The sequence below is a fragment of the Oncorhynchus kisutch genome, linkage group LG10, assembly GCF_002021735.2.
Source record: "Oncorhynchus kisutch isolate 150728-3 linkage group LG10, Okis_V2, whole genome shotgun sequence".
NCBI lineage: Eukaryota > Metazoa > Chordata > Actinopteri > Salmoniformes > Salmonidae > Oncorhynchus > Oncorhynchus kisutch.
The window spans coordinates 31,223,365-31,367,543 of record NC_034183.2 but is presented as its reverse complement, the minus strand read 5'-3'; the positions used below and the strand labels follow the sequence as shown (position 1 = coordinate 31,367,543).

Below are 144,179 nucleotides of genomic sequence, written 5' to 3'. Positions count from 1 at the left end.
TTCAAAACTACTTTACGGCGAAAGCAAACAATGCTATTATCTGAGGATAGCACAACAGTAAACAAAGCGAGAAAAACACATTTCAACCCTGCAGGTGCCTTACCTTTGACGAGCTTCTTCTGTTGGCACTCGAATATGTCCCATAAACATCACAAATGGTCCTTTTGTTCGATTAATTCCTTCGATATATATATCCAAAATATATATATATATTTGTATATTTGGCACGTTTGATCCAGAAAAACCCCGGTTCCAACTTGTGCAACGTGGCTACAAAATATCTCAAAAGTTACCTGTAAGCATTGTCCAAACATTTCGAACTACTTTTGTAATACAACTTTAGGTACTTTTTAACGTAATAATCGATAAAATTGAAGACGGGATATATTGTGTTCAATACCGGAGGAAATCAAAGTGGAGCGTGCTTTCAGGTTACGCGCCTCTAACAAAGATTACATTTCCCTCGAGCCTCAATCTGAAGGCAATCAAATCAAATCAAATTTTATTTGTCACATACACAAATAAAATTTGATTTGATTTGACTGCCTCGCCTGGTTCACCAACTACTTCTCTGATATAGTTCAGTGTGTCAAATTGGAGGGTCTGCTGTCCGTACCTCTGGCAGTCTCATTTGAGAAACCAAGGCTGTCGAGTCTGCCGATGAGGATGTGGTGATTGACAGAGTCGAAATCCTTGGCCAGATCAATGAATACGGCTGCACAGTAATGTTTCTTATCGATGGCGTTTAAGATATAATTTAGGACCTTGAGCGTGGCTGAGGTGCACCCATGACCAGCTCTGAAACCAGATTGCATAGCAGAGAAGGTATGGTGAGATTCAAAATGGTCGGTAATTTGTTTGTTGACTTGGCTTTCGAAGACCTTAGAAAGGCAGGGTAGGATAGATATAGGTCTGTAGCAGTTTGGTTCAAGAGTGTCCCCCCCTTTGAAGAGGGGGATGACCGCAGCTGCTTTCCAATCTTTGGGAATCTCAGACGACACGAAAGAGAGGTTGAACAGGCTAGTAATAGGGTTGGCAACAATTTCGGGAGATCATTTTAGAAAGAAAGGGTCCAGATTGTCTAGCCTGGCTGATTTGTAGGGGTCCAGATTTTGCAGCTCTTTCAGAACAGCAGCTGACTGGATTTGGGAGAAGGAGAAATGGGGAAGGCTTGGGCGAGTTGCTGTGGGGGGTGCAGTGCTGTTGACTGGGGTAGGAGTAGCCAGGTGGAAAGCATGGCCAGCCATAGAAAAATGCTTATTGAAATTCTCAATTATGGTGGATTTATCAGTGGTGACAGTGTTTCCTATCTTCAGTGCAGTGGGCAGCTGGGAGGAGGTGTTCTTATTCTCCATGGACTTTACAGTGTCCCAGAACCTTTTTGAGTTAGTGTTGCAGGAAGCAAATTTCTGCTTGAAAAAGCTAGCCTTGGCTTTTCTAACTGCCTGTGTATAATGGTTTCTAACTTCCCTGAACAGCTGCATATCACGGGGGCTGTTCGATGCTAAAGCAGAACGCCATAGGATGTTTTTGTGTTGGTTAAGGGCAGTCAGGTCTGGGGAGAACCAAGAGCTATATCTGTTCCTGGTTCTAAATTTCTTGAATGGAGCATGCTTATTTAAGATGGTTAGGAAGGCATTTAAAAAAAATACCCCGGCATCCTCTACTGACGGGATGAGATCAATATCCTTCCAGGATACCCCGGCCAGGTCGATTAGAAAGGCCTGCTCGCTGAAGTGTTTCAGGGAGCGTTTGACAGTGATGAGTGGAGGTCGTTGGACCGCTGACCCATTACGGATGCAGGCAATGAGGCAGTGATCGCTGAGATCTTGGTTGAAGACAGCAGAGGTGTATTTAGAGGGTAAGTTGGTTAGGATGATATCTATGAAGGTGCCCGTGTTTAAGTCTTTGGGGAGGTACCTGGTAGGTTCATTGATAATTTGTGTGAGATTTTTTTTATTTTTTATTTTTTTTTATTTTACCTTTATTTAACCAGGTAGGCAAGTTGAGAACAAGTTCTCATTTACAATTGCGACCTGGCCAAGATAAAGCAAAGCAGTTCGACAGATAAAACGACACAGAGTTACACATGGAGTAAAAACAAACATACAGTCAATAATGCAGTATAAACAAGTCTATATACAATGTGAGCAAATGAGGTGAGAAGGGAGGTAAAGGCAAAAAAGGCCAAGATGGCAAAGTAAATACAATATAGCAAGTAAAATACTGGAATGGTAGTTTTGCAATGGAAGAATGTGCAAAGTAGAAATAAAAAAATAATGGGGTGCAAAGGAGCAAAATAAATAAATAAATTAAAATTAAATACAGTTGGGAAAGAGGTAGTTGTTTGGGCTAAATTATAGGTGGGCTATGTACAGGTGCAGTAATCTGTGAGCTGCTCTGACAGTTGGTGCTTAAAGCTAGTGAGGGAGATAAGTGTTTCCAGTTTCAGAGATTTTTGTAGTTCGTTCCAGTCATTGGCAGCAGAGAACTGGAAGGAGAGGCGGCCAAAGAAAGAATTGGTTTTGGGGGTGACTAGAGAGATATACCTGCTGGAGCGTGTGCTACAGGTGGGAGATGCTATGGTGACCAGCGAGCTGAGATAAGGGGGGACTTTACCTAGCAGTGTCTTGTAGATGACATGGAGCCAGTGGGTTTGGCGACGAGTATGAAGCGAGGGCCAGCCAACGAGAGCGTACAGGTCGCAATGGTGGGTAGTATATGGGGCTTTGGTGATAAAACGGATTGCACTGTGATAGACTGCATCCAATTTGTTGAGTAGGGTATTGGAGGCTATTTTGTAAATGACATCGCCAAAGTCGAGGATTGGTAGGATGGTCAGCTTTACAAGGGTATGTTTGGCAGCATGAGTGAAGGATGCTTTGTTGCGAAATAGGAAGCCAATTCTAGATTTAACTTTGGATTGGAGATGTTTGATATGGGTCTGGAAGGAGAGTTTACAATCTAACCAGACACCTAAGTATTTGTAGTTGTCCACGTATTCTAAGTCAGAGCCGTCCAGAGTAGTGATGTTGGACAGGCGGGTAGGTGCAGGCAGCGATCGGTTGAAGAGCATGCATTTAGTTTTACTTGCATTCAAGAGCAATTGGAGGCCACGGAAGGAGAGTTGTATGGCATTGAAGCTTGCCTGGAGGGTTGTTAACACAGTGTCCAGAGAAGGGCCGGAAGTATACAGAATGGTGTCGTCTGCGTAGAGGTGGATCAGGGACTCACCAGCAGCAAGAGCGACCTCATTGATGTATACAGAGAAGAGAGTCGGTCCAAGAATTGAACCCTGTGGCACCCCCATAGAGACTGCCAGAGGTCCGGACAGCAGACCCTCCGATTTGACACACTGAACTCTATCAGAGAAGTAGTTGGTGAACCAGGCGAGGCAATCATTTGAGAAACCAAGGCTGTCGAGTCTGCCGATGAGGATATGGTGATTGACAGAGTCGAAAGCCTTGGCCAGATCAATGAATACGGCTGCACAGTAATGTTTCTTATCGATGGCGGTTAAGATATCGTTTAGGACCTTGAGCGTGGCTGAGGTGCACCCATGACCAGCTCTGAAACCAGATTGCATAGCAGAGAAGGTATGGTGAGATTCGAAATGGTCGGTAATCTGTTTGTTGACTTGGCTTTCGAAGACCTTAGAAAGGCACGGTAGGATAGATATAGGTCTGTAGCAGTTTGGGTCAAGAGTGTCCCCCCCTTTGAAGAGGGGGATGACCGCAGCTGCTTTCCAATCTTTGGGAATCTCAGACGACACGAAAGAGAGGTTGAACAGGCTAGTAATAGGGGTGGCAACAATTTCGGCAGATAATTTTAGAAAGAAAGGGTCCAGATTGTCTAGCCCGGCTGATTTGTAGGGGGTCCAGATTTTGCAGCTCTTTCAGAACATCAGCTGAATGGATTTGGGAGAAGGAGAAATGGGGAAGGCTTGGGCGAGTTGCTGTTGGGGGTGCAGTGCTGTTGTCCGGGGTAGGAGTAGCCAGGTGGAAAGCATGGCCAGCCGTAGAAAAATGCTTATTGAAATTCTCAATTATGGTGGATTTATCAGTGGTGACAGTGTTTCCTATCTTCAGTGCAGTGGGCAGCTGGGAGGAGGTGTTCTTATTCTCCATGGACTTTACATTGTCCCAGAACTTTTTTGAGTTAGTGTTGCAGGAAGCAAATTTCTGCTTGAAAAAGCTAGCCTTGGCTTTTCTAACTGCCTGTGTATAATGATTTCTAGCTTCCCTGAACAGCTGCATATCACGGGGGCTGTTCGATGCTAATGCAGAACGCCATAGGATGTTTTTGTGTTGGTTAAGGGCAGTCAGGTCTGGGGAGAACCAAGGGCTATATCTGTTCCTGGTTCTAAATTTCTTGAATGGGGCATGTTTATTTAGGATGGTTAGGAAGGCATTTAAAAAAAATATCCAGGCATCCTCTACTGACGGGATGAGATCAATATCCTTCCAGGATACCCCGGCCAGGTCGATTAGAAAGGCCTGCTCGCAGAAGTGTTTCAGGGAGCGTTTTACAGTGATGAGTGGCGGTCGTTTGACCGCTGACCCATTACGGATGCAGGCAATGAGGCAGTGATCGCTGAGATCTTGGTTGAAGACAGCAGAGGTGTATTTAGAGGGGAAGTTGGTTAGGATGATATCTATGAGGGTGCCCGTGTTTAAGGTTTTGGGGAGGTACCTGGTAGGTTCATTGATAATTTGTGTGAGATTGAGGGCATCAAGTTTAGATTGTAGGATGGCTGGGGTGTTAAGCATGTTCCAGTTTAGGTCGCCTAGCAGCACGAACTCTGAAGATAGATGGGGGGCAATCAGTTCACATATGGTGTCCAGAGCACAGCTGGGGGCAGAGGGTGGTCTATAGCAGGCGGCAACAGTGAGAGACTTGTTTTTAGAGAGGTGGATTTTTAAAAGTAGAAGTTCAAATTGTTTGGGTACAGACCTGGATAGTAGGACAGAACTCTGCAGGCTATCTTTGCAGTAGATTGCAACACCGCCCCCTTTGGCAGTTCTATCTTGTCTGAAAATGTTGTAGTTTGGAATTAAAATGTCTGAGTTTTTGGTGGTCTTCCTAAGCCAGGATTCAGACACAGCTAGAACATCCGGGTTGGCAGAGTGTGCTAAAGCAGTGAATAGAACAAACTTAGGGAGGAGGCTTCTAATGTTAACATGCATGAAACCAAGGCTATTACGGTTACAGAAGTCGTCAAAAGAGAGCGCCTGGGGAATAGGAGTGGAGCTAGGCACTGCAGGGCCTGGATTCACCTCTACATCGCCAGAGGAACATAGGAGGAGTAGAATAAGGGTACGGCTAAAAGCTATGAGAATTGGTCGTCTAGAACGTCTGGAACATAGAGTAAAAGGAGGTTTCTGGGGGCGATAAAATAGCATCAAGGTATAATGTACAGACAAATGTATGGTAGGATGTGAATATAGTGGAGGTAAACCTAGGTATTGAGTGATGAAGAGAGAGATATTGTCTCTAGAAACATCGTTGAAACCAGGAGATGTCATTGCATGTGTGGGTGGTGGAACTAATAGGTTGGATAAGGTATAGTGAGCAGGACTAGAGGCTCTACAGTGAAATAAGCCAATAAACACTAACCAGAACAGAAATGGACAAGACATATTGACATTAAGGAGAGGCATGCTTAGTCGAGTGATCAAAAGGGTCCGGTGAGTGGAGAGGTTGGTTGGTGATTTAGACAGCTAGCCAGGGCATCGGTAGCAAGCTAGCATAGGATGGAGGTCTGTTGTTAGCTACCTCTTGCGTTCCGTCAGTAGATTAGTGGGGTTCCGTGTGGTAGAGGGGATTAATCCAAATCACACAACAACAACAAAAATAAAAACAATAGATATAGTTATAGAGGCCCAAGAAGAAAACATAATAATAATAATAAAAAATAAAAATAAATATATATAAAAAAAATTGTCCGATTGTCTATTCAGATAGCAGCCGGTAAGACAGCTAACGGTTAGCAGGCCGCAGATGGGCGTTCAGGAGCCAGCCGAATAACTCCTTCGGGTAGATAACGTCGGCAGTCCAGTTGTGAAGGCCCGGTGGGGCTCCGCGAAAGCAGTAAAACGGGTCCGGATAGGTGACTGCAGCCCAGGTGTGATTGATGGAACTCAGGAGTGATTGACGGAGCTTGCTAGCTCCGGAATAATTGATGTTTGCTCCGGAATCGACGAAGGCCGATAGTCACACGGATAGCAGCTAGCTAGCTGTGAGATCCGGGTATGAATGTCCAGAGAGCAGTCGAAATCCAGGGACATGGAGAGAAAAATTGGTCCGGTATGTTCCGTTCCGAGCCGCGCTGCGCCGTACAGAACTGGCGATAGATTTTCGAGCTAAAGGATAGCTGATGACCACAAACCGTGGTTAGCTGAATACTAACGATTTGCCAGTAAAGGAGCTAACTAGCTTCTGAACTAGCTTCTGGATTAGCTTCTGGCTAGTTTCAGGCTAGCTTCTTGGAGTTTCTGGCTAGCTTCTTGGAGGATTACAGATCTGAGGTAAATAATACTTTTTTATAAATATACATTGGTGAGGCGGGTTGCAGGAGAGTGTTTTGAAGATGAGTTGATGGAAAATAAAAATAAAATGTATGTGAAAAAGTTGTAAATATATATATATACAGGACACGACAAGACGAGGACAAAAGACGTCTGAACTGCTATGCCACCTTATTCAATAGGGTATCAATAGGGTATTGAGGGTATCAATCTTAGATTGTAGGATGGCTGGGGTGTTAAGCATGTTCCAGTTTAGGTCGCCTAGCAGCACGAGCTCTCAAGATAGATGGGGGGCAATCAGTTCACATATGGTGTCCAGAGCACAGCTGGGGGCAGAGGGTGGTCTATAGCAGGCGGCAACGGTGAGAGACTTGTTTTTAGAGAGGTGGATTTTTAAAAGTAGAAGTTCAACTTGTTTGGGTACAGACCTGAATAGTAGGACAGATCTCTGCAGGCTATCTTTGCAGTAGATTGCAACACCGCCCCCTTTGGCAGTTCTATCTTGTCTGAAAATGTTGTCGTTTGGGATGAACATTTCAGAATTTTTGGTGGTCTTCCTAAGCCAGGATTCAGACACAGCTAGAACATCCGGGTTGGCAGAGTGTGCTAGAGCGGTGAATAGAACAAACTTAGGAAGGAGGCTTCTAATGTTAACATGCATGAAACCAAGGCTATTACGGTTACAGAAGTCATCAAAAGAGAGCACCTGGGGAATAGGAGTGGAGCTAGGCACTGCAGGGCCTGGATTCACCTCTACATTGCCAGAGGAACAGAGGAGGAGTAGGATAAGGGTACGGCAAAAGCAATACGAATTGGTCATCTAGAACGTCTGGAACAGAGAGTAAAAGGAGGTTTCTGGGGGTGATAAAATAGCTTCAAGGTATAATGTACAGACAAAGTGATGGTAGGATGTGAATACAGTGGAGGTAAACCTAGGTATTGAGTGATGAAGAGAGATATATTGTCTCTAGAAACATCATTGAAACCAGGAGATGTCATCGCATGTGTGGGTGGTGGAACTAATAGGTTGGATAAGGTATAGTGAGCAGGACTAGAGGCTCTACAGTGAAATAAGCCAATAAACACTAACCAGAACAGCAATGGACAATGCATATTGACATTAAGGAGAGGCATGCTTAGTCGAGTGATCAAAAGGGTCCAGTGAGCAGAGAGGTTGGTTGGGGTCACAGCGATTTAGACAGCTAGCCGGGCCATCGGTAGCAAGCTAGCATAAGATGGAGGTCTGTTAATTAGCCACCTCGTGCGTTTCCGTCAGTAGGATTAGTGGGGTTCCGTGTGGTAGAGGGGATGAATCCAAATCACACAAAAAATTAGATATAGTTATAGAGGCCCAAGAAAAAAATTATAATAATAAAATAATAATAATAAATAAATTGTCCGATAGGTTTATTCAGATAGCAGCCGATAAGACAGCTAACGGTTAGAGGAGCGCAGATGGGCGTTCAGGTAACGTTGCGACGGAGGAGCCAGCCGGATAACTCCTTCGGGTAGATAACGTCGGTAGTCCAGTTGTGAAGGCCCGGTGGGGCTCCGCGTTGGCAGTAAAATGGGTCCGGATAGGTGATTGTAGCCCAGGAGTGATTGATGGAACTCTTCAGCTGGCTAGCTCCGGAATAATTGATGTTTGCGCCGGAATCGACGAAAGCCGATAGTCACATGGATAGCAGCAGGCTAGCTGCGAGATCCAGGTATGAATGTCCAGAGTTAGCGGTTGAAGTCCAGGGACATGGAGAGAAAAAATAGTTCCGGTATGTTCCGTTCCGAGCCGCGCCGTACAAAACTGGCGATAGATTTTCGAGCTAAAGGATAGCTGATGACCACAAACCGTGGTTAGCTGAATACTAATGATTAGCCAGTAAAGAAGCTAACTAGCTTCTGATTAGCTTCTGGATTAGCTTCTGGCTAGCTTCTGGTTAGCTTCTGGTTAGCTTCTATGGAGGATTACAGATTTGAAGTAAATAATACTTTCTTTTTTTAATAAATATAAATTGGTGATGCGGGTTGCAGGAGAGTGTTTTGAAGATGAGTTTATGGAAAATAAGAATATATATATAAAAAGGTATGCGAAAAAAGTTGTAAATATATATATATATACGGGACACGACAAGACGAGGACAAAAGACGTCTGAACTGCTATGACATCTTGGAAGATACAGGTAACACACCACCTTTTGGACCTGATCCATACAATTTACAGTTTAGAGTTGCACAATTGAGGCAAACAACATGATAACAAATACCATGCATAATTAACCACTTCTATTCTAAGGCCATATACCCTGCACTACAGTCCTGTAGCGCTCTAGGAACCAAATTTCATCCCCAGCAGCAGTATGATTGCACTCACATACAAAGCAGCAGTATCTATTAACAGTTAAGGCATGAAATGTTTCAGAAGGGAATACGTCACCTCAAAAACCGCTGGCCATTTATCAGGGATGGGAATTGGGGCCTGAGGGCTGGCCAAACACACTGTGGTAATATGCTGAGGTTAAGCTGCTGAACAGCCACTACCAGACATTCTAACCAGCAGGGAACAACCACCATTTGTGGTCCGAAGAATCTAAAAAGGAATGTATCCACTCCGGATAGAAACCTACACATTTCTAGGATGGGATGCATACCATGTTGCACAACAAAACATTTACCATTAGGAGTGGTTTTAAGAGGGAATCCTAAAAAATCTACAGTAATATATATATATTTTTTCCATCTCCAAAGCCTTCCATTTTGACATGAGCCTACTTTTGCAAGAGTCAAACACAGTTTAACAAAAACAAACAGTATGCAGACTGATGCAGACTCATTTTTTTTCTGGTTAAAAAAGCAGCGTTAGGAGGACTTTACTACTCTGTGGTGTGGGTTTATGGGGCATATAGGTCACTGACAGAAAGTAGTGCTGCAGCTGGGTAATGCGGTAGCCCAGTGATAAATTACTTTGGTTCAGAAAGCTGTGAGCTTGTAGGACAGTGACCTTATCATAGAGGTTTGTCCATGCAGCAGTGAAGCCTGGGCTGATTACTGGCTGACTGTCATAATTATCATTACAGCAGTAACGCTAACAGCTTGCTAGAACCCAATCTGCTCTGCTCTGCATCACACACACCTCCGTGTGGAATGCAGATATACCTGAGAACGAGGACCGCAAATAAACCAATAAGAATATTTAACATGTTGCTAATACGAAAAATGATATATATACTGCTATACTCTACCGTTCAAAAGTTTGGGGTCACTTAGAAATGTACTTGTTTTCCATGAAAACATACATGAAATTAGTTGCAAAATGAATAGGAAATATAGTCAAGACATTGACAAGGTTATAAATAATGATTTTTAATAATTGTGTAATTTCATCAAAGAATCCTCCATTTGCAGCAATTACAGCCTTGCAGACCCTTGGCATTCTAGATGTAAATTTGTTGCGGTAATCTGAAGAGATTTTGCCCCATGCTTCCTGAAGCACATCCCACAAGTTGGATTGGCTTGATGGCCACTTTTTACATACCATACAGTCAAGCTGCTCCCACAAAATCTCAATAGGGTTGAGATCCGGTGACTGTGCTGGTCACTCCATTATAGACAGAAAAGCAGCTAACTGCTTCTTCGCTAAATAGTTCTTGCATAGGTTGGAGCTGTGCTTTGGGTCATTGTCCTGTTTCAATTAAGCACCATCCACAGGGTATGGCATGGCACTGCAAAATGGATTGATAGCCTTCCTTCTTCAAGATCCCTTTTACCCTGTACAAATCTACCAGTTTACCACCACCAAAGCACCCCCAGACCATCACATTGCCTCCACAATGCTTGACAGATGGCGTCAAGCACTCCTCCAGTATCTTTTCATTTTTTCTGTTTCTCACAAATGTTCTTCTTTGTGATCCGAACACCTCAAAGATTTGTCTGTCCATAACCCTTATTTAAAATCTTTCTCTGTCCAGTGTCTGTGTTCTTTTGCCCATCGTAATCTTTTCTTTTTGTTGGCCAGTCTGACATATGGCTTTTTCTTTTTAGAAGGCCAGCATCCCGGAGTCGCCTATTCACTGTTGAAGTTGAGACTGGTGTTTTGCAGGTACTATTTAAAGCTGCCAGTTGAGGACTTGTGAGGCATCTATTTCTCAAACTAGACACTCTAATGTACTTAAAATAAAAACATATTTACATGTACATTCTATACACATTTTACATACATTATACTTTTTTATAATAATTTTTTTAATTAGTTACATAGCAAGAATAAAGTAATTTGATATTTTGATATGCGTTACATCAAAATAGATAATACTTATACATTATACATAATGTTTTCAGTTATACCTATAATTAGCTTTTAAACATGCCCCCTCAGCTACTCTCAGTCCCACCTATCTCTGTCACCTACCTCTTCTGATTTCCATGTCCCATGTATTCACCCAGTTTGCTATGAAGCCCCTAAATTAGATCTGGTGCAACAAATTACCTTCAGAAGTCACATAATTGGTTAAATAAAGTCCACTTGTGTGCAATCTAAGTGTCACATGATCTGTCACATGATCTCAGTATACAGTTGAAGTTTACATACATCTTAGCCAAATACATTTAAACTCAGTTTTTCACAGTTCCTGACATTTACTCTGAGTAAAAAGTCCCTGACTTAGGTCAGTTAGGATCACCACTTTATTTTAAGAATCTGAAATGTCAGAATAATAGTAGAGAGAATTATATATTTAAGCTTTTATTTCTTTCATCACATTCCCAGTGGGTCAAAAGTTTACATACACTCAATTAGTATTTGGAGGACATTGTATAATTTTTGTTGTACTCCCTGACGAAGGCCATGCAGCTGAAACACGTCGGATTTTTAACACTTTGTTTCAATTGAACATGCCATACTAATAAAGGCATTTTAATTAATTATATGAAGAGTGCCTTGGTCCTCCTTTCTTTTTGATTAGTATTTGGTAGCATTGCCTTTAATTTGTTTAACTTGCGTTCAACATTTTGGGTAGCCTTCCACAAGCATCCCACAATAAGTTGGGTGAATTTTGGCCCATTCCTCCTGACAGAGCTGGTGTAACTGAGTCAGGTTTGTAGGCCTCCTTGCTCGCACATGCTTTTTTAATTCTGCCCACACATTTTCTATGGGATTGAGGTCAGGGCTTTGTGTTGGCCACTCCAATACCTTGACTTTGTTGTCCTTAAGCCATTTTGCCACAACTTTGGAAGAATGCTTGGGGTCATTGTCTATTTGAAAGGCCTATTTGCGACCAAGCTTTAACTTCCTGACTGATGTGTTGAGACGTTGCTTCAATATATCCACGTAATTTTCCTTTCTCATGAAGACATCTATGTTTTGATGTGCACCAGCACCATTGTTGGGATGTGTTCTTTGGCTTGCAAGCCTCCCCTTTTTTCCTCCAAACATAACGATGGTCATTATGGCCAAACAGTTCTATTTTTGTTTCATCAGACCAGAGGACATTTCTCCAAAAAGTATGATTTTGTCCCCATGTGCAGTTGCAACCATAGTCTGCCTTTTTTTATGGTGTTTGGAGTAGTGGCTTCTTCCTTGCTGAGTAGCCTTTCAGGTTATGTCGATATAGGACTCATTTTACTTTGGATATAGATACTTTTTTACCTGTTTCCTCCAGCATCTTCACAAGGTCCTTTGCTGTTGTTCTGGAATTGATTTGCACTTTTCACAGCAAAGTACGTTCATCTCTAGGAGAAAGAACTCGTCTCTTTCCTGAGCAGTATGACGGCTGAGTGGTCCCATGGTGTTTATACTTGCACACTATTACTTGTACAGATGAACGCGGTACCTTCAGGCATTTGGAAATTGCTCCCAAGGATGAACCAGACTTGTGGAGGTCTACAGTTTTTTTCCTGAGGTCATGGCTGATTTCTTTTGATTTTCGCATAATGTCAAGCAAAGAGGCAATGAGTTTGAAGGTAGAACTTGAAATACATCCACAGGTACACCCCCAATTGACTCAATTTATGTCAATTAGCCGTTTAGAAGCTTCTAAAACCATGATATCATTTTCTGGAATTTTCCAAGCTGTTTAAAGGCACAGTCAATTTAGTGTTTGTAAACTTCTGACCCACTGGAATTGTGATACGGTGAGTTATAATAAATATAATACAATAATATAAGTAAAATAATCTGTCTGTAAACATTTGTTGGAAAAATGACTTGTGTCATGCACAAAGTAAAGGTCCTAACCGACTTGCAAAAACTAGTTTGGTAAATACAACATTTGTGGAGTGTTTTAAAAACGAGTTTTAATGACTCCAACCTAAGTCTATGTAAACTTCCGACTTCAACTGTATTTTGAATTACTCATTTGATATGTATATGCTGTTTTCTATTCTATTGTCTCTCAGTCTATGCCGCTCTGACATTGCTCATCCAAATATTTTTATATTCTTAATTCCATTCCTTCACCTTACATTTGTGTGTATTGTGTTTATTGTTGTGAAATTGTTAGATATTACTTGTTAGATATTACTGCACTGTCGGAGATATAAACGCAAGCATTTCGCTAACCCCGCAATAACATCTGCTCAACACGTGTATATGACCAATACATTTTATTTGATGTGACCTACTCACATCAAGTGTTTTTCTTTATTTTTACTATTGTCTGTGGTATAGTGAAGAGATCAAAACTGTGAAACACACATGGAATCATTTAGTAATAAAAAAAGTGTTACACAAATAAAAATATATTTTAGAAACATCAAATTAGCCACCCTTTGCCTTGACGACAGCTGATGACGGCTGTTGGAACCAAAAATCCCAAATTTGGACTCATCAGACCAAAGGACAGATTTCCACCAGTCTAATGTCCAATGTTCATGTTTCTTGGCCCAAGAAAGTCTATTCTTCTTAATTGTGTCCTTTAGTAGAGGTTTCTTTGCAGCAATTCGACCATGATGGCCTGATTCACGCAGTCTCTTCTGAACAGTTGATGTTGAGATGTGTCTGCTACTTGAACTCTGTGAATAAATTATTTGGGCTGCAATCTGATGGGCAGTTAAGTTCATTAGAGTTATCTTCTGCAGTAGAGGTAACTCTGGGTCTTCCTTTCCTGTGGCGGTCATCATGAGAGCCAGTTTCATCATAGCGCTTGATGGTTTTTGCTACTGCACTTGAAGAAACTTTCAAAGTTCTTGAAATGTTCTGGATTGACTGACCTTCACATCTTAAAGTAATGATGGACTGTCATTTCTCTTTGCTTATTTGAGCTATTCTTGCCATAATATGGACTTGGTCTTTCAACAAATATGACTATGTTCTGGATACCAACCCTACCTTGTCACAACACAACTGATTGGCTCAAACACATTAAGAAGGAAATACATTTCAGTATTTAACTTTTAACAAGGCACACCTGTTAATTTAAATGCATTCCTGGTAACTACCTCATGAAGTTGGTTGAGAGAATGCCAAGCATGTGGAAGACTGTCATCAAAGCAAAGAAACACGAGCAATGGACAGTGACCGGTGGAAATCTGTTCTTTGGTCTGATGAAAAACCCTTGAATGAAAAGGTGTGTCCAAACTTTCGACTGGTACTCTATATATAGATACACACTGTGTATATATAGACCTGAGGCATAGAATGCATTATCATAGCTTATGTGTATGTCATGTTGCCAATTAATTGCTGTGGCTGTGGTTTTTGAGTGTCTTATTGCCTATTGGTCCACATTCTTCATTATAGTTGTCACGTCTAATCAATGTGGGTGGAATCAGGCGCAGAGAGCAGAATGCGATCTTGAAGTTTATTCTCCGGTAGACAAACAAACACGGTCAACCCAAACAAACACAGGGTGAAATTATCCAACATAGGATAACAAACAAACCGGAGAATAAGAAAACACGAAAACCACGACAGACGAAAATGAATGACAAAATAAACAATCCCGCACAAACAAGGGTGGGACAACCTACATTAAATACAGACACTAATTAACTAAACAACACACAGGTGAAACCAATCAGACAAAACCAACAGATACACGAAAAGGGATCGGTAGTGGCTAGTAGGACGGTGACGACGAACGCCGAGCACCGCCCGAACGGGCAGGAGAGCAAACCTTGGCGGAAGTCGTGACAGTACACCCCCCCTGACGCGCGGCTCCCGCAGCGCGCCGCCACCGTCCTCGAGGACGGTGGCGAGGTGCTGGGCGATCCGGGCGATCCGGGTGGAGGCGGTGAAATTCTATCAGGAGAGAAGGGTCCAAAATGTCCCTCACCGGAACCCAGCATCTCTCCTCCATGAGGTACTGTAGGCCCCCCACCCGGCGTCTCGAATCCAGAATGCCTCGAACTGTATACGCCGGGGGCCCCTCGATGTCCAGAGGGGGCGGAGGGACCTCAGACACCTCACCTTCTTGCAGGGGACCAGCCACCACCGGCCTGAGGAGAGACACATGAAACGAGGGGTTAATACGGTAATACCTAGGAAGTTGTAACCTATAACACACCTCGTTTATTCTCCTCAGGACTTTGAACGGCCCCACACACTGCGGTCCCGGCTTCTGACAGGGCAGGCGGAGAGACAGGTTTCGGGTCGAGAGCCAGACCCTGTCCCCCGGTGCAAACACGGGGGTCTCACTGCGGTGTTGGTCAGCGCTCCTCTTCTGCCGTTCTCCCGCTAACCGTAATGAGTCCTGAACGGCCTTCCAGGTGTCCTTGGAGCGCTGTACCCATTCCTCCACCGCAGGAGCCTCGGTCTGACTCTGATGCCATGGAGCCAGGACCGGCTGGTAGCCTAACACACACTCAAAAGGAGACAAGTTAGTAGAGGAGTGGCGTAAGGAGTTCTGGGCTAGTTTGGCCGTTCCTAGGCCGTCATTGAAAATAAGAATTTGTTCTTAACTGATCTTGCCTAGTTAAATAAAGGTAAAATAAATAAAAATATATATATAAAAATGGAACATACCTAGCCCACTCACCAGGCCGGTCCCGACAATAGGACCGCAGAAACCTGCCCACATCCTGGTTAACGCGTTCCACCTGCCCATTACTCTCGGGGTGAAAACCTGAGGTTAAGCTAACCGAGACCCCCAGTCTCTCCATAAACACCCTCCACACTCTGGACGTGAATTGGGGACCCCGATCAGAGACGATGTCCTCAGGCACCCCATAGTGCCGGAAGACATGGGTAAACAAAGCCTCAGCAGTCTGCAGGGCCGTAGGAAGACCGGGCAACGGAATGAGACGACAGGACTTAGAAAACCGATCCACAACGACCAGGATCGTAGTACTTCCCTGGGACGGGGGAAGGTCGGTGAGAAAATCCACCGATAAATGTGTCCAAGGCCGTTGTGGAACGGGGAGGGGTTGTAATTTCCCTCTAGGTAGGTGCCGAGGAGCCTTGCTCTGAGCACACACTGAGCAGGAGGAGACATAAAATCTCACGTCTTTAGCCAGTGTGGGCCACCAGTATCTCCCTCTCAGACTCTGCACTGTCCTCTTGATACCAGGATGACCCAAGGAGGGAAGAGTATGAGCCCACCTAATCAGCTTGTCCCGGACCACCCTCGGCACGTACTTGGTCCCTACTGGACAGTTAGGAGGAGCCGGCTCTGACCATGAGGCCCTCTCTATCTCAGCATCCACCTCCCATACCACCGGTGCCACGAGACATGACGGTGGAATGATGGGAGTCGGCTCTACTGACCGTTCCTCGGTATCATAGAGGCGAGACAGTGCGTCAGCTTTAGTGTTTTGGGAGCCTGGCCGATATGTGAGGGTAAACTGGAACCTAGTAAAAAACATGGCCCATCTAGCCTGACGTGGATTTAGTCTCTTAGCTGCCCGGATGTACTCGAGATTACGATGGTCAGTCCAGATGAGAAAAGGGTGTTTAGCCCCCTCAAGCCAATGTCTCCACACCTTCAGAGCCTTGACTACAGCTAACAACTCCCGGTCCCCCACATCATAGTTTCGCTCCGCTGGGCTGAGCTTGCTCGAATAGAAAGCACACGGGCGGAGTTTGGATGGCACGCCCGAGCGTTGGGACAGCACGGCTCCAACCCCAGCCTCGGACGCATCCACCTCCACTATGAACGCTAAAGAGGGGTCCGGATGCGCCAACACGGGCGCATTGGTGAACAGCTCTTTCAGACGACTGAAAGCTCTGCCTGCCTCTGCTGACCAGCGCAAGCGCACCGGTCCTCCCTTCAGCAGTGAGGTGATGGGAGCAGCCACCTGACCAAAACCCCGGATAAACCTCCGGTAGTAATTGGCAAACCCTAAAAACCGCTGCACTTCTTTCACCGTGGTCGGAGTCGGCCAATTACGCACGGCTGTAACGCGATCATCCTCCATCACCACCCCGGAGGTGGAAATACGATACCCCAGGAAGGAAACGGACTGTTTGAAAAACTCACATTTCTCCGCCTTGCAATACAGGTCATGCTCCAGTAGTCGCCCAAGTACCTTACGCACCAGAGACACATGCTCCGCGCGTGTGGCAGAATAGATCAAGATGTCATCAATGTACACTACCACTCCCTGCCCGAGCAGGTCTCGGAGAATCTCATCTACGAAGGATTGGAAAACGGCTGGAGCATTCTTCAACCCGCATGGCATGACGCAGTACTCATAATGACCAGAAGTAGTACTAAATGCGGTCTTCCACTCATCTCCTCCCCGGATACGTACCAGATTATACGCGCTCCTCAGGTCCAGTTTTGTGAAGAATCGCGCCCCGTGAAATTATTCCATTGCCGTAGCGATGAGAGGTAGTGGGTAACTAAACCCCACTGTGATGGAATTTAGACCTCTATAATCAATACACGGACGCAGACCTCCATCCTTCTTCTTCACAAAAAAGAAGCTTGAGGAGTGATATGGAGGGCTGAATGTACCCCTGTCCCAGCGATTCGGAAACATATGTTTCCATCGCAACTGTCTCCTCCTGGGACAATGGATACACGGGACTCCTAGGAAGTGCAGCGTTTTCCAGAAGGTTTATCGGGCAGTCCTCTCGACGATGAGGTGGTAATTGGGTCGCCTTCCCTTTACTGAAGGCGATAGCCAAATCGGCATATTCAGAGGGAATGCGCACGGTGGAAACTTGGTCTGGACTCTCCACCGTAGTCGCACCAACGGCAACTCCTATACACCTACCTGAACACTCCTCTGACCACCCCTTAAGAGCCCCCTGTCGCCAGAAAATCACCGGGTTGTGTTGAGCTAACCAGGGAACCCCCAACACCACTGGAAACGCAGGTGAATCTATAAGGAACAGGCTAATCTGCTCCTTATGATCACCCTGCGTTACCATGTCCAGCGGCACCGTAGCCTCCCTAATTACTCCTGACCCTAATGGTCGGCTATCTAAGGAGTGCACGGGGAAAGGTCGATCTAACGACACCAGGGGAATCCCTAGCCTTAACGCAAGCCCGCGATCCATAAAATTCCCAGCTGCGCCCGAATCGACTAGCGCCTTATGCTGTAGAGAGGGGGAAAAACCAGGGAAAGAAATCAATACAAACACATGACCGACAGGAAGCTCTGAATGAGTTTGGTGTTTACTCACCTGGGGTGATCGAGCAGTGTTCCGCCTGTCCTCCCGACTCCTAGACGAGTTCCTCCAGCACCGGTCAGACGTGTGCCCTCGTCGACCACAACTGGTGCAGGAGGACACTCCTCCTCCGGTCCCTCTTGAAGCCATACCTCCTAATTCCATAGGGATAGGAACAGGGGGACTGGAGATTGGAAACGACAGGACCTGATCCGAACGCCCGCGAGCAGCCAGCAGGTTGTCGAGACGGATAGCCAGATCGATAAGTCCATCCAGAGTGAATGTGGCGTCCCGACATGCCAACTCCCTGCGGACGTCCTCACTGAGACTACATCTAAAATGATCAATCAAGGCCCTGTCGTTCCATCCTGCTCCTGCTGCCAAAGTCCTAAACTCTAGGGCAAAGTCCTGTACGCTCCTCGTCTCCTGACGCAGGTGAAACAGCCGTTCACCCGCCGCCCGACCCTCGGGTGGATGGTCAAAAACAGCTCGGAATCGGCGGGTGAACTCTGGGTAATTATCCTTAGCCGAGTCCGGACCATTCCACACTGCGTTGGCCCACTCGAGGGCTCGCCCAGTCAAACAGGAGACGAGGGCGCACACGCTCTCCTCTCCAGAGGGAGCAGGACGCACGGTAACCAGGTATAGATCCAGCTGAAGGAGGAAACCCTGGCACCCAGCCGCCGATCCGTCAAACTCCCGTGGGAGTGTCAGCCGAAGAGCCCCAGAGCCAGATGTGGTCGCAGAAACAGGAGGTGCTGGAGAAGGGGTTGCTAAAGATGAGGTGGGGAGGCCACTCCTCTCCCATCGATCCATTTTCTCCATCATTTGGTCCATAGCAGAACCAATCCGGTGAATCAGGCTGGTATGATGGAGGACCCTCTCCTCCATCGATGGGAGAGGAGACGCTGCTGCTCCTGCTGATTCCATGGTGGTGCGGGATTCTGTCACGTCTAATCAAGGTGGGTGGAATCAGGCGCAGAGAGCAGAATGCGATCTTGAAGTTTATTCTCCGGTAGACAAACAAACACGGTCAACCCAAACAAACACAGGGTGAAATTATCCAACATAGGATAACAAACAAACCGGAGAATAAGAAAACACGAAAACCACGACAGATGAAAATGAATGACAAAATAAACAATCCCGCACAAACAAGGGTGGGACAACCTACATTAAATACAGACACTAATTAACTAAACAACACACAGGTGAAACCAATCAGACAAAACCAACGGATACACGAAAAGGGATCGGTAGTGGCTAGTAGGACGGTGACGACGAACGCCGAGCACCGCCCGAACGGGCAGGAGAGCAAACCTCGGCGGAAGTCGTGACAATAGTGATGGTGTTCCCCATACTCTAAATAATATATATGTTTATAGATGTGTGTTGTGTATTTGATGTATTGATGCAGGGATCATCCGTAAAAGTACTGATACAGGGCTCACCCCCAGCAAAAAAAAAGTAATAGTGAACTTGAGTTCTAACTGTTTTAAAATAAATCCTCAATAGTGGTAGAGGTAACTCCAAAGAGACCACATTCAAGTTCTCCATGCCACACTCATTCAAACATAGGAACTGGATCCTCCAGTCTGACCCCTGCTGCTGTCTCTGGCTCCACATCCAACCCTGCTTGGCCATCTAGAGCTGTGAAGAGGCCAGCTCAGAAGCGGAGGAGGGCCAGTGCACCATCGGCAACTACCGTTGAGGGTGAGGACCGTTGGCACACTGTGCTTAGAATCAGCCAGGACCTCAGATGGACATGTCTGTAAAGTACAGCCCCTTCATCTTTGTGTGTAATCTTAAATGTTTTATTACCATAGCATTTTTGTATGTTCATTATAGTTATCTACTTGAAAATGTATCAATTGTCCAATTCGGCCACTTGGGTATATTTGAGCAAACTCGTGAGGGACACGTGGGAGACTTCATACTAAATATTATGTAGCTCTCTCATTCTTGAATATAACAGTCTGAAACTTTTTACACACACTGTTGCCATTTTTTGGACAACATCTAAATTACCCCCAGCTACTTATCTCAATGTATGGCCTTTATTTTGCATTTCAAAGATGAAAACCCATGTTTCTTTGTTTGTTTTATCTTTTACCAGATCTGTTTTATTTTCTTACATTCATTTCACATCTCCACAAAATACAAAGTGTTTCCTTTCACATAGTATCAAGAATATGCATATGCTTGCTTCAGGATAGATTTGGGTATGTCATTTTAAGTTGAAACTGAGATGAAGGGTCCTATCCAGAAGATGTTTTAATCAACTTCTTGATATAGCACACCTGTCAAGTGGATGGAATATCTTGTCAAAGGAGAAATGTTCAGTAACAGGGCTTTATGCAAATTTGTTCCCAACATTTCAGAGAAATATGTTTTTTTTGTGCATATGGAACATTTCTGCGATATTTTATTTCAGCTCATGAAAAATAAATAGTACAAACGCTTTACATGTTACACTTATATTTTTGTTATGTAATGTTTTGGATTAGTAACATGTTGAATATTCTGATTGGTTTGTTGTATATACAGTGTGTGTGCATGTGTGTGTGTTATTTGTTCAATAACCAGCAATGGTTGAATGACTATTGCTCAATATGTAAGGAACAGGGTGCAGTTGAATATTGGAGATAATCCTGGCATGAGAAGTCTGTGATTATGTTGGATCAGTAAACTGATTGTGTTTTTTTACTCTTTTTTATCTGAGTTCACCTTAGGTTACCAGCATCCTGATATAATCTTGTTTATCAATCTGTGTGTGTTTGTGCAAGCATCCTGTTCAGAATCATGATCCCAACAACATTGACATCTTGCTGGGTTGTGGATAACGTCATCCCAACCATCATGATGATATGAGGCTCCATGGCTGATTGTCTAGTTTTACTGTGCACATCTCGGGCCATGTCAAGGGCTTATACATGATGACACAACTACATACAAACCCTTGAGTTGATTGGCTTTGTAGCATTGAGGTACTGTACCAGTACAACTGCATCTGTGTGGTTATAACATTCAGATGGGGGTATGGTTCCTAATATAGTGAGAATAGATGGAGGTATAGGGCTATGGTTTCTAATATAGTGGGTTTAGATGGAGACAGTGGGGCAGTATGTCTGTCTGAGAGGTCGGTAGGGAGTGGAAGGCTGGGCCAGATGCTGACGGGGGATTACATAGCCAGGCTGTAATAGAGCTTTATTCGCCATAGGTCACTGGTAGGATGACTGTACGACAACCCATCAGCTGTCACCAACACTGGGACAGAGATAGGTGGTTATTTGGTTAATAATTTAAAAAAAATGTAATAAATGTATCACTAGTCACTTTTAACAATGCCACTTTATATTACTGTATTATTGTTTATACTGTACTCTATACCATCTACTGCATTTTGCCTATACCATCGCTCATCCATATGTTTATATGTACATATTCTTATTCATTCCTTTACACTTGTGTGTAGAAGGTAGTTGTTGTGAAATTGTTATATATTACTGCATGGTCGTAACTAGAAGCACAAGCATTTCGCTACACTCGCATTAGCATCTGCTAACCATGTGTATGTGACCAATAACATTTGATTTGAAGTAAAAGCGCAGTGATCCTTCTGTGCAATTATTATATCCTGCCACACTGATTCCAGACTGCTCTTATTTGTATATAGAGGTCTAGGGGAGGGCTGAAGGGTAAGTAACTGTCAGCATCAGTGGTGTATAGGTGAGGACGGAGTCAAGCGCAGGAAACAGAACTGAGTAAAATAAATGTACTTTACTCGGGGGAAAAAAACAGTACAATATATCCACGTAGGGATAACAAACCCTAACACACACGACTAACACAAAACAGGAACAATCACGCACAAAACATAATAAGAACCAGAGGGTTAAATAGGGAAATATAAATAACGTAATGGGAACCAGGTGTGTACAATCAAGACATAACAAATGAAAAAATAAATGTGGATCTGTGGCAGCGAGAAAGCCGGTGACGACGACTGCCGAACACCGCCCGAACAACGAGAGGCACCAACTTCGGCGGAAGTCGTGACAGTACCCCCCTTGACGCGCGGCACCAGCAGCCCGCCGACACCGGCATCGGGGATGAGGCGCAGGGCGATCTGGGTGGAGACGATGAAATTCCTGTAGTAAGGAAGGGTCCAGCATGTCCTCCCCCAGCACCCAGCATCTCTCCTCCGGACCGTACCCCTCCCACTCCACGAGGTACTGAAGGCCCCTCGCCCGACGCCTAGAGTCCATGATGGCCCGCACAGTATACGCTGGGACCACCTCGATTTCCTCCCGCACCACGGACTGCTGGAGCGGACCAGCCACCACCGGCCTGGGGAGAGACACATGGAACGAGGGGTTAATACAATAATCCGTGGGAAGTTGTACCCTATAACATACCTCGTTCAGTCTCTTCATGACTTTAAATGGCCCCATAAACCGCAGACCCAGCTTCCGGCAGTGCAGGCGAAGGGGCAGGTTTCGGGTCGAGAGCCAGACCTGGTCTCCCGGTGCATACTCCTGGGCCTTACTGCCGGGGGTGGTCGGCGCTCGCCTTCTGTCGCCTGATGGCCCGTTGCAGGCCTACATGCCCTGCGTCCCAGGTTTCCTCCAAGCGCCAAAACCAATCATCCACCGCAGGTGCCTCGATCTAGCTCTGATGCCATGGTGCCAGAACCGGCTGATAACCTAGTACACACTGAAACGGAGACAGGTTAGTGGAGGAGTGGCGGAGAGAGTTTTGGAACATCTCTGCCCAGGGGATGAAAACAGACCGCTGCCCCGGCCGGTCCTGGCAATAAGACCACAGAAACCTACCCACATCCTGGTTAACTCTCTCCACCTGGCCATTACTTTCGGGGTGAAACCCTGAGGTAAGACTGACCGAGACCCCCAGACGTTCCATGAACGCTCTCCAGACCCTTGATATGAACTGGGGACCCTGTTCAGACACTATATCTTCAGGCACCCCGTAGTGCCGGAAGACGTGTGTAAACAGGGCCTCCGCAGTCTGTAGAGCCGTAGGGAGACCGAGCAAAGGAATGAGACGGCAGGACCGATCCACAACAACCAGAATTGTAGTGTTCCCTTGTGACGGAGGAAGATCCGTCACGAAATCCACCGATAGGTGGGACCACGGCCATTGTGGAATGGGTAGGGGTTGTAATTTCCCTCGGGTAGGTGTCTAGGTGCCTTGCACTGAGCGCACACCTAGTAGGAGGAAACATACACCCTCACGTCCTTAGCTAAAGTGGGCCACCAGTACTTCCCACTAACTCAGCGCAGTGTCCGACCGATGCCAGGATGACCAGAGGAAGGTGACGTATGAGCGCAACAAATCAATCGATCACGAACATCAGACGGAACGTACTTACATCCAACTGGACACTGGGTGGGAGTGGGCTCCTCTTGTAATGCCTGCTCGATGTCCGCGTCAACCTCCCATACCACCGGTGCCACCAGGCAATAAGCCGGAAGTATGGGAGCAGGATCCATGGACCGCTCCTCTGTGTCATACATCCAAGACAGTGCGTCTGCCTTAGCGTTCTGGGAACCTGGTCTGTATGATAGCGCTCCTATCCCCGAGCGCTCCTATCCCAGACTCGGACGAGTCTACCTCAACTATGAACACTAAGGAGGGATCAGGATGAGCCAACACAGGAGCCGAGGTAAACAGTGCCTTCAGTTGACAAAAAGCTCTGTTCGCCCCAGCTGACCACTAAAGTCGCACCGGTCCCCCCTTCAGCAAAGAGGTAATGGGAGCTGCCACCTGACCAAAGCCCCGGATAAACCTCCGGTAGTAGTTGGCAAACCCTAAGAACCGCTGCACCTCCTTTACTGGGGTTGGAGTCGGCCAATTTATCACGGCTGAAATGCGGTCATCCTCCATCTCCACCCCTGACTTGGACAGTCGGTACCCTAGGGAGGAGACGGACTGTTGGAAGAACAGACATTTCTCAGCCTTAACGTACAAGTCATGCTCCAACAGTCGACCAAGCATCTTGCGCACCAGAGACACATGCTCGGCGCGTGTAGCGGAGTATATTAGAATGTCGTCTATATACACCACTACACCCTCTCGTCTACAAAGGATTGGAAGACAGATGGAGCATTCATCCACCTGTATGGCATGACGAGGTACTCATAGTGCCCAGAGGTGGTACTAAATGCTGTCTTCCACACATCCCCCTCCCAGATACGCACCAGGTTGTAAGCACTCCTGAGTTCCAATTTGGTGAAGAAGCGCGCCCCATGCAATGACTCGGTCAGACTGGCTATGAGAGGCAGAGGGTAACTATACTTCACTGTGATCTGATTTAAACCCCTATAGTCAATGCACAGGCGTAAACCACCATCCTTCTTCTTCACAAAAAATACCCTTGAGGAGGCAGGTGAAGTGGAAGGTCGAATGTATCCCTGTCCCAGAGATTTGGTGACATATGTTTCCATAGCCGCCGTGACAGAGGATACACTTGACTCCTGGGAAGTGCTGCGTCTATCTGGAGATTTATCGCACAATCCCCCCGTCGATGGGGTGGTAGTTGAGTCGCCTTCTTTTTACAGAAGGTGAGAGCCAAATCGGCATATTCAGGGGGGATGTGCAGGACGGAGACCTGGTTTGGACTTTCCACCGTAGTTGCACCTATGGAAACACCTATACACCTCCCTGAACACTGATGTGACCATCCCTTGAGAGCGCTCTGTTGCCACAATGGGAAAATAATCTGCCAATAAAATTCCCAGCCGCGCCTGAATCGACTAGTGCCTTATGCTGGGAAAGAGGGGAAAACCCAGGAAAAGTTACGAACAAAACCATGTGTCCAACAGAGGGATCTGGGTGAGAATGGTGCCTTCTCACCTGGGGTGACGCCAGAGTGTCATGCCTGCTGCCTCGACCCCCAGAGGAACCAACCCGACACCGACCAGCAGTGTGACCTCTGCGGCCACAGATGGTGCATGAGACAGAACCTCCTACGGTCTCCCTGAGCACAGCACCTCCCAGCTCCATGGGCATCGGAACAGTGGTGCTGGGGGGATGTAACCAACAGACCTGATCTGGACGTCCGCGGGTAGCCAGCAGGTTATACAGCCGAATGGACAGGTCCACCAGCTGGTCGAAAGTGAGGGTGGGGTCCCTGCAGGCCCACTCTTGACGGACATCCTCGCGCAAACAGTGATAGTGGTCGATCAGGGCCCTGTCAGTCCATCCCGCTCTGGCGGCCAGGGTCCGAATGACCAAAGCTAACTCCTGTGCGCTCCTCGACCCCTGCCGCAGGTGGAAAAGACGTTCACCCGCCGTTCTGCCCTCGGGCGGGTGGTCGAAGACTGCCCGGAAACGACGGGTGAACTCCTCAAAGCGGTCCAGCACCGCATCTCCTTCCACCCACATGGCTTTGGCCCACTCCAGGGCCAAAGCCATCCCATCGTACTCCCCGACATGAGACGAGGGCGGACACCCTTTCATGGCCCGAAGGAGCCGGGTCGACAGTTGCCATGTATAACTCCAACTGCAGCAGGAAACCTTGGCAGAGGGAAGCTGTCCCATCGTACTCCCCGGGGAGGGCGAGGCAAATCCCACTGGAACCGGGTGCAGGGGGAGCGAGTAGTGGAGACCACTGCTTTTGCTGCCTCCATATTTGGGTGCGGTATTCTGTAAGGTGTGCGTAACTGGTGGCAGGGAAGTCAGACGCAGGAGAGCAGAACTAGGTAATAAACGAAGCAGTTTAATTAACCTCTTGAAGCTAGGGGGCACTATTTTTATGTTTGGAAAAATAACGTTCCCAAAGTAAACGTCCTATTTCTCATGACCAGATGCTAGAATATGCATATAATTGACAGATTAGGATAGAAAACACTCTAAAGTTTCCAAAACTGTCAAAATATTGTCTGTGAGTATAACGAAACCCTGAGAAAAATCAAACCAAGAAGTGGCTTCTATTTTGAATACTCCATGTTCCATAGCCTCCCATTGCTCCATTTAAAGGGATATCAACCAGATTCCTTTTCCTTTCGCTTCCTCAAGGTGTCAACAGACTTCAGACATAGTTTCAGGCTTTTATTTTGAAAAATGAGCCAGAAAGACAACATCGCGTCAGGTGGTCACATGAGTTTCGCTCGCGCAACAGAGTTTGGGCAGCTATTGTTTTTCCCTCTCCTACTGTGAAAGACATTTGCGGTTGATATATTATCGATTATATATTTTAAAAACAACCTGAGGATTGATTATAAAAAACGTTTGACATGTTTCTGTGGACATTACGGATATTATTTGGAATTTGTCTGCGTTGTCGTGACCACTCTTTCATGTGGATTTCTGAACATAATGCGCCAAACAAACGGAGGTATTTTGGATATAAAAATAATATTTTTGGAACAAAATAAACATTTGTTGTGTAACTGGGAGTCTCGTGAGTGAAAACATCCAAAGATCATCAAAGGTAAACAATTAATTTGATTGCTTTTCTGATTTTCGTGACCAAGCTACCTGATGCTAAATGTACTTAATGTTTTGTCATGCGATCGATAAATTTACACAAACGCTTGGATTGCTTTCGCTGTAAAGCATAATTTCAAAATCTGAGACGACAGGTGGATTAACAAAAGGCTAAACTGTGTTTTGCAATATTGCACTTATGATTTCATGAATATGAATAGTTTTAGTAATAGTATTTGACTGTGGCGCTATGCTATTCAGTGGTTGCTGATTACAATTTTCCCGCTTAATAAAGATGATCAAAAAATACTGTATAAAATAAATAATACAAATTCTGAGCTCCAGTGCCTTCCGTAAGTATTCAGAACCGTTAACTTTTTCCACATTTTGTTACGTTACAACCTTATTCTAAAATGTATTAAATTGTTAATCCCCTTCATCAATTGTCACACAATACCCCATAATGACAAAAAAGATACGTTTTTTATACATTTTTGCTCATTTATAAAAAAAATCTAGCTGACATATCATATTTAAATAGGTATTCAAACCCTTTACTCAGTGCTTTGTTAAAGCACCTTTGGCAGCGATTATAGCATTGAGTCTTCATGGGTATGATGCTACAATCTTGGCATAAAAAGAAATCTAGATGGCACCGACGGAGATGACAGAATCGCGACTAGCTCTTAGAAAACTTTGCAGTAATTCGTTTTTCTTATCTACTATTTTTTTTACATTATTAGCTCAGGAAATGTTTTGTGTCATTCCATACAGCCGGGAAGAACTATTGTATATTAGAGCAGCGGTAACTCACCAGAACTACCAGCATTACGACCAGGAATACGACTTCCCTGGAGCAGGTCCTTTGTTCACTCTCCCCCAGAGAAATGGAACTTATTCCAGAGGCCAACCCGAAACATCACCGGCGGAGGAGAGGCACTCGAGGCGGCCTGCTGGTTCGACTTAGGAGGCGCGCACACCACCCACCGCTACCGAGTATAGTACTCGCTAATGTTCAGTCTTTGGATAACAAAGTTGATGACCTTAGAGCAAAGATTTATTTTCAGAGACATCGGGGCCTGTAACATACTTTGTTTCACGGAAACATGGCTCTCTCGGGATACTCTGTCGAAGTCAGTAAAGCCAGCAGGATTCTCAGAACATCCGCACACAGGAATAAATATCTGTCTGGGAAGCAGAAGTGCGGAGGGGTGTGTTTCATGATTAACGACTCATGGTGTAATTCTAGGAACATACAGAAACTCAAGTCATTTTCTTCACCCAACTTAGAATACCTCACAATTAAATGCCGACCATATTATCTCCCTAGAGAATTCTCATCCGTCATCGCCACGGCCGTTTACATCCCACCTCAAGCTGAAACCTCGATGGTCATCAAAGAGCTTCACCGGACTAAGGCTGCATTTATTGTAGCTGGGGATTTTAACAAAGCAAATCTGAGGTCTAGGATGCCGAAATTCTATCAACATATTGACTATCCAACTCACGCTACTAAGACTCTTGATCATTGCTATGAAAACTTATGGGATGCTTACAAGGCCCTCCCCCGCCTTCCTTAGGGCAAATCTGACCACAACCCCATCTTGCTCCTCACGTCCTATAGGCAGAAACTCAAACAGGAAGTGCCCGTGCTTCGTACTATTCAACACTGGTCTGACCAAACGGAATCCACGCTTCAGGATTGTTTTGATCACGTGGACTGGGAAATGTTCCGGTTAGCGAGCAAAAATAATCTAGATGCACGGATACGGTGACTGAGTTAATAAGGAAGTGTATAGGAGGTGTAGTGCCCACTGTGACAATTAAAACCTACTCCAACCAGAAACCGTGGATAGATAGTAGCATTCGCACGAAACTGAAAGCGCAGACCACCGCATTTACCAATGGCAAGGCGACTGGGAAAATGGCAGAATATTAACAGTGTAGTTATTCACTCCGGAAGGCAATCAAACAAGCTAAACATCAGTATGGAGATAAAAGTGGAGTCACAATTCAACGGCTAAGACACGAGACGTATGTGGCAGGGACTACAGACAACGACAGACTACAAAAGAAAAACCAGCCACGTCGCTGAGACCGACGTCTTTCTTCCGGACAGGCTAAACACATTCTTAGCAAGCTTTGAAGATAATATAGTGCCACCGACACGGCCCGCTACCAAGGACTGTGGGCTCTTCTTCTCTGTGGCCAATGTGACAGAGAAGTCATTTCAACGTGTTAACCCTTGTAAGGCTGCCGGTCTAGATCCCATCCTCAGAGCATGCTCAGACTAGCTGGCTGGAGTGTTTATGGGCATATTCAATCTCTCCCTATCCCAGTCCGCTGTCCCCACATGCTTCAAGGTGGCCACCATTGTTCCTGTACCCAAGAAGGCAAAGTTAACTGATCTTAGCTTCTTTGGGGTAGGGGGCAGTATTGGGTAGCTTGGATGAAAAACGTGCCCAAATTAAGCTGCCTGCTACTCAGCCGTAAAAGCTAGAATATGCATATAATTAGTGCATTTGGATAGACAACACTCTGAAGTTTCTAAAACTGTTTGAATGATGTCTGTGAGTATAACAGAACTCATATGGCAGGCAAAAACCTGAGAAGAAATACACCAGGAAGTGGGAAATCTGAGGTAAATGTTACGCTTGATATGGTTACATAAGACAGATGGTTACTTGAGGTAAAAATCGAATGGAAGGTGGGGTTGGATGGTTTGTTGGGTGGGCGTATAATGCAAACGTCTACAACAAAAAGGTTGCGAGTTTGAATTTCATCATGGAAATTAGCATTTTAGCTAATTAACAAAGTTTCAACTACTTCCTCATTTTTGGCTACTTTGCAACATCTTAGCATGTTAGCTAACCCTTCCCTTAACCGTAACCCTTTTAGCTAACTCCTAAACTTAACCCTAACCTTAACCATAACCCCTAGTCTAGCTAAAGTTAGCGAGCTAGCTAACGTTAGCCACCTAGCTAGAATTTGAAACATATCATACATTTAGCAAATTCACAACATATTGTACGTTTTACTAAATGTAACATATCATAAGAAATGATTGACGGACATCCAGAAATTAACACATATAATACTAAACGTAACATATACTAAATGGAGTGTCTTGGAATTATGTACAGAATGATATGAAATGTTCTGAGACCAGATTGAAGCACTGGTTCTAGTCCAAGTGTCAATGCCGTTTCGCAAACTCCAGATGTTTCCATTTGTTGGATGACATGAAAATAGAGCTTAGTGGTATGTTTCATGTAGAAAAGAAGAAGAGAAGAATATAACAGTAAAATATAATGTGGCTGTTTTGCTTCCACTGGTCCTTGGACCCTTAATTAAGGTCAACGGCATCATGAACTTCACCCAGTACCAGGACATTTTTGCCCAAAACCTGATTGCCTCTGCCACGAGGCTGAAACTTGGCATCAAGTGGATCTTCCAGCAAATAAAGAACACCAAAGACACATCAAATCATCAAAATCTACAAAAAAAGTGTTTTTGGACCACATTGAAAACCTGCAGTTGAAATTGAAGAGGGCAGTCCCTAAGCCCAGACAAAGGATACCAAAGATCTGGAAAGATTCTGCATGGAGGAAGGGTCTAAGACCCCCCCCCCCCCCCCATGTGTTCTCCAATCTCATAAAACATTAGAAAAAGGATCAGTGTCATTATCCAGTATTGAAAGATATTGGAAACAGGGGTGGCAATAAAATCGACCCCTATCAACAAAAATCTCTATCTCGGTGCAATTCTATTGGTATAAAATAATGTAATTTTCCAATTTGTCTGAGCATACAATATAGCTCTGTATTTGCATTACTTATTTTATACAATCTTTTTTTGCTCTTCTTTATAAAGGGTGACAATCATTTTGGACCTGACTGTATGTCTGTGCAGCAGCATGACTTCAAAGGTCTATTTTGGGATGTATATTCCTTTCAAGCGTCTGTACTGTAACCACCCAACATTCTGGCTTCACTGAACAAAAGATAAAACACATGGTACTGATCTGGATAAGCACTGACAAAAGCTGTCAAGAATCTGGCTAATTAAAATATCCTCTTTGGAATTTCTTCCCTGATTGCTTGTCACAGAGACACTTCAGTGGTGTTATTGAACAGTCTCAGGCTAAAGTGAATATTTACCTCTTCAAATGACTGCTTGGCAGAGCGTGCGTAGAGGAAATAGTGACACATTATTGGAGGGTGTGCTTATAAGCTGTTTATCAAGATTATTATTTGGTTTATTTGCCATTATTATCAAATAAATGAAAACTGACATTGATATTCCAACCGTTTTTAACAAGCCAACTTTCATATCAATGTTATCCTCACCTCACTTGCAGTTGCTCAGGAAAATGTTTTCTGCAAACAGCAACTTCTGCAACCCAAACCTATCCAGGCAAGTCCTGGAAAGAGAACCTGTGCTTTCTGTCTGTATAATGACTCCTTTTGACACACTTTGATTTCCCTCTGAGATTGCTCTATTCTAACTGTTATTTGCATGGTCAATAAGATTTATTAGCAATCAATTTCAAATCACTTTTGACCTATGAAAAAAAATACCTTGAAGTTTCTCTCCGCCATTGCATAGTTATGCCATGTGGAGACTAAACAGTACATGTCACCTTTTCATGCACCAAGTAGAAGCAGGTGGACCGGCCATGACCAGAGCAGAACCAGACTTCTGGGTCTTATCCAAAGAAAGTGAAGAATCATAGTGAAGGGTCCAGCATCTGTCTTATTATCAAAGGACCCCAGTGCTACAGAGTTGGCTGTGTTCCTTTGTAATAGCCTGGACACAAACAGGGCTTTGGTCAAAACTGGTGTACTAGGCGTATGGGGATTATGGTATCAGTTGACACATTCCCTATGATAGTTTAATATCGATGAGGAAGTATTTGGTGTTATTTCAGAAGATTGGAGAGAAGGCACAACTTTAAGAGAATTCTATTTCTATGAGCTCAACTTTCTGAGAGCTGCTGACAAGTTTGAGAATCAACTCAGTCTTCCACTTCAGCCTGTGAAGAGACTGTGCTATGGGATTTCAGCTCTTCTTTGAACAGCACAGCATCACAATTCAATATTTCCTCTCTTGAACGTCTGCAGGAAGGCATAATTTCCTCTTCCCTATCTCGGTGTGGCATGCTCAGTGTCAATCGTATCAATTCAGAGGAATAGCAAAAGTAGGCTAATGTTTGAGACCTGGATTAGCTTTCAAATTAGGTCTGAATAACATAGGCCTGTAGATACACCAAAGTGGTGTGATGATGATATTAACCATAGTCATAATCAATCCACCTCTCCGCTCACCATTGTCATCATCATGGGGCTAAGCTGTGGCCTACAGAATAAAGGAAGCATATACGTTTCTACACACAACTAGCTAGGCCTGAACACTTGTTTCTTGTATGCGCTGTTCACATGATCCATCCACCCATGCACTTTATTCCACAGTCTTTTTCATAGCATTTGTTTTTTGGCTAGTCGGGAAATGCCTACCGGCATCCTGGGTCCTAGCACATCTCAATGTTATCTTATTATTGCATATTCATTACATGTGTTTATATCAACTATAATAGTTTCATATTTGGAAATCATATAGTCGTTATTTTAAGTAATTTAAGTTTTTTTTTTTTTGCTGCCAAAATGTTGTCTTCATCCAAACAGGAAGTGGCAAACCTAAATTGGGAGATTACAAGGATATTAGTAGAAGAGTTCCCGGGGTTTAAACCAATAGCCTGACATGCTTGGTTTGAACCCAGGAAACCCTCTACTACTATCCGTGGAATCTCCCAACCCAGGTTTGCCACTTCCTGATTGGACATACGTGTCAAAGATGGTTTAGTATGAAGGTATGAAAAAACTGCTTCTCCAATAGAAATCCCAGATCACACTTGTAGGTGATGTCATGGCAACGTTGGCTAGCTAAATTCATGCGCAGAAACACACCATTGGGTTTAAAGGTCGTCTTGTGCCCAACTGTGCATGTGCAGGTCGTCAAAAGAAAGGCACTCCTTCGATATAGAGTTGTTTTTGACAAAAAGGAAAACTTGTATTTTTTTTGCATTCACGAGATTGGAGTAATAACATAGTAATAACATGTGGAGTAATAACATGTTCAACGACATTGGCTCGAATCTAAGTTGTGCTTTTAGATTTTGAGAAAATTAACAAATAATACAACACCATTTGCATCTGCATTTAATAAAATCACAATTAAAGAAGATATCAGGTTTGGAAATGTTGTTAACTGTGTTAAAGCATTCTCAACAAACACTCTTTTCAGACCAGGTTCTTACTACACTTTCCAAAGTCAAGACAGAATATCATTTATTGATTGAGAGAGAGAGCAGAATTGGACATCTATCGAGTTAGACTCAACCATTACTTCCATGGTAATCATCTCGGTCGTTTACTGGCCAACAAGCTAAGCAGTAATGATCAATTAGCAACTATTGAATCTGAAACAAGGAAATTACTATCAGAACCCAAATTAATCAAATAATATCCTGCTTCTATAAGGAACTGTACATCTCTGATTGTAAATCCACAACAAGCCAGACTAAGTCCTTTCTAAAATAATTAAAAACTCCTCTTCTCTCAACAGAGGAAGCCAACTCACTCACCAAATCTCATCTCAATGAACTCAAAAGGAAATTGAATAGCATGAATAAAGGAAAATCACCTGGATGGGATGGTATTCCCCCTGAGGTCTATTTAACATTGTGGAATCAATTAGGTCCACTATTGCTTAGCCATTCACAAAGGTTAATTTGGGAGAGATGTGAATACTGCACTGATTTTGCATTTATTAAAAAAAGGTAAGGATGCTAAAAAGTCTTCTCACTATCTTTGATAAACACAGATATTAAACTGTTTTCCAAAATGTTGTCGTCCCATCTCAAGATTTACTTATCCAAATTGGTCCATATGGACCAAAGCAGGTTTGTTAAAAAGAGTTTATCAGATAATTTCATTGACTATTAAATATCTTAGATGCCGCTCCTTGGGATGTATTATCTCTCGATGTAGAAAAAGCTTCACATAGACTAGAATTCTCATATCTCTAGTCGGTCTTGGAACATATGGGAATTGGCTCCAATTTCATTAATATGATTTTGAACCCAATTTTGGAGCACATTTTTTGTTTAGGTAGGGGTCGCATTACATGTCTTACAAAAAACGGTGGATTCCATCTTCCACTGACAATTCTTGAAACAACAGGACAGGCACAGGTATTGTACAGAGTAAAGTGTTAAATAATGGATTTTTATAAAATATTGAGTATTAGTGCAAGTTTGAAGTCGATAATTTCCTACTCCATTGGAAAGAAAGTGAATTACGCGGCCAATTTGACAGACATTACACAGCCAATTTGACAGACTTGCCTTGAAGACCTGTATGCCGCAAAACTTTTCCTAATCTTGATTAAAATCACTTACGATATATATACATATATGTATGTATGTATAAACACACTTTGAACACAAATTTAAACGTACCATGTAAAGTGTTGGTCCCATGTTTCATGAGCTCAAATGAAAGATCCCAAAAATGTTCTATATGCTAAAAAAGTTTTTTTCAATCAAATATAGGCACACCCACTTGGAAGCCATGCCCAGCCAATCAGAGTTATTTTTTACACACAAAAGGGCTTTATTACAGATCGAAATACTCCTCAGTTTCATCAGCTGTCTTAATGACTGGTCTTAGACAATCCTGCATTTTAATATGCTGGGTGTGGAGGTCCTGGGCTGGCGTGGATACACGTGGTCTGCAGTCGTGAAGTCGGTTGGACGTACTGCCAAATTCTCTAAAATGACACTGGAGACAGCTTATGGTAGAGAAATGAACATTCAATTATCTGGCAACAGCTCTGGTGGACATTCCTGCATTCAGCACATCAATTATATGCTCCCTCAACTTGGAGAAATCTGTGTCATTGTGTTGTGCAACAAAACTGCACATTTTACTGTGGCCTTTAATTGTCAACTGCACAAACAGCATGGTGTTTAATCAACTTCTTGATAAGCCACACCTGTCAGATGGGTGGATTATCTTGGCAATGGAAATTAACAAAACATTTGAAGAAATAGGTTTTATTATTATTTTTAATTATTTAACCCCCAATTGGTAGTAGTTACTGTCTTGTCTCATCGCTGCAACTCCCGTACGGACTCGGGAAAGGCGAAGGTCGAGAGCAATGCACATCCAACCCGGAAATCAGCCGCACCAATGTGTCGGAGAAAACACCGTACTCCTAGCGACCTGGACTGCACTGTGCCCGGCCTGCCATTTTTTGTGCATATGTAAAATGTCAGGGATCTTTTATTTCATCTTTTATTTGTGAAACATGGGACAAACACTTTACATGTTGTGTTTAAATTTTTGTTCACTGCATTCGGAAAGTATTCAGAACCCTTGACTTCCCACATTTTGCTACGTTACAACCTTATTCTAAAATGGATTACATTGTTTTTACCCCCCTAAAGACAAAGCAAAAACAGCTTTTTAGAACTGTTTTCATTTTTTCATATCACATTTACATAAGTACTTTGATGAAATACCTTTGACAATGATTACAGCCAAGGCTTCTTGGGTTGGGGAGTTTATCCCATTCTTCTCTGCAGATCCTCTCAAGCTCTGTCAGGTTGGATTGGGAGCATCGCTGTACAGCTATTTTCAGGTGTCTCCAGAGATGTTTGATCAGTCTGGGCTCTGGCATGGCCACACAAGGGCATTCAGAGACCGAACTCACTCCTACGTTGTCTTTGCTGTGTGCTTAGGGTCGTATTAGGGAGGTATTTATGTTTTTTATTTTTAATACATTTGCAAAAATCTTTCTATATATACAGTACCAGTCAAAAGTTTGAACACACCTACTCATTCAAGGGTTGTTCTTTATTTTTTTTACTATTTTCTACATTGTAGAATAAGATTGAAGACATCAAAACTATGAAATACAAAATACTAACTTACATTGGCTGGGGGTATGTCCATAGGAGAATTAGGCTCCAGAACAGAAGGATCTACTGCAATATTTTTCCCTGCAGTAGATCCTAAATTGCCCATGGACATGCCCCCAGCCAATGTAAGTTAGTCTTTTGTATCATTTAGCTAGCTAGTTCCTGAACATTAAGTCCTTAACTTCTTGAATCTAGGGGGCACTATTTTCATTTTTGGAAAAATAACGTTCCCAAAGTAAACGGGCTATTTTGTCAGGACAAGATGCTAGAATATGCATACCATTGACAGGTGAGGATAGGAAACACTCTAAAGTTTCCAAAACTGTAAAAATATTGTCTGTGAGTATAACAGAACTGATATTGCAGGCGGAAGCCTGAGAAAAATCCAATCCGGAAGGGACTCTTATTTAGAAAGCTCTGCGTTCCTATGCATCCCTATTAAGCATTGAATGAGATATCAACCAGATTCCTTTTTCTATGGCTTCCCTCATGTGTCTAGTGTCACAATACATAGTTTCAGACTTTTATTTTGAAAAATGAGCTTGAACGTCAACATTGTGTCAGTGGTCGGTTGGAGTCTCTCAGAGTCTTTTGTGCGTAAGGGGCAAATGCAGCCATTGTTTCTCTCTTTCCTACTAAGAAGCCATCTGTCCCGGTTGATATATTATTGAATAGATATTTGAAAAACACCTAGAGGATTGATTATAAACAATGTTTGCCATGTTTCTGTCGATATTTATGGAGCTAATTTGTCGTTGTCGCGACCACAATTTCCGGTCGAATTCTCAGCCAAACGTGAAGAACTAACGGAGTTATTTCAGCTACAAAAATATATATTTTTGTATAAAATGAACATTTGCTATCTACCTGGGAGTCTTGTGAGTGGAAACATCCGAAGCTCATCAAAGGTAAACGATTTAATTTGATTGCTTTTCTGATTTTCGTGACCAGGTTGAATAAACTTGTCAAGCTAAGTAGAGAATCAATCTTCAGGATGTTATTATCATATTATTCCAATAACGTTCCAACCGGAGCATTAGTTTTGTCTACAGAGTAATGGAACGCAAGGCGATATAATGACTACTGCGTGTAAACCAGGAACTGCCATTCTGCCAGACCAGTCCCTCAAATAGCTGCCATCCGTTCCCACATCACACTAGAGGCTTCATTCCACGTTCTACTGACTGTTGACATCTAGTGGAAGGCATAGGAAGTGCGAACAGATCCATATCTTATTTGGATGTGAATAGGCGATGAGTTGAAAATCAACCAGCCCCAGAATTTCCACTTCCTTTTTGGAAGTTATTTTATACTCACAGACATAATTCAAACAGTTTTAGAAACTTCGGAGTGTTTTCTATCCAATAGTAATAATAATATGCATATATTAGCATCTGAGACAGAGTAGGAGGCAGTTCACTATGGGCACGCAATTCATCCAAAGTGAAAATGCTGCCCCCTATCCCTAAAAGGTTCATTAACAGACAAATTATTTCACTCATAATTCACTGTATCACAATTCCAGTGGGTCAGAAGTTTACATAAGCTAAGTTGACTGTGCCTTTAAACAGCTTTGAAAATTCCAGAAAATTATGTCATGGCTTTAGAAGCTTCTGATAGGCAATTTGACATAATTTGAGTCAATTGGAGGTGTACCTGTGGATGTATTTCAAGGCCTACCTTCAAACTCAGTGCCTCTTTGCTTGACATCATGGGGAAATCTAAAGAAATGTAAAAAAAAAAATTTGGAGACCTTCACAAGTCTGGTTCATCCTTGGGAGCAATTTCCAAATGCCTGAAGGTACCACGTTCATCTGTACAAACAATAGTATGCAAGTATAAACACCATGGGACCACACAGCAATCATACTGCTCAGGAAGGAGACGCCTTCTGTCTCCTAGAGCTGAATGTACTTTGGAGTATAAAGTGAAAATCAATCCTAGAACAACAGCAAAGGACCTTGTGAAGATGCTGGAGGAAACAGGTACAAAAGTATGTATATCCACAGTGTCATGTCTTTGGCTATGCCGGATTAAGTGATACGACATGCAATTCTATAAAATCCTTTCTCTGTAATTGATATTACCTGATTGAGCTAGTCATGTAAATGTAATTGACTAGGAAGTCGGGACACCACGTAAGAGTGTTTATAGAGCTTTTATCTCCCGAAAAAACTTGGCGGGATCATTGTCATCAACACCCGCTGAATTGCAGCGCGCCAAATTCAAATTAAATTACTAAAAATATTTAATTTTCATGAAATCACAAGTGCAATATAGCAAAACACAGTTTAGCTTGTTCTTAATCCACCTGGTGTGTCAGATTTCAATTCAGCTTTTCGGCAAAAGCATTACAAGCGTTTATGTAAGAACAGCTCTCACAGTAGACAATGGGAGGGATACACGCTGCACCGGCAGGATAGAACCGCACATTCCGGTAAAGCTGCCTGCCATCCAGGACCTCTACACCAGGCGATGTCAGTGGAAGGCCCTAAAAATTGTCAAAGACCACGCCACCCCAATCATAGTCTGTTCTCTCTACTACCACATGGCAAGTGGTACCGGAGTGCCAAGTCTAGGACAAAAAGGCTTCTCAACAGTTTTTAGCCCCAAGCCATAAGACTCCTGAACAGGTAACCAAATGGTTACCTGGACTATTTGCATTGCGTGCCACCCCCAACCCCTTTTTTACGCTGCTGCTACTCTCTGTTTATCTTATATGCATAGTCACTTTAACTATACATTCATGTACATACTACCTAAAATGGCCCGACCAACCAGTGCTCCCACTATCTGCATTGTGTCCCACCACCTCCCAACCCCTTTTTTACGCTTCTGCTACTCTCTGTTCATCATATATGCATAGTCACTTTAATGATACCTACATGTACATACTACCTAAATAAGCCTGACTAACAGGTGTCTGTATATAGCCTTGCTACTCTTTTTTCAAATGTCTTTTTACTGTTGTTTTATTTCTTTATTTACCCCCCCCCCCCCCACACACACACACACACACACCTTTTTTTCCGCACCATTGGTTAGAGCCTGTAAGTAAGCATTTCACTGTAAGGTCTACACATGTTGTATTCGGCGCACGTGACAAATAAACTTTGATTTGATTGAACAATTCAGCATGATACATGTGGTGCAAAATGTATTTAATTTACATATATATAAAAAAAATTGACATACAATGATTTGCTCATATTATAAATTTAATCAATATATTCTGGACATATATGTAAATATATGTTTAATTCCCCCGCATATATGTACATACAAATTTTCTCTGGGTACTCACATTTTTGTCTGGGTAAGCACATTGACCATCGATCCTGTTATACAGCCAGACCTAAACCATGCCTCTCTTATCTCGCTTCAGCCAATGGGGAGTGGAGGAGGCTCGGTTTAGGAATAACTTGGACATTTTAATAGTGCTAGAGAGCAAGCAAGCGAATATCACTCAGATGCATGCCACTACACTGACGGGAGTATAAGAAAGCATTGCACTGACTCGAGTGCACAGTGCTCCAAGTGAGTCTCTCCAATCAAATTTAAAAACAAATATGGCTTTTTTTTGACGAGGAGGGGAAAACAACCAGCTATTAGTGCATGCATGCGTTGTTTATTCTATGGAACATCATAAATAACCTATTTTATCCCTGGAAAAACACAAGATTCACCTGCAGAAGGTGACATTTGTTTTCCTTCGTTGGAACGAGCGACGCGCGCTTGTTCGACTGTCCGGTGCGCTGTGTTGCCTTCTCCTTCCTTTGGATTTTACACCATCGAGGGTACCCACTGATTCGGTGAGAGAGGGATCCAGCCATTCAGGTGGATGTCGCTCACTTTGCTCATTCATCAACTTTCCGTGGCCTTATAGCGTATGCGCATCTGACCCAGTGGAAATAGTTTTTTCTCGTTTGGTCTCCTGTGCATTGTGTTGATAACAACTTCACCTTCTGGTCTACCAGGGAGACATTGTAACAACTGCAGTGATCAGCTTAGTACAACACAGCTTGCAGAAACAGGTAAACAATAATTTACTAATGTATGAAAATACAATAGCCTATTAAATGCAGTCAATTTGACATCTTTGTAGACATTGCTATTTACCTAATTATATGAAGTAGGCTGTGTATTGATGGGAAAACATTGAACATTTACAGTACACATTATACTATAGTATTTAAATTGCATCATGGTAATTCAGGAGATCATCTTAAAAGGACATCATTTTAAAAGCCTACTTGATTATTGAAACATGTCAGGAAGACTACAGTAAAGCAGAAGGTCAAGAAATAACAAGGTCCTGAACCTACAGTATTTCACTAAGATCACACACAAACACACACGCAGTGACAACATGTTAGCCTCTGTATATTATTCTCATTCCAACACACACTCATCCCCCTCTCTAACATCTAACCATACTTTCTGTCTCCATTCTTTCCTCCAGGACACTGGGAGAGAAGTTTGGGGAGAATGAAGAGTCGTCGGGTGCGGGGGAAGCATGAGTGGCCGGTGTATCACTGTTAGACGGGCGGCTCTGATGGTTCTATGGGAGTGTACAACTCTAAGCCTCCTCCAGTGCTGGGTGGTAGTGGCGGCGGCCGCGGGGGCCAGCCGTACTGGAGTTGGGGCCGCTGCAGATGCAGGGGGCTCCAGCAATGCCACAGGGCCCTTTGCCTGGCTCCTGTCTGACAAAGGGCCCTTTCATCACTCCCAGGAGTTTTCTGACTTTACGGAGCGCTACCAGCAAGGATTCACCACCAAGTACACGATATACAGGTGAGTCTGGCTGAGGGAATTAATTAAAGATGGCTGCAAGGTTAAGTGATATGCGTGTGAGATCATCAGGAGTTTGTTGAGCAGCAAGGTTCAGTGTAAAATTTACACTATGCTTTAGAGATACCTGTAAAGGTGAAATTGCTGCATGTGAGATTGTTTGTATTACAAAACAAATTGGTTTAGCCTTGCACCTACCTACGCTGGCATGTACCTCTAGTTTCAAAATAATGGGAAGGGCGAGGCAGTTTGCAAAGTCTAACAGAGTAGCCTCATATATCGTAGCTCACATCCAGTGGTCTTCATCAATAGCATGTGCTGCTCTGACTACTGACAAGGTCAGGGGTTGAATACTGGGGTTGTTTGATGTAGTGAGTGCTTGTCGCTTTGTCTCCTGTCCATACCCATAGTTTGTAGTTGTTTTTTTCCATTCAGATGCAGGGCGTGCTCATGAGTGTTTGTGCGGTGTGTCCCAGGTGCAATTGTGTGTGCGTGTGCCAGGTCATATGAATAGTGTTGAGTGTGATGTTGTTGGGCATGGCATAGCTGGAACAGCATAGTGGATGATACCAGCTGAAGGGTCCTAATTGACACACACTGGTGTTTGGCAGCCGGCTGAGGTGACACGGCCAGGCACAGATGGGGAATGTAACACTGCACTGGTTACTCTGATCTCTCTGTCTATCTGATCAGTATATTTATCCGTCTGTCTTTCTGTCTCCCTCCCCGTTCTCTGACTCTGTGTACCTTCCCCAACACACACTCTCTGTCTTACACTCTCACACTCATGAATATTCTCCAGTGTTCCAGTGACCTTTTTAAGTCGGGACCAGGGAAAGGGAGTCAAGAGGAGTGTGATAGTGTTAACTCTCCCTCTCGCTCTGTCTCGGTGCCTTACTCCCCCCTGCCGGTGACTCTTAGCGCAGAGAACATTGGTGCCTCTGCCACACTGCCTACTCTGGAAGTGAAAGAGGAATAGTGTCTTGGCATTGCAACACCTCAGTAATTCTCATCCCTTATCGGGGATAAACTCTCCCTTCTCATGTCATAAACATAGTTATTTGAATTAAGATAAGAAGTAGTACAGACTCTGAATTAACCATAGGAGTTGAATATTACTATGTAATATGTGCTTTTACATATTATATTATTATCTGTCTTTTGTATCCACATTGTTGTGTTGTTATGTTTGTGGTTGAGCCTATATAATGTGAGACAAAGACACCCTGAATCGACTAAAGCTTTGAGGGGAATATTATTGATGACATTCCTCACCCAGTCCAGGGATAGTGTTGTAGCTGTGGGTATTTGTCGAGAGCAGGGATTACTTTGGTGCTGTGACAGATTAGCTTTGTGACTGTCGACCAAAACATGCCAACTCCTATACCATACAAATGTACAAAATTGGTAGAATTAACCAAGAGCTACTGTATTTAATTTCCTTTCATTTGTGTACATATCACCACACTTTCATTCTGACCATCGTCTCAGCTGAAAATGACCTTGACTCTGGTTGATCTAAGAAGTGATTGCGTGTAATTAGGGAGTAATTGCTGTTTAATTAGATACACAACCATGTTTGTTAGGAAGAGGCACACAGCCTTGATAAACCCCTACAAGATTGAATCATTTCACTAAATAGTAATGGGGATATGAATGGTAAATGTAACTCTGCATGCCACCGCCTTTACAAAAAAAAAAACACATGAAAAAAGTCACGTGAAAGAAAATGTGGTTTTAGGACACGTGATAATATATGTTCTTGTGTAATTTTCACCAGTTAGACATATGGTTTTGGGACACAAATGAAGTTTCATATATTTGTTTTTCACGTTTTTGCCTCATAAAACAAATCATACAGTGAATTTTTTTCTCTATGTTTATTTTTAACACTTCCCGCTACATCTAGTCTTCCATCCAAGGACCGACCAGGACCAACCCTGCTTAACTTCAGAGGAAAACCAGCAGTGGGATGCAGGAATAAATGTGCCAAAACTTGCAAAAGGAAAAAAGGCAGCGAAATCAAAACCCTGGTAACATAACCAAAGATAGGGAAAATGGTGTCATTTTTCTTATCGCATTATCATAACAAAAGTAAAAAATATATATAAAAAAATAACATTTGTATCCAGTTATGAGAGGGGGAAAAAAATCTATTATTTCCTTGAACTATTTTGTTTCACTATCAGTACTTTGGGTTTTACTTTTTGCTTTCAATATCATAAATTTTGTTTGAAATACTAAGAATTTTTTCATCGACTTCAGAAATCTTGCTTGATATTAATGGCACAAACGTAACTCACTCACTAGAGGATTACACCATATAATAACACAATTACTTTATTACACTATTACTCCTACCACAGTTTCAGTAGGGAGCTAAGATATGTGGCTGAAGAAATGCAACCACTCTATATCCATAGACTACGCGATTGGATGCAAAGACTGACCATACATGAAATAAACCTTTTAGTTTTAAGCATGTTTGTAGGCTGGTTGTTTACACTTACTTTGTTTACAAACATTGAAGTAAAACAAGCTTATATTTGGGGTTCTGATGGGGTATGAAAGTTGAACTAAATTCATGAGGCCTTTATACATTTTTCCTTCAAGAAGCAATGGGTTGATATTATTATCAGCTAATCCCTACCATTGTGTTGCAGAGTTGTCATAATGCTTCAGCAAATGTACATTACACCGGGGCGTCAGTAGGCACAATTTAAGTAACCTAATATATGTCCCTTTAACTGAATGCTTTTACTGATACTACAGCTATTGTATGCAGTAATCATGCGCCTAGATGTATACTGTTAGCACTAAGCCGGTGTGCCCTAGGAGGAAGTCCACTGTGAGCAGTTCACCCTGCACTAACATACAAAAACATGAGCACTTCTACTGCTGCTGAGCTTCCCAGTAAAGCAATGAAAGCAAGTAAGCATCCCAGAAGAAAAGTGCTCAAAATAGCTCACATTAATATATGTAGCTTAAGAAACAAGGTTCATGAATAATTTGCTAGTAAAAGATGACATTCATATTCTATATTCTGACTATCTCTGAAACTCACTTAGATAATACATTTGACAATATAGTGGTGGCAATACAAGGTTATAACATTTATAGAAAATATATATATGCCAATGGTGGATGTGTTGCTGTTTATATTCAGAACCACATTACTGTAAAGATTAGAGAGGATCTCATGTCAAATACTTACTTCTTACTTCTAATTAGTTAGAAGTAATATGGCTACAGGTTAAACGTCCTCAACTAATTCCCATTCTGATGGGAAGCTGCTATAGACCACCATGTTCTAACAGTCAGTATCTGGATATGTGTGAAATGCTTGAAAATGTGTGTGATACCAACAGAGAGGTATATTTAAATATTGATTGGCTTTCATCAAGCTGCCCACTCAAGAAAAGCTTCAAACTGTAATTAGTGCCTGCAACCTGGTTCATGTTATCAGTCAACCTACCAGGGTAGTTACAAACAGCACAGGAATAAAATCATCAACATGTATTCATCGCATCTTTACTAATGCTGCAGAAATTAGCTTGAAAGCAGTATCCAGATTCATCGGATGTAGTGATCACAATATAGTAGCCATATCTAGGAAAACCAAAGTTCAAAGGCTGGGCCAAATATAGTAAATAAGAAGTCATACAGTTTTGTAGTGATTCCTATGTTACTAAAGAATATCTGTTGGTCTGTGGTGAGTAAAGATGAGCAAACAGGCACTGCACTTGACACATTTATGAAATTGCTTATTCCAGTCGCTAATACAGTGCGAAAGGTATTCATCCCCCTTGGTGTTTTTCCTATTTTGTTGCATTACAACCTTTAATTTAAATCGATTTTTCTTTGGATTTCATGTAATGGACATACACAAAGAAGTCCAAATTGGTGAAGTGAAAAAAAAACTTGTTTCAAAACATAAAAAAAAATATATGGAAAAGTTGTGCGTGCATATGTATTCACCACCTTTGCTATGAAGCTCCTAATTAAGATCTGGTGCAACCAATTACCTTCAGAAGTCACATATTTGTTAGATTGCACACAGGTGGACTTTATTTAAGTGTCACATGATCTCAGTGAAAATATACACCTGTTCTGAAAGGCCCCAGTGTCTGCAACACCATTAAGCAAGGGGCACCACCAAGCAAGCGGCACCATGAAGACCAAGGAGCTCTCCAACCAGGACGGGGACAAAGTTGTGGAGAATTACAGATCAGGGTTGGCTTAAAAATAAATATCAGAAACTTTGAGCATCCCACAGAGCATGATTAAATCCATTATAAAAAAAATGGAAAGAAAATGGCACCACAACAAACCTGCCAAGAGAGGACCAAGTGACAACAAAACTCACAGACCAGGCAAGGAGGGTATTAATCAGAGAGGCAACAAAGACACCAACAATAACCCTGAAGGAGCTGCAAAGCTTCACAGCGGAGATGGGAGTGTCTGCCCATAAGACAACTTTTAACCGTACACTCCACAGAGCTGGGCTTTGCGGAAGAGTGGCCAGAAAAAGACATTGCTTAAGAAAGAAATAAGCAAACAGATTTTGTGTTTGTGGGAGATGTGGGCATGTGAGAGACTCCCCAAACATATGGAAGAAGGTACTCTGAGCTTTTTGGCAATATCTGGCGCAAACCCAACAACTCGCATCACCCTGAGAACACCATTCCCACAGTGAAGCATGGTGGTGGCATCATCATGCTATGGGGATGTTTTTCATGGTCAGAATTGAAGGAATGATGGATGGCACTAAATACAGAGAAATTCTTGAGGGAAACCTGTTTCAGTCTTGCAAAGATTTGAAACTGGGACGGAGGTTCACCTTCCAGCAGGACAATGACCCTAAGCATACTACTAAAGCAACACTCAAGTGGTTTAAGGGGAACATTTAAATGTCTTAGAATGGTCTAGTCAAAGCCCAGACCTCAATCCAATTGAGAATCTGTAGTATGACTTAAAGATTGCTGTACACCAGTGGATCCCATCCAACTTGAAGAAGCTGGAGCTGTTTTGCCTTGAAGAATGGGCAAAAATCCCAGTGGCTAGATATGCCAAGCTTATAGAGACATGCCCCAAGAGACTTGCAGCTGTAATTGCTGCAATAGGTGGCTCTACAAAGTATTGAATTTGGGCGGCGAAAAGTTATGCACGCTCAAGTTCTGTTTTTTGTCTTATTTCTTGTTTGTTTCACAATAAAACATATTTTTCATCTTCAAAGTGGTATGCATGTTGTGTAAATCAAATGATACAAACTCCCTCCCCAAATATCTATTTTAATTCCAGGTTGTAAGGCAACAAAATAGTAAAAATCCCAAGGTGGGTGAATACTTTCTCCATTAAGAAAATGACTGTAAAACTGTTAAATCCCCATGTCTTGATGAGGAATTTAAAAATTGTATGGTTGAGAGAGATGAGGCAAAAGGAATGGCAAATAAGTCTGGCTGCATAACCGATTGGCAAACTTAGTGCAAATTGAGAAATCATGTGACTAAACTGAATAAAAAGAAGAAGAAACTAAACTATGAAACCAAGATAAATAAAATTAAGAATGATTGTAAAAAGCTTTGGAGCACCTTCAATGAAATTCCGGGATAAAAGGCTCCATCATTCATTGAAACAGATGGCTCATTCATCACAAAACCAACTGATATTGCCAACTACTTTAATGATTTTTTTCATTGGCAGGATTATCAGACATGCCAGCAACAAATTCTGACTCTACACATGCAAGTATATCTGACCAAAGTATGATTGACAAGCATTGTAATTTTAAATTCTGTAATGTTAATGTGGAAGAGGTGAAAAATTATTGTTGTCAATGAACAATGACAAGCCACCGGGGTCTGACAACTTGGATGGAAAATTACAGAGCATAATAGCGGACAATATTGCCACTCCTATTTGCCACATCTTCAATTTAAGCCTACTAGAAGGTGTGTGCCCGCAGGCTTGGAGGGAAGCAAAATTAATTCCAATACCTAAGAATAGTAAAGCCCCCTTTACTGGCTCAAAAAGCCGACCAATCAGCTTGTTAACAACCCTTAGTAAACTTGTGTAAAAAATTGTGTTTGACCAGATACAATGCTATTTTACAGTAAACAAATTGACAGCAAACTTTCAGCATGCTTATAGAGAAGGGCATTCAACAAGCACAGCACTTACACAAATGACTGATGATTACCTGAGAGAAATTGATGATAAAAAGATTGTGTGGGCTGTTTTGTTAGCCTTTGACATTATCGATCATAATCTGCTGCTGGCAAAACATATGTGTTATAGCAATATGCATGTCAATATCTTGGCTGAAAGTGGAGGAGAGATTGACCTCATCACTGCTTGTATTCATGAGAAGTGTTGACATGTTGAACTGTCTGAACTACTGGCATACAGCTCGGACACCCATGCATACCCCACAAGAGGTCTCTTTACAGTCCCCATGTCCTGAACAGACTATAGAAGGTGCACAGTACTAAATAGAGCCAGGACTACATGGAACTTTGTTCCACATCAAGTAACTCATGCGCTAGCAGTAAAAAATAAGATTTAAAAAACAGATAAAAAAAACATCTTATGGAACAGCGGAGACTGTAAAGCAACACAAACATAGGTGCATACACACACACATGATAGCATACACACTATACACACACATACACGTGGATTTTGTACTGTATATATGTGGTAGTGGTGGAGTCGGGGCCTGAGGGCACACAGTCTGAATGTATTGTAATGTTTTTAAAATTGTATAAACTGCCTTAATTTTGCTGGACCCCCATAAGAGTAGCTGCTGTCTTGGCTAATGGGGATCCATAATAAATACAAATACAAAATGTATAAGTTAAAAAATATATTATGTAGAAACGAAGTATTGCCCCTTTAACAGGCAGTGACCTTCATACTACAAAAGTATGTGGTCACCTGCTCATCGCACAGCTCATTCCAAAATCATGGGCATTTATATGGAGTTGGATGCTATAACAGCCCACTCTTCTGGGAAGGATTTCCGCTAGATGTTGGAACATTGCTGTGGGGACTTGCTTCCTTTCAGCCACAAGAGCATTAGTGAGGTCGATCACTGATATTGCTTCCAGAGACAGTTTTGAACTGTGTAGTGAGTGTTGCATCCGTGGACAGATCGTTTTTATGCGCTAGGCTCTTCAGCACTCGATTGTCTCATTCTGTGAGCTTGTGTGGCCTACCATTTCTCTTCTGAGCCGTTGTTGCTCCAAGACATTTCCACTTCACAATAACAGCACTTACTGTTGACCGGGGCATCTCTAGCCGGGCAGAAATTTGATGAACTGACTTGTTGGAAAGTTGGCATCCTATGATGGTGCCACGGTGAAAGTCACTGTGGCAGTATGGGCCATTCTACTGTCAATGTTTGTCTGTGGAGATTGCATGGCTGTGTGCTTGATTTCAGACACCTGTCAGCAATGGGTGTGGCTAAAGTAGGCGAATCCACTCATTTGAAGGGGTGTCCATATTTTGGCCATGTAGTGTATGTCTCCATTTGAATGTGATCCATTAACCTGACCCACAAAATGTATTCATTGCACTGTTCTGTGAATGTCCCGCAAAATTGTTCCCTTGTCTCACATTTGGACATTTTAGATGTGGTCACCCTAATTCTACCGGTGGAAACATTGTTTCTGCAACATATTAACACCATCTTTGCACATGTGAGGAGAATAACATTATTTGACATTCATTTATGAAAATCACATGTGGAAATGTACATCTTCAATTCCACAGTTTTTTGACATGTAAAATGGCAAATGTGATTTTCACATGTGAAACTGCAATTCAAATGAGGGGAAAATATGTTATTCTCCTTGCATGTGAAAACGTGGTGCTATTTTTTTCACTGTTTAAAATTTAAATTTAAGACATGTGAAAACAACTTTTGTTTTTTTATTAGGGATGTCCTTCTATGGCAACAGCCACTCCTCATTGCCTATATAATATAATACTATATTGTCTTTCAAGAGGGACATCATTTTCAGACTCCTTAAAATCACCAAACATAGTCACACATCCATTTTCCAGTCACATAACATTTACTACTTCAAATGGTTAATATGTAGACTCATGATGTACTGTGGAGCATGACCTCTTCTCTGCCTCAGGACAGTCACAGTAACGTTTCCCTGTAGCTCGGGGAGTCGTGACAGGGAGCTCATAGAGCACAGGGCTTATTGTTCCTGACAAGTGCGTGATTGGGGGAAGTTATATGGGGCAGAGGTCCGTGGTGGTGTCTCCGCTGCCATGTCCACAGCCATTGCCTGTGTGTGTGTTTGTTTGTGGAGCAGAGGTCCGTGGTAGCGTTTATTCCAGATCCTGAGCTTTGTGTCGGTGGTGACAGAGCTTTCATTCTCAAGGACAGCTGAGTGAGGAGTGTTGATGGCACTCTGGTCCAGAAATGTAGCCGATACAGTACATTCATTCTTTGTAACAATTAGGTCTTTCATTGCTTTAAACTAGTACCTAGTTCATCTTGATCATGTGCTATTCCGTATCAATCAATCAATCAAATGTATTTATAAAGCCCTTTTTATATCAGCCAATGTCACAAAGTGCTATACAGAAACCCAGCCTAAAACCCCAAACAGCAAGCAATGCAGATGTAGAAGCACGTAGGCTAGGAAAAATTCCCTAGAAAGGCAGGAACCTAGGAAGATACCTAAATAAGAACCAGGCTCTGAGTGGTGGCCAGTCCTATTCTGGCTGTGCCGGGTTGAGATTATAACAGTACATGGCCAAGATGTTCATAGATGACCAGCAGGGACAAATAATAATAATAATCACAGTGGTTGTAGAGGTTGCAACAGGTCAGCACCTCAGGAGTAAATGTCAGTTGGCTTTTCATAGCTAAGCATTCAGAGTTAGACAGCAGGTGTGGTAGAGAGAGAGAGTTGAAAACAGCAGGTCCGGGACAAGGTAGCACATCCGGTGAACAGATCAGGTTTCCATAGGCAGAACAGTTGAAACTGGAGCAGCAGCACGACCAGGTGGTCTGGGGACAGCAAGGAGTCATCAGGCCAGGTAGTCCTGGGTGATGGTCCCAGGGCTCAGGTCCTCTGGGAGGGGAGGAAGAGGGAGAGAGAATTAGATGGAGCATACTTAAATTCACACAGGACACCGGATAAGACAAGAGAAATACTCTAGATATAACAGACTGACTCTAGCCTCCCGCCACAAACTATTGCAGCATAAATACTGAAGGCTGAGACAGGAGGGGTCTGTGGCCCCGTCCGACGATACCACCAGACAGGGCCATCCAGGCAGGATATAACCCCACCCACTTTGTCAACCACAGCCGCCATACCACTAGAGAGATATCTTCAACAACCAACTTACTACCCTGAGACAAAGCTGAGTATAGGCAACAAAGATCTTCCCCAAGGCACGAACCCGAGAAGCCAAACCCGGACAGGAAGATCATGTCGGTGACTCAACCCACTCAAGTGAGGCACCCCTCCTAGGGACGGGATGGAAGAGCACCAGTAAGCCAGTGACTCGTAATAGGATAAGAGGCAGAGTATCCCGATGGAGAGAGGGGAACCGGCCTGGCAGAGACAGCAAGGGTGGTTCGTCTCTCTAGTGCCTTTCCGTTCATCTTCACACCCCTGGGCCAGACTACACTCAATCATAGGATATACTGAAGAGATGAGTCTTCAATAAAGACTTAAAGGTTGAGACCAAGTCAGCGTCTCTCACGTGGATAGGCAGACCATTCCATAAAAATGTTGCTCTATAGGAGAAAGCCCTGCCTCCAGCTTTTTGCTTTGAAATTAAAGGGACAATTAGGAGGCCTGCGTCTTGTGTCTGTAGTGTAAGGTATGTACGCAGGGCCAGCCCTCCCATTAGGTTAGATTAGGCCGCCGCCTACGGAGGCCCCTAAATTTGAGGTAGAATTGTACGGCGGGACCAAATCGGAGAAATAGGTAGGAGCATGCCCATGTAATGCTTTGTAGGTTAGCAGTAAAACCTTGATATCAGCCCTAGCCTTCTCTCTTTCTAGTTACAAGGCAAAAATACAGATTGAGGCCTTCAATCAAACTGAGGACAGAGAAATATGTGTGCACCAGACTGGTCAAGGCTTTTTGCATACATGGCTGTGAGATGTAAGTTACACCCCAAAAATGTTTTAGGTTGTTTGGATGACCAACTTGCTGAGGTACAGACATTGGGTCAATAGTTGGGTTGTTTTCTGTAAATACAGAAAGGTTGGGCTATGGATATTTGACCCAGCCAGTGGGTTAATTCTCCCGCCACCAGTGTGTGAAGTCCACCAGAATGCTATTCTAGTTCTAGTTCGTGTGACTGAGGAGTGTAAAATGGCTAATGTTATTTCGACAGACAAATGGTGTTTTGGCTGACTGAAAACAGTAAGTAAAAAATGTTACTAATTGTGAATTTTATTCTGGTTAAATAGGTTGTCCTATCATAATTAGGTTGCTAGCTTACGTTAGCTTGAGCGATAGATAGTTAACTAATGAGCCATTTCCCGTGCTAATGTCTCTGGCTGTGTTAACGTTAGCTAGCTAGCTAAGGTTAGCCTCATGACCATGCTCGTGTCGCAAGTTTACTGAAGTGTTGTAGCAGAATATAACAAATGTGTGGTTTTTGAAGACATTTGGCTAGCTAGCTAACTATGTCAGTGTTCACTCGATAGCTATGTTACCAAGCTAAGCTAGCTGGCTAGCTAGCTATGTTACCATAGCTAGAGTTGACTTATTCTCCATATGGGTTAATTTAACCAAGTTATTTGGCAGGCTTATATCATGCTTGCATGGTGATTGATTGAGTTAGTTAGAGTTACTGTACTGGTTTTCAATGGTTTCTGACAGTGGCAGCTGTGAAGTTGAGGAGGATGGATGCAAATTATGTTAGCTAGCTAACATTAGTTGACATAAAATTTGATGTAGCCAAGTTAGTTTAGCTAGCTATGTTTCTAACATTAATTTATTTAATGCAGAGGTCAAGGCCAATGAATGGACAGCTTTTCAAAGATACATTGAATGATTCGAACCTGGCCTCTTTGTTTCCAAAGTTTGAGGGTAAGTAAAACTGAAAAATTAATTTGAGAGTGGAGACAGAAGGGGGAAACAGATTTTCATTGACCCTGTGTAAAACAGCATCTACATCTTCCACATTGTCATCGATAACCAATAGTACAACCTTACTGGAAAATTAAAAGACTTAACTTCAACAGAGCCTCTTAGAACCTTGCAGCCCCTTTGGGTCTAGATACATTACATGCACAGCTACCCTAGATAGTCTGGCCATTTTACCATACTTGCTTTATTGGTCATTTGCACAAATATTCTTTCACAGTGACCAACCTGACACACAACACACATATCACAGGCTGGGAGCAGCTCATAAGCACGTAGGGGTAAACTGCCTTGCTCAAGGGCACAACATCAGCAGGTAGTGTAGAGATATTGTAGTTGGTAACTCTGGCTGACGATCACTCCATGCAGATTTCCCCGCAGGCATCTCAGGCGTTTGAAAAGGGGACTGCCTTTCTAACCTCAGAGCTTTGGCTATCCCTATTAATTTTGCTCCTTCCTCAATCCCTTGCATTTTTCAACCAATTGACCTGGCTTATTAACATTTCCATCAAAGTATTTAATCTAGAAATGTGGGTGAAATTATCCCTTACAATCTCCCCCTAGCGGTTAAATCTAGCACTTAATTTAAGAGCTTTTGACCATTAACTGATAGTTCGCTGTTTCGAATCCCTGAGCCAGCAAAGTGGAAAAATATGCCATTCTACCCTTGAGCAAGGCAGCTAACCCCCAACAACAACTGCTCCCTGGACACCGAAGACGTGGATGTATATTTAAGGCAGCCCGCTGCACCTCTGATTGGTCTGCCAGACACATTTTGGTTTAATCCATTCAGTTGTGCAGCTGATTAGGTACCTCCTTCCCTTTTAACTCTTTTTCAGCAGAAGAGATGGACCAGGAACACTCTTGCTTTTGGACGATTCGACTATAGCCTGAAGGTAAAGGAGAACATAAAAGCATTTTTTTATACACGGTGGGAGTTCCTCGGGACACAAATGTAAATACATATATGTTGTGGACACACCAAGCTTGAACAGTAGCCGGGTCTTGCCAGGTACATGTTGACATTTTTGCTGTGTTTTTTTGAAAACGGATTGTTAGAAGGAATTTATAATTAATTGAATACTTTGTGCTCAAATGTGAGATGTGAGAGAGGGCAGCCCAGATGACCAAGTGGCTGAACAACATCTGGCTGGCAAACCAGGTTGCGCAGTACATGAAGGAGATTCCGATCCAGACAAGACAGAATGGGGCCAAGACAGTCGAGATTGTCCAGGAGTATCCACATCTGCTGGATACTCCAGGCATGATGTGTTCTTTTTTTAACGAAAACATTAGATTTAAATCTTAATCTGTTTTCTGTGATTAACTAGCCTGGCTGACACCACCCACGTGACTCACAGCGCAGGGAGAGCTGTGACTAGTGATGCACCGAAATGGCATTTTTTGTGCCGATACCAATATCCAATATTTTCCTTGCCAAAAAAAACGATACCAATAACTGATATTTGAGCGGCCTTTTAAGCATTCTAGTACAGTTAAATAGTTAACACACACACACACGGATGCAGCGTTCTAAGGCAATTCATCCCCAGTGCAAGAGGTGTCACTACAGTCCCAGGTTCGAATCCAGGCTCTATCACATTCGGCCGTGATTGGGAGTCCCATAAGGCGGCGCATAATTGGCCCAGCATCGTCTGGGTTTGGCCTGGGCAGGCCGTCATTGTAAATAAGAATTGGTTCTTAACTGACTTGCATAGTTAAATAAAGGTTATACACACACACACCACACTAACCCCAAAATTATTTTGTTGCCATTTTACCTATGTCCGCATTACCAGTAAAGCATAATCAAAACTATTTATTTCACTTACTTGCTGTGCTGTTTCATTGTTCATTTCTTCAGTCATTTCATTCTCAACCAGGATTTTTATGGTACGCCTTTTGGGTCTTTGCGTGTCAAAAAAGATATGTCAAATAAGCTTGAAGACCAATCAGGATCTGAATATGACTGCACGTCACATGATAATTTAACGCATTCATACATTTTTTACATAGTTATTACACCGTGATTACACTTTCACTCGTATTTCATATGTTACACCGATTCATCGATTCGTATGCTGTGATGTTGGTAAAGTTGTCTCGCGCACCTACAGTGCTGGTCATAAAAAAGCTAGCTAGCTCAAGGATGGAAACAATGTTCTTCCCCAAAAACATAGCAAAACGACAATCTGTTTCAGTAGCTATAGTTAGCTAGCTAACATAATCATCTAACATCAGCCTAATTTATAAGACAGTTCTTATTTGATTAATGGTGGTTGGACCCATCTGTGAAGCTAGCCACAATAAGGATTAGCCACAATAGTGAATGTTGCAGTTAGCCTTCAAAATAAAAGTATGGAATAATTATACTATTTGTATTCATTTGCATCCCTGTCAATTACATACTTTTATTTTAAAGGCAAACTGCAAATTCCACTATTGTGCCTAATCTTTATTGTGGCTAGCTTCACAACACATAACCCATGAAGTTCAATTTCAATAAGCGAACAACTAGTGGCAACTTAGCTAATACTTACTGGCTGTAACGTTCAATGAGTGAATAGGTGTGGAGTCAGGCGCAGAGAGCAAAAGGATGCGGGAAAAAACACGCTTTAATGTCCAGGGAAAAATAACATGAACAAAAACTGGTAACAAAATAGGAAAATAAAGGACAGCGAGAAACCCGAAATACAAACATAATTCACTCTAACACCTACAGACGAACAAGCCCGCACAAACAGAAGCGGGCTGAACGAACTTAAATAACCCCACCCAAACAACCAAACAAGAAACAGGTGATACCAATTAGACAAGACTAAACGAACACCGAACAAAGGATCGGTGGCAGCTAGTAGACCGGCGACGACGACCGCCGAGCGCCACCCGAACAAGAAGGGGAGCCACCTTTGGTAATATTCGTGACACTCACAAGGATTCCTAAATCATTGCTAAGAATATTGAAAATGAATGCAGTTTCTACTGGTCATTGTTTTCAGGCTGGTTGTATTGGTTCTAGCTAGGTACCACGCTAAAGTTAGCTACCGGTCCACACACCAGTCAGAGTTATACTTAAACTTCATCTTTAATTCATATGAGCTTCACCATAGCCCTTTGACTCTCAGAACAAATCAGTGTTAATAAATTAATTCTGACAGTGCTTACAAAATAATACTAGTATCTTTTATAGCCCAGATACACCCTTCTAAACTCACATGACGAACCACAGATCTCAGGAACTTCACAAAGGGCCTTTTACTTGAGAAAGGAGTATCCCATAGCCAGATAGCAGTAGCTATAAATTATCGTTCAGTTTGGTCTCTTAGATGAGGTTCTAATCTCATTCTTGGTACTTCATAGTACCAACACATTACCTCATCCAATGGTAAATATCAATTGTCAATTCTAGATACACCCATTTCAAATACACTCCCTCCTGGATAGGCTCAATGAGGGGAGTGAGCCTGTAGGTCATATACTATGAAAGATAATGTCAACATCAGAGGGGTAATACAATGGTTCCAGACACTGCCATACTCCTCCCCCCAATGGGAAAAGGAGGGAGTGACTGGTGTACAGACATTGTGGAGCCCTTCACATGGTTTAACAGATACATTCACATATGAAGACAATGTTAAATTCTGACTTCTCCCTTTCTGAAATTCTGCATATTACCAGACATGTAAAAGACAAGCCTGACCTCTCCCCTCTCTGGGCCCCAAGTGACTGAGCCCTAGCTGAGAAGGGACAACTACAACTGTCAACAGTATAGTCCAAAAGAAGATACTCTAATGACAAGTATCTCACATAAGCATATTATGAAAGTAAATAAAACATCTTATTTACCTAGCTAACTCTGATTCATCCCCAACATAATATAGTCCAATTTACCCAGCAGTTGAGTCAAGTGCTCAACCCAAGGCACTGAGTTAGAAGCAAAACCCAAACCCGCTCAGTTGAATTGACCCAATGTTGCATTTGTCCCATATTGACACAGCGCTGGGTTGTTGAAATTACCCAAATTAGGTTTATTTTTAGCCCAGCATTTCTTTGAGGAATAATACTTCATTTTGGAAAAATAATATGAATGTCCATATTAGGCGTAACTCCAATTTCTACTTTTTTTAAGATGCAAAAATCAGTAAATGTTTTCATTATCCTAATTTTATTTTGTTTTTCTGATTGTTTCAGTGCATGCATTCAACAAGCATTGGAAGAATGACTTCTCCAAAGTTCAATCAAAACGGAATTGTTCTGAACTGGGTTTGATTTAGTTTTTGTTTTAATTATTACAATTGCGTTAATTATCTTTTAAACTTCCATTGGTTCATCTATTGCTCAGTTATCACTTGACTCATGTAAATAATGATGTAGTTGTCCCTAACATCCTAAGGTCAACATCCCCATAATGTTCACATTTCTCACATGTAAATGTTGTAGCTGCATTAAAATATTAAACAATTTAGTTGGGAAATATCCCGTCTTTGCAATTTTCTTCATTACAATGCTGATGATTTCAAATTATATTGGATTTATTTGTATCTGTTAAAGACATTGAATACATGTTGTTTAGTGTATTTACTACATTTAGTATGTTTCTCTGTGAAATAAGTTAATTTAAAGTTGTGAGTTGGTTTATGTAGATACATTTCAATGTTGTTCTACACACAGTAACCAAAAACCTGATCTAATGTGTATATTCATACTGAGTGTGCAGCAAACAGATTGTTGCCACACGTTTCCCAGAATTGTTTGCCAGAAGTTCACAAGTGGCAGCAAATTGGCCAAAGGTTTGCCACAACTAACTTTTTCGGTAAGGGTACTGTACCCTATTATGAAACACCACAGGGCACATTTCCATAAAGTACGCCTTGTATTGAATAAGTTGTACATAAACAACCAACTCTTTAGAGCCTCCAAGATAACAACCTGGTTGTAAGTAACCCTTTTTTGATGTGGGGAGATCTGATGTGGTTGGTCGGGGAACCAGTTGGTGGAGTGGGTGATCAGAGTTGGGTTTCCTGTGTAGAACATGGGTGGGAAAAGTGCATTTTATCCCACCCATGTTTCAGTAGGCCTTCCCTTTACAACACTGATATTTGTGACTCATTTCAGGAAACTAGACATATGTCGCGCATCACTTCACAGGAGTGCCTTATTAACAAACTTGTATGCCATCTGTAATTATGAAAAAAGTTGTTAAATTACGAGCCAAGTTGGTTTAGCCATGGAAAAAGACAGCAACCGTTACGCAAGCCATGATTGGCAGAGATAATTAGTGGGCTGGACATGCAGAGAGATGAGTTCGGATTGGTCTGCCATGTAGCCCGCTTCTGTCTATAACTGGTCAGCAGGTGTAGGTAATCGTTTCGAACACGGCTTTTAAAAATAATATATCACGTAGTAGAACTGCATAAGTGTTGCTCTCCACTTTCTGTAGGACCTAGTTTTGAAATCAGTGGAATTAGAGTATTATTGCTAAGGAGATGGAGAGAGTTCTGCTGTTTTGATTGCAAATATGCAGACGGAGTCGAAAAGCGAACACACAAAAGGTTCCTTACATCTTCAAACTAAGGGCAACCATGGCATCCGAGAGCGACTGCATCCACTGTTAGCTAGCTAGCTAACGTTATGTTTATAAGCTGTGTAGTAATATTATTTGTATCTCAGAGCCATTTCCATTGCTAGTTATAGCCTCATTTTAGATAGCTAACATTAAACCTGGTTGGTTAGCCACCTGCAGATTCATGCAGGGTAGTAATGTTATGAGTTGGGATTATGGTTAATTGTTTAGCGAGCTAGCTAGCTACATGTCTAAACAAAATACTCCACTATGCAAGTAACTATTTCAATAGAATGTTTATGATGTCACTGCGCCAACTGTCAATAGAAGTAGCTGGTAGAAAAATTATACTCCCCTTTCAGAGCCCTCTTGTTGAATATAGCCGGTGTCAGTAAACGTTGGGAGGGGGATCATGATTAAATTGTTGCTAGCAGCACAGTTGATGGTCACCAACGCTCTGGATAACATAAAAACAGCCTAACCAGCTCTGCTAGGGCGAGTAAAATGGTCACAGTGAGCTGTTCTCTCATTTGTGTCTGGAAGTAGCTAGCAAGCTAGCCAACGTTAGCTAGTTAGCCTGGTTGCTTGGCTGTTGCTGTTAGGTCAGAACGCTCGGATCAACCTTATTTTTCAGCCAGAGCGTCCAGTGTGCACTCTAAGAGCGAAACGCCCTGAGTTTATGAACGCCCAGAGCACTCTGGCACTCCAGATTAAATTACGAACACACCTGTAGATTAAACCAGCATTTAGTTTTTACATTTTTGGTTGTTTAGTACATAGCCTCACATGTGAATCCTTAAAGAGATGGGTGGGGCTAAAGCTACAAAGGGTGTTAACGATGCTGAATGTAGACAAAGAGCTCTCCGGTAGGTATCAACCGATCAATAGACGACGCAATCTCAATTGCACTCCACACTGCCCTCACCCACCTAGATAAGAGGAAAACCTTAGCTCAACATCTTTGTCCCCTCCAAGCTCATCACCAAGCTAAGGACCCTGGGACTGAACACCTACCTCTGAAACTGGATCCTGGACTTCTTGACTGGCCACCTTAGGTGGTGAGGGTAGGAAATATCACCTCTGCCACACTGACCCTCATCGCGGGTGTCTCACGGGCAAATATGAGACAGCCTACAGGGAGAAGGTCTGTGACTTGGCAGTGTGGTGACGGAACAACAAGTTCTCCCTCAACGTCAGTAAGACCAAGGAGATCACACCTCCATCCACATTGACTGGGATGCAGTATACTTAAAATGGTCCAAATACATGCACAGTCGTGAAGAAGGCGGGACAGCGCCTTTTACCCCTCAGGAGGTTGAAAAGGATTGGCATCGGCCTTCAAAATCCTAAAAATGTCTACATCTGTACAATTGAGAGCATCTTGACTGGCTGCATCACTGCTTGGTATAGCACCACCCTCGATCACATGGCACTACAGAGGGTGGTGCAGAGGGTGGTGCCGAGCTCCCTGCCATCCAAGGTGGTGTGAAAGAAAGTCCAGGAAAATTGTTGACTCCAGCCACCCAAGCCATAGACTGTTCTCTCTGCTTCCTCATGGCAAGAGGCACCAGTGCATTAATTTTGACACCAACATGTTCCTGAACAACTTCTATCACCAAGCCATAAGACTTCTAAATAGTTAACTATTGTATAGCTAGCAAAATGGCTACACGGACTATCTAAGTTTACCCTTTTATTTAATTACATTTTTACACTGTCTCTATGACACTCCAACACACACACACACACACAAACACTCACTCCATCATTTTCAAACATACACATACACTTAATATGCATATACATTTATACTGACACTACACACACACCCACTTGCATAGAATCATCACAAACGCTGCTGCTACGCTGTTTGTCATATATCCTAAAACCTAGTTACAGTGCCTTGCAAAGGTATTCATTCCCCTTGGCCTTTGTCCTATTTTGTTGCATTACAACCTGTAATTTAAATGGATTTTTATTTGGATTTCATGTAATGGACTGTCACGCCCTGGCCATAGAGAGGCTTTTATTCTCTATTTTGGGTTGGCCAGGGTGTGACTATGGTGGGCATTCTAGCTTCTTTATTTCTATGTTTTGGCCGGGTATGGTTCTCAATCAGGGACAGCTGTCTATCGTTGTCTCTGATTGGGAATCATACTTAGGTAGCCTTTTTTCCTTTGTATTTTGTGGATAGTTGACTTTCTTAGTGGCACCCTAGTAAGCTTCACGGTTGTTTATACACTGCTCAAAAAATAAAGGGAACACTAAAATAACACATCCTAGATCTGAATGAATGAAATATTCGTATTAAATACTTTTTTCTTTGCATAGTTGAATGTGCTGACAACAAAATCACACAAAAATTATCAATGGAAATCAAATGTATCAACCCATGGACGTCTGGATTTGGAGTCACACTCAAAATTAAAGTGGAAAACCACACTACAGGCTGATCCAACTTTGATGTAATGTCCTTAAAACAAGTCAAAATGAGGCTCAGTAGTGTGTGTGGCCTCCACGCGTGCCTGTATGACCTCCCTACAATGCCTGGACATGCTCCTGATGAGGTGGCGGATGGTCTCCTGAGGGATCTCCTCCCAGACCTGGACTAAAGCATCCGCCAACTCCTGGACAGTCTGTGGTGCAATGTGGCGTTGGTGGATGTGCTCAATTGGATTCAGGTCTGGGGAACGGGCAGGCCAGTCCATAGCATCAATGCCTTCCTCTTGCAGGAACTGCTGACACACTCCAGCCACATGAGGTCTAGCATTGTCTTGCATTAGGAGGAACCCAGGGCCAACCACACCAGCATATGGTCTCACAAGGGGTCTGAGGATCTCCTCCCGGTACCTAATGGCAGTCAGGCTACCTCTGGCGAGCACATGGAGGGCTGTGCGGCCCCCCAAAGAAATGCCACCCCACACCATGACTGACCCACCGCCAAACCGGTCATGCTGGAGGATTTTGCAGGCAGCAGAACGTTCTCCACGGCATCTCCAGACTCTGTCAAGTCTGTCACATGTGCTCAGTGTGAACCTGCTTTCATCTGTGAAGAGCACAGGGCGCCAGAAGCGAATTTGCCAATCTTGGTGTTCTCTGGCAAATGCCAAACGTCCTGCACGGTGTTGGGCTGTAAGCACAACCCCACCTGTGGACATCGGGCCCTCATACCACCCTCATTTAGATGGCAGTGATCGCTGAGATACTGATTGAAAACAGCAGAGGTGTATTTGGAGGGCAAGTTGGTCAGGATAATATCTATGAGGGTGCCCATGTTTACGGATTTAGGGTGTTACCTGGTGGTTTCCTTGATAAATTGTGTGAGATTGAGGGCATCTAGCTTAGATTGTAGGACTGCTGGGGTGTTAAGTTAGGTCACCTAACAGAATGAACTCTGAAGATAGATGGGGGTCAATCAATTCACGTATGGTGTCCAGGGCACAGCTGGGAGCTGAGGGGGGTCTACAGCAGGCGGCAACAGTGAGAGACTTATTTCTGGAGAGATACATTTTTTTAAATTAGAAGCTCGAACTGTTTGGGCATAGACCTGGAAGGTATGACAGTAGATTGCAACTCCTCCCCCTTTGGCAGTTCTATCTTGATGGAAAATGTTGTACTTGGGTATGGAAATCTCAGAATTTGTGGTGGCCTTCCTAAGCCAGGATTCAGACACGGCAAGGACATCAGGGTTGACGGAGTGTGCTAAAGCAGTGAGTAAAACAAACTTAGGGATGAGGCTTCTGATGTTAATATGCATGAAACCAAGGCTTTTTCAATTACAGAAGTCAACAAATGAGAGTGCCTGGGGACAAGCATGGCCTGGGTTAGCCTCCACATCACCTGAGGAACAGAGGAGGAATAGGATGAGGGTATGGCTAAAGGCTAGCAAGACTGTTCTTCTAGTGCGTTGAGGACAGAGAATAATAGGAGCAGATTTCTGGGCATGGTAGAATAGATTCAGGGCATATTGTGCAGACAGGGGTATGGTGGGGTGCGAGTACAGTGGAGGTAAGCCCAGGCACTGAGTGGTGATAAGAGAGGTTACATATCTGGACACGCTGGTTATACTGGGTAGGGTCACCGCATGTGTGGGAGGTGGGACAAAGGAGATATCTAAGGCATGTACAGTGAGACTAGGGGCTCCGCGGTAAACTAAACAATGATAATAAACAACAGTATACAAGGCAAATTGACATTTGAGAGAGACATAAATCAAGGCATTAAGCAATCACAGGTGTTGATTGGGAGAGCTTGCTAAGTCAACAACGGGTAAGACAACAACAGCTAATCAGCTAAGACAACAACAACAGGGAAAATGGCGATGAATGGGCAGAGAGGGTCGGTTAACTACACACAGGGCCTGAGTTCGGGGCTAGGGCCGACAGATAAACAAAGGTAAACAAAGTGGAATACTGTGATAAATGAACAGTCCAGCAGGCATCAGCTATGTATCCAGCAGGCATCCGCTATCAGCTATGCCAAGTGATAATAGGGTCAAGTGTAAAGCAATAGATGAAACAGGGAAGTCGCTAGGTATTCATTACTATGCAAGCACGCTGGAGACATGGCGTTTACAGTTAGCAGTCCGGGGTAAGGAGAAGCATATGCTCCATCGTCCGGCAAAGGCCGGTTGAAGGCACAGCTGATTACGTCTGCGGACCAGTCACGGTGGTACGACGGGGCACCGTGTCGACGAAGGGACCGGGCCAGATAGCGAAAGAGGTATTGTCGTTGTGGTAATTTCGTTTGCTAGCCAGAAGATGCGCCTGGCTCAGGGCTAGCTTCGGGGCTGGGTCACTCAGTGGCAGCTACCTACCTGTGATGATCAATTGTCCAGGGTTTACGGCAGGAATCTGGCGTTGTATTGGAGAAAAACTGTCCGAGGCTGGCAGGTATTATCCAGGCTAAAAAATGACTGGTGCCTGAGCAGAGGGTAAAGGCCGCTAGCAGTGGCTAACAATGACTAAATAGCTAGTAGATAGCTAATTAGTTGGATACCTTGTGATGAAAGTTCTGGCTATAGGGTCTAAAAACATAGCGGATCCATGTCACATTGAGTGAGGCAGGTTACTGGAAGGTATATTTCACTTTAAAATGGAAAAAGAGATTGAAAAATAAATTGGAATATATACAAAAAAGACAAAAATATAAAAAGTAAACGAGAGGCCAACACACCACGCCTGCACTGCTACGCCATTTGGAATGATGTGATCTTTATGGTAAATAAGATCTGGTGCAACCAATTACCTTCAGAAGTCAAATAATTAGTTCAATAAAGTCAACCTGTGTGCAATGTAAGTGTCACATGATCTCAGTATATATACACCTTTTCTGAAAGGCCCCAGAGTCTGCAACACCACTAAGAAAGTGGCACCATGAAGACGAATGAGCTCTCCAAACAGGTCAGGGACAAAGTTGTGGATAAGTACAGATCAGAAACTTTGAACATTCCTCGGAGCACCATTAAATCCATTATTAAAAAATGAAAGATTTTGGCAACACAACAAACCTGCCAAGAGAGGGCCGCTCACCAAAACTCACGGACCAGGCAAGGAGGGCATTAATCAGAGAGGCAACAAAGACACCAAAGATAACCCTGAAGGTGCTGCATGTGGGATGTGGTAGATTCTCCAAAGCATGTGGGAGACTCTCCAAACATATGGAAGGAGGTAGTCTGGTCAGATGAGACTAAAATGTATATTTTTGGCCATCAAGGAAAACGGCATGTCTAGCAGAAACTCAACACCTCTCATCACCCCGAGAATATCATCAGTGAAGCATGGTGGTGGCAGCATCATGCTGTGGGGATGTTTTTCATCAGCAGGGACTGGGAAACTGGTCAGAATTGAAGGAATGATAGATGGCGATAAATATAGGGAAATTGGTGAGGGGAACCTGTTTCAATCTTCCAGAGATTTGAGACTGGGATGGTTCACCTTCCTTAAGTATACTGCTGAAGAAACACATGAGTGGTTTAAGGGGAAACATTTAAATGTATTGGAATGGCCTAGTCAAAGCCCAGACCTCAATCCAATTGAGAATCTGTGGTATGACTTAAAGATTGCTGTACACCAGTGGAACCCATCCAACTTGAAGGAGCTGGAGCAGTTTTGCCTTGAAGAATGGGCAAATATCCCAGTAGCTTAGGGACATACCCCAAGAGACATGCATCTGTAATTGTTGCAAAACGTGGCCCTACAAAGTATTGACTTTGGGGGGGTGAATAGTTATGCACACTCAAGTTTTCAGTTTTTTTGCCTTATTCCTCGTTTGTTTCACAATAAAAGTTTTTTTACACCTTCAAAGTGGTGGGCATGTTGTATAAATCAAATGATACAAACCTCCCCAAAATCTATTTTAATTACAGGTTGTAAATGCCAAGGGGTGAATACTTTCTCAATCCACTGTATATCTACACTGTAATCATTTTCTGTAATTTCAACAGTAAAACACTGTAGAATGCACAGCAAAATACCTTAAATATGTTTTACGGCATTAATGCTGTAGATTTCACTGCGTTATGGTTAAAACACTGAAAAATACTGTTATTAACTGTAATTGTAAACCTCAAAAAATTACTCTAATTTTCTGCCTTTACAGTAGTACCCGAACAGTGTTGTAGTTGGCGACGCCAAACATCTGTGGTGTGTGTGTGTGTGTGTGTGTGTGTGTGTGTGTGTGTGTGTGTGTGTGTGTGTGTGTGTGTGTGTGTGAGAGAGAGAGAGAGAGAGAGAGCTGTAATTTCATAGTTGAAACCAAGACTGTTCTCAGGGCAGGTCTGCCGGTTTTGACTAGCAGGTGTTGCTTTTCTTAGAAGGTTACGAGAGTTAACGCAGCAGATTAGGATAATTATGAAAGGTTTGGGAAAGTTAAAATGCTAACAATGTCCCAGACGCGACTTGAACCTATCTACAACCAGGACAGCCTAAGAACAGACTTGTATTTACCTGGAAAAGTTGCCTAAATATTTTTGAGCAGTTGCTAGGTATGTACTAATTCTATATACTATATACTTCTATATCCCTTCTACCACCGGTTTTCTTAACTAAGCTACTAACTAGCTAGCTGACGTTAGCTTGTTTGGTTTGTGTTAGCTAACAGTATAGCCAAGCTGACATGTTGGTCTGTTGCATTGATCTTTCTTGCTGGTAAAATAATCAGTGATATTATAATACACCTTTAGTTTGTCAGCAGGCACGGACTGACATTTTGCCTTGGGATGTATAGTTTCTGGGTGATTCTGTAGTTGGAATGAGAGGAATGGAACTCAGATGAAAGGGGAATGTTGCTTGCTAACGTTGGCTATAGCTCAGAGATGGCAAACTCCATTGGACACCTTTCTCTAAATATCTCTGCTTAACTAACATGAGCTCTATTCAGTCTCAGGGGTTTGTGTGATTTAGCAAAAGTGTAGTGGAATATGCCCCCTATGCTTTTGTTATTTTTATTAGTCCATTAAATTTAATTATATCAGCAGCAACAGGCACAGACTGATATTTTACCCTGCAGGATAAAAGGATTAAAGTTAACTTTTGGTTTTCTGCAGATTGTTGTTTGTTAGCTTGCTAGCATTATTCAGGGTCGTGGCATTTTCCCACATGAGTTGAATTTTCCTCATGTTTTTGCTAATCTTTCAGAAGTGATCCTTATCCAACCATAAATTAGACAATGTTAAATTAATGATTTCTGAAACATCAGGCTCAGACTGATATTTTATTTAGACTATAATTAGTCTATAATTATTATAATTATAATTTTTAGATTGTGTGGTTGGCATGAGTTGCATGGTAACTATAGCTTGATAGCTCTTTTGGTGCGTGCATGCAATTTGGTGGCTGGGGGTAGTGTAATTTTCATATTGCAGGCTGGCTGGTAGCTGGAAATACAGTTGAAGTTGGAAATTTACATACACCATAGCCAAATACATTTAAGCTCCATTTTTCTCAATTCCTGACATTTAAAAATTCCCTGTCTTAGGTCAGTTAGGATCATCACTTTATTTTAAGAATGTGACATGTCAGAATAATAGTAGAGAGAATGATTTATGTCAGCTTTCATCACATTCCCAGTGGGTCAGAAGTTTACATATACTCAATTAGTATTTGGTAGCCTTGCTGTTAAATTGTTTAACTTGGGGCAAACGTTTCAGGTAGCCTTCCACAAGCTTCCCACAATAAATTGGGTGAATTTTTACCCATTCCTCCTGACAGAGCTGGTGTAACTGAGTCAGGTTTGTAGGCCTCCTTGCTCGCACACGCTTTTTCAGTTCTGCCCACAAATTTTCTAGAGGATTAACGTCAGGGATTTGTGATGGCCACTCCAATACCTTGACATTGATGTCCTTAAGCCATTTGACACTTTGTAAGTATGCTTGGGGTCATTGTCCATTTGGAAGACCCATTTGCGACCAAGCTTTAACTTGAGATGTTGCTTCAATATATCCACGTAATTTTCCTTTCTCAATGAGCCACCTATTTTGTGAAATGCACCAGTCCCTCCTTACAGCAAAGCATCCCCACAACATGATGCTGCCATCCCCGTCCTTCACGGTTGAGATGGTGGTCTTCATCTTTTAAGCCTCCCCCTTTTTCCTCCAAACATAACGATGGTCATTATGGCCAAACAGTTCTATTTTTTTTATCAAACCAGAGGACATTTCTCCAAAGGTATGATATTTGTCCCCGTGTGCAGTTGCAAACAGTAGTCTGCCGATTTTTATGATGGTTTTGGAGGAGTGGCTTCTTCCTCGCTGAACAGCCTTTCAGGTTATGTAGATATAGGACTCGTTTTACTGTGGATATAGATACTTTTGTACCTGGTTCCACCAGCATCTTCACAAGGTCCTTTGCTGTTGTTCTGGGATTTATTAGCACTTTTTGCACCAAAGTACGTTCATCTTTAGGAGACAGAACACGTCTCCTTTCTGAGCGGTATGATGGCTGTGTGATCCCATGGTGTTTATACTTGCATACTATTGTTTGTACAGATGAATGTGATACCTTTAGGCATTTGTAAATTGCTCCCAAGGATGAACCAGACTTGTGGAGGTCTACAATTTTTTTTCTGAGGTCTTGTCTTTTGATTTTCCCATGATGTCAAGCAAAGAACCACTGAGTTTGAAGGTAGGCCTTGAAATACATCCACAGGTACACCTCCAATCGACTCAAATGATGTCAGTTAGCCTATCCGAAGCTTCTAAAGCCATGACATAATTTTCTGTAATTTTCCGAGCTGTTTAAAGCCACAGTCAACTTAGTGTATGTAAACTTCTGACCCACTGATATTGTGATACAGTGAATTATAAGTGAAATAATCTGTCTGTAAACAATTGTTGGAAAAAGGGCATATTGTACTTGCACAAAGTAGATGTCCTAACCGACTTGCCAAAACTATAGTTTGTTGTTGAATAACAAGTTTTAATGACTCCAACCTAAGTGTATGTAAACTTATGACTTCAGCTGTAGCTTTATTGGTAATGTACAGGTGTAAATCCTGCAATTTCTGTTTCCAAAATATTAAAGCATTTTTTACTCATGCAAAAAAAACTAAATATTGCGAAATACTGTTTTGTCTTGTGGGGTTGAGTGCCATTGCACCAAAGCATCACTTCTTGTTAAATTACACCAACCTCATTCTGCAATTTGGGTGACTCATTTGTTTGTGGACACTGAGGTTTGAGAGCAAGCACCCCTTCTTCAAGGAGTGTGCCAGAAAACTTGTCTGAGATCCACCAGTTACTCCAATCTAACTTAATTAAGCAGCAGCAAATTGTTTCCACATAGCATTGAAGTTGTTGGTGTCATGAATTAATTTGCGGAGCAATCATACACTGCTCAAAAAAATAAAGGGAACACTTAAACAACACACTGTAACTCCAAGTCAATCACACTTATATGAAATCAAACTGTCCACTTAGAAAGCAACACTGATTGACAATACATTTCAAATGCTGTTGTGCAAATGGAATAGACAACAGGTGGAAATTATAGACAATTAGCAAGACACCCCCAATAAAGGAGTGGTTCTGCCGGTGGTAACCACAGACCACTGCTCAGTTCCTATGCTTCCTGGCTGATGTTTTGGTCACTTTTGAATGCTGGCGGTGCTTTCAGTGCAGCTCATCCAGGATGGTACATCAATGCGAGCTGTGGCAAGAAGGTTTACTGTGTCTGTCAGTGTAGTGTCCAGAGCATGGAGGCGCTACCAGGAGACAGGCCAGTACATCAGGAGACGTGGAGGAAGCCGTAGGAGGGCAACAACCCAGCAGCAGGACCGCTACCTCCGCCTTTGTGCAAGGAGGAGCAGGAGGAGCACTGCCAGAGCCCTGCAAAATGACCTCCAGCAGGCCACAAATGTGCATGTGTCTGCTCAAATGGTCAGAAACAGACTCCATGAGGGTGGTATGAGGGCCCGACGTCCACAGGTGGGGGTTATGCTTGCAGCCCAACACCGTGCAGGACATTTGCAAATTCGCCACTGGCGCCCTGTGCTCTTTACAGATGAGAGCAGGTTCACACTGAGCACATGTGACAGACGTGACAGAGTCTGGAGACGCCGTGGAGAACGTCTGCTGCCTGCAACATCCTCCAGCATGACCGGTTTGGTGGTGGGTCGGTCATGGTGTGGGGTGGCATTTCTTTGGGGGGCCGCACAGCCCTCCATGTGCTCGCCAGAGGTAGCCTGACTGCCATTAGGTACCGAGATGAGATCCTCAGACCCCTTGTGAGACCATATGCTGGTGCTGTTGGTCCTGCGTTCCTCCTAATGAAAGACAATGCTAGACCTCATGTGGCTGGAGTGTGTCAGCAGTTCCTGCAAGAGCTAGGCATTGATGCTATGGACTGGCCCGCCCGTTCCCCAGACCTGAATCCAATTGAGCACATCTGGGACATCATGTCTCGCTCCATCCACCAACGCCACGTTGCACCACAGACTGTCCAGGAGCATCCGCCACCTCATCAGGAACATGCCCAGGCGTTGTAGGGAGGTCATAAATGCACGTGGAGGCCACACACACTACTGAGCCTCATTTGGACTTGTTTTAAGGACATTACATCAAAGTTGGATCAGCCTGTAGTATGGTTTTCCACTTTATTTTTGTTATTTTAGTGTTCCCTTTATTTTTTTGAGTAGTGTATAACAACGCCATTCAGGGAGCTGTACATTCAGAAGGGTTCACAAAGCAAAGCACTGCAGAGGTGTCTAAAATTGTATTCAAAGTTAAAACATAGACTGAAGGCCATGTTGTAATGGGAGACAATTATGACGGATACGCATTTGGAAAGATCTCACTGATTCTGGTCAAAGAATCACAGGTTCATTTAATTGTTGGGGTGTATCAGTCTGTGTCACTGGTCGATCTGGGGGTTCATTTTATGCCAGATTCTCTGATTAATTATGTGTGTGTTAATGAAGATAGTCTTAGTAATTATTAACCACTATCAGTTTATAGAGTGTTAGGTTTCTCTATTGTTTCCCTGCATCTCTCAGTGTGTTCACCTTAAACCAGTGTAGGCATGGAGAATCTTCAAGATGCAATTAAACACCAATTGCTCGAGATGGAGACAGAGATGGTGAGATCTTTGTCAGAGCATCTGAGGGCAAGTGTTGGAGTCGAGAATATTAACGACCTTGAATATGTTCAGCCGGAGGACATAAAATACCATTTGACGCCAATATAGTGCTGGGAATTGCTTCAGTCCTTCAACCAAAGAAGTGAGATCTTGATTGATAAATGTAACATATATATGTAATTGTTATGAAAAAAAGGTGCTATCTTGAACCTAAAATAGTTATTTGGCTGTCCCCATAAGAGAACCCTTTGAAGATCCCTTTTTGATTCCAGGTACATGTATAACCCTTTTGGTTCCTCCCTTTCCACAGAGGGTTCTACATGGAACCCAAAGGGGTTCTGCTTGGAACCAAAAAGGGTTCTCCTTTAGGGACAACCAAAGAACCCTTTCAGAACCCTTTTTTCTAAGAGTGTACACACACACACACACACACACACAAGGTTAAAAAGGTTCTGTAAATAGTTTGTTTGTTTGCCCTCAAAATAAATGGTTTATGCTATGAGGTAGCGAGGCATATGCAATAAAAGGGATGGAAATTACAAAAATACAGAAATGTACAGAAATATACAAATGTTTCTGTAAATTGTTTGTCCTCTTGTGATGTGATGATATGGAGTGCCTAACAGAGTTTTTTTCTTTGTGCTTTTTTGAAAGAAAATTAAAATGGATAGGACACATTCTTTTCACCAAGTTATTGCTCTGTAACCACTTCAATACTCTTGATTGACAGTCACTTGACTCAAGCTCTCCTGAACAAGGGTAAGAGAATTGTCAACTTTTTTAAAAGCCAAAAGTTGAGAAGAGAGATCCAGTGCCTGCTGAATGAAATCGACGGTTACATAAAAGGCAATGACGATCTAACAGCCACTGCTGCCATTCTTTTGTTGATGACCCACTTCAAAGAGAAGGACGAATCTCTGTTCCTCTTGGTAGATGTAAGGAAGTGTTTTTATACTTATACATTTTATATGATTAATGGTGTTTATACTGTACTATTACACATTATTTTAATATTTTTTACATGTTTTGTGATTTTAGGTCACTGCGACTCGGGTTGATGTCAAATCGCAAATTCCTTTGCCAGACACACCAAGGCTGATCATGCTTGGTAATACATTTTTTTGGTGGAAAGGTGGAATTTAAGGTGGAACAGAATATACTATCTATAGTATTGTGGTACCTAGAGATGTCTAGTAAGTGTACACTAACACCCTTACTTTTGTGAATTATGGTATGCTCTATTTGGGTTCCACAAAATGGATGGTGTCGATCGAGGGGAGAGTGGTCTGTGTTTTGGACAGTGAGTCCAACTTTGCTGCTGCCCTCTCTGTGCTCTTCAGCACTTTCTATGTTTTTAACATAGAATACCAGGAGTCGGCCTCTGCAACCTTGGAGCTGATAGAGGCAAGCATTGAACGTTCACTGATCCAGCACTTACATTTAGCATTTGTTAGATACATTGCAATGATATTTCTTATTGTTATTTTTTCAATGCCTCAACTGATTTAATATATTCTATGTTGGGTTTGTGCAGGTTCCTGGTTCGAATAAACCCTGAAGGAACCAAATGCACAGCGAAAGCAGGAGTGAGCCGCAAGACCAGGAAGGTTGTTCAGAGGAAGCCATTGCCAATTGACCCACATGTTACACTCTTTCTCGCAGACCTGAAGGAATTTGAGTGGAAAAACTCCAACATGTAAGTACACAAACACACACACCTGATGAACACAAACTTTATTTGTCATTTGTCATCTGCCTTTTTACCCAGCGAGTAATAGTAGTAGTATTGATAGTAGTAGTGATAGTAATAGCAATCTCTCTTTTTATTTCCCATGTTTATCCTAGTTGACGTATCAGACCTAAGGAGGATCAGAGTTTCAAAGATTGGGGTGATAATCTGAACGCCAACGAGACTTGTTTGCATCTCTCATTCTCTCATAAATCCTGCCATGCAGGTTGGGTCAGCATATGATCTGCTTGCGCCATCCCGGAGCCTGTGTTGGCTTGCGGTAGGTAGCGTGCTTCTCTGGCTCCAGTCTAGCCCTGCTTGCTCCTCTCTATCCATCCTCCTCTCTCAGCCCATTTCTCGCTCGATCTCTCTCTCAAAGACAGGCAGGCAAGCAGTTCTTGTTATAGTTTTTTGTACAAATTTCTCCCCGTTCAACTGTTGTTTTCCTATTTTTCATTGATCTGTTTAGATTTTTTTTTCTTATATAATCCTGTATTGACAAGAATGAGCTATTCTGATGTCTTGGTTTATGTTTGGTGAAGTACATCATTGGCCAGTATTTGTCAAGGTTGATATCACTGTATCTCTTTCTGTCTCTTTCTCTCCCCTACTATCTGGAGTAGTGTTGCTCTTGTCAAATGTTGTTCTTTGTGGATAAAGTGCAATTCATGTCATGAATTTAAATAAATATATATATTTGTACACGTATTGTTTTTTGTTTTTTACAATATTACATTTCAGGGAGCTGTCTTAAAAGACAACCTGCAATGCTGCTTAGTACTGTAAAATAATTGTATATTACTGTAAGTATTTCCCTGTAAATGTACAGCATTATACTGGCACCACAGTTGCCAGTTTAATACTGTAATTTTGCTTTACAGCAGTGATGCTGTAATATAGTTTACAGCATGATTTTCCTTGCTGTAAAACCTATTACAGCATCCCCGCTGTAAATTTACAGCATGGATGCAGTAATATGCTATGTTACCTCATCCCTAGGTGTAAAATAATAAATAATCAAGGAGGGCTTCCAAATAAAAATAATCCAGGGCTTCCAAATAAAAGTGTCAATGTATGCCGAAGACTTTCACATTTCCTCTTAAGTCTGCAAACTGGATCCCTGCATAGTCTCATTGAAGATCTCGATCACTTCTCCAGCCTCTCTGGACTGTACCATATTACGTATTGGATCGTTAAATGAGACAACTTTTACAATACCCTGTAGTTTACCAATACATTGGCTAATAGTGACGTATACATACTTGGTTTTCATATCCCTAAAGATAGAAATTATCTTACCACAACTAATTTCAATACAAAGTTTGCAAACATTTACAAGATCCTGCAACCATGGAGCGGTAGATACCTTTCTTTTGATGAAAAAATCACACTGATTAACACACTGATTTCGTTTTTTACTTATGGCGCTGCTTACTCCAGACAACTCTTTTTCTTAAATCATATGAGCAAAAAATATAAAATTTAATTTAGAACGCTAAGCTAGACAAAATTAAACATGCCTTGAATATGAGTTTGGGGGATTGAAATTATTCAATATTAAAACCTTGAACCTCTCAAGGAAAGCTTCACTCATACATAAATTATACTGACACCTAAACCTAAATTGTTTCTATAGTAGATTACTAGGAAAGGCTCATCCTTTGTTAAAATATTGCCTCTGCCTTTATACAGATGACAATTTCTAATTTTCGGTTAATTGAAAATGAAACATTGTTCAAAGTACGACCCTTTCTTAACAACTTTTACACCACTGCTCATTACATACCACAGACCATCAAATATTATTTACATCATCAACGTTGGAATCACTACAAAATGTATTGTATGTGCTCATACACTATATTAGGCCCAGCCTTTGAAACTTTGGTTTTCCTAGATATGGCTACTAAACTCAGAAAAAAAAGAAACGTCCCCTTTTCAAGACCCTGTCTTTCAAAGATAAGTCGTAAAAATCCAAACTTTTAATACTTAGGACACTAAAGAGGCCTTTCTACTGACTCTGAAAAACACAAAAAGAAAGATGCCCAGGGTCCCTGCTCATTTGCATGAACGTGCCTTAGGCATGCTGCAAGGAGGCATGAGGACTGCAGATGTGGCCACGGCGCCTAAGACGCCGAAGACAAGGCCTAAGACAGCGCTACAGGGAGACAGGACATACAGCTGATCATCCTCTCTGTGGCAGACCACATGTAACAACACCTACACAGGATCGGTATATCCGAACATCACACCTGCGGGACAGGTACAGGATGGCAACAACTGCCCAAGTTACACCAGGAATGCATAATCCCTCCATCGGTGTTCAGACTGTCCGCAATAGGCTGAGAAAGGCTGGACTGAGGGCTTGTAGGCCTGTTGTAGGGCAGGTCCTCACCAGACATCACCAGCAACAACTTCGCCTATGGGCACAAACCCCCCATCGCTGGACCAGACAGGACTGGCAAAAACTGCTTTTCACTGACGAGTCGCGGTTTTGTCTCACCAGGGGTGATGGTCGGATTCGCGTTTATCTTCGAAGGAATGAGCGTTACACCGAGGCCTGATCGATTTGGAGGTGGAACGTCCGTCATGGTCTGGGACGGTGTGTTACAGCATCATCGGACTGAGCTTGTTGCCATTGCAGGCAATCTCACGCTGTGTGTTACAGGAAGACATCCTCCTCCCTCATGTGGTACTCTCCCTGCAGGCTCATCCTGACATGGCCCTCCAGCATGACAATGCCACCAGCCATACTGCTCAACTTGTGCATGATTTCCTGCAAGACATGAATGTCAGTGTTCTGCCATGGCCAGCGAAGAGCCCAGATCCCAATCCCATTGAGCACGTCTGGGACCTGTTGTATCGGCGGGTGAGGGCTATGGCCATGTCTTGCAGGTGCCTTGGTGGAAGAGTGGGATAACATCTCACAGCAAGAACTGGTAAATCTGGTGCAGTCCATGAGGAGGAGATGCACTGCAGTACTTAATGCAGCTGGTGGCCACGCCAGATAGGGACTGTTTTTGACCCCCCCCTTGTTCATGAACACATTATTCAATTTCTGTTTGTCACATGTCTGTGGAACTTGTTCAGTTTATGTTTCAGTTGTTGAATCTTCTTATGTTCATAAAAATATTTACACGTTTAGTTTTCTGAAAATTAACGTAGTTGACAGTGAGAGGACGTTTCTTTTTTTGCTGAGTTTATATTGTGATCACTACATCCGATGGATCTCGATACTGCTATAAAGCACATTTCTGCAGCATTAGTAGTGATATGTCATGACTGGCTTGTTCGGGTCAGCTTACCATGGACCACACTCCTACAAGAGACATATCTCACACCCACCAGAGGGGGTAGATCGAGAAGTATGGAGGTGGGCGGTTTTATGACACCTCACCCCCATTGCAGACAAAAGCCTTTGTCCTCTCAGTTTGGAGGAAGGGAATGTATGATGGGCCTATGGAGAACCTACCTCAGAACAGTAACATGCAATAAATGGACTTTGGGACAATATGTTTCGTCAGCCAAAATGGTAGTAATGACGGTAGATGGTATACGAAAATGAATGTAGTTTTTGTTATGCTATTAAAATTTAAATGACGATATTATAACAAAAACATTGTAACTTGACGAGTTTTCACAAGATGTACCTGAAGTTTTTGTGAGGAAAATTTCCAGATCAAAGATAATGTTTTTATAAAGATGAAATGTGAAGTTAGTTGTCTAAATTGGATCTGTGTAAAATCCAGACCTTGCCTGGTAACTAGAGAGAACTTGCCTTAAAACTTCTTAGACCCCCCTACTTTTTAAAATTTCCGCCTGAAGACATACGCAAATCTAACTGCCTGTAGCTCTGGCCCAGAAGCAAGGATATGCATATTATTGGTACCATTTGAAAGAAAACCCTCTGAAGTTTGTGTAAATGTGAATTGAATGTAGGAGAATATAACACAATAGATCTGGTTTAGATAATACATTGAAAAAAACATGCATTTTTTATTTTTATTGTTGTATCATCATCTTTAAAATGAACAAGATAAAACAAACATTCAGATAGGATGATGGGACAATTTCAGTGAAAAATATAAGAGGGCAACAGTACTTGTGCAACGTTTCAGTATGATAACTTCCAAAATGAGCGTGCTACATGACATTTATCATGAAGTCACCCAGGTGTCCCACACAAGTAGCCCAAATGTACCCAAGTGGTCAAATTGGTGAAGGTATACATTTTGAAACAAATAACTATATACAAAATGCCAAAATGGTATTCTAACACACACACCCCAAAAATTGAGAAAAAAATATGAAGAAAAAAATATACATTTACAAAATAACATGGGTAACTATTTACACACTTTCAATATTTGGATGACCCTCAAGTTTATTTATATAGCCCTTCGTACATCAGATAATATCTCAAAGTGCTATACAGAAACCCATCCTAAAACCCCAAACAGCAAGCAATGCTGGTGTAGAAGCACGGTGGCTAGGAAAAACTCCCTAGAAAGGCCTAAACCTAGGAAGAAACCTAGAGAGGATCTAGGCTATGAGGGGTGGCCAGTCCTCTTCTGGCTGTGCCGGGTGGAGATTATAACAGAACATGGCCGAGATTTTCAAACGTTCATAGATGACCAGCAGGGTCAAATAATAATAATCTCAGTAGTTGTAGAGGATGCAACAGGACAGCACCTCTAGAGTAAATATGAACAGTTTAGGGTTCCATAGCCGTAGGCAGAACAGTTGAAACTGGAACAGCAGCAAGGCCAGGTGGACTGGGGACAGCAAGGAGTCATCATGCCAGGTCGTCCTGACACATGGTCCTAGGGCTCAGGTCCTCCGAGAGAGAGAAAGAGAGAATTAGAAAGAGCATACTTAAATTCACACAGAACACCGGATAAAACAGAAGAAGTACTCCAGATATAACAAACTGACACTAGCCCCCTGAAAAACTACAGCAGGATAAATACTGGAGGCTGAGACAGGAGGGGTCAGTAGACACTGTGGCCCCATCCGATGAGACCCCTGCACAGGGCCAAACAGCAAGGATATAACCCCACCCACTTTGCCAAAGCTCTACACAATATTGTGCTGCTGATGCCAGGTGCCATAGCAGTCTCTTTCTGCTGTAAAGCAGAGGGTCACCAAGCATGTGGCGCAGGTGATGGGGGACTTAATTTTGCAAAGGACACAGCGACGCCTCCATGCTGTGCCCTTTTGGCCCTGAGGCACATCCATGCCTGCAGAAATACATTTGGGCAGATGGACACCACTTGTGGCAGGAGCTGGATGAACCAGCTTCAGTGGGGGATGGACACCTTGGCCCTGGGGGCTGCCATTCGGAGTCAGTGTCTTTTGTTTACAAAAGGTGTCAAAATTATCTGTAAAAATGATTCCAAAAGAGCTACAGTAATGTTTTAGCCAGGTGTGTTTTGCAAGTAGCTTGCTGAATCTTTCACACTCGCAGCCCATCAATGGTACCGAACTTGAAATAATTAGCCACTTTTTGGAATCTTTCAGTGCTGGAATTAGTTCTTTAAAATACATTTTCAGACGTTCCCGAGCTGTCCTCCTAATGCCGTTTGACTCCACATGGACTACTACAGCGTCAGCTCCCGGCAACTATCGTAGAACGGTCGGAAACAGCCTCGGAACGGTCGGAAACAGTCTTTCAAATTGGTGTTTAATGTCCTTTTGATGTTGTTGGGGGGGCATGTTCACTCATGGGATGATTGATTCCATTGGGATCATAGCTGTTAACCATTCTCATACTTCTCTCTTTCATCTCTGTATCCCACTTTAGTCTCTCTCTCTCTCTCTTTCGTCTCTCTTGCTTCTCGCTCTCTTTCGTCACTCTCCCTTGCTCACTTTCATGCTCACTTTTCATCTCTCTCTCTTTTTTGTCTCACTCTTTTATCTCTCTTTCTCATTCGTCTCTCTTTCTCTTTCGTCTTTCTCTCTTTCGTCTCTCTAGTCTCTCTTTTGTCTTTCTCTTTTGTAAGTGTTTGTAAGGGGATCATTGGGATCATGGGATCATTGCTTTTGTTATTATCAAAGCTGTTAACCATTCCAATACTCCATCTCTCTTTCGTCTCTCTCCCGGCTCCTTCATCTCTTTCCCTCTCTCTCATGTCTTTCATCTCTGTATCCCTCGTCTCTCTTTGTCTCTCTCTCTTTCAATTCTCCATCTCTCGTCTCCCTCGCTCTTTCATTTCCGTTACTCTTTCATCTCTCTCTTTCCTCTCTCCCTCTCTCGTCGCTCTCTCTCGTCTCCCACTCTCTCATTTCGCTCTCTCTCGTCACTCTCTTTCATCTCTCTCTCTTTTCTCTTTAGTGTCTCTGTCTTTCGTGTCTCTCTCATCCCCCTCTTTCGTTTCTCTCTGGCGTCTCTCTCTGTCGTCTCTCTTGCTTTCCTCTCTCTCCTCACTATCTTTTGTCTCCCTCTCTTTTGTCTCGCTTGCTTTCGTATTGATCTCTCTCTCATCTCTCCCTTTCGTCTCTCTCTCCCTTTTCATCTCTTCATCTCATCTCTTTCTCTCTTTTGGCTCTTTACTTTGACTTCAGGTATGACGACTTTGAAGTCTTTGCAAGCAAAAGGATCTTTCTTCCTGATCTGAAAATGGTAAACTATTCTTCTGTTGCTGATTCCACGTTGTGCACGTTGAACATTCAGAGGGATCAGTGTCAAATTATATTGAACACAGAGCACAGTAGTAGTAAAATAATATATTAAACTTGTAAATGAGCACAGATTGTACAGTATAAGCTACAGTGCCTTGCGAAAGTATTCGGCCCCCTTGAACTTTGTGACCTTTTGCCACATTTCAGGCTTCAAACATAAAGATATAAAACTGTATTTTTTTGTGAAGAATCAACAACAAGTGGGACACAATCATGAAGTGGAACGACATTTATTGGATATTTCAAAATTTTTAACAAATCAAAAACTGATTTCACATTTCCCCATCACTACTTTTCAATACATTTGAAAACAAGTAATAAGATAAGCTTAATTTGAAAGAAAAGTAGTTGAATATTGGAATGTTTTTCAAAATACAATTTGTAAAGTATTGGCATGTATTTACAATTACTTCAAATACATATCGTTGGAAATATTTTAAAGACAATATTTTCAAATAAATATTTGGTATACACTACCGTTCAAAAGTTTGGGATCACTTAGAAATGTCCTTGTTTTTGAAAGAAAAGCACATTTTTGGTCCATTAATAATAACATCAAATTGATGAGAAATACAGTGTAGACATTGTTAATGTTGTAAATGACTATTGGAGCTGGAAATTTTTGATTTGTAATGGAATATCTACATAGGCGTACAGAGGCCCATTATCAGCGACCTTCACTCCTGTGTTACAATGGCACGTTGTGTTAGCTAATCCAAGTTTATAATTTTAAAAGTCTAATTGATCATTAGAAAACTATTTTGCAATTATGTTAGAACAGCTGAAAACTGTTGTCCTGATTAAAGAAGCAATAAAACTGGCATTTAGACTAGCTGAGTATCTGGAGCATCAGCTTTTGTGGGTTTGATTACAGACTCAAAGAAAGCACTTTCTTCTGAAACTCGTCAGTCTATTCTTATTCTGAGAAATGAAAGCTATTCCATGCGAGAAATTGCCAAGAAACTGAAGATCTCGTACAACGCTGTGTACTACTCCCTTCACAGAACAGCACAAACTGGTTCTAACCAGAATAGAAAGAGGAGTGGGAGGCCCTGATGCACAACTGATCAAGAGGACAGGTATATTAGAGTCTCTAGTTTGAGAAACAGATGCCTCACAAGTCCTCAACTGGCAGCTTCGTTAAATAGTACCCTTCAAAACACCAGTCTCAATGTCAACAGTGAAGAGGCGACTCCAGGATGCTAGCCTTCAATGCAGAGTTGCAAAGAAAAAGCCAATTAAAAGAAAATATTAAGATGGGCAAAAGAACACAGACTCTGGACAGAGATATGGCTTTTTCTTTGCAACTCTGCCTAGAAGGCCAACTTTTACTTTGCTTTTGGTGGGGGATCATCCTGTGTTGTGCTAGTGAACTTTGTGGCAAGATCGATGATATCTGCAGTAAGGACAGCCTTCTCAGTGGCATTGTACCATGGCAGTTTAAATTGTGGATCCAAGACTGAGGCAATCTGGTATGGGTTCTTCAGCTCATAAACAGTCAGGCGCTTATCAACAACTTCTTTTGACAAGCTTTTCATTGTACCTGGTAGAGCAATTGGTGAGATGTTTAGTCAGTCCTCTGCATAGGAATGATGATGTTGGCAATGATGATGTTGGATCCTTGCTCACACAATCTGTGGCAACATCAAAGGGGTTAGGATGTCCACAGCATCAGCGAGGATATACTTTTTATGCATGGATAGCTTGGTGACAGGCAGTGTGTCAACATTTTCAGTTGATAATTCTACCTTGTGACAGTAGCTGGTTGCAGACAATTCTCCCCTTCAAGGCGATCCTGTGCAAATGTTGACTTGCGTTAGTGGGAGACAATGTTAACGTCTTTGGAAACGACTTTCATGAGGTTATATACAGACTGAAAGCAATCTTTAAAAGTGAGCAGTATTGTGTGAGTATAGCAACATGCTGTGAAAAGTAAACTTCATCAAGGTCAATGGAACTTACAGGTTGCAGACCTTCCTCCTCTTCATCACCAGTATCCTCTTTTTTTAGAGGATGTGTCAACTTCAAAATTAGCAAAAGAAGCAACCATGTATTTATAGAATCTTAAATACATATTTTATTTTTAGTCCAACTTCGAGAGCAGAGTATTTGAGGCTATTTGAAAATTTTTGGGAAAATATGTTTGAAAGGGTTTCAAATAGTACCCCAGGAAGGTTTTGAAAGTATTTTTGCTACAATATTTGGTTTTTACAAATAACCATTCAAATATTCAAATAAAATAAATTGTTTTGGGCTATGTATTTGAAAATACTCAAATAAGTATTTTCAATAACTATTACTAAATACACCTGTATTTGAACCTAGGTCTGACACTCACATACACACACTAGTTGGAACCCCTGTCACTCACATACTGCCAGGGGCCAGTGGTGGAATTGCCCAGCTAACCCACCAGTATGTGTGTGTGTGTCCTTGCTAACCTGCAGCGGAATCCATAACTGTCCATCAGAAATCCCCAGAAGCTTTGTGTCGATTACGGTTAAGCTCTCCTCCACTCCCTCGCTCCTTTATTCCCTTGTTCCCTCTCCCTCCCTCCCTTTCTCCCCCTCAGCTTAGTGGAAGGAGTACCATTAATGGACCCTCGTTATAGAGAAATCCGTCATGAAACAGGCCCTAATGAACTGATTCATGTTGGCTACTTTATTTTTTCACTTGTTTTTTCCTCTGTGGAAATTCTCATTGGTGAGATTTTGATTGACAGTTAGCACGGACTCCTGGGGTTGTTCTCTCCAGAAATAAATTAGTGTTGCTGTGTGTGTGCGCGAGTGTATATATGCGTGCATATGTGCTTGTTGTAAATTCCACGACAGAACACCCAGTGTAATGGCAGTGTGTAACATCACATCAGCATGCTTCTCTACACAGCACATATGAGATCAGAATTTTTACACTCAGTGTTTTAATATTGCAGTTTGTAAAGCTTTATTTGCATATTTTCCATTATGCCTTTCAAGTGAATGTGAGAGATACCCACCCATGACTGTGTTTGTAAGTGACAGAGACATGGTTGTTGCATTCAATACATTCTATTCCTGAAGCCTTTACCAAGTGACTTCCTAAGTGAATGTGTTTGAATTAAAAGTAAACCCTTATGACTACACAGTATATTCTGAAAGTATTCAGACCCCTTCACTTTTCCCACATTTTGTACATTATAGCCTTATTCTAAAATGTATTAAAATGTTTTCCTTATCAATCTACACACAATATCCCATAATGAGAAACCATAAACATGATTTTAGATATTTCTGAAAATGTATTCCCAATAAAATCAGAATCACCTTATTTACATAAGTATTCAGACCCTTTGCTATGAGACTCTAAATGGAGCTCAGGTGCAACCTGTTTCCATTGATCATCCTTGAGATGTTTCTAAAACTTGGGGTAAATCTAATTGATTGGGCATGATATGGAAAGGCACACACCTGTCTATGTAAGGTTACACAGTTGTCAGAGCAAAAACCAAGCCATGAGGTTGAAGGAATTGTCCGTAGAGTTGCACTTCTTCCCTCATATGGGTCTCAGTCACCTGGGGGTCCAGAGAGGGGAGAAGTCAAACTTGTCTATCACATGTCCCTGGTGCTATGCAGAATATCAGATAGAGAGGAGGACAGGAGGAAACATTGTCTTCATATGTGAATGTGTCTTTACCTATTTTAAACCATGTGAAGGGATGGTGTGATTAATGGGGAACCAATTACTTGTGTCCACAATGTTTGTGTGCCAGTCACTCCCTCCTTTGACCTTGGGGAAGGTAAGGCGTGACAAGATGTGTGGGGTAGTGTCTGGAACAATTGTACGTCATCCTATACCTAGTGTATGACCCAGAGACTCACTCCCCTCGGGACTTTACATTTGATTTATGCCATAGAATGAGTTGGTGTCTCTGTACTGTGAAGTACAAAGGACGAGATCAGAGCCTTGTCTTAGGGGCCAAACTCTGTACAATAAGAACAGTCTTCATAACAAATGCTATCTGGCTGGGGGACACTCCTTTGTTTGTTTGTTTGTCATGTAGACCAAGATGGTGTATCTTTAATATAAAATCTGTTTTATTATTTGTATCAGAGCTGCTCACCACAACACTTGGGAGTGTTGATTCGACCAGCCTCAATATTGTGGAAGCAAATTGCTCTATGCTCCCTTATTAATAAGGTTTGAATAAAGTAATATCCTGAATGGTGATTGACCTTGTCTCTCCTCATTATTGATTAGAATTTCCACGACAATATACAATCCATGTCTCAATTGTCTCCATTCTTCTTTAACCTGTCTCCTCCCCATCATATATATACTCTGATTGAAGTGGATTTAACAAGTGACATCAATATGAGATCATAACTTTCACCTGGTCAGTCTATGTCATGGGAGGAACTGTTCTTAATGTTTTGTATACTCTGTACATTTCATAATGACTTTAGTTATGGCCTAGTTATCCTCAACATTGTGGTCTGAAACTCTTGGCTCATGGGCTACATCAGACCTCCAAGTCACAATTATTTATTTATTTATTTAATTTATTTTTTTTCCTTTATTTAACTAGGCAAGTCAGTTAAGAACAAATTCTTATTTTCAATGACGGCCTAGGAACAGTGGGTTAACTGCCTGTTCAGGGGAAGAACGACAGATTTGTAACTTGTCAGCTCAGGATTTGAACTTGCAACCTTTTGGTTACTAGTCCAACACTCTAACCACTAGGCTACACTGCCGCCCCAATAATATGGTTTGTGAAGTGATTAGTAATTCCTTTCGGAATCCAGCCAGAGTAAGGATATCCAACTATTTGAATATTTTATCACCCACAACCTGTATTTAAAATGACTGCTATTGTGAAGGACTTGACAAAAAAGACTACCTAAACCATCTAAATTGTAATAGCCATCTCAGTAACAGGTGCAATTACAGATTAGTTTAGTTCAAATAATCAATCAATGTTTATGCAGAAACATAAATATTAAAATACATTTCTATAAATCATCCTGCAACAAAGCATTCTGGGAAAATGTGAACAAGGCCCCTTTCCACGTCTTTTTTACTCAGAGTTAATGGAAATTAACTCAACACAGTTGAGTAACAACACCACACAGTGTTGATTCCAAAGTGATTCATTTAACACTTTGTTTATTCACCACATGTCGTGTCAATTGCAATCCCACTGGTGTTAAAGCTGCAATATGTAACTTTTTGGGCGACCTGACCAAATTTACATAGAAATGTGAGGTATAGATATAGTATCCTTGCTGTGGTGGAACACTCGCAACATGTACTGCTTATAATGGAATAATACACCTTAGCAGCACTCATGTCTGACAGCTTTACAATTCTGCTTTCTTCTTTCCATAACAGGCTTGACCACTAAACCCTGGTTATTATGGGCTATTTGAGCCACATGGTAATCTAGATAAAGACCGTTGGAACCCTGCTCTGCCAGCATGGATATCAAGACCCTTTATCCTCATCAGAGGGTCTTAGCCTCTACAGAGGACCCTTGAGAGCAGCTCATCAGCACAGTGTGTGTGTGTGCTTGCGCCCTTTGAGCAGAATGTCTTCCCCAGTGATTACAAACCAGTCCAGCCGCAGGGCATCACAAGTCACTCTACACAACCGAGATTGCACCATTGTGTAAAAAGTGTTGGGGAAGGACAGTGTTGGTACCATTCATCTTTTAGGAAATGGCACATAAAGATCCAAATGCCACCGGAGTTGCTGTGCAGACATGATATTTTCCACCCAGCATGGCCTGAATCTGAATATGAGTCTTCTAATGCAGCCCAAGCTGTGTCGTTCTGTCCACTCTGCAATTGGAACAGTATAATTCTATGTTGTATTCTTCTTTCAATACTCAGAGCACAGATAGACATTGGCCTCATTCTGGGGCGGTGCCATGGCCTCTGCAGACCTTTAGACGGTCCACTCTTCATTTTGGCAGAGGGCACTGGGGTTGTGGGCTGGGTCTGGCTGTAACATGCTCTTGAGCCCTTTTTCTCTCTCTTCACTATGACTATGATAGAGGGTGTTTGCTAATGGAGTGTGCCCTGCCAGTGTGTGTGTGTGTGTGTGTGTGTGTGTGCATCCCTGCCTGTGAGCTTGTTTGTGTGTGTGTGTGTGCGTACTAATGTTTGTGTGTGACATTGCAGGGAGTTTGGCCGCTGGAAGGTGAACAGCCTGGCTCTAGAGAGACAGGATAACAATGGTATGGCTCTGCCTCTGGACCCCGAGTTCCTTCAGACCATAAGGCACCTGGGCAGACGGCCCAGCCTCAGCTCTATCACAGACAGCATCATCAGGAAGTACGGAACACACTTTCTACTCTCAGCCACCCTGGGGGGTAAGAATAATAAACATTTTATTTATTGGTGGAATGATTGGAAGGCCTATTTCTTTCCACTCAATCTTTATGCTGCTGATTCTCAGGTTCAGAAACACATTCTCTCTGTGCTGTATAGGTGTCATGTTGGATGTGGACTATTCCCGGCCCAGTTCTCAGTGCATATTCTGTGCCGTTCTGTGCCCTTGTTTGTGTTTAGGGGAGGAGTCGTTAATGATCTTTGTGGACAAGCGGAGGTTGAGTAGGACAGTGGAGGCAAGCGAGGCCAACGGTACGGCCGTGACTCTGGAGGCACTCCACCAGCTGGCTGCATCCTACTTCATCGACAGGGAAGGCACCTTGCGCAAGCTACACCACATCCAAATAGCATCCACAGCCATCAAGGTAACCATACAATGGTTAGAATAAACCTAGCAGTTTTGCTTTGTAGTTCCATCTGTGATGTGTGCTGTAGTTGTGTCTGTTGGCGCCAGGATGAAAGTTTCATAAATAGCAGGATGTGTGTTTGATTTAAATATCATCAATTCATTCCGTCTTTCATTCCCAGAGCTCTCTAGCTGGGACCATCATTATTACTGAATAATGAGTCTGATCGGCTGAGTTTGCCCTTTGCACAGCAGGACGTTTGGCAGTTTCCATGTGAGCCTGTGGTATATTTACATGTACCTGTGACAATGACAGGATTATCAATGAGGAATTTCCCTAGCACAGGCACCTTGTATTAGAGCGGTGTTTCCCAAATGGTAGTTTTGGACGAGCTGGTAAGCCATCCCAGCTAATTTAAGTTTCTTTAAGTAATTGTATAAAACTACACTGCTGGACTATTTTGCTCATAATGAGGCTTTGGGAACCACTGTGATGGTCGTCCCTAACAAAATTATACAGCTGAGTGTTGATTCCTAACATTATCTGAGATTAATTAAAAACTCACTTGCTGTTCTGTAAGCGTCCTTCCATTTTTCATTGACTCATCCCAGTGCTATCCCATCATGGGCAACCACAGACAGATAAGGCATAGTCATTCAATTGAATTGGCAAAAGGACACACCATGGCTGCGTTGGAAGTGTCCTCGTGGACAAAGTGTTGCTAAAATCCTCTGATTAAGATGAATGGAGCAGAAGTTCTCGGAGTTGCATTTGTTGGGAGGCAGTTTCAGGTGACTGATGTGAAATATTCACAGCATCAGCAGGCTTTAATTCAGGCCATGGATTTCTACCTCACTAAGATGAAGACGGATGGCAAGACAAAAGCTTCTCAGAGAGAGCACCGGACAATGGCTTTTAGAGATTTTCAAGAGGAGAAAACCCTGTAGCTACTGAATTTAATTTAATTGCACCTTTATTTAACCAGGTAGGCCAGTTGAGAACAAGTTCTCATTTATAACTGCGACCTGGCCAAGATAAAGCAAAACAGTGCGACAAAAACAACAACACAGAGTTCCACATGGTATAAACAAATGTACAGTATGTATGTTCCAGTCAATGGCAGCAGAGAACTGGAAGGAAAGGCGGCCAAATGAGGTGTTGGCTTTGAGATTGGCCAGTGAAATATACCTGCTGGAGCATGTGCTACGGGTGGGTGTTGCTATGGTGACCAGTGAGCTGAGATAAGGCAGGGCTTTACCTAGATGACCTGGAGCCAGTGGCGACGAATATGTAGCGAGGGCCAACCAACAAGAGCATACAGGTCGCAGTGGTCGGTAGTATATGGGGCGTAGGTGACAAAACAGATGGTACTGTAATAGACTAAATCCAATTTTCTGAGTAAAGTGTTAGATGCTGTTTTGTAAATGACATCGCTGAAGTCAAGGATTGGTAGGATAGTCAGTTTTATGAGGGTACGTTTGGCAGAATGAGTGAAGGAGGCTTTGTTGCCAAATAGGAAGCCGATTCTAAATTAAATTTTGAATTGGAGATGCTTAATGTGAGTCTGGAGGAGAGTTTACAGTCTAACCAGACACCTAGGTATTTGTAGTTGTCCACATATTCTAAGTCAGAACCGTCCAGAGTAGTGATGCTAGTCGGGTGGGCGGGTGCAGGCAGCAATCGGTTGAAGGACATGCATTTAGTTTTACTTGCATTTAAAAGCAGTTGGAGGCCACGGAAGGAGTGTTGTATGATATTGAAGCTCGTTTGTAGGTTTTTTAACACAGTGTCCAAAGAAGTGCTAGATGTAAACAGACACAGAATGGTGATTCAGAGAATCAGCAGCAGCAAGAGCGACGTCATTGATATATACAGAGAAGATAGTCAGCCCAAGAATTCAACCCTGTGGCACCCCCATAGAGACTGCCAGAGGTCCGGACAACAGGCCCTCCGATTTGACACACTGAAATCTATCTGAGAAGTAGTTGATGAACCAGGCGAGGCAGTCATTTGATAAACTAAGGCTATTGAGTCTGCCGAAAAGAATGCGGTGATTGACAGAGTTGAAGGCCTTGGCCAGGTCGATGAAGATGGCTGCACAGTACTGTCTTTTATCAATGGCGGTTATGATATCGTTTAGGACCTTGAGCGTGGCTGAGTTGCACCCATGACCTGCTCGGAAACTAGATTGCATAGTGGAGAAGGTACGGTGGGATTCGAAATGGTCGGTGATCTGTTTGTTAACTTGGCTTTCTAAGATTTTAGAAAGGCAGGGCAGGATGGATAGAGGTCTATAACAGTTTCGGTCTAGAGTGCTTCTACACCTGCATTGCTTGCTGTTTGGGGTTTTAGGCTGGGTTTCTGTACAGCACTTTGAGATATCAGCTGATGTACGAAGGGCTATATAAATAAATTTGATTTGATTTGATTTGATTTAGAGTGTCTCCCCATTCGAAGAGGGGGCTGACTGCGGCAGCTTTCCAATCTATGGGGGTCTCAGACGATGCGAAAGAGAGGTTGAAGACTAGTCATTATTTTTTTTAATTTTTTTTACATTTCTAGCGCAGGCGTTCTGCTAGAAACATGTCAAACGAATTACATTTTCTGTAGAAAAGCACTGGAACGAGAGCTAACTCTGTCTGGACCGCGCGTCACGAGTCTGACACTCTGCAAGACCCATGACTCATTCAGCTCCCATTCCCCCCTCCTTTATAGCAGAAGCCTAAAACAAGTTTCAAAGATGGTTGACATCTAGTGGAAGCCTTAGGAAGTGCAACTTGACTCCATAGACACTGTGTATTCGGTAGGCCAAGCTTTGAAAAACTACAAACCTCAGATTTCTCACTTCCTGGTTGGATTTTTCTTAGGTTTTCACCTGCCATATGAGTTCTATATACTCACAGACAAGACATCATTCAAACAGTTTTAGAAACTTCAGAGTGTTTCCTATCCAATACTACTAATAATATGCATATATTAGCATCTGGGACTGAGTAGGAGGCAGTTTACTCGGGGCATGCATTTCATCCAAAAGTGAAAATGCTGCCCCCTATCCCAGGTTAATTTAAAAAATATTTATATATTTAGAAAGAGAGGGTCCAGATTGTCCAGCCCAGCTGATTTGTAGGGATACGGATTTTGCTGCTCTTTCAGAAAATCAGCTGTCTGGATTTGGGTGAAGGATAACCGGGGGGGGGGCTTGGGCACATTTCTGCGGGGGGTACAGAGCTGTTGGCCAGGGTAGGTGTAGCCAGGTGGCCGTAAGAGGGGTAGCATGGCTAACCGTAAGGGTTGGGGTAGCATGGCCAGCCGTAAAAAAAATGCTTACTGAAACTATCGTAGATTTATCAGTGGTGCCAGTGTTTCCTTGCCTCAGTGCAGTGGGCAGCTGGGCGGAGATCTTATTCTCCAGTGTCCCAAAACTTTTTGGAAGTGTAACACGCCGGGTAAAAAAGAACAGGAATGGGAAAATGAAATAGATGAGGAGGGGAAGTGGTGCCTCTACAATTACGCATGAGAGACGAATCATCGGTTCCATTTCAATAATTTCTTTGAGAGCTTGCCCCATTTGTCAGCCATTTTGGGTATGAGTTAAGGTGTCTCACGCTGTCCGTAATAAATCGTTCTTTAACCTACCAGTGAGCACGGAACACAAACAGGAAACACTAAAAGCACCAGGTGGACATAAATCAGGTGGTTTAAGTTTGATTTACAACTCTGGTCAATTTCTACTGAGGTTTATTACAATTAGCTTGAAAAACAACTATCCATCGATGTGAGAAAGGATAGAGGAGTGTTTTTCACCCAATCTTCTGGTCTGCTAGGATGTGGTGTTTAGTCATTCATGTCCTGTTATGGTTCATTTGTAGGAGAATTAAGATAACTTGTTATGGTTAAGCTTTGGAACGCAAGATAAATATAGTGAAAAATGACAGTAGCAGCAGTTCAAGATGTAGAACGGATTTGATGGAAAAACTGTAGCTATTTCAATATGTAAATGATAGAATAACACTAGTTTGCCAAGATAGTCTGAACACATCATCAAATACATAAGGAAATGTATTATAATCAGCAGACAAATTACTGTCATCACTGAATGATGGGACAACATTATTTACTTGAAGATTTATTATACTTTAAGATTTTGCTTGTTGGCTAGACTAGCTCAGAGCAGGGATGGGCAACTCCTCGGGGACAGATTGTAACATACCCCCCATCCCTAGTAAACACAGCTGATTCAACTAATTGCCTTCTAAACTGAAGATCATGATTAGTTGATTATTGGTGTCAGGTGTGTAAGCTGGTGCTGGGACAAAAGTGACACCATTCAGGACTCCGGGGACTGGGGTTGTCCACACCTGGCCAAGACCATACTTAGCGGCAGATGGCAAAGAGTTGGTCTGATTGGCCTGTCTGAATTTGTTAAGGCTTGTGATTCAATTTCAGATAGAACCGTATAGAGCCAATGGGTTCAAATGGGTTTATGCAAATCAAATTTACTCGTTTTTCCTTTTTTTCAATTTACTTTTTCAAAAATCTAACTCCACAGACATATGAAGAACAATCTGAAGATATGTTACTGACCGATTTTTGACAAAAAATGTCAGATAGAACCTTACACTATTGTTGCGTCTTTACTATCATTGAATTGAAGACTTAGTTTTTATCAAAGATTCTCTGTAATTGGTATTACGCGATCAAACTGATTAATCATGTAACTGTAATTAACTAGGAAGTCGGGGCACCAAGGAAAATATTCAGATTACAAAGTTATCATTTCCTAAAATAACTTTTCAGATATTTTCATATCTAATCCATAGTCTTCTGATTAATGAATTATTCACTTTACCTCACGTTAGTCTCATTCCAAACGTCGTAAATTGTTGGTTACCTGCACGAACCCAGTCATTTAAATCATTTATTTATTACTTACAAAGTAATTCACAGAAATGCATAAACAAAACAAAGTAAATATAGTTACAAGAAATGATAAGGGAATGTGCCCTAGTGGGCTAAACCGGCATCACGGCTTGGTGGACAAAACGGGGAGTGGGGGTCAGCTGAGAAGTCTCTCTCTCTCTCTCTCTCTCTCTCTCTCTCTCTCTCTCTAGGGGATAGTTCAGAGTGACATTCATTCATGTTGTTGTTGAATGGATGTTTCGGCGGTTGTCGTTCTTCGCATTCAATGATACCGAATTCCTAGCTGCAGACTAGTAATTAATATCAAAGATTGTTCTTATTCTGTCGGTGTCGATAGTCTAAGAGTTTAACCACGTGGTATGGTTAAAAGATTCAGCAATGGTCTGCAATCTTTGTACTCCCGTGATTGAAAGAAACATGGTCTGACTGAGTTGCAGAAAAGGGGCTGTCCCAGGATGCCTGACCCTAACTGGGCTCAGGGGCGGTCCTCTGATTAAGTTCAACTCAAAAGGGAATTGGAGTTTCCTTCATTAAACAGTCCAAAATCACATTACACAATTTTACAAACAGTATCATACTCATTCATCTTATACAACAATTAGATGTAAACCTCATATATGAGGCTATTATATAAACAGCGTTATGATAAAGGTGGCCACACTGTCTCCCATAATCTTTCCCAAGTTGTAACAAACAGACCAGTTTGTAGCTGGATTCTTCACTGATCTTTTATACCTTCTCCGGAACATGAAATTTGTTCGGACCTCAAGTTCTCAAGGTGGAAGAAAGTCTCTTATGCTGTGTGGCCATGAGGCAGGGTCTTCTCCTCAGGAATTTACGACCTCTCTCTGACCACAGCAGTCTGGTTGTAGAAGCAGAGAGCGGGGATGGTGATCGCTGTACCCAAAGAGGGCAACGTCATGACAGTATCAAGGTCTCGATGTCCTCCCCCTTGGATGCAAAAACAAGAGTAACTTTGTTATTTTCTATCAAGGTCATAGAATCTTGGGGAACTTTACAAATTTAGATAAAAGGTATGAGCTGTAGCCAGCTTCGCTTACCGTTAAACCTCTGTCTAGGTCGTCAGTCAAGCTTCTCAATTGCAAGCTGTGAGTAAACTTTAACTTTAACCAGCTCGGTTTACTCTCTGCAACGTTGTCTGGTCAGAGCACCTGAATCATTCAGCTCTGAGAGAAGGGAAGAGCACCGCTCAATCACTCCATTACTGTTACTAGTAAAGTTAATCAAAAATAGCTAGCAATGCTAATGTTAGCTAGCCAAAATTCAGTGGTCCCCTCTATCTTGGTTAGCTGGCTACATTTTTACTGCATGTAAAGTCAATCTGGCGACAATCATGACAAAATGTTTTCCTTCTAAATGTTATCATGTTTCAAAGCCAAATCCACGTTGCAATGAAGTAGGCTAACCTTAGCTTGTTAAGGTAGCTAGCTTAACGTCAGCTCTGCTAGCGATGATAGTGTAAGCCAGGAAAACAGTGGTTTTAAAACATCTGGCCGGAATCCTCAAAGAATGTCAACAATCATAAACACATCTAGGATGTAAATGGGGATATGCAGCACTGACTAAGGCTATGCCCCAGTGATAAAAAATGGGCGCTGTGAAAGCAGCAATTTCCAAAGAATCGCCATTCCTTATGAAACATTACTGACATTCCATATTTTTCTAAACAGGTTGGGGTACAGGCCTCTTAATACCCATTGTTATTCAAATACATGACATCTCTGGCACATTTAGTGGCATTTTATACGGCTTTTGTGGAATTATCCATTGGTTGAATTAACAAAAGGCATGATTATTTCAGTTTCAATGCCTCTGCCTTAGTGGTATTATAATAATATTAACGCTTCCATTTAGAAAATAATTGAGCTTCCAAGACACTTGAGGCAATGCACCATGCATATTAAAATATGAAAGGGTTGTTACTGCACTACTTTTGAGCACTTTTGCCGTCCTCCCTTAAAACCATTAGCTATTCCCAAACACTAACCGCTAGTTATACCTTTAAACAAGTCCCCAGTGGCAGATTCTTTGGCTGAGGCATTTTAAAACATCCTTGCCCGAATCAGAGGAAGAATGCATGCCTCGTGAGGAGTGAGTGAAAGAATGCTGGTGCTGACTAATTGTACTGTTTGATGATGTATACTAGACACATCCCCTCCCAAGGCTAGCCCTAGCCTTTTGAGGGCCCTAAGAGAGATTTGGTTGGGGACCCCTCCAGCTCATGGGAAAAACATTTTAATGGCTCTACTGTTGATTATTTTCCCCTCTCCAGAGTAAGAAAAAGTTAATTTGCTGCAATTTGACTATTTTTTTTACATGGGGCTTACATATAATGTTGTATAACTTACTATTTTAAAGCAAGTTTTCTGCAATTTAACTTTTTTCATAGGGTGGAGAGAAAGTTTAGCAATTGTATAACTCATTTAATATAATTCTACTCCTTTTGCCTTGAGGTGGAGAGAAATGTGCAGTTTTACAGCTAATTTCCTGAAATTCTACACATTTTGCCATGACTTATGCGATGTTAATTTGATATCTTACTGAGCGTGACGAACAAAATCAATGGGGGCCTCCGCAGGGTTCATGCCCTTTGTGCCCGTTTGGTAATTCGGCCATGATTACTACAAGTTCAGATAGCTGGCTAGATTAATTTACCAATCTAAAAAAAAATATGTTGACATGGGCTAATTGACAACTGTTGATGCACAACCACATTTTGAAATTGTACCTTGTGTATTCTACTATTCTAATTCTCAACTCATTTTTTTGCCGGCCCCCTAATGACCACTTATGTCGCTCATACCTGGGGCCGGCCCTGTCCCCTCCTAATCACATAACCAAGCTACACAAACAAATTATTCCAGGAAATCCTTTAAGAGCAATCAAACAGCTACAATTAGAATGTCTGATAGTCAGCGTGATTTAATTGCACTCGATTTTGGGCATATTAATATAATCCTCCCTCTCTCCACCCACTCTCCCCATCTCCAATCCATCTCATTTAAATGTTTCAATTTGTATTCAGGCAATTTCCCAGTTAATGACAGTGCCCAAATCCCCCGTAAGTTACTGTCCATACTGAAATATACAAATCACTGTTTAGAGTATTTTTTTTCTAAATCAATTTCTTATAGAAACGACTAAGTGTGCACATGCTCTGCTCCGCTGGGTCCTTGTTGCAGATGGTCTCATTGCTATGCATTGAAAACCCAGCTTTAGATTTGCATTCGGTCAATTTTCCCTTTAAGTCGGACATCTGTCTGTGTTAGAAATTAATCTGCCCATCCCTGTAGACACATCTGGGATTTTAATTAACTGTGTCGAAGCATCAATAAAAAAAAGAATGGAAATGCTGGCGATGGGCCTGCTAAAGTTCTGGTTCTTTTTCCCCTCTTTCTCCCACCCTCGCTTTGTCTCGTTCTCTCTTTCTCACACACTCTTTCTCTCCCCCGCTCCTCCGTTTCAAAGTAACTCGAACCTCAATGTTGAGTGAAATTTTTTATGAACATCGTGTGATTTTCATATAATGAATAACTGCTACTTGTGTCATTGATAAGGTTGGTCATGGTTCTGGTGTCTCAATGCTTTGAAGGATAGAGAACTTTTGACACAGTTCAGTTTATTTTCTTTTTCTTTCTCGTGTCTCACCCTTCCCTATGTTTTTCCCAGTGACCTTAAAGTAGGTGTCAAAGAAATCCGACTGTTCTGCCCACAGACGGAAAGGAAAAGTGTGTCCTTTCTGCTGGATGTATAGTATAATTACAGGTACTCATTAATCTACACTGGCAATGTAGTTACTTTTAAGGAGCCACTGTGGTGGAAGGGGAGAACAATTTTTAAGGGACAGGGAGGGAGATGGATAAGCCTGCAGGCTGCCAGTTTGTCTTGGGAGGATGGCAGAGGAACCTTGATATACGGGAGCTTTAAATCAGCCTTTTGTCAATGATGATTGAGTTGTGATTGTTCACAATCTAACCACCCACTCAGAGAACAGAGATCCTGTCTTCTAGGTTTGTCAGCGTGAATCTAGTGATTTCTTTTCTTTCTTCCCTTTGTCTCCAATTTTTTTTTTGGGGGGGGGGAGAATCCACATCATCTCCCCTGTGTCAGATGACAGGACTTGTGGGTTGCATTGCTACTGTATGTCTTCACGTTCTCTGAGTAGACAAACAAACCTACTCTGCACCTTTAAGCTTCTTCGTGTACCATACTTTTTGGATATAATCTCACGTGTCCTCTGAGTTTTCATATAACAGACTATACTAAATGTCAAAACGCACATCCTTGGTGTTGCGTCATACATCAAATAACTGAAATACTGTATCTAGACTACTTGTAATGTCTGTAGATGTGAACATTTAATTGTGTCTAAATAAGGTGTAATATATTTAGTCCTGTGGAAGGGCAGATGGGAGAAAGAGAGTGTACTATTAGTTGTTCATCTCATTCCACATGACATTCAACTCCGCATCCCTGCATTTTTAATGACTTTAGTGGCTTTCTCTCACAGTGCAGTGGATTATTGCCATGTGCCTCTGTCTTTCTCTTTAGGTGACCGAAACAAGGACAGGCCCTCTTGGATGCAGTAACTATGACAACCTGGACTCAGTCAGCTCTGTTCTGGTTCAGAGCCCTGAAAACAAGATCAATCTGCAAGGTCGGCCATCCAGAATTGAACACACCCAGACATTCTGATGGAATTGTCACAGTTTCTATTTTCTGCCAAGCATTAGACGAGGCACCAGAGTGTCAGAAGGAATTTAGCTTCAATCTGTTTTTCAGTCTGGCATTGGAAACCAAACCACTGGATTCCAAAGTGAATCACAGGGATTGATAGACATGTATGAACAAGCCAGTGGAAATGTATCTAGAAAGTGACTAGAAAGTACCTCATTCTGTCCTATATAAACTTACTGTAGAAATGCAATATGCTATAGTTACTACAGTATTTGAGTCTAGTTAATATTACAGTAATTTGTTTTGTAGTTTACCCAGTATTGTAAAATACTGTATAAACAGTACCATATCCTCTCTCTGCCAGGTCTCCAGACCATCCTACCAGAGTACCTGAGGGCTAGGTTTGTCCAGGCGGCTCTGAACTACATTGGCTGTAATGAGGAGGGTCAGTTTGTGTGCCGGGACAATGACTGTTGGTGCCGCTGCAGCCCAGGCTTCCCCCAGTGTAACTGCCCCGATGTGGACCTGAGGGCCATGGAGGCCAGCCTAATGCACATCAGGGACACCTGGAACATAGCCAACCAGGAATTTGAGGAGTCAGGTAGGGAGCATGAGATTGACGATACACTCAGAGTATAGAAAGAGTTTGTAACATTAAAGATACTTGCACACAGAGCCAAGTACTGTAGGTAGGCCACAGAACATTACACAACACAGAGATTAATGTGACATCTGACAAGATATATGGGTTCATGTCTACACTGAGTGTTCAAAATAATAGAACCACCTTCCTAATATTGAGTTGCACCCCTTTTGCCCTCAGAACAGCCTCAATATATGGGGGCATGGACTTTACAATGTGTCAAAAGTGTTTCACAGGGATGCTGGCCCATGTTGACGCCAATGCTTCTCACAGTTGTGTCATGTTGGCTGGATGTCCTTTGGGTGGTGGCCCATTCTTGATACACACAGGAAACTGTTGAGCGTGAAAAACCCAGCAACGTTGCAGTTCATGACACACTCAAACTGGTGTGCCAGGCACCTACTACCATACCCATTTTAAAGGCACTTCAATCTTTTGTCGTGCCCATTCACCCTCTGAATATCACAAATACATCATTCAAATCTCAATTGTCCCGATTTAATAATCCTTCTTTAACCTGTCTCATCCCCATAATCTACACTGGTTGAAGTGGATTTAACAAGTGACATCAATATGGGATAATAGCTTTCACCTGGTCAGTTTATGTCATTGAAAGATCAGGTGTTCCTAATGTTTTGTACACTCAATATCAAATCAAATCAAATTTATTTATATAGCCCTTCGTACATCAGCTGATATCTCAAAGTGCTGTACAGAAACCCAGCCTAAAACCCCAAACAGCAACAATGCAGGTGTAGAAGCACGGTGGCTAGGAAAAACTCCCTAGAAAGGCCAATACCTAGGAAGAAACCTAGAGAGGAACCAGGCTATGTGGGGTGGCCAGTCCTCTTCTGGCTGTGCCGGGTGGAGATTATAACAGAACATGGCCAAGATGTTCAAATGTTCATAAATGACCAGCATGGTCGAATAATAATAAGGCAGAACAGTTGAAACTGGAGCAGCAGCACAGTCAGGTGGTACTTTAAGGATTAATTATTCAAATTAAATGTTAGGTGAGGTGGTACACCTGCACAGTCAGGTGGTACAGGTGGTACAGTCAGGTGGCACAGTCAGGTGGTACTTTAAGGATTAATTATTCAAATTAAATGTTAGGTCAATATTGATGAGTCTAGAGTGTCTGCTTTGTGTCAGTAAACACATTTCATTAATATGGCCCATATGTGGGACTGAATCCACAACATTGATGTTGACAGCATTATACTGTAAGGGTGGATCACAACAAAGACGCAGAACTTTGCATTGGACCACCGTGTTAGCGCTTGTTTTCTTAAAACAATACTAAATGGGAGATTACATGCACCTGCATGCTAATATAAGACAGCTTGATTGCAATGAAAAGCCCACAAGAATAATCCAGTGATTTTAGCTGATCTTACATTGACACCAGAAATATGTAACCTTCGTTGTCTAGGTTTTCAATATCCGCCCCAATGAAATAATGACCTATCAAGAGCATCGGAAAACATAAGGCTGATAAATGGAAAATATTTATAATACTATAGGAGTAGTAGGCCTATACTTCATTCCAACGTTTCATCTGAAATGGCAAATCAATGTGTGTGCCATTGGAAATATCTTAATTATACAACATTTTCATTAGATAACTAATCAGGAATGACTTGATTTATTTACACATTTCAAATATGGCGAGTGTAGGGATAATTCCCCCCCGGTCTTGATACCAAATTACTATACTTTTTAAAGACACATTTTAATTAATGGATTCAATAAATTGGAATCGAAACAATTGAGGCTGTGCAAACATGAGTTTTCCATTTATACAACATGTAGGGTAAATTACCACCGTGTATTTCCCTTGGTAAAAGAGAAAATACGTTATTCCAGTTGTACGGAATGATTATCAAATAGATACATTGCCCTTATTCTGGTCAAAAAGTTGGATTCATTTGTTTTGCGATGATCATACCCACCAGAGGGCATACATATGTGACCGACTGACTCGATACGGTCTTATGTCGAAAAATTTGAAATTGTATTTTTTTAAATGTACATACAGTACAGTTAAAGAACAATGGGAAAGTAATTCTGCTTTGGAAGTTGGTAAACTTTTGAGAAAATGTCCCTGGAATGTTTTGGTACACCTACTGGAGAGCTCTTCTTTGACAGCACACTTTCAGCATCATTCACAACCTTTTAAGCTTTAGCCCCACCCAACTCTTTAAAGATTCTCATGTGAGGCCATGTGCTAAACAGAGTGAGTACAGTAGTGTACAAAACAACCAAAGATTTCTAGACCAAAGGCTGGTTCATATTACGTCTATCGACTTGTCTGTAGACAGTTGTTGCAGTTACATCATTAACTTCTTATGGTATAGGGGACAGTTGCGTCCCACTTGGGCAAAAAAACAGGGAAAATGCAGCACGGCAAATTCAAAAAAATGATATGAAAATCGAACTGTCATTAAATCAGACATGTAAGATACTCAATTAAGGATACACTCGTTGTGAATCCAGCCAACATGTCAAATTTTGAAAAGGCTTTTCGGCGAAAGTGATGATAGACCAATAGTAAACAAAGAGGGTAGCATATTTCAACCCTGCAGGCGCTACACAAAACGCCGAAATAAAATATAAAACATGCATTACCTTTGACGAGCTTCTTTTGTTGGCACTCCAATATGTCCCATAAACATCACAATTGGTCCTTTTGTTCGATTAATTCCGTCCATATATATCCAAATGTCCATTTATTTGTCGAGTTTGATCCAGAAAAAAACAGTTTCCAAAAAACGCAACGTCACTACAAAATATTTCAAAGGTTGCCTATAAACTTTGCCAAAATATTTCAAACTACTTTTGTAATACAACTTTAGGTATTTTTAAGCGTTAATAATCGATCAAATTGTAGACGGGTCTATCTGTGTTTAATGCAGGAAGACAACAAACCATGCTACTTTTCAGGTCTTGTGCAACTCTCAACAGTGTTACCCAGTTCCTAGATGGCCTACTTCTTCATTGCACAAATGAATAACCTCAGCCAAATTCCAAAGACTGGTGACATCCAGTGGAAGTGGTAGAAACTTAAAACAGGTTCCTAAGAAATATAATTTGCCAATAAGAACCCAGTGAACAGACAGAGACCAAACAAAAACATTCTGAATGGTTAGTCCTCTGGGCTTTGCCTGCTACATAAGTTCTGTTATACTCACAGAACTAAATCACATGATTTAAACAGTTTTAGAAACGTCAGAGTGTTTTCTATCCAAATCTACTAATGATATGCATATGTTATATTCCTGGCATGAGTAGCAGGAAGTTGAAATTGGGCACGCTATTTATCCAAAAGTGAAAATGCTGCCCCCTATACCTTAAGAAGTTACATTCTATTGTCGTCCGACATCAAACTTGTCGTTGTTGTTATGAAAAAGTGTAAACACAAATGGCACACTGCATGACATTATCAGTCTGGTGGTCCAAAATGTATACAGCAATAAAGTCATCCGTTTAAACATGTATTTAGTATATGTGACCGACAGGCTCAAAACGGTTTGTTTTTGTTACATTGGATAAAAGTGGAGACTCAGAGCAACAAAAAAATATATATCATACACTACATGAGGAACAATGGGTAAGTAATTCTGCTTTGAAAGTTGATAAACTTGTAAACTCACTTTTGAGAAAATGGCCATTGAATGTTTTGGTACTACTACCGGAGAACCCTTTGTCTACACCCATTCAGCATCATTCACACACTCTTAAGCTTTAGCCCCACCCATCTCTTTACATGTTGAGCCGAATGTTCTGTACTAACAGCAGTCAAGCACCCAAGCCAATTTGCTAGCTATTTCCAGACAGAAAGAGGAAACAGCTCACTGAACATTATTCGCCCTAGTAGAGCTGGTTAGGCTGTTACGTTATCCAGAGCGTTGGTGACTGCAACAATGCTGTCAGATTGTCCGTTAGTAAAATCAGAGCATTTCTCAGTGTTAGAGCGCACTTGACGCTCTAGTAAATAATTAGGGTTGATCCTAACGTTCTGATCTCACAGTCAAGCACCCAAGCTAACTGGCTAACATTGGCTAGCTTGCTTGCTACTTCTAGACACAAATGAGAACACCCCACTGACTATTTTTGTCGCCCTAGCAGAGCTCGTTAGGCTGTTACGTTATCCAGAGCATTGGTGACTGTAACTGTGCTGCTGGAAACAGTTGTATTAAGTTGTTTTTGTCAATGTTTACAGTCACCGGCCATTTTCAACGGGTGTTATTCTATGCTCTGGCACACACACAGACGAGTGCTCTGAAATAGGAGTAGATGGCCAGACTGAATTTATGACCTCACCCGAAATGGTTACTTGCATAGTGAAGTATTTTGTTAAGACATGTAGCTAGCTAGCTAGGTAAACAATGAACCATAATCCCAACTCATGACGTTACCACCCTCGATGTATTTGTGGGAAGCTAATAAACCAGGTTCAATGTTAGCTAGCTAACATTAGGCTATAATTAGCCAAGCAACTGGCTCTAAGATATGGATAATAAGATCATGCATGTAACGTTTGCTTGCAAGCGAGTCAGCCAGCTAACATTAGCTAGCTAACAGTACACTTTAACTTGAAATGAAACCACTTTGTCAAAATTAGAAACGTGTAATATCTTAAAATGTAGCTAGCTAGACTATCTTACCCATATATATTATTGATGGACGCATCTCCTGTTGGATGTCATGGTTGCCCTTAGCTTGAAGATGTAATCCAGAGACTGTTTTTTTTTCACAATCTCCTTAGCTATCATACTTGAATTCCACTGATTTCAAAACTCGGTCCTCCAGAAAGTGGAGAGTAACATTTATGCAGTTTTACAATGCAAAACATTTTATTTTTTTAAAGCTGCGTTAGACAGGATTAAATAGACATACTGACCAGCTCAAATATACAGAAGTGTGCTATATGGCAGCCCAATCCAAACTCATCTCTCAGAATATCCAGCCTACTCGTTATCTCAGCCAATCATGGCTAGTGGGAAGGTTGCTCACTTTTTCTGTGGCTAAACCAACTACGCTCGTAATTTAACAATTGTTTTTGTATTTACAGATGGCATACGTGTTTGTTATTAAGGCACATGAAAGTTCACAGGTTCGAGAAGGCATTTCTGGAAGAAAAACGCGTTCTGATTTTTAAAAATAGTTCACGTTCAAACGGCTCTCCTGTGAAGTAGTGACGCGCGACATACACCTAGTTTCCTGAAACAGGTCACATGGAGGTTTACATACACCATAGCCAAATACAGTTAAACTCAGTTTTTCACAATTCCTGACATTTAATCAGAGTAAAAATTCCCTGTCTTAGGTCAGTTAAGATCACCACTTTATTTTAAGAATGTGAAATGTCAAAATAATAGTAGAGAGAAATATTTATTTCAGCTTTTATATATTTCATCACATTCCCTAAGGGTCAGAAGTTTACATGCACTCAATTAGTATTTGGTAGCATTGCCTTTAAATTGTTTAACTTGTGTCAAAGGTTTTGGGTAGCCATCCACAAGCTTCCCACAATAAGTTGGGTGAATTTTGGCCCATTCCTCCTGACAGAGCTGGTATAACTGAGTCAGGTTCCTCGGCCTCCTTGCTCGCACATGCTTTTTCAGTTCTGACCCAAATTTTCTATAGGATTGAGGTCAGGGCTTTGTGATGGCCACTCCAATACCTTGACTTCTTAGCGCCACCTGAGACGTCTGCGTCCCACCCAGCCATCAGGAAATGCAAATGCACCACGCCAAATGCTAATAGCACTCGTTAAAACACAAACGTTCATTAAAACACACATGCAAGGTACTCAATTAAAGCTACACTCGTTGTGAATCTAGCCAACAAGTCAGATTTTTAAAATGCTTTTCGGCGAAAGCATGAGTGTCCATTTATGAAAACTATGTGATCCAGAAAAAAACACAGTTTCAAAATGCAACGTCATTTTTTTAAATTAAAAAAGTTGCCTATAAACTTTCACAAAACACTTAAAATACTTTTGTAATCCAACTTTAGGTATTAGTAAACGTTAATAATCTATCAAATTGATCACGGGGCGATGTGTATTCAATAGCTCCACGTCTTCAAATCATGGTCGAAAATCTCTCTCTCTCTCTCTCTCGTATACCGGATGGTATGGGGTGTCTCTTCTTCGTTTGATATTTCTTCATTGATATTTTTTTCCTTTTTGGTGCTACATTTTCCTTGGGATTTTTCTATGTTTTCTATCCACACATACTAATCATATGCATATACTATATTCCTGGCATGAGTAGCAGGACGTTGAAATGTTGTGCGATTTTTAACAGAATTCTCGAAAAAGTAGGCCTAAGCTTAAGAGGTTTTAAGCCATTTTGCCACAACTTTGGAAGAATGCTTGGGGTCATTGTTGATTTGGAAGACCCATTTGCGACCAAGCTTTAACTTCCTGACTGATGTTGCTTCAATATATCCGCATACTTTTCCTCCTTCATGATGCCATCTGTTTTGTGAAGTGCACCAGTCCCTTCTGCAGCAAAGCACCCCCACAACATGATGCTGCCACCCCCGTGCTTCACAGTTGGGATGGTATTCTTCAGCTTTTTGTTTCATCAGACCAGAGGACGTTTCTCCTAAAAGTAAGATCTTTGTCCTCTTGTGCAGTTGCAAACCGTAGTCTGGCTGTTTTATGGTGGTTTTGTAATGGTGGCTTCTTCCTTGCTGAGAGGCCTTTCAGGTTACGTCGATATAGGACTCCTTTTACTGTGGCTATAGATAGTTTTGTAGCGTTTTCCTCCATCTTCACAAAGTCCTTTGCTGTTTTTCTGGGGTTGATTTCCACTTTCGTTCATCTCTAGGAGACAGAACATGTCTCCTTCCTGAGCGGTATGACAGCTGTGTGGTCCCATTGTGTTTATACTGGCGTACTATTGTTTGTACAGATGAATGTGGTACCTTCAGGGGTTTGGAAATTGCTCCCAAGGATGAACCAGACTACAATGAAGTCTACAATGTTTTCTGAGGTCTTGGTGGATTTCTTTTGATTTTCCCATGATGTCAAGCAAAGAGGCACTGAGTTTGAAGGTAGGCCTTGAAATACATCCACAGGCACACTTCCAATTGACTCAAATGATGTCAATTACCCTATCAGAAGCTTCTAAAGCCATGACATAATTTTCTGGAATTTTCCAAGCTGTTTAAAGGCACAGTCAGCTTTGTGTATGTAAACGTCTGACCCACTGGAATTGTGATATATTTAAATAATCTGTCTGTGAACAATTGTTGGAAAAATGACTTGTCATGCACAAAGTAGATGTCCAAACCGACTTGACAAAACTATAGTTTGTTAATAACTTCTTGATGCTACCCATCCCTTTAGCAGGATAATTGTCATCAACAACCGCTGAATTGCATAGCGCCACATTCAAATAATATTACTAAAAATATTTATTATCATGAAATCACAAGTGCAATATAGCAAAACACACCTTAGCCTTTTGTTAATCCACCTGTCGTGTCAGATTTTGAAAATATGTTTTACAGCGAAAGCAATCCAAGGGTTTGTGTAAGTTTATCGATCGCTCGACAAAACATTATGAACACCTAGCATCAAGTAGCTTGGTCACGAAAATCAGAAAAGCAATCAAATTAATTGTTTACCTTTGATGATCTTCAGATGTTTTCACTCACGAGACTCCCAGGTACACAATAAATGTTCCTTTTGTTCCATAAATATTATTTTTATATCCAAAATACCTCCGTTTGTTTGGCGCGTTATGTTAAAAAATCCACAGGAAAGAGCGGTCACGACAACGCAGACAAATTCCAAATACTATCCGTAATGTCCACAGAAACATGTCAAACGTTTTTTATAATCAACCCTCAGGTTGTTTTTAAAATATATAATCGATAATATATCAACCGCAACCTTCTTTTTCAGTAGGAGAGGGAAAGGCAATAGCTGCCCAAACTCTGTTGCGCCAAGCAAAACGCTGCTGGCACCCGGCCATACAATGACACAATGTTATCTTTCTCGCTCATTTTTCAAAATAAAAGCCTGAAACTATGTCTAAAGACTGTTGACACTTTGAGGAAGCGATAGGAAAAGTAATCTGGTTGATATCCCTTTAAATGGAGCAAAGGCAGGCTATGGAACATGGAGTTTTCAAAATAGAAGCCACTTCCTGGTTTGATTTTCCTCAGGGTTTCACCTGCAATATCAGTTATGTTATACTCACAGACAATAGTTTGACAGTTTGGAAACTTTAGAGTGTTTTCTATCCTAATCTGTTTGATTACAGGCATATTCTAGCATCTAGTCCTGAGAAATAGGCCGTTTACTTTGGGAACGTTATTTTTCCAAACATAAATTGGTGTGTTATGTTCAGAAATGCATTGTCTCAAACAAACATCCGATGAAAGTGCAGAGAGCCACATCAAATTACAGAAATACTCATAATAAACATTGATAAGATACAAGTGTTATGCATGGAATTATAGATAAACTTCTGCTAACGCAACCGCTGTGTCAGATTTCAAAAAGTATTTACGCGAAAGCACACCTTGCGATTATGTTTGGTCAGCGCCAAGTCACAGAAAAACATACAGCCATTTTCCAAAGAAGCGTTATAAATATTCACTTACCTTTGATCTTCATCGGAATGCACTCCCCGGAATCCCAGTTCCACAATAAATGTTTGTTTTGTTCGAAAAAGTCCATATTTTATGTCCAAATACCCCCTTTTTGTTTCTCGCGTTTAGCCCAGTAATCCAAATGCTCAATGCGCAATCACTTAGTTAAGACAAAGTAAAAAAGGTATATTACAGTTCGTAGAAACATGTCAAACGATGTATAGAATCAATCTTTAGGATGTTTTTAACATAGATCTTCAATAATGTTTCAACCGGACAATTCCTTTGTCTTTAGAAGTGAAAAGGAACGCAGCTAGCTCTCACGGTCGTGCGCCTGACTGAGCTCATGGCATTCTGCCAGACACCTGACTCAAACAGCTCTTATTCTCTCCCCCTTCACAGTAGAAGCCTGAAACAAGGTTCTAAAGACTGTTGACATCTAGTGGAAGCCTTAGGGAGTGCAATATGACCCCATAGACCCTGTATATTGGATAGGCAATGATTTGAAAAACTACAATCCTCAGATTTCCCACTTCCTGGTTGGATTTTTTTCTCAGGTTTTTGCCTGCCTTATGAGTTATGTTATACTCACAGACATCATTCAAACAGTTTTAGAAACGTCAGTGTTTTCTAACCAAATCTATGCATGTTTTAGCTTTTGGGCCTGAGTAGCAGGTAGTTTACTCTAGTTTACTCTGGGCACCTTATTCATCCTTATTCCAACCAACTAGGCTTGTAATTTAACCATTTTTTTGTTATTAAGGCACATGAATGTTCACATGTTCCAGAAGGCATTTCGCCCCAAAAATGCATTTTGAAAAAATTATATGTTTACATTCAAATGCCTCTCCTGTGAAGTAGTGACGTGCGACATACGCCTAGTTTCCTGAAACTATTCACATATCTTGAATGAATTTTGCAACAATCAGGACTACAAGTGGACTAGTACAACAACTTTATAGGAAAATTCCACCCCAAAACAATGTTTTTGTATTTGTTTCATTCGTCCAATTATGACATGGTCCTGAAAGGTTTTCCTTGTCAACAATCAAGTTTTCAAGATATGTAACTTTCAAAAAACAGAAACCATCCCCATATGAAGCGTTTTGCATCATATGCACAATAACTGTTTGTCGGGAGTTTCATGAAAGGGGTTTCCATGGCTGAGCAGTAGGGGCTGTGCCTTTTAGTTCCAGTAAAGGGAAATCTTAACTCTACAGCATGCAATGACATTCTAGATGATTCTGTGCTTCCAACTTTGTCGCAACAGTTTGGGTAAAGCCCTTTCCTGTTTCCTGGACAAAGCGAGGTCCATACATAAATGGTTTGTCAATATCGATGTGGAAGAACTTGACTGGCCAGACCTTAACCCCATCGAACACCTTTGGGATGAATTGAAATGCCGACTACGAGCCAGGCCTAATCACCCAACATCAGTGCCCTACCTCACTAATGCTCTTGTGGCTAAATTAAAGCAAGTTCCCATAGCAATGTTCCAATATCTAGTGGAAGGCTTCCCTGAAGAGTAGAGGCTGCAGCAAAAGGGGGACCAACTCCATATTAATGCCCATGATTTTGGAATGAAATGTTCAACAAGCTGAGTCCACATACTTATGGTCATGTAGTGTATTACAAAATGGCTAATCTGAGAACAAATGCCTATTGTAATCAGATAGAAATCCACACCACTGTTAATTGTAAATATCACAGTCACTTATTAGATTAGGTTGGATTTATTCAATGGCTATTGATAGCTCTGAAAATATTTTGGTTATGCCCCTATTCACTCATTAAACCGGATACCCTGAAGCAAGGTAACATTTTCAGTTTCTGTTTGGCCTCCACACACAGAGATGAGCTTGATCTGCTAGGACATTTCATACACAAACCCACATTTAGTTCAGCCTCTCCCCATTTATCATATGTGTCAAATAGTATCTCTTCCAGTTTCCCCCACGGTGGCCCAGCAAACCAATTCCCATGTGCCATCTCCCTAAAGTGATCCGTTTGACTATGAGCCAAAATTAACAGAATCATATAAAGTACTAAGCGGAGCAGAACTGCAATGGAGCATTAAACCTCTTCACACCTGTCTGCCTTGCAGAGGAGTTCCAGAACTTTGTACGGAGACTACCGACATTCTACGCCCTCAACACATCTGCCATCCAGTACTTCTGGAAAATGGAGCCTGCCGTCCATCAGCGCTACAGACAGCTAGAACTCAGCAGCAGACAGCTTATCGCCAAATCCAGACGGATCGTTGACAAACTCTTCACCCTCAGCAAGAGGTGTCGGACACAGCTGACAGTCATTGTGCTGAGAAAGAGGTGAGAACATGTTATGATAAATGATAAACAGTCCCTGTGAGGAGTGAATGTTCAGTCATAATGTCTGTTCAGATGGACATACAGAAAGTACTGTAAGGAGATCTGAAAAAAATACAATCGATCATTGGGAAAGTATTTATTTTTAGTGCAATCAGTAGAAATGTGACAAATGGAGTTTCAAGGCCCTCGTAAGACATCATAGTAAAATAGGATGTATTGCAAAAGGAAATAGTAAAATGGTGGTGTACTGGGTGTTACATTCCCCAATAAGAAACAAAAAATAGTGACCCAACAGAAAAATGGAACTAACAAATGAGCCACTGACAACCAAAAGAAAACAGGTGAGGTTTTAAAAGGGGTTCTGAAAGGGAACCATGGGGGTGCTGGCCAAGCGAAATCGAGAAGCGTCTTAACACCCACCATGGATGCCCACTAGATTCCCTTAATTAATAGACAAATTCAAGGAAAAGAAGACCCCCACAAACGTACGGTATGGTGTAAAAACAAACATGGCGCAAACCAAACAGGGGAGACACAAGCACTGGGCAAAAAGGGTCCATAATCAGGGGATATATTTACATGACACATTTTTGATATTCTAAAGAATACAGACCATTTCCAATGCATATTTTTGGATATGCACTATCTCCTGAGAATTTCAGAATCCAGATGTGCCTTTTAGACATGTATGCTATTGGGATTACTCTGAATATCACACATGGACATTTCCTATGGCTGGATATGGACTCATTCAATATCCTGAAATATGTGACAACCTATTTTCTCTCATGTTGACAAATACTGACTGTATACATTGCATATCTGTGTTTTCTCAGCACATTCAAGATATGAAACTATATTGATTCGAAATATGCTTATCTTGGCTGTCCATATGCAAATGTTGATATGCTGAAAATAAAGAGGATTTCAGAGGCATTACTGAGTTTTCACCGCATACTCAAAAATTTGACAAATATTAAACCCATATTTTTCTTTCATGCACAAATCACTTTTGGATTCCTTCTGGATTTCTGTATATACTGACTGTAGGCCTACATAGTATATTTTCTCAGCACATACAATGCATAGGCTCTTTTTTTTTTTTTACCTTTATTTAACCAGGCAAGTCAGTTAAGAACATATTCTTATTTTCAATGACGGCCTGGGAACAATGGGTTAACTGCCTGTTCAGGGGCAGAACGACAGATTTGTACCTTGTCAGCTCGGGGGTTTGAACTCGCAACCTTCCGGTTACTAGTCCAACGCTCTAACCACTAGGCTACGCTGCCGCCCCGGATCTTGATATACATTTTGATATGCTCAATTAGGACAATTTCTGATGCTTATTTGAGTTTGGAGGATATGCTCAATAATTTGACAAATATTAAATCCATATAATTATTTCAGACACAAGCTATACTTTTAAAGGCACCTGCAATCCGCAAGCTAAAAAGCACTGTAACTGGTAGCCTAGCAACAACAATCACTTATTTTCAGAGTTCCAACTGTAATTTTTGAATCTGGGTGCCACAAATGAGTGTGTAAATGATGTATGGTTGACAACTGGAGAAACACAGACTTGAGAAGCTGTTCAGAAAATACTTCAAAGAAGTTAACGCTAAATTTTTATTTTATTTATCTTAGTAACTAGAATCAAGAATGTTGGTTTAGCCGGCAGCCAGTAGGGCTAGCTAGATTCATAGAGGAATAAAAGATAATTGGTCATCTAGCTAGTAAAGAATTTGAGAATATTTTTACCCCCTATCAAGCCTCAAGGTGACAGCTAAAGTTTTAAAAGGTTTAGGTATATTTTGTATTACTGGTTAATATAAGCTGTCTAGCTAACTAACTTTGCTAGCTAACTAACTTAGCTAGCTAACTAGCAACTTGGCTAGCTAGCTAGTTAGTTAGCTAACTAGCAACTTGGCTATCTAGCTAGTTAGTTAGCTAACTAGCAACATGGCTAGCTAGCTAGTTAGTTAGCTAACTAGCAACTTGGCTAGCTAGCTAGTTAGTTAGCTAACTAGCAACTTGGCTAGCTAGCTAGCTAGTTAGTTAGCTAACTAGCAACTTGGCTAGCTAGCTAGTTCGTTTTCTCATCATGAATGTAGCAGGTAGAGTAGCTAAATTATACAATACCAGTAAAAAAGTTGACACCTACTCACTCCAGGGTTTTTAGTGAATAGTGAAGACATCATAACTATGAAATAACACATTTGTTATCATGTAGTAACCAAAAAATTGTTAAACAAACCCAAATATATTTTATATTTGAGTTTCTTCAAAGTAGCAACCCTTTGCCTTGATGACAGCTTTGCACACTCTTGGCGTTCTCTCAACCAGCTTCATGAGGTGGTCATCTGGAATGCATTTAAATTAACAGGTGGGCCTTGTTAAAAGTTAATTTGTGAAATTTCTTCCCTTAATGCCTTTGAGCCAGTTGTGTTGTGAAAAGGTAAGATACCCTTATTTTGTAAAATACCAAGTCCATATTAAGGAAGGAACAGTTCAAATAAGCAAAGAGAAACGACAATCCATCATTACTTTACGATATGAAACATACAGAACATTTCAAGAACTTTGAAAGGTTCTACACCTGCATTGCTTACTGTTTGCGGTTTTAGGCTGGGATTCTGTACAGCACTTTGTGACATCAGCGGATGTTAGAAGGACTTTATAAATACATTTGATTTATTCTGACAGTGCAGTCACAAAAAACATCAAACATTATGATGAAACTAGCTCTCATGAGGACCACCACAGGAAAGGAAGACGCAGAGTTACCTCTGCTGCAGAGGATACGTTCATTAGAATTAACTGCACCTCAGATTGCAGCCCAAACGAATGCTTCACAGAGTTCAAGTAACAGATACATCTCAACATCAACTGTTCAGAGGAGACTGTGTGAATCAGGCATTCATGGTTGATTGCTGCAAAGAAACCACTACTAAAGGACACAAAAAATAATAATGGACTTGCTAGGGCCAACAAAACACAAGCAATATACATTAGATCCACAGATGATACAATCTCTATTGCACTCCACACTGCCCTTTCCCACCTGGACAAAAGGAACACTTATGTGAGAATGCTATTCATTGACTACAGCTCAGCGTTCAACACCATAGTGCCCTCAAAGCTCATCAATAAGCTAAGGACCCTTGGACTAAACACCTCCCTCCACAACTGGAACCTGGACTTCCTGACGGGCCGCCCCCAGGTGGTAAGGGTAGGTAACAACACATCCGCCACGCTGATCCTCAACACAGTGGCCCCTCAGTGGGGCAACAGTGTCACAACAGCCTGATCACCGACAACAACGAGACAGCCTATAGGGAGGAGGTCAGAGAACTGGCCAAGTGGTACCAGGATAACAACTTCTCCCTCAACGTGATCAAGACAAAGGTGATTGTGGACTACAGAAAAAAAAGAGGACTAAGCACACCCACATTCTCATCGACGGCTGCATTGGAGCAGGTTGAGAGCTTCAAGTTTCTTGGTGTCCATATCACCAACAAACTAACATGGTCCAAGCACACAAGACAGTTGTGAAGAGGGCACGACAAAACATATTGCCCCTCCTCTCTTTTACACCACTGCTACTCTGTTACCATCTATGCATAGTCACTCTACCTACATGTACATATTACCTCAACTAGCCAGTGCCCCCCGCACATTGACTCTGTACCGCTACCCCTTTTATATAGTCTCGCAATTGTTATTTTAATGCTGCTCTTTAAATACGTGTTACTTGTATTTCTTATTCTTAGCTGGGGGGTTTTAAACTGCATGGTTGGTTAGGGGCTCGTAAGTAAGCATTTTACTGTAAGGTCTACAGCAGTTGTATTCGGGGCATGTGACTAATACAATTTGATTTGATTTAAACTTCAAAATTCAAAAAGGCACTCGCACATCTGAGCAATCATTTTTGCAGGTGCATGGCAACAGATGAACAAGATGAAGGAAACCGCGCACTGCTCTTGATACTATCAAGAGCAGTGTGCAGTTTCCTTTTTCCTTTGATTTGAATTAGACTGAAATCTGTCCTTTGGTCTGAGTCCAAATGTGAGATTTTTGGTTCCAACCGCCATGTCTTTGTGAAATGCAGAGCAGGTGAAACGATTATCTCTGTATGTGTGGTTCCCACCGTGATGCATGGATCATGAGGTGTGATGATGTTGTGGTGCATTTGCTTGTGACACTGTTGGTGATATATTTAGAATTCAAGTTAAGGTTAACCAGAATGTCTACCACAGCATTCTGCAGCGATACGCCATCCCATCTGGTTTGCACTTAGTGGGACTATCATTTGTTTTCCAACAGGACAATGACCCAACACACCCCCAGGCTGTGTAAGGGCTATTTGGCCAAGAAGCAGAGTAATGGAGTGCTGCATCCGATGGCCTGGCCTCAACCCAATTGAGATGGTTTGGGATGACTTGGACTGCGGAGTGAAGGAAAAGCAGCTAACAAGTGCCCAGCATATGTGGGAACTCCTTCAAGACTGTTGGAAAAGCATTCCAGGTGAAGCTGGTTGAGAGAATAACAAGAGTGTGAAAGGTGTCAAGGCAAAAATACTTTTGGTTACTACATGATTCCATATGTGTTATTTCATAGTTTTGATGTCTTCACTATTCTTCTAAAATGTAGAAAATAGTAATGTAAAGAAAAACCCTTGAATGAGTATTTGTCCAAACCTTTGAAGTCTTTGCAAGCAAAAGGATCTTTCTTCCTGATCTGAAAATGGAAAACTATTCTTCTGTTGCTGATTCCTCATTGTTCATGTTCAACATTTCAAAAGGATCAGTGTCAAATTAGATAGAGCACAGTAGTTGTAAAATAATATATTCAACTTGTAAAAGAGCACAGATTGTACAGTATAAACTACATTTTGTGTGTGTGTGTGTGTGTGTGTGTGTGTGTGTGTGTGTGTGTGTGTGTGTGTGTGTGTGTGTGTGTGTGTGGGAGAGGGAGTTAGTGAGTTAGTGTCTTAGAATCCCTGTAGCTGGTTCCTCCTCTCTGATTTCACATTTCCCCAGCACTCAGTGAGGTGGCTGACAGATACATATACACACACAACGACCTGGGTTCAAATACTATTTCAGGTATTTCAATTACTTTTCAATACATTTGAAAACAAGTATTAAGATGAGCTTAATTTGAAAGAAAAGTAGTTGAATATTGGAATGTTTTTCAAAGTACAATTTGTAAAGTATTGGCATGTGTTTACAATTACTTCAAATACATATTTTGGAAATATTTTAAAGACAGTATTTTCAAATAAATATTTGGTACACACTACTGTTCAAAAGTTTGGGGTCCTTGTTTTTGAAATAAGAGCTCATTTTTGGTCCATTAAAATTACATCAAATTGATGAGAAGTACAGTGTAGACATTGTTAATGTTGTAAATGACTATTGGAGCTAGAAACGTCTGATTTGTAATAGAATATCTACATAGGCGTACAGAGGCCCATTTTCATCAACCATCACTCCTGAGTTACAATGGCACGTTGTGTTAGCTAATCCAAGTTTATAATTTTAAAATGCTAATTGATCATTAAAAAAACTTTTACAATTATGTTAGCACAGCTGAAAACTGTTGTCCTGATTTTAAAGAAGCAATAAAACAGGCATTTAGACTAGTTGAGTGTCTGGAGCATCAGCATTTGTGGGTTTAATTACAGGCTCAAAACAAATAACTTTCTTCTGAAACTTGTCAGTCTACTCTTGTTCTGAGAAATGAAGGCTATTCCATGCGAGAAATTGCCAAGAAACTGAAGATCTCATACAACGCTGTGTACTACTCCCTTCACAGAACAGCGCAAAACTGTCTCTAACCAGAATAGAAAGAGTGGGAGGCCCCAGTACACAACTGATCAAGAAAACAAGTATATTAGAGTGTCTATTAGAGTGAAGAGGCAACTCCGGGATACCAGCCTTCTAAGCAGAGTTCCTCTGCGTCTGTGTTCTTTTGACCATCTTAATCTTTTCTTTTTATTTGCCAGTCTGATATGGCTTTTCCTTTGAAACTCTGCCTAGAAGGCCAGCATCCCGGAGTCGCCTCACTGTTGACGTAAGAAAGAGACAAGTTTTGTTATCGTGGGGGGAAGCGGTGACTGGCTTTCAAAAGTTGGTTCTGTACAACGTGACTGGTCCGGAGTAGGTTACTAAGTGACTGAGAGTGAAGAGCAGAATAATCCTAACAATGATTTATCAAGAACAGTCCCCTTAGTCTTGATAAGCTGCATGAAACTGTGCTGAAATACGCGGGTAGGCTATTGCTTCAAATCCTATTATAACAATTGAATGACTTTGGGTGTTCCAGTAAGCAACAATTTGTTGCTTTCATTTGTTGCTTTCACTCCAGCACAGAGAAGAGAAAGGAGCCTTAAATAATTAAACAATAAAGCGGTTGAATTCACAAAAGCATTTGACAGTTTTTAATGTTGGCCATCAACCAAAAACACAGCATCTACCATGGTAAAAAAAAACTATTTCAAAATGTATATGTTTATTAGGCTACTGTGCAGTCTGACAAGTACACATAGCCTACAGTACATACTGTAGTAAACATGGGACAGTGCCTATTTCTTTACCTAAAGGAGAGCAGGCCAGACTTTCTCATTGACCTCAATAACTCATTAACTCGGTCTTTAATGCTTTTTCGGGTTGCATCAGTCATGGACAGAAACTTCTGAGACACAGTATTAATGATGAACCCCCGAAGGTTCACTGGTAAGCCACAGTTGCTTCTGGATCCATCCTAGTTGGTATTCTGTGTCCTCTCGTATCTCTCTTTGGTTACACATCCTTGGAATAGCGGAACAGCATAAATGTCTAGACAGCCTTTGCTGTGCCTGGTGAGCAGTTCATTAAGTTCTGTTGTCAGAAGAGCAATGGAAATGTTAGGGTGAACTGACTAGTCTCAACACTAGTGCGATTTATGTCGCCTACGGTAGACCTACAGTATATCTAAAATAATTTTTTAATCTCTGCATGTAGGTCTCCTGATTTTAAACCCGATCAAACTTGTTTGGCATCAACTGAAAACATTAATCTGTAACTCTGCGAGGCCTACAAGCAAAGATGAACTGGTGATAGCCATCAAGATGTTTTAACTTGAGGAATTGATGATACAATAATGCAACAAATACATTGATCATCTCCGCAAGGTTTTACCGTGGTCATTGAGCTGGGGGGAAGTGCAACTAAATGGTAGTTGAAATAAACCTATACATGGCAAGTTTGGGGGAATATCACACCTACAGTAGCTGGGCTATAAATAAATCAATATATGAAGAGTCTATTGTCCTGCTAATAGCCCATCATTTAGACATTGTTTGCATGATGTGCCACACCTGCTACAGTACACTTGTGAAAAAAAGTGTTTGTAAACATGTTTTCAAAATGCCTCCAGCTGTCCATCATTACTGTACATAAAAACACAGCATCTGTAACGGTTTTCTTTGGGTGAAAGAGAGTCGGACCAAAATGCAGCGTGGTTATTTCGATACATGTTTAATAGACGAATAAACACGATCAATACAAAAAAGAATAAACGTACGTGAAAACCGAAACAGCCTAAACTGGTGCAATAACACAGAGACAGGAACAATCACCCACGAAATTCTCAAAGAATATGGCTGCCTAAATATGGTTCCCAATCAGAGACAACGATAATCACCTGACTCTGATTGAGAACCGCCTCAGGCAGCCATAGACTATGCTAGACATCCCACAAAACCCCAAGACAAAAACGCACCACAATAACCCATGTCACACCCTGGCCTGACCAAATAAATGAAGACAAGCATAATATACTTCGACCAGGGCGTGACAGAACCCCCCCCCCTAAAGTGCGGACTCCCGGACGCACATCAAAACAATAGGGAGGGTCCGGGTGGGCGTCTGTCCATGGTGGCGGCTCCGGCGCGGGACGTGGACCCCACTCTATCAATGTCTTAGTTCTAGGATAGTCCACCCTCGCCGCCGACCATGGCCTAGTAGTCCTCACCCAGAACCCCACTGGACTGAGGGGCAGCTCGGGACTGAGGGGCAGCTCGGGACTGAGGGGCAGCTCGGGACTGAGGGGAAGCTCGGCACTGAGGGGAAGCTCGGCACTGAGGGAAAGCTCGGCACTGAGGGGAAGCTCGGCACTGAGGGGAAGCTCGGCACTGAGGGGAAGCTCGGCACTGAGGGAAAGCTCAGCACTGAGGGGAAGCTCAGCACTAAGGGGAAGCTTAGCACTGAGAGGAAGCCCAGCACTGAGAGGAAGCTCAGCACTGAGAGGAGGCTCAGGCAGGTAGTTGGATCCGGCAGATCCTGGCTGGCTGGCGGATCTGGAAGAGTCTGGCTGACTGGCAGATCTGGAAGAGTCTGGCTGACTGGCGGATCCTGGCAGACTGACGGATCTGGCTGCTCCATGCTGACTGGCAGCTCTAGCTGCTCCATGTAGACTGACAGCTCTGGCGGCTTCTTGCAGACTGGCAGCTCTGGCGGCTCCTTGCAGACTGGCAGCTCCTTGCAGACTGGCAGCTCCGTGCAGACTGGCAGCTCTGGCTGCTCCATGCAGACTGACAGCTCCTTGCAGACAGACAGCTCTGGCTGCTCCATGCAGTCTGACAGCTCTGGCTGCTCCATGCAGACTGACAGCTCAGGCTGCTCCATGCAGACTGACAGCTCAGGCTGCTCCATGCAGACTGACAGCTCAGGCTGCTCCATGCAGGCTGGCAGCTCAGGCTGCGCTGAACAGGCAGGAGACTCCAGCAGCGCTGTAGAGGAGGAAGGCTCTGGCAGCGCTGAACAGGCGGGAGACTCCGGCAGCGCTGAAGAGGAGGAAGGCTCTGGCAGCGCTAAACAGGCGGGAGACTCCGACAGCGCTGGAGAGGAGAAAGGCTCTGGCAGCGCTGAACAGGCAGGAGACTCCGGCAGCGCAGGAGAGAAGAAAGGCTCCGGCAGCACTGGAGAGGCGAGGCGCACTGTATGCCTGATGCGTGGTGCTGGCACTGGTGATACTGGGCCGAGGACACGCACAGGAAGCCTGGTGCGGGGAGCTGCCACCGGAGGACTGGTGTGTGGAGGTGGCACAGGATGGGCTAGACCGTGAAGGCGTACTGGAGATCTTGAGAGCAGTGCTGGCACAGGACGTGCAAGGCTAGGGATGTGCACAGGAGGCCTGGTGCGTGAGGCTGGCACCAACTTCACCAGCCGACTAACACGCACCTCAGGACGAGTATGGAGCGCTGACCCAGGTGCCATCAAATCCCCGACACGCTCCGTCGGACGAATATCGTACCTAAAGCACCAAACTAGCAACTCCCTCATTACTCTCTCCTCCAATTTCCCCATTAACTCCTTCACAGTCTCTGCTTCGCTCACCTCTAACACCGGCTCTGGTTCTGGTCTCCTCCTTGGCTCCTCACGATAAACAGGGAGAGTTGGCTCAGGTCTGACTCCTGACTCTGCCACACTCTCCCTGAACCCCCCCCAATAAATTTTTTGGGCTGACTTTCGGGCTTCCTTCCGCGCCGCCGTGCTTGTCTCTCCAACTCCATTCTCCTATAACCCTCTTCGCACTGCTCCAGCGAATCCCAGGCGGGCTCCGGCACTCGACCGCCCACCTGTCTATTTCCTCCCAAGTAGTGTAGTCCCGATATTGTTGCTCCTGCTGCCGCTGTTGCTTCTCCTCATACCAGCGCCTCTCAGCTCTCACCGCCTCCAGTTCTTCTTTGGGGCGGCGATATTCTCCAGGCTGATCCCAGGGTCCTTCTCCGAACAATTCATCCTCCCATGTCCATTCCTCTCTTTGTTGCTTCTGCTGTCGCTGCCTGTCACCACGCTGCTTGGTCCTGGTGTGGTGGGTGATTCTGTAACGGTTTTCTTCGGGTGAAAGAGAGTCGGACCAAAATGCAGCGTGGTTAATTCGATACATGTTTAATAGACGAATAAACACGATCAATACAAAAAACAATAAACGTACGTGAAAACCGAAACAGCCTAAACTGGTGCAATAACACAGAGACAGGAACAATCACCTACGAAATTCTCAAAGAATATGGCTGCCTAAATATGGTTCCCAATCAGAGACAACGATAATCACCTGACTCTGATTGAGAACCGCCTCAGGCAGCCATAGACTATGCTAGATACCCCACAAAACCCCAAGACAAAAACGCATCACAATAACCCATGTCACACCCTGGCCTGACCAAATAAATGAAGACAAACATAATATACTTCGACCAGGGTGTGACAGCATCTAAAAAAAATGCACATAATGCTTGTTTACATTCTTCATTGTTACAAATAACTGAACACACAACAGGAGCAGATCATTTTTCGTAACGGCAAATCTGGTATGTGAGAATATCTAAGGGGCTTTTATATAATAATGCATGGTTAATTACAGTATAACAATAATAATCGTTGGATAACAGATCAGCTCTCGGGATCTCATTAAGAGGCGGCTTCTATCTTCAATATAATAATTAATTCAGAAGGTTAACCCTCCTGCTGTGTTCCGGTCGAATTGGCCGATTTACAAGTTCTCTCTGAAAAATGTAGTCCATTTAATCGGATTGTCATAATGTTCCATGACTTTGTCCACATAGGGCATCTGAACACACAAAATACATTTAGATGATTTTCATAAAATTTGGGGTGTTTTATTGAACTTTTATACACCTGTGGTGTTCCCGGTCAAAAATGACCGGTCATTAGAAATGAATGGGTGAGACTACAATTGGTGTATAAAATTTAGTTCAGGCACATGCCCATTCATCGGATGGACACACTTCCTCTCCCAGACCCTCACATGCATGTTTGAGCAAACACTTCACTCCCCTTCTTGGCTTCCATGGCAACCCCCACGGGAACCTTTCCCCAATAGAACCTTTCCCCCCACGGGAACCACACCTGTTGGCATCCCCTCCCAGACCCTCACATGCATGTGTGTTTGAGCACATACATTCACACCTCACTCCCCTTCTTGGCTTCCATGGCAACTCCCACAGGAACCTTTCCCCAATAGAATCTTTCCCGCACAGGAACCACACTTGCTGGCATTCATCGCAACATTGTTTCAATAATATATAGAACTTTTGTCACAGCTCTGGTATATAAAGCTTTTTTGAGGCCTTGCTCACAATTAATTCTATGGCAGCACAATAACCAAACGATATACTGTATGTGAGGCTCTTGATCATATATTTGGTGATGAGGAGAAAGGCCAGGAAACTGACAGTGAAGATGCATTAGAGGAGGAAGTGTCAGAAGTTGAAGACAACACAGAATATGATCCAGACCAAGAGACAACCGATGTGGAACAATCCAGTGATGAGGAAGAGGGCCCTGCTGAGGTTGTTACATTCCAGTCAAAGAATGGGAATTGGTCCTGGTCTTCATCCCCACCTGAGAGAAGAGGTCGGATGTCGGCTGAAAATGTGATCAGGGTGACTGACCCCAGGGCCAACGAAATACACCATATCCCGGGTTGATGACAATATCTAGTCAATATATATATATACTGTATATATATATATATTTTTTTTTTTATGAAATGGTTTCAAAACAAAAGTCCTTGTTAATCTTTGACACAAAGTAGTCTGATAGAGAGCACAATATGTTTAATCTGAGTATTTGTTATAGTCCATACATTGTGCTTTTTTTACTCAAAATGAGTTATATGAGCTCAAGTCAATGAGACCTGCAGCCCATAAATACCAAGTACAAGTTCAAAACTTGTAACGTACACAAGAACTTCAGTTGATAAACATTTCTAAAACAACATTAGGTGATATGTATTATGGATTTATAATCAGCTATAATGGAGCGGTCATTTAGGACTGGGAACACATAATTAATTAACATGAAACGAACCCAACAGGAGGGTTAAACCCATAGGTTTTAAGCCTGCAGTAGGTTATAATAAGTGGAAAATTGCGTGTCAATTCATAAAGCCTGTGCCATGGAATCGGTACATCGAAAGCTCTTCCCAACTATGTCCCAACTATCTATAAGGCACAGATGTCAATGTTTTGTTTCTTAAATGAAACTGCTATATTTTTATTTATCACAATTCACTTGAAAAAAAAGTATTTTAATGCAGCGCCGACAGACAAGTCCCTTTTCTTTCTGAAACCAACTTTGTATGGCTTATTTAATAAATAATATTGGAGATATTAATAAAGGGAAAAAGGCTATTGAACATTTTAAATAAATAAATCATTTTCAATAAAGCCAGTTTGTTATTTAGAATTATTTATTTCTGTTTTTAGAGGGAGAGAAACCAAAAGCCCACCGTGCCTATTTCAAAAATCTTCAGTCCACATGTCAAGTGACATTGCCTCATTGTATTTACCCAAGTTCGCTCAACTCCATGACCACCGACAGTTTTTGTTGTTACCTGATGCAGGTCTCTAGTGCCAGAGGAGAGACTGACTCAAAACGTCTCCATTAAATGCCACAGATTAGAATACCGATAGAACAGCATTGTGAGTAGTGTGGTGCAATGACAGAATGCCACCATCTACCACTAACGGTTGCGGCATAAGCTCGTAACATTTATAGAATGAACCAATGTACTAATTCAAGGGTTTTTCTTTGTTTGACTATTTTCTACATTGTAGAATAGTGAAGACATCAAAATACATATGTGACCGACCTGCTCAAATCGGTCTTATGTAGCAAAATTTGAAATATAGTTTTTTACATTGGATAAAAGTAGAGACACAGAGCTACACAATGGTATATCATACACTGCAATCGTATGGGAAAAACATCTTGCTTTAGAAGTTGATAAACTTGTAAACTCACTTTTGAATGTACTAACAATAGCAGTCAAGCACCCAAGCTAGCTACTTCCAGACATCTAAGTGAGCGAGAACAGCTCAATGAACATTACTCGCCCTAGCAGAGCTGGTTAGGCTGTTATGTTTTCCAGAGCATTGGTGACTGCAACTGTGCTATCAGATTGTCCGTTCGTAAATTCAGAGCGTTTCGTGTTCAGAGCGCACACCGGACGTCCTGGCAGATGAGTAGGGTTGAGCTGAACTGTCTGACCTCACAACGGCAGTCAAGCACCCAAGCTAACTGGCTAACGTTGGATAGCTTGCTAGCTACTTGAAGACACAATGAAAAAACACTCCACTCGCCCTAGCAGAACTGGTTATGCTGTTTTCATGTTATCGTTGGTGACTAACTCTTGTCACGAACCGGCTCGAAGTTCGTAACAAAAGGGAGACAGCGTAGAGATAAGGAATAAAATATATTTGTTAACTAAAGTAAACTAAATACAATTAACAATGATGTGTGTAGTCAGTAATTAGTAGAGTAAGTGAGTGTTTGCATGCATAAATGTGATAATGAGGGGTGTTGAAAGGTGCCAAAGTACAAAAGTGCCACAACCAAAATCTATCAGTGTCTGCATGGAGAGAGTCTCCCGAATGAGGAAGCGGTGTATTTATCCCGGGACACACCCGAGTCCAAGTGTGTCCCAATTCGCTGACGACCCTCCCGGCTCGGCCCACTGACATCCTATTAAGGAAAACAAGAGCAAAGAGAAAGTCAGCAGACAGAGTGGGAGGGTCATCATCCCCCCATAAAACCGGGGACCAACAAGGACCCCGGAACACCATACCAGTCACACAAACAAAATACTACCCTGTATCCTAATAGAAGACCCCCCCTGTATCCCAAATGACCCAGCTTGCATCCTAAATCCATGAGGGGGGGTACGTGTTCACACATCCACTTTCCCCAGCCAACCTCATCCTCCCCAGACCTCAGCAACCTTTGCACACAGGAAGCAACCTTCCTGTGAAAAAAAGAAGAAAACGAGACCAGAAGGGAACAGACAGAAGTGATAGAACAGGACAATACCAAACAAAATAACTGGTCAGTCACATGGACATTCAGGAACAGGGCGCACGAGAGCGCGTCAGCAACAACATTATCAGTCCCATCCGGTTTACTGACCAAGATACATGGAGAAGCCCAACTGGAGAAAGGAGGCTCTGGTATATCACTCTTCAGCATGTACCTGACCTCAACATACAGACAACTCAGTTTCTCTGAAGAAACTATATAGAACCAAATGGGTTCAGCATCTCCAACGTCAATATCGTGTTCTATTAAGTTTGTACATGTAGGTGTATCAGCAAGCAAATGAGGAAATCTCCGAATCAGACCGACCATCTCTTCCCGCCCATCAACAGGTAGATAAGCGAGAAGGCTGTCTAAAATATCCAGCGTCTCTGAATTTTTCAATCTACTCTGCAGTATGCAATCGTCGGGACCAGGAACATATTCCTCCCCATGCACGGACCTGGCATGACAAGAACCCTGCGAAATAAAGGTATCGGCCAAAAGAACAGGTTTACCGTCCTCTGTAGACTCCCACTGTTCGGCCTCAGGAACGTGCATAATAGGGTTTTAACAGATTTCCATGGAACAGATGGTGTGCTTTTCTCCGTTCTGGAGTGGCAACTAGATAGTTTTGCTTAGTGCACACAACCGTATATGGACCTTGAAACTTTGCTTAAAAAGGAGAACCATTAATTGGCAGCAGAGCAAGAACCTGGTCACCTGGACTAAAGTGACGAGGCTCAGTTCGCCGATCAAATATGCCCTTCATCCTTTCCTGTGAAGATATCTTCTCTTTAGCCATTTCACCAATGGCGTACAGGCGTCACCGGAAATCACACACATAAGATAACAGGGACTGAGGTGGCTCGGGAGACTTCCAGTCATCCTGGAGAACAGATTTGTCTAGCGCTTGATAGGCGCTAGACAAATTGTGTTTAATATGGAGCTGTTGGAGAACCTGACCAAACAGATGAGGTCAAATTAGATTCTTGATCACTCTGAATGACCATAGGGATTCCAAACAGTGAGATCAACTGAGTCAAAACTTTTAGCAAATACTTAGTGGTGATAGACCAGAAAGGATAGGCAGAAGGAAACCTAGTGGTCTGACACATCACAGAGAACAGGTAACTAATACCCTTTGTAGAAAGAGGCAGAGAACCAACACAGTCAATAATCAGATACTCAAAAGGTTGGCTGAGTACAGGAAAAGGAAACAGTGGTACTGACTTAATAGCTTGATTAGGTTTACCAAAAAATTGAAAGGTGTGACCAGTTAATGAAATCAGAAATATCCCTGTTTAACCTAGGCTAAAATAAATGTCTTAATATGCGATTGTCAGGCTTCCTCCCACCCATATGTCCAGCAACGTCGTTGTGGGAAGTTGTCAACACCAACTCACAAAGCTTAACTGGTATAACAACCTGAATAATAGCCTCCCCCACAAAACAATTACCATGAGACACTGACTTCCTCATCAGGACATGCTCTTAGAGAAAATAGCCATGGGCGACATCTCCCAACTGTTCCACAGGCACAATTTGGTCACGCAACTCGTCTAATGTGGGGTCAGCCCATTGCTCCGGGGTACTGATAATGGGATAACAGGGAAAGTAATGACAGATTTCTTTGCCATTCTCGTTAGCCGGCGTAGTGACTAGGTCGCCATGGCTCAAAACGCGTCACCGCACACGCAGAGATCACATCTGGGAAAACTGTGCGCACTCTCATCAGGAATCCCTACAAATGACGGCTTAGCAGAAAACCACTAGAGATGGGAACACGACAGGCAGACAGGCTCACCAGCCAAGTTACTCCCAAGGATAACGTCGATACCCTCAATAGGCAACGATGGACGCACCCCCACAACAACCTCACCTGTCACCAGTCCGCAATGGAACTGACAGTATTCAAACCTATTCCCTTAATTAGAACACTAATCCCCAAATCAGGCTCAGCAAAGAAGGGTAACAGACTCAAATGATTCAGAGGCACCTGTGTCTCTCAGGATCTTCACTGGCACTAGGTCCTTACTTCCTAACATAGACACAAACCATCCGTAATAAAAGGTAAATAGTCTGGATCAATATGGACTTTCACATGCCCCTCGGCATGAGACAATATGTCAGGAGTAAACTGATGTGGAACAGGTGCTGCTAACGCCATAGGCTTAGATTAAACATAAGCGCAAGTACTGCATTTACCCCTAGCGCTGAGAACCGGACATTCATTTTCCCCAATGACCTGAACCTTGACAGTGACACTCTTGACCAAAGTCAGCTTTACCACAGAAGTCAGGCTCAACCCTAGTTGAATGAAACTCTGTCCGTGAACCAGAGTATCTCGGTGAGCCAGGCCCAAATCTCTCTAAATGCCCCCACTCACTCCGAATACGGGGCTCTGCAAAGACACTTAAGTCAAAACATACTTGTCTGCCAAAACCGCAGCATCAGCAACAGTCTTTACTTTTTGTTCGTTAATGTATGCGGCTATATGATCAGGGATTTTGTCCTTAAATTGCTCTAGCATAATCCAATCACACTTTTAACCTTATCATAGCTGACACTGTCGGCTACACCTAGAGCTGAATATGCTTCCTGCGCTTTAGCAGTCACACACTGCAACATTTAAATTGTGGTCAGAATCAGGCCAAGTCCTAGCATCAGCAACCGGCTCAAACAACGAAAATAATGTAAATTTAGGCAACAACCGTAAGTTCCCAACAATATCAAATGTGTCCGGAGCACGACCGAAAGAGGAGCGACCCCTAAGTAAATTTGTCACCTTCTCAGAGAAAACTCTCACCCTGAGATTGTTCCTTCCCTAACCAACTCTAACCGCTCTTGTTGCAGCTTGATTTTAGCACACTTCAAATCCTGTTTAAATTCCAATTCCTTTTCATTTTCTTATCACCCTATCATGCTCTAGCTTCTCACGATCATGCTCTAGCTGTAACAGAAGCAGGTTCTTACTGCTGTTCAAAAAGAAGACTACTAGGGCTTACAGATGGAGCAGCCATTGTAATGAAATGGTGAGACTGCGAGTCCTCAGCAGAGGCTGCCTCAGTGGTAACTTCAAGAATACCACTCCATCAGATTGTCCTTCAATATCAACCTAATATAATTTTTTTGACATTTATCACTAATTTCAACCTTGTAGTGTTCCGCAATCTTCAACAGCTGTTCTTTAGTACATAATTCTAACAGTTCCTCTGATGGAAAGCGAATTAACTCGTCTACATAAGACGCCATAGACACAAGAAATACAAAAAAAATCTTGCTCTTCCCCTCTGCTGAGCACACCAAACCGGACCACAAGTGAAATGACAATCACACTGGGCACCACAGAACAGAGGAGTTATATATATGGAGCTTCCCTAAACCTACAATATCTCAACCCTAGTCTTTGTGCATATTTGCGGTGGGTAGTTACACACTGTAGCCCGCTGACAAGAAAAACAAAAACCAGCACGCTGGCAGATACCCCCAAGCCATGGATGTGCCCCGCGAGACAACTGCCACGGACACCACACAAAAATAACAAACAAAATAACCATGCCCAACGTATTCCAAAGTGAAACACGTCACTAAGCCTAACAGGGAAAATAGAAAGGCTATAGCTCCAGGTAGCAAGTGTCACTACCCTACAAAAATCTCCCACTGAGTTACACAGCCAATTGTACTCACCTCAGACCAATGTCCCAACAGTGAGTAGAGCAATAGTTTCCAGGCTGGGCAGGGGCCTGGAAACTAACCAATGTTCCATCTCCAACGCAGCACACAATCTATCCACTGGAGTGGCAAGTTTACCAAACAAACAAAGGCAACCAACACTGGGCCTACCAAATATTACAACTCCAAAGCTGTAACAAAAGTTATAAACAAAGCACCTACACCTACAGTTCTCAAACATTAACTCCACATTTTCCCCCAAACACATACTAGTAAGCTCAACGACACTAATATTAGTCCTTCATAATGCAACAAAGTGCTATATGCCAAAATGTATTTGAAGGAAAACAAGAGCAAAGAGAAAGAATTCGGCAGACAGAGTGGGAGGGTTGCCACACTGTGCTGCTGGCAACAATTTAATATCGCTTTTATGCCAACGTTTACTGACACCGGCCATATTCAACGGGTGTTGAGCGTTATTCGCAGTTATTCTGCGCTCTCTGGCACACTCAGATGAGAGTGCTCTGAAATCGGAGTAGATGGCCAGACTGAATTTACAAATGCACTGGAAATGGTTATTTGCATAGTGGAGTCTTTTTTTAAGACATGTAGCTAGCTAGCTAAACATTGAAGCATATTGAAGCATAATCCCAACTCATGATTTTACTACCCTGCATGAATCTGCAGGTAGCTATCCAACCAGGTTCAATGTGAGCTAGCTAACATTAAGCTATAGCTAGCTAAGCAAATGGTTCTGAGATATGAATAATGTCATACATGTAACATTAGCTAGCGAGCCAGTCAGCTAACATTAGCTAGCTAGCTAGGTAAACAATGAATCATAATCACAACTCATGATGTTACTACTGTGCATGAATCTGCAGGTAGCTAACCAACCAGGTTTAATGTTAGCTAGCTAACATTAGGCTATAGCTAGCCAAGCAAATGGCTCTTTCAAAATTAGAAACATGTAATATCTGAAAATGTATCTAGCTAGACTATCTTACCCACATACATCATTCATGGTAGGACCCGTCTCCTGTCGGTGCCATGGTTGCCCTTAGTTTGTAGATGTAAGAAAGGTGTTTTCTCCATCTCCTTAGCTATCATACTTGAATTCCACTGATTTCAAAACTCAGTCCTCCAGAAAGTGGACATATGCAGTTTTAATACACAATACATAAAAATAGGGTCCAATTCTGGGTTCATTTTTTCCATCCTAAATCCTGAAATATTGCCACATGTCTTCTGTTATCTCAGCCCCAATACATTTTTTCCAGGGTGTCTTCAAATCTCAAATTTGGACTCATCAAAGGACAGATTTTCACCAGTCTAATGTCCATTGCTTGTGTTTCTTGGCCCTAGCAAGTCTCTTCTTATTATTGGTGGTTTCTTTGCAGCAATTTGACTATGAAGGCCTGATTCACACAGTCTCCTCTGAACAGTTGATGTTGAGATGTATCTGTTAATTGAACTCTGTGAAGCATATATTTGGGCTGCCATTTCTGAGGCTGGTAACTTATCCTCTGCAGCAGAGGTAACTCTGGGTCTTCCTTTTCTGTGGCGGCCCTCATAAGAGTCAGTTTCATCATAGCACTTGATGGTTTCTGCGACTGCACTTGAAGAAACTTTAAAAGTTCTTGACATTTTCTAGATTGACTGACCTTCATGTAATGATGGATATTTTAAAATGATTAGATGAGGCTTACCCAGTTGAGATGGTTTGGGATGATCTGGACCACAGAGTGAAGGAAAAGCGGCCAATTGCTCAGCATATGTGGGAACTCCTTCATGACTGTTGGAAAAACATTCCAGGTGAAGCTGGTTGAGAGGATGCCAAGTGTGGCAAAGCTGTCATTAAGGAAAATGGTGGCTACTTTGAAGAATCTCAAATATATATATTGTCATTTAACACTTTTTGGGTTATCACATGATTCCATATGTGACCCGATTCAGGAAACTAGGCATATGTCGTGGGTCACTACTTCACAGGAGAGCCATTTGAACGTTAACCTTTTTTAAAATCAGAATAGGTTTTTGGGGCAGAAATGCCTTATTGAACATGTGACCTTCATGTGCGTTAATAACAAACTTGTCTGGCAATGTAAATACGAATAAAATTGTTAAATTACGAGCCTAGTTAGTTTAGCCAAAGAAAAAGACAGAATCCTTTTGTCTATTTGAGCTGGTCAGTATGTCTACGTAATCATGTCTAATGTGTCTTTTTTATATTAAGTGCTATTTGGCTCCCACTATGACATCATATGTTTGGGGATTGTCCATCTTTATCCCCTTTTTTGTTCCCCATTTTCAACACTTTATGCAGCATCTGCGTTCGACCAATTGACCACAACCCATACACCATCAAATTTGGAATAACCCCAGGGAACAATGTCACAAATAATCTATCAGACATGATAGTGTTCACATTCACATCTCTGTTAGCCCGCTGACTCATCCTTTTTAATAGAAATCTGCTTCCCCAACCTCCCATTCACGATGGGTGAGAGACATTTTCTCTCTCCTTAAATTAGAGAAAATTAGGTTCACCACCCAAGGCACTACTGAAAAAAGTAAAAGGTGTGACAGCCTTTCACATCACATGTAATGAGATCCACATCTCTGGCTATTGAGTGACTGTAGATATTCAAGGTCAGGCACCTACATGTGTAGGACTACACAAAAACTATGAGTGAATAACATAAATAAACTCTCTTCACAGCTATTTGTGAGCTTGAGGATATGAACAAAAAAGTATGATTGTGTATATACTGTATCATGTATAATATGTATGACTAGTTGTATATTATGTATTGTCTGCAGTGGGACCTCAGGTATCATCTTTTATGGTTCTAAATCCATCAGTCTATGCTAACTAGTAGTATGATCTGTTTTTTATTTATTTATTATTTTCTATATTTACAAGAAGTGCAATGACACAAGGATTTTAACTGGGGGAAAAATATGAAATCGCGAAGGACCAAGATTAATTTAAGTTCATCCCACCCTCCAGAGTAGGAGAGGTGTGTATTATTTGTAATAAAAAAAATAAAGGACAATTGTTCAACACTGTTGATGTGCCCTTGAGCAAGGTACATAAGCCTAATTGCTCCTGAAAGTTGCTCTGGATAAGATTGTATGCTAAGTGACGTGAAAGTAAAACATCCAGGCTATCTAAGAAATCCACTTGAGTATCCCCTTTGTGCCTGAATACACTCTGGTGTTTTGTGAATGTCCCAGTCGGAAATGACTGCCTCATGTCCTCATGTTCATGTTCAGACCTACACACTGTTAATAGGTGAGGGGAGATAAATTATGTACAGTACTCTGCATATTGCTTTGACAGTTCTGCACTGGTGTTTTCTGTTTCTTATGTTCAAAATAGTTCAAAGGCAATCAATCAGAACATTGGATAGCTGCTCCAATTTCACCAACCCGCTTGTCGGGTAAAACTGCTGTGCTTGTAATTTTTTCTCTTCATTTTCTTCTAAATGTGTTTTAGAAATGGTTTCACTTGGCAAAATCAGCACGTATTTCTTTGTTAACAATCATAGAGAACTGATTAATAAATAGGAAACTATTTCATACATTAGATATACTGTGAAAGCCTTTATTTTAATGGTGTGTCCTGTTTACTTGTCCTAGTTTATGGAGAATGTATTTTCTTCACACATGAAGAGAAAACGGTAGTTAGATTGATACTCTATAAATAAATAAAAGGGTTGTGGCATGGCCATTTGATTCTCATAAGCTGTGAAAATACTGTCACAGAAAACTAGATCTCCTGGTACTACTGCTATTGTGGCTGTAACACAGAAGTGATCTTGTTCAAGTCTGACAGATTTGTCTGAATGGGTTTCAGTATAACAATACAAGCTGCTTCCTGCCCCTTCCATTTCCATTCTAGGTTTTCTTCTCAACCTATTGTTGTTTTCCCCCATATTGTTTCATGGAGGCAATTTATAAAGTAAATCCAGTTAGTCACAGAGAATTGTGTGACAGAGCAGAGACAAAGTAACATTTCCGGTCTCTGGCATTAGGTGTTTGTGTAAAGCGCTGACAGACCGACAGCTACATGTAACACCTCTTCAGTTGCCACCCACCTCCTCTCTCACCTCAGCTCTCTTGGCAACACTACCCATGTGGGTGACAACACCAGGCCCAGTAGAAATAAATTGGATCGAAGAAAAATGTTTTTTTTTTCTGTATACCAGGGAGCTAGTTTCTTATGACAAATGTTTTTAGGGGTGCAACTGCATTTAGGGTATTGCGCAAGGTTAAATTGAGTTCCTCGGGTAGGTGGTTAACTGATTTTTGTCCTCTGACATCCTTGGGTAGGCAGAGGGAGTCTGGAAGGGCATCTAGGAATCTTTGGGTTGGTCTGAGAATTTATAGCACGACTTTTGATGCTCCTTGGTTGGGGTCTGAGCAGATTATTTGTTGCGATTGCAAACGTAATAAAATGGTGGTCCGATAGTCCTGGATTATGAGGAAAAACATTAAGATCCACAACATTTATTCCATGGGACAAAACTAGGTCCAGAGTATGACCTTGGCAGTGAGTAGGTCCTTAGACATGTTGGACAAAATCCACTGAGTCGATGATGGCTCCGAAAGCCTTTGGCAGTGGGTCTGTGGACTTTTCCATGTGAATATTAAAGTCACCAAAAAATGGAATATTATCTGCTATGACTAGGACTTTGTCCGATAGGAATTCAGGGAACTCAATGAGGAACGCTGTATATGGCCCAGGAGGCCTGTAAACAGTAGCTATAAAAAGTGATTGAGTAGGCTGCATAGATTTCATGACTAGAAGCTCAAAAGACGAAAACGTCGTTTTGTTTTGTAAATTGAAATTTGCTATCGTAAATGTTAGCAACACCTCCACCTTTGCGGGATACGTGGGGGATATGGTCACTAGTGTAACCAGGAGGTGAGGCCTAATTTAACACAATAAATTCATCAGGCTTAAGCCATGTTTCAGTTCACATCAAGATTATGATCAGTGATTAGTTCATCGACTATAACTGCTAGGAGTCCCCCAAAGGGGACACCCCCTCCCATTCAGCTGAAAAGGTGGCGTGGGAAATTCAAAAAATATTATTTCGAAATATTTAACTTTAACACATTATTAAGTAGCCCTACTTGAGATGTGAGGCATCACAATCTCTTTCAATAATGGCAGGAGTGGAGGAGGTCTTTATTCTAGTGAGATTGCTAAGGCGAACACCGCCATGTTTAGTTTTGCTCAACCTAGGTCGAGGCACAAACACGGTCTCAATGGGGCTATATGAAGCTGAACTTTAAAATATATTTTTTATTTTCTACTTTTCCACTCTCATATATTTTCATGAGTTGTCCTCAATTCATCATACTCTGTTGCTGTGTGCACATATGCAGTACCAGTCAAAAGTTTGGACACACCTACTCATTCAAGGGTTTTTCTTTATTTTTACTATTTTCTACATTGTCGAAATAATAGTGAAGACATCAAAACTTTCAAAGTAATGATGGACTGTTGTTTCTCTTTGCTTATTTGAGCTGTTCTTGCCATAATATGGACTTGGTATTTTACCAAATAGGGCTAGCTTCTGTATACCACCCCTACTTTGACTGGCTCAAACGCAACTGACTGGCTCAAACGCATTTAGAAGGAAAGAAATTCCACAAATTAAATTTTAACAAAAGGTACACCTGTAAATAATTGAAATGCATTCCAGGTGACCACCTCATGAAGCTGGTTGAAAGAATGCCAAGAGTGGGCAAAGTTGTCATCAAGCTGAAGGGTGGCTACTTTGAAGAATCTCAAATATAAAACATATATTTTGATTTGTTTAACACTTTTTTGGTTACTACATAATTACAGTGCCTTGCAAAAGTATTCATCCCCCTTTGCATTTTCTTATTTTGTTGCATTACAACCTGTAATTTAAATTTAAATTTATTTTTATTTCATGTAATGGCGATACAGAAAAAAGTTCAAATTGGTGAAGTGAAATGAAAAAATCACCTTGTTTCAAAAATGTCTAAAGAATGTAAAACTGAAAAGTGGTGTGTGCATATGTATTCACCCCCTTTGCTATGAAGCCCCTAAATAAGATCTGGTGCAACCAATTACCTTTAGAAGTCACATAATTAGTTCACCTGGGTGCAATCTAAGTGTCACATGATCTGTCACATGATCTCAGTATATATACTTGTTCTGAAAGGCCCCAGAGTCAGCAACACCATTAAACAAGGGCCATCACCAAGCAAGTGGCACCATGAAGACCAAGGAGCTCTCCAAACAGGTCAGGGACAAAGTTGTGGAGAAGTACAGAACAGGATTGGGTTATAAAGAAATATCAGAAACTTTGAACATCCCACGGAGCACCATTAAATCCAATATTAAAAAATTGAAAGAATATGGCTCCACAACAAACCTGCCAAGAGAGGGCCGTCCACCAAAACTCATGGACCAGGCAAGGAGGTCATTTATCAGAGCGGCAACAAAGATAAACCTGAAGGAGCTGCAAAGCTCGACAGCGGAGATGGGAGTATCTGTCCATAGGACCACTTTAAGCTGTACACTCCACAGAGCTGGGCTTTACAGAAGAGTAACCAAGAAAATAAGCAAACAGGTTTGGGGTTCGCAAAAAAGGCATGTGGGACTCCCCAAACAAATGGAAGAAGGTACTCTGGTCAGATGAGACTGAAATTGAGCTTTTTGATAATCAAGGAAATTGCTATGTCTGGCACAAACCCATCACCTTGAACACCATCCACACAGTGAAGCATGGTGGTGGCAGCATCATGCTATGGGGATGTTTTTCATGGTCAGAATTGAAGGAATGATGGATGGCGCTAAATACAGGAAAATTATTGAGGGAAACCTGTTTGTCTTGCAGAGATTTGAGACTGGGACTGAGGTTCACCTTCCAGCAGGACACTAACCCTAATCATGTTGCTAAAGCCATACTCGAGTGGTTTAAGGGAAAACATTTAAATGTATTGAATGACCTAGTCAAAGCCCAGACCTCAATCCAATTGAGAATCTGTGGTATGACTTAAAGATTGCTGTACACCAGCAGAACCCATCCAACTTGAATGAACTGGAGCAGTTTTGCCCTGAAGAATGGGCAAAAATCCCAGTGGCTAGATGTGCCAAGCTTATAGAGACATACCCCAAGAGAGTTGCAGCTGTAGTTGCTGCAAATTTGGCCCAAAAAACTTTAACTGCTTATGGCTGCAATCCCGTTAACGGGAGCGATTTGACAACAGCCAGTCAAAGTGTAGGGCGTCATTTTCAAAACATCAACAATCTCATAATTAACATTCCTCAAACATACATGTGTCTCATATCATTTTAAAGCTATTCTCGTTGTTAATCCCACCAAAGTGTGCGATTTCAAATATGCTTTTCAGCAAAAGCACTACAAACGATTGTTAGTTCTCCACCAAACCACAATAAGCACAGCCATTTTCCAGCGAAATATAGATTTCACAAAAAGCAGAAATAGAGAAAATGAATCACTAACCTGGAACTATCTTCATCTGATGACACTCATAGGACTTCATGTTACACAATACATGCATGTTTTGTTTGATAAAGTTCATATTTATATAAAAAAAATCTGAGTTTACATTGGCCTATTAGATTCACTAGTTCCAAAAACATTAAAGTGATTTTGCATAGCCACATCGTTTCAACAGAAATACTCATCATACATGTAGATGATAATACAAGTTATACACATGGAATTATAGATATACCTCTCCTTAATGCAACCGCTGTGTCAGACTTTTTTTTAAAGTTTACGGATAAAATCAACCCATGCAAAAATCTGTGACAGAGCTCAGAACAGAAGCCAAATTAGCCGCCATGTTGGAGTCAACAGAAACCAGAAAATACATGATAAATGTTTCCTTACCTTTGATGAACTTCATCAGAATGCAGGCCTAGGAATCCCAGGTCCACAATAAATGGTTGATTTATTCGAAAATGTCCGTTATTTATGTCCAATTAGTTACTTTGGTTAGCGCGTTTGGTAAACAATTCCAAAGTCACAAAGCGCGTCCACTTTAATGTGACAATGTCCAAAAGTTCCGTAACAGTCAGTAGAAACATGTCAAACGATGTACTGAATCAATCTTTAGAATGTTGTTTACATATATATTGAATAACGTTCCACCCGGAGAATTAGAATGACTTCAGATGACCGGTGGAACGCAGGTCCTTCCCCTGTCAACGCGCATAGTGAAAGCATGGTCAACTCGTGGCAGTGGTGACTATTTCCTGTCTCATTCGACCCCCCTTCACATTAGAGTCATCAGAAAAAGTTCTATTGACTGTTGACATCTAGTGTAAGGCGTAGGAACTCATCCATATCTCACTGTAATTTCAAGGAGAGCTTGGTTGAAAATCTGCCACCCCCAGAAAAAATACAAACAGGAAATGGAATTTCTCAGGTTTTTGCATGCAATATGAGATCTGTTATACTCACAGACATAATTCAAACAGTTTTAGAAACGTCAGAGTGTTTTCTATCCAATACTACTACTAATAATATGCATATATTAGTATCTGGGACTGAGGAGCTGGCCGTTTACAATGGGCACATTTTCATCCAAGCTACTCAATACTGCCCCTGCAGCCATAAAAAGTTAATTCCAGGTTGTAAGACAACAAAATAGAAAAGAATGCCAAGGGAGGTGAATACTTTCACAAGCCACTGTATATATGTGCTATTTCATCATTTGGATTTCTATACAGTTTTTAAAATATGTTTATTTAACCTTTATTAATACAGGTTTTTGTCATTGAGAACATCTATTTTTCAAGAGAGACCTGGTCCAGGAGCAGCAGTGGGAACAACGTTTCAGACAAAACAACTTACATACACTAACTTTAAACAAAACTACAGACACAAATACAGTAAAACAATTACAGTTGAAGTCGGATGTTTACATGCACTTAGGTTGGAGTCATGAAAACTCGTTTTTCAACCACTCCACAAATTTCTTATTAACAAACTATAGTTTTGAAAAGTCGGTTAGGACATCTACTTTGTGCATGACACAAGTAATATTTCCAACAATTGTTTACAGACTGATTATTTCACATATAATTCACTGAATCACAATTCCAGTGTGTCAGAAGTTTACATACACTTAGTTGACTGTGCCTTTAAACATCTTGGAAAATTCCAGAAAATTACGTCTTGGTTTTAGGAGCTTCTGATATAGGCTAATTGACATGATTTGAGTCAATTGGAGGTGTACCTGTGGATGTATTTCAAGGCTTACCTTCAAACTCAGTGCCTCTTTGCTTGACATCATGGGAAAATCAAAAGAAATCAGCCAATATCTCAGAAAAAATTGTAGATCTCCACAAGTCTGGTTCATCCTTGGGAGCACTTTCCAAATGCCTGAAGGTACCACGTTCATCTGTACAAACAATAGTATGCAAGTATAAACACCATGGGACCACGAAGCTATCAAACCGCTTAGGTTGGAGATGCGTTCTGTCTCCTAGAAATGAACATACTTTGATGCGAAAAGTACAAATCAATCCTAGAACAACAGCAAATGGCCTTGTGTAGATGCTGGAGGAAACAGGTACAAAAGTATCTATATCCACAGTAAAACGAAGAAGGAAGGAAGCCACTACTCCAACACCGCCATAAATAAGCCAGACTACGGTTTGCAACTGCACATGGGGACAAAGATCGTACTTTTTGGAGAAATGTCCTCTGGTCTGAGGAAACAAAAATAGAACTGTTTGGCCATAATGACCATCGTTATGTTTGGAGGGAGAGGCTTGCAAGCCGAAGAACACCATCCCAACAGTGAAGCACGGGGGTGGCAGTATCATGTTGTGGGGTGCTTTGCTGCAGGAGGGACTTGTGCACTTCACAAAATAGATGGCATCATGAGGCTGGAAAATTATATGGATATATTGAATCAACATCTCAAGACATCAGTCAGGAAGTTAAAGCTTGGTCGCAAATGGGTCTTCCAAATGGACAATGACCCAAAGCATACTTACAAAGTTGTGGCAAAATGGTTCTAGGACAACAAAGTCAAGGTATTGGAGTGGCCTTCACAAAGCCCAGACCTCAATCATATTGAACATTTGTGGGAATAACTGAAAAAGTGTGTGCGAGCAAGGAGGCCTACAAACCTGACTCAGTTACACCAGCTCTGTCAGGAGGAATGAGCCATAATTCACCCAACTTATTGTGGGAAACTTGTAGAAGGCTAACCGAAACATTTGATTTGACAATTTAAAGGCAATGCTACCAAATACAAATTGAGTGTATGTAAACATCTGACCCACTGGGAATGTGATGAAAGAAATAAAAGCTGAAATAAATCATTCATAAATCATTCTCTCTACTATTTTTTGTGCGAGCAAGGAGGCCTACAAACCTTACTCTGTTACACCAGCTCTGTCAGGAGGAATGGGTAAAAATTCACCTCACATATTGTAGGAAGCTTGTGGAAGGCTACCTGAAACGTTTGACCCAAGTTAACTTCTTGACGCACCCCATCCCGTTAGCGGGATCATTTACATCAACACCCGCTGAATTGTAGTGCGCCAAATTCAAATAAAATTACTAAACATTTTTAATTTTCATGAAATCACAAATGCAATATAGCATAACACAGCATAACTCTTAATCCACCTGTCGTGTCAGATTGTGAAAATATGCTTTACAGCGAAAGCAATCCAAGCGTTTGCGTGAGTTTATCAATCACTACAGAAAACATTATGAACACCTAGCATCAAAGTAGCTTGGTCACGAGAATCAGAAGAGCAATAAAATGAATCGCTTACCTTTCATGATCTTCAGATGTTTTCACTCACGAGACTCCCAGTTACACAATAAATGTTCCTTTTGTTCCATAAAGATTATTTTTATATCCAAAATACCTCCATTTGTTTGGCGCGTTATATGTTTAGAAATCCACAGGCTCGAGCGGTCACGACATCGCAAGCGAAAATTCCAAATAGTATCCGTAATGTCCACAGAAACATGTCAAAAGTTTTTTATAATCAATCCTCAGGTTGTTTTTAAAATATATAATAAATAATGTATCAACCGGGACTCAAAATGGGTACGTTTTTCACCTTATCAAGTTCTCCACATAAACAATGAAGCTCAGCTTGTCATCAACCCACACACCTAATTATTTTTACACTTTAACTTGCTCTATAGTATGTCCAGCCAATGTAGCAATGACATGATTAGTAACATGCCCGGCATTTGAAAATACCATGCATTTTGTTTTACCCAAATTCAGAACCAGCTTCAAATCATACATTCTGTTGTATGATGTTAAATGCTCTTTGGGCATTTTCAAAAGCTAAAGATAAACTACTACTACTTGAATAAAGAACAGTATCATCTGCATAAAATTGAAAATCTGCTGTTTCAATATGATCCCCAATGTTGTTGATATACAAAATGAATAACATTGGGCCCAAAATAGAACCTTGCATAACACCTGAGCACACCACTATGTACTCAGATTTTCAACCATCCACCATTACACATTGTGTACGACTTGATAGGTAATTTATAAGCCAATCTAGAACATAACCTGTAATTCCACAACATGTTATCCTTTGCACTAACACAAGATGGTCCACGGTGTCAAATGCCTTTGACAATCAATAAAGACAGACACACAATGTAACTTCTTGTCAAGAGCACAGTGGATGTCATTTAAAACATTCAATGTTGCTGAAACAGTGCTGTGGCCAGACCTAAAGCCTGATTGCATTCCATTTAAGATGTTGTTTTCAGCTGCCTACTAACTAAGAACTCCAGTACCTTTGACAGTACTGACAATTTCGATATGGTGAATTACAAAGGATCTCCAGGAGAGGCAGTACAAAAGCAGATGCCATAACTTGGGGATTTCCTTAATGTCAAGTGTAAGGTTAAAGATACATGTTAAGGGGGAGCAATGATGTCTGCAGCTAGGTGTAGGAAACAGGGGTCTAGATCATCAGGGCCAGGGTATTTTTTTTCTATCAATTTCTTTTGGGGCTTTACACACTTCTGAAACAGAGAAGGATGAAAAGGAGAACCTGGCGAAGGAGTGCACAGGGGTGTCAGGTAAATTCATACGGGGCTCAGTTATACCTTTGACCTTTTCATATAAACTGCCTGCATCTAGAAAATGTTGATTTAAGGTTTTCAGAATGGAGGTTCTCTCAGTTACAATCTGTGTGTCTACAACAATTATTTGCTAAGCTTTGTATCTTTTTGCACTACAAACCTTCCACTACTTGCCAAAATTTTGATGGATTATTGAAATGATCCGAAGTAGATTTCAGGTAGTGATCTGCTTTCAATAGCCACACCCATATTTCGAAGATGCTGAAAAGCCATCCAATCATTCGCCTAACCAGACCCTCTTGCTTAGCCCACATTGCATTTCATTCCCTTATGGTTTTACTAAGTTCCTCAGTAAACCAAGGGTTCTCTCTGCCCTTAATCCTGAATTTTTTAAAGGGGCATGACTATTGCATACATCCTATTTTCTACAATGTAAAATAGTAAAAATAAAGAAAAACCCTTGAATGAGTATGTGTGTCCAAACTTTTGAGTGGTACTGTACCTACATAGATACTGCATTTATCATGTCTCATGTGGCGTTGGGAAAATACTGTGACACCCTGCTTGCATACATATGAAGTTAACACTCTTTGACAACCCACTGACATGGCCAGACATAAATACTACAGGGGGATAATTTATATATTGTTATTTCTTCAGGAAAATACAGCTATAGGATGACATGAACCTATGGGAGATTAAACTATTTATTGGGGAATATGTGGTTATTCTAGTGAACCTGATATCATAGTGCAGATAGTATTCCCAGAACTGCAAAGTGCACTATACAGTGTATGGCCATACTAACTGCATGTCCCTAAAAATAAAATAATAATATACTGTCTGGAAGGTGATCTGTATTTGTGTTTGAGTGTGTTTTGCAGGTCCTTCAGCTACTGGCTGAACTACATCCTGTCCATCATGTACTGCAGTGAGAACAACTACATAGGTTCCTACCTGGAGGAGACAAGGAGCTGCTCTTGCCCCTACGACCATCCGTCCTGCCAGGGTGTCATCCCTTGCACTGTGGGCGATGGCTCTTTCTGCGCCTCCTGCTCCTATGACAACCGCTCCCGCTGTGCCAGCTGCAACCCCGGGTACATGCTCAGCCAAGGGGTCTGCCGCAATGAGGTCCCAGACTCCACGGACCACTACATCAGCTTCGAGACAGACCTGCAGGACCTGGAGCTGAGATACCTGCTGCAGAAGAAAGACAGCCGTATTAGCATCCATGGGATCTTCGTCAGCAACGACGTCCGACTCAACAACTGGTTTGACCCGTCGTGGAGGAAGAGGATGCTGTTGACATTGAAGAGCAACAAATACAAGTCCAACCATGTCCACATGCTCCTGGGGATGACCCTGCAGATCTGCCTAACTAGGAACAGCTCCCTGGAACCAGTGCTGTCTGTCTACATCAACCCTTTCGGGGGAAGTCACTCTGAGAGCTGGAGCATGCCCATAGACCAGAACAGCTATCCTGATTGGGAGAGGACTAAACTAAACATTCCCCTGGACTGTTACAACTGGACATTGACTTTGGGTAACAAGTGGAAAACGTTTTTTGAGACTGTCCACTTCTACCTGCGGAGCAGGATCAGGGCTCCATTGCCCCAAGGGAACGGCTCGGTGTACTACGAACCTTTCGAGTTTCTGGAGCCCGGTAAGAACCTGGGCTACATGAAAATAAATAGCATCCAGGTGTTCGGCTATAGTATGCATTTTGACCCGGAAGCGATCCAGGACCTGATTCTGCAGCTGGACTACCCGTACACTCAGGGATCGCAGGACTCCGCCCTGCTGCAGCTGCTGGAGATCAGGGACCGGGTCAACAGACTGTCCCCTCCCGGGTCTCAGCTCCTGGACCTGTTCTCCTGTCTCCTGCGCCACCGCCTCAAATTATCCACCACAGATGTTGTCCGAATACAGGCAGCGTTGCAGGCATTCTCTGCCAAACAGCCTAACTCCATGGAATACGAAACAACCAAATTATGTAGCTAATAAGGTGCCAGTGTCCAGATATGCAGATGCTTGTGCTGCTATCACACTGACCTGATTACAGTTAAGAGCAATTTTGGAAGGCACTGAGGGACATTTTGGTTATGATCTCAAGAGATATGCATTTGGATTCATGTAAAATTATAACTTTCTGGAAATGTGTTGTGTCATAGACACATAAGGGGGCTTCACCATGTTCACTTTGCCTTTTTTACATAATAACAATAAAACTCAGACTTTCTGACCATTATCGATATCAAAAAATGTATCATCACTGATATGTTGCCCATGTCCTGAAATCCTTAAATTGCACAGATCTCAATCACTTACAATGTGATGCTTTTGCTGATAATGAAGTGTTATCTCGACAGTGTGTTTGGTTTGACACCAGCATGGCTTTAGGTCCTTCACTTTGTTATTAAACACACCCCATGTTTTTATACTCACACTCTTCAGTTTAATCCTACCCCACCCCATGTTCAGAGCTTCATGAGTCAATGTGGAAATCAACTGTTCCTTGTTTAACTTTTTTTTTCATATGTTTAAATTCCCACAAATTGGAGTTACAACAGTACTTCAGACGTACAGAAATAAAACACCAGAAATGCAATGGCTAGTATGTTATGCTACATGTCATTTTATTTTTTATAATGCAGTTGTTTGTGAACAGTTACTAAGCAATGTCCATATGCTGTATAACATTCTGAATTTGTTAATTCACTAAATAAAAGTCATTTTTATGTCCTGTCTATAAATAGTGTAGATACTCCATCTAGTGTCTAATTTTCTCAGACATAATATATTACTTAAATCCATCTCATATTTATATTTGATCTTTAGTTCATTAATCTAGATAATATCATATTTGATGCAAATCGAACAAAATTAGACATACTAGTACTGTTAGTTAGTACCAATTCACTAAGTGGCAGTGTTAAATGGAAGTGTGTCAGTTAAGATTATATTTCAATGTTAATCTCCTCTCTAAGGAGGACAAGCTTCATGCAAACCACAGAAAATATCATTAAGATGTTCCATTCATTCATTTAGCGCATCGAGAGGATTTCTTATCCCATATTTTAGGACCAGGACAGATATTCCATGAAATGTTGCCTTATGTGAATCTTTACAATTAATCTGTGTAAAAGATTTAGACAAGGCTACATTGCCAGACAACAGTATAATACATTAAAGTCACAACAAACCCTAGAGCACCACTTGCTCCAGTGTTTGCCATTAAACGCCAGGTGACTTGTTCTTAGACTAATGACTTTATCCCTTGGATATCCTTAAAAAAAATCCAGCCAATGCATTGTGTGAGAAAAAAGTGTAAAATACTAAGAGAGGCAGCTTGGAAAGTTTTTTATAATTTATGATGGCCAGAGTGGGGGCATTTATTAGTTATTGATATACTTTATTCTCTTCATTCTGGCTGTCAATATTTAGTACCTTTTCAGAATGATGGGGAGCACGAGGTATGAATCTAAGGAATGTTAGGTGCAAATCCAGTTCAGAAAAAGAAAACACTGAATTTAATTGGAATGTCTGATGAGATAACAGTAAAACAAAAGTGGCATGGATACACTTGAAATGTGAGTTGAAGGACTATTAATTGTGTTTGTTTCAATTACATGTAGGTGGGTGCAGGTATATGTTATGTTTGGCTATTAGTGAGACATGGCTATCCCTAAATAAATCCCATCACTCATTCCAGTGGTTTGCATAGTTGGCAGGGCAGCAGCAGGCTACCCTGCGCAGAAAATTGCTTCACCAAAGGTCAGCCAGGTCTGTGAAATCTAGTTTCCAGTGACAAACTGAGAATAACCCAGCTTTGGCCCTCTCTCTGTCTCTTCCATTTCCATTGATGGATGGCGGCTGGAGGAAGAGAGACAGGCAGTGTATCAAAGCTCATTATCTCAGGTGTCTTTCTCACTAGCTGGTAGTCTCTTGTAATCTGTAGATGTGTATGTTTTACTCTGGGTCCTGGAATAAAGGTATTCAGCTGAGAGGCCTCAGAGAGAGAAAGCTTTTGGTTATCCCAACAGCGGGCCTGATGGGAGTCAAGTGTTTACATCCTGGTTTAAATCTACCAACCCTAGCTGAGCTCTTGCTCCATCACTCTGTAGGCAATGAGACAAACATTCTACAGCATTAGCTCAGTCACATGCAAGGAATAATAAGGAGGGAAATAATAAATAGAAAACAGGGGTGGCCAAACCTCCTGCCGAAGAGCTACTGTAATGCTTTAACACATCTGACTCCCCTTACAAAAATAAATTTGTTGCTGCAAACTAAATAGTGTGCCACAAAATATAACCAAAAGTTTGCCACTAGTGTTGAATCTGCAGCAAGCATTTGGCAACAGTAATATGTATTGACACTAGTGGGAAAATAGTTTGCCAGAGGTTTTTTTCTTGCAGACAATTCTCTCATGATTCAATTTAAATTTGTTTTAAGGCCAGTAACCATGATTCAATTTAAATTAGTTTTAAGGCCAGTAACCATTGATGATCAATCAAGGCGATTGGAAACATCTGTTCGAAAATGGAAACCTAGCTACCTACCAAAGTTGTCCGGTGAGTGTCTAATTTATGAATTAAACTTCCAAATAAACTTTTAAATTGTATTAGCTAAATGATGCCTAGTTAGCAATGTCATGTTTTATGGGATAGCGTGAAACACATTTTGTTGATACCAGTTTCAATCTGTCAGCTCCACTGACTGACTGGCTAGTGCTTAGTTAGCTAACATTAGCTATCATATTTCTGCTATCTAACTAATGATTTGCCTAAACACAATTTTTATGTGAATATGTTGCTGTCTTTTAATACCAATATGCTAGCGTCACGGTTCAGTAGCATGTTAGTTAGCACAACAGCTAAGGTAGGTTGATGCAGGTAGCTAGCAACAATATGAGTTGATTTGACATCAGAGCAAAACTTCCCTTTTGCAGATGGATACCCTTCCCCTACCCGTGATGTTGAAGAGGCTGTATTGGGAGGATGATGCATCAACACCCTGGAAATATGTTTGTGGTGCACTCACTCATAACACAGTTTTTTGAGTGATAAATGAGTAACGTAAACTCGTACATCGCCTTGGTCCAATTGCCCTTATTTTAGCGCCCCAAAAACGTAATACTTCCAGATCAACTGTAATGTCAATACCATTGTAAAGCACAATTTCTCCCCTTTCCAACGAATTTAATTACATGACCTAAACACTGCCTGTTTCTGCATAATTCAAGCAGGCAATGAGCCCCGTCGGGTCTTTCTAAAAATGGCGGATGGGGAAGCGAAACTAATGCGTGATAGTGAGAAGGACCGATGTCGTGGGGGACAATTGCTTTTTCACTTGATCTGTCCACATTATCGCCTCTAAAATGTAAATAAAACACTATAAAGAGTTTATATAATGTGTCATTACATACCTATTTGAAGGTTTGTGTTGAATTTGAATCAAGTTTTTAGGGCGGTGCTAAAGTGACCTTAGAAGTAAACAGCGGCTTTGAGAATGATGATCGCATGCAATGATGACAAAAAAATGACTAGGTATCCCCCCCTTACCCCTGTCACTGTCCATTTCTTGTTTTTAAACGATGAGAGAAGTGCTACACCTGGTGGAGAGAGATTGTAAGATGGTAATAGTTGCTTGATGCGTGCTGTACGTTACGACATGACACGTCAAGATGTAACGGAGGGTCAATTTTTTCAACTTTTCTCCAAATCTATAGAGCCATTACCATGTCGATCAACGCTTGAATAGAAACCTAGTTCACACCCCCGATGTTGAAGTCAACACAGTCACTACAGTCCCATTAGTTTTCTTTGAAGCCTCATTTGAATGTCGCGGTCACACACATTTGTACGGAATGGGGTGAGTTTACATTATATAATCTTCAAGATTGATAAGGTAAGTAAATGCATGACCATGCTCGTGACGCTAGCTTACTGAAGTGTTTACACGGAATATAACTAGCTAAATGTATGTTTTTTTGTTGACATTTGTCTAGCTAACTATGTCAGTGTCTGCAACGGTAGCTAGCTAACTTAGCTAGTTTAGTCTGACACTTCTTCTGGACTGTATCGGACACTGTTTCACTCGTTAGCTAAATTAGCTGGTTAGCTTGCTACGTTACCATATCTAGATTTTACTTAATCTCCATCTGTGTTCATTTAACCAAGCTATGTAGCAGGCTTATCTCAACTTGCATGGGGATTCATTGAGTTCGTCAGCATTACTGTACTGGTTTTAAATGGTTTTTGACAGTGGCAGCTTTAGTCAGACTTGTTAGGTTGTGGAGGATAGATTCAAATTCTGTAAGCTAGCTAACGTTAGAGTTGACCTTAAGTTGGATGTAGCCAAGTTAGTTTCTAACATTCCTTTATTTCTGTACTTAAATGCCTAGGTCAAGGCCAATGAGCAAGAGGACAAGTACATGTGTCTAGTTTGAGAAACAGACGCCTCACAAGTCCTCAACTGGCAGCTTCATTAAATAGTACCCCCAAAACACCAATCTCAATGTCAACAGTGAAGAGGTGACTCCGGGATGCTGGCCTTCTAGGCAGAGTTGCAGAGAAAAAGCCATATCTCAGACTGGCCAATAAAAATACAATATTAAGATGGGCAAAAGAACACAGACACTGGACAGAGGAACTCTGCCTAGAAGGCCAGCATCTCAGAGTCACCTCTTCACTGTTGACGTTGAGACTGGTGTTTTGCACGTACTATTTAATGAAGCTGCCAGTTGAGCACTTGTGAGGCTTCTGTTTTTCAAACTAGACACTCTAATGGCTTTGTCCTCTTGCTCAGTTGTGCACCGGGGCCACCCACTCTTTCTATTCTGGTTAGAGCCCATTTGCATCGTTCTATGAATGGAGTAGTACACTGCGTTGTAAGAGATGTTCAGTTTATTGGTAATTTCTCTCATGGAATAGCCTTCATTTCTCAGAACAAGAATAGACTGATGAGTTTCAGAAGAAAGTTATTTGTTTCTGGCCATTTTGAGCCTGTAATCGAACCCACACATGCTGATGCTCCAGATACTCAACTAGTCTAAAGAAGGCCAGTTTTATTGCTTCTTCAATCAGGACAACAGTTTTCAGCTGTGCTAACATAATTGCAAAAGGGCTTTCTAATGATCAATTAGCCTTTTTAAATTATAAACTTGGATTAGCTAATGTAACGGATGTGAAACGGCTAGCTTAGTTAGCGGTGCGTGCTAAATAGCGTTTCAATCGGTGACGTCACTTGCTCTGAGACCTTGAAGTAGTAGTTCCCCTTGCTCTGCAAGGGCCGCGGCTTTTGTGGAGTGATGTGTAACGATGCTTCGTGGGTGACTGTTGTTGATGTGTGCAGAGAGTCCCTGGTTCGCGCCCGGGTATGGGCGAGGGGACGGTATAAAGTTATAACGTGCCATTGTAACACAGGAGTGATGGTTGCTGATATTGGGCCTCTGTACGCCTATGTAGATATTCCATTACAAATCAGACGTTTCCAGCTACACTAGTCATTTACAACATTATCAATGTCTAAACTGTTATTTTAATGGACAAAAAATGTGCTTTTCTTTAAAAAACAAGGACATTTCTAAGTGACCCCAAACTCTTGAATGGTAGTTAGTGTACATTAAATACACAGCTACCATAGATAGTCTGGACATTTTACCACACTTGCTGTATTGTTCATTTGTACAAATATTCTGTCACAGTGACCAATCTGACACACAACATACACATCACAGGCAGCTCATGTGCACTTAGGGGTAAAGTGCCTTGCTCAAGGGCACAACTGCAGTAGGTAGTTTATAGACATATTGTAGCTGGTAACCCACTGGCTGATGGATCACGTCCTGCAGATTTCCCAGCAAGCTGCTCAGGGGTTAGAATATTGGCATGCCTTTCTAACCTTGAAGCTACTGCCGCCCCTATTCATTTTGCTCTTCCCTCAGTCCCTTGCCTTTGTTCAACCATATGTCCTGGCTTATCAACCCTTCCTTCAAAGTATTTAATTTAGAAATGTGGGTGAAACTATCCCTTAAAATCTCCCCCCTAGCGGTTAAGCCTAGCGGTTAAGAGCGTTGGGCCAGAAACTGATAGGTCACTGGTTCGAATCCCCGAGCCAACAAGGTGGGAAAATCTGCAATTCTGCCCTTGAGCAAGGCAGTTAACCCCCAAAAACAACTGCTCCCCGATGCATTAAAGACGTGGTGTCGATTAAGTCAGCCCTCCACACCTCTCTGATTGAGATCGTTTGGGTTAAATGCGGAAGTTGTGCAACGGATTAGGTACTCCATTTTACCCTCTCTTTTGAAGGGGAAGAGATGGACCAGGGAACGCTCTTGCTTTTGGACAACTCGACTATAGCCTGAAGTTAAAGAAGAACATAAAAGCCTTACACGCAGTTATTGTTCTGTAAATGCCACTTTTTATTATACATGGGGGGAGGTCCTCGTAACACACAGGATTGTGGACACACCAAGGGACACACCAAGCTTGAGCAGGAGTGACGTAGCCAGGTACATGTTGAAAGATTTGTTGTGTATTTAAAAAAAAAAGATTGTTATTTGTTATGCGCATCTGCTGGATACTCTAGGCATTGTGAGTTACATATTTTACAAAAACATTAGACTTGAATATGATTCTATTTGCTGTGATTCACTAGACTGGCTGACGTGACCCACAGAGCAGGGAGAGCTGTGACCACACTGGTCTGGAAAGGAGACTGTTTGTTAATGCAATATTTGCAAATAAATTGTGCAACAGGTTTTGATTGGTTCTCTCAAGTGTTTGATTTTTCCTCAGGGTTGAGACCTCTCATTGTTTGGATTTGAAAATCCAACCATTGTAATAGAAGGGGGCGGCGCTCAGGGGCTGTGGGTGTTTGAGTGAGAAAGACTCAGAGGAGAGCCAACCAGTAAAAGCACAGCCCCCTTCATTATTGACGCATTGTGCTGACAATATAAAAGAGACATTCCAGTCTCTAAAGTCAGGAGGACTTCAAGAGTTAGGTGTTAGCCAGCTTTAACTGCAATGGAAAGGTCATTGTTTCTCTGTCTACAACATAACACAATTTGAAGTCTCACAAGCATTAGAAACAGCATTGGGTGTGAATACGGTGGGAACGTGGATCTGAGCAAGTGTGATATGTATGTACATTTTAAGTTGTCTATTTACATCAATGTATTTTTTTGTTTGTAAAAAAAACCAAAGTAAAATCAAATGTAAAGAAATAATAATTGTCTGCTTAACTACAGATTGCACAAGACTTCTACATTTTAAACCCGGACTGCTGAAACTAATAACTGGATCGCGGTCTTCAAGAACAACAAACTTTGCTTCGCCAGCCCAGAGAGAAACAGTCCAAATATCTTCTCTTTGAAGTGCAGGTATAGTTTGATATGACCCTGCTGGTGGTGACTCAGATGATAATGTCTTTTTTTGCCTGAAACAATCAAGTTATTCACTAAAGATTATTCTCTCTAGACACAGAAGGTGACATCACTTTAATACTTCTGCCAGTGGTCCTCCCATCACCAGTCTACAATATCGGCAGGAAGACATTCCAACCCAGCTTCAATGAGACTAGAAAGTCCTTCAATGACTTGCAGCCTGTGAGTTTAAATAGTGGATAGG

General features: G+C 41.9%; 1 protein-coding gene across 2 annotated transcripts; it reads left to right on the top strand.

Moving 5' to 3' along the window:
* Nucleotides 1-38,913: 38,913 nt before the first annotated feature.
* On the top strand, nt 38,914-137,300 carry LOC109897518 (BMP/retinoic acid-inducible neural-specific protein 3-like). Of its 2 annotated transcripts, XM_020492019.2 has the most exons (9): nt 38,914-39,343; nt 39,484-39,540; nt 39,969-40,300; nt 83,140-83,330; nt 83,530-83,714; nt 93,189-93,294; nt 93,679-93,915; nt 104,678-104,900; nt 135,432-137,300. In XM_020492019.2, exons 3-9 carry the CDS (start codon nt 40,023-40,025, stop codon nt 136,546-136,548), a joined length of 2,337 nt encoding a protein of 778 aa, XP_020347608.1. In that variant the 5' UTR covers nt 38,914-39,343; nt 39,484-39,540; nt 39,969-40,022; the 3' UTR covers nt 136,549-137,300. The 2 variants fall into 2 exon arrangements, with proteins under 2 accessions (XP_020347608.1, XP_031689407.1); XM_031833547.1 differs by having other exon boundaries at nt 38,914-39,540.
* Nucleotides 137,301-144,179: the final 6,879 nt, after the last annotated feature.

Coding starts and splice junctions, on each gene's coding strand:
- LOC109897518 (XM_020492019.2), top strand. CDS start 40,023: ATGAGTGGCCGGTGTATCACTGTTAGACGGGCGGCTCTGATGGTTCTA. Junction 83,331..83,529: donor ACTCTCAGCCACCCTGGGGG/GTAAGAATAATA, acceptor GTTTGTGTTTAG/GGGAGGAGTCGTTAATGATC. Junction 93,295..93,678: donor AAACAAGATCAATCTGCAAG/GTCGGCCATCCA, acceptor TCTCTCTGCCAG/GTCTCCAGACCATCCTACCA.